The sequence below is a fragment of the Populus trichocarpa genome, chromosome 1 (assembly GCF_000002775.5).
Source record: "Populus trichocarpa isolate Nisqually-1 chromosome 1, P.trichocarpa_v4.1, whole genome shotgun sequence".
Lineage (NCBI taxonomy): Eukaryota > Viridiplantae > Streptophyta > Magnoliopsida > Malpighiales > Salicaceae > Populus > Populus trichocarpa.
This window is the reverse complement of record NC_037285.2, coordinates 33820679-33961510: the sequence shown is the minus strand read 5'-3', so window position 1 is coordinate 33961510 and position 140832 is coordinate 33820679. Positions and strand designations below refer to the sequence as shown.

At 32.5% G+C, this 140832-nt stretch overlaps 16 protein-coding genes, 1 long non-coding RNA gene, 1 other non-coding gene and 1 pseudogene across 30 annotated transcripts in view; 10 read left to right on the top strand and 9 right to left on the bottom strand.

The window, feature by feature from the left end:
* The window catches only part of LOC7495781 (sulfite oxidase), a 5158-nt gene extending 808 nt beyond the window's left edge, over nt 1-4350 (bottom strand). The window contains exons 1-12 of one of the 2 annotated variants that reach the window (XM_002300068.4): nt 4220-4350; nt 3983-4116; nt 3319-3434; nt 3156-3218; nt 3026-3062; nt 2820-2901; nt 2332-2450; nt 2121-2216; nt 1199-1309; nt 1008-1109; nt 673-720; nt 1-191 (exon numbers count right to left, since the gene is read on the bottom strand). The exon at nt 1-191 is cut by the window's left edge and continues 25 nt beyond it. In XM_002300068.4, the coding sequence (XP_002300104.1) occupies nt 1-191; nt 673-720; nt 1008-1109; nt 1199-1309; nt 2121-2216; nt 2332-2450; nt 2820-2901; nt 3026-3062; nt 3156-3218; nt 3319-3434; nt 3983-4057 (1040 nt within the window). In that variant the 5' untranslated portion in view covers nt 4058-4116; nt 4220-4350. Of the gene's footprint in view, nt 192-672; nt 721-1007; nt 1110-1198; nt 1310-2120; nt 2217-2331; nt 2451-2819; nt 2902-3025; nt 3063-3155; nt 3219-3318; nt 3531-3982; nt 4117-4219 lie in introns of those variants that run through there. The other variant, XM_052448869.1, reaches the window with a different exon arrangement.
* A 4099-nt stretch (nt 4351-8449) lies between these two features.
* LOC7456230 (plastoglobule-localized metallopeptidase 48, chloroplastic) lies at nt 8450-13492 on the bottom strand. Of its 2 annotated transcripts, XM_002300069.4 has the most exons (9): nt 13090-13485; nt 12943-13000; nt 12473-12540; nt 10820-10999; nt 10409-10505; nt 9631-9740; nt 9399-9532; nt 9150-9316; nt 8450-8817 (listed from the first exon to the last, which is right to left on the bottom strand). In XM_002300069.4, exons 1-8 carry the CDS (start codon nt 13348-13350, stop codon nt 9181-9183), a joined length of 1044 nt encoding a protein of 347 aa, XP_002300105.4. In that variant the 5' UTR covers nt 13351-13485; the 3' UTR covers nt 8450-8817; nt 9150-9180. The 2 variants fall into 2 exon arrangements, 1 of the variants encoding a protein (XP_002300105.4); XR_002981645.2 differs by lacking the exon at nt 8450-8817 and having other exon boundaries at nt 9167-9316; nt 9399-9534; nt 13090-13492.
* A 12402-nt stretch (nt 13493-25894) lies between these two features.
* On the top strand, nt 25895-29587 carry LOC18095260 (pyrophosphate-energized vacuolar membrane proton pump 1-like; annotated as a pseudogene).
* A 13017-nt stretch (nt 29588-42604) lies between these two features.
* LOC7495784 (cytochrome P450 89A2) lies at nt 42605-44395 on the bottom strand. Its single transcript, XM_024600420.2, has one exon. It carries the CDS (start codon nt 44360-44362, stop codon nt 42746-42748), a length of 1617 nt encoding a protein of 538 aa, XP_024456188.2. The 5' UTR covers nt 44363-44395; the 3' UTR covers nt 42605-42745.
* Nucleotides 44396-53195: 8800 nt separating this feature from the next.
* LOC7456232 (transcription and mRNA export factor ENY2) lies at nt 53196-55877 on the top strand. The gene is made up of 5 exons (XM_002298590.4): nt 53196-53358; nt 53465-53555; nt 53637-53731; nt 55027-55103; nt 55454-55877. Coding segments are annotated over exons 1-5 (339 nt in total). The 5' UTR covers nt 53196-53356; the 3' UTR covers nt 55528-55877.
* Nucleotides 55878-56272: 395 nt separating this feature from the next.
* Nucleotides 56273-60069, bottom strand: LOC7495785 (B2 protein). Of its 4 annotated transcripts, none has more exons than XM_002300071.4 (6): nt 59928-60069; nt 57815-58380; nt 57331-57431; nt 56999-57082; nt 56773-56883; nt 56273-56679 (listed from the first exon to the last, which is right to left on the bottom strand). In XM_002300071.4, the coding sequence occupies exons 2-6, from the start codon at nt 58368-58370 to the stop codon at nt 56632-56634; spliced, it is 900 nt and encodes a 299-aa protein (XP_002300107.1). In that variant the 5' UTR covers nt 58371-58380; nt 59928-60069; the 3' UTR covers nt 56273-56631. The 4 variants fall into 4 exon arrangements, with proteins under 4 accessions (XP_002300107.1, XP_024441644.1, XP_024441642.1 ...); XM_024585876.2 differs by having other exon boundaries at nt 57815-58400; nt 59928-60005; XM_024585874.2 differs by having other exon boundaries at nt 59856-59934.
* Nucleotides 60070-68100: 8031 nt separating this feature from the next.
* Nucleotides 68101-68942, bottom strand: LOC112327519 (uncharacterized). Its single transcript, XR_002981830.2, has 2 exons — nt 68658-68942; nt 68101-68527 (listed from the first exon to the last, which is right to left on the bottom strand). It is a non-coding gene; the product is annotated as an uncharacterized LOC112327519 (long non-coding RNA).
* A 13803-nt stretch (nt 68943-82745) lies between these two features.
* LOC7456233 (mitochondrial import receptor subunit TOM20) lies at nt 82746-85847 on the top strand. The gene is made up of 6 exons (XM_002298591.4): nt 82746-83025; nt 83220-83298; nt 83500-83669; nt 83770-83817; nt 84643-84744; nt 85507-85847. The coding sequence occupies exons 1-6, from the start codon at nt 82930-82932 to the stop codon at nt 85630-85632; spliced, it is 621 nt and encodes a 206-aa protein (XP_002298627.2). The 5' UTR covers nt 82746-82929; the 3' UTR covers nt 85633-85847.
* Nucleotides 85848-86420: 573 nt separating this feature from the next.
* On the top strand, nt 86421-90247 carry LOC7495786 (uncharacterized). 2 transcript variants are annotated; one of them, XM_006369783.3, is made up of 9 exons: nt 86422-86739; nt 86869-86984; nt 87402-87455; nt 87558-87582; nt 87815-87937; nt 88396-88562; nt 88714-88783; nt 89420-89518; nt 89926-90247. In XM_006369783.3, the coding sequence occupies exons 1-9, from the start codon at nt 86536-86538 to the stop codon at nt 90007-90009; spliced, it is 942 nt and encodes a 313-aa protein (XP_006369845.1). In that variant the 5' UTR covers nt 86422-86535; the 3' UTR covers nt 90010-90247. The 2 variants fall into 2 exon arrangements, with proteins under 2 accessions (XP_052311567.1, XP_006369845.1); XM_052455607.1 differs by lacking the exon at nt 87402-87455 and having other exon boundaries at nt 86421-86739.
* A 443-nt stretch (nt 90248-90690) lies between these two features.
* LOC7495787 (uncharacterized) lies at nt 90691-96931 on the top strand. Of its 5 annotated transcripts, XM_052455602.1 has the most exons (15): nt 90691-90824; nt 90931-91039; nt 91157-91222; nt 91512-91653; nt 91802-91938; nt 92083-92284; nt 92380-92618; nt 92773-92881; nt 92971-93115; nt 93988-94133; nt 94217-94389; nt 94529-94900; nt 94981-95036; nt 95198-95400; nt 95483-96931. In XM_052455602.1, exons 2-15 carry the CDS (start codon nt 90974-90976, stop codon nt 96757-96759), a joined length of 3333 nt encoding a protein of 1110 aa, XP_052311562.1. In that variant the 5' UTR covers nt 90691-90824; nt 90931-90973; the 3' UTR covers nt 96760-96931. The 5 variants fall into 5 exon arrangements, with proteins under 5 accessions (XP_052311562.1, XP_024444081.2, XP_024444092.2 ...); XM_024588324.2 differs by lacking the exon at nt 90691-90824 and having other exon boundaries at nt 90850-91039; nt 91589-91653; XM_024588313.2 differs by lacking the exon at nt 90691-90824 and having other exon boundaries at nt 90849-91222.
* Nucleotides 96932-97047: 116 nt separating this feature from the next.
* On the bottom strand, nt 97048-100197 carry LOC7495788 (1,4-dihydroxy-2-naphthoyl-CoA synthase, peroxisomal). Its single transcript, XM_002300072.4, has 9 exons — nt 99764-100197; nt 99555-99677; nt 99090-99191; nt 98712-98750; nt 98377-98475; nt 98076-98123; nt 97753-97848; nt 97463-97585; nt 97048-97361 (listed from the first exon to the last, which is right to left on the bottom strand). Exons 1-9 carry the CDS (start codon nt 100046-100048, stop codon nt 97245-97247), a joined length of 1032 nt encoding a protein of 343 aa, XP_002300108.3. The 5' UTR covers nt 100049-100197; the 3' UTR covers nt 97048-97244.
* A 5142-nt stretch (nt 100198-105339) lies between these two features.
* On the bottom strand, nt 105340-106416 carry LOC7456234 (agamous-like MADS-box protein AGL103). The gene has a single exon (XM_002300073.1). It carries the CDS (start codon nt 106414-106416, stop codon nt 105340-105342), a length of 1077 nt encoding a protein of 358 aa, XP_002300109.1.
* A 3092-nt stretch (nt 106417-109508) lies between these two features.
* On the top strand, nt 109509-110785 carry LOC7456235 (ribonucleoside-diphosphate reductase small chain). Its single transcript, XM_002298594.4, has one exon. The coding sequence runs from the start codon at nt 109689-109691 to the stop codon at nt 110676-110678; it is 990 nt and encodes a 329-aa protein (XP_002298630.1). The 5' UTR covers nt 109509-109688; the 3' UTR covers nt 110679-110785.
* Nucleotides 110786-115191: 4406 nt separating this feature from the next.
* Nucleotides 115192-118624, top strand: LOC7495789 (uncharacterized). Its single transcript, XM_002298595.4, has 7 exons — nt 115192-115432; nt 115518-115558; nt 115654-115711; nt 116667-116760; nt 117882-117966; nt 118045-118110; nt 118352-118624. The coding sequence occupies exons 1-7, from the start codon at nt 115339-115341 to the stop codon at nt 118463-118465; spliced, it is 552 nt and encodes a 183-aa protein (XP_002298631.1). The 5' UTR covers nt 115192-115338; the 3' UTR covers nt 118466-118624.
* A 682-nt stretch (nt 118625-119306) lies between these two features.
* TRNAL-AAG (transfer RNA leucine (anticodon AAG)) lies at nt 119307-119387 on the top strand. Its single transcript has one exon. It is a non-coding gene; the product is annotated as a tRNA-Leu (tRNA).
* A 1127-nt stretch (nt 119388-120514) lies between these two features.
* Nucleotides 120515-122295, top strand: LOC7495790 (50S ribosomal protein L27, chloroplastic). The gene is made up of 3 exons (XM_002298596.4): nt 120515-121021; nt 121791-121892; nt 121979-122295. The coding sequence occupies exons 1-3, from the start codon at nt 120719-120721 to the stop codon at nt 122156-122158; spliced, it is 585 nt and encodes a 194-aa protein (XP_002298632.2). The 5' UTR covers nt 120515-120718; the 3' UTR covers nt 122159-122295.
* Nucleotides 122296-122950: 655 nt separating this feature from the next.
* Nucleotides 122951-124312, bottom strand: LOC7495791 (protein transport protein Sec61 subunit gamma). 2 transcript variants are annotated; one of them, XM_024585067.2, is made up of 3 exons: nt 124134-124312; nt 123913-124029; nt 122951-123129 (listed from the first exon to the last, which is right to left on the bottom strand). In XM_024585067.2, exons 1-2 carry the CDS (start codon nt 124225-124227, stop codon nt 123914-123916), a joined length of 210 nt encoding a protein of 69 aa, XP_024440835.1. In that variant the 5' UTR covers nt 124228-124312; the 3' UTR covers nt 122951-123129; nt 123913. The 2 variants fall into 2 exon arrangements, with proteins under 2 accessions (XP_024440835.1, XP_002300110.1); XM_002300074.4 differs by having other exon boundaries at nt 122951-123132; nt 123914-124029; nt 124134-124309.
* Nucleotides 124313-124726: 414 nt separating this feature from the next.
* LOC7456236 (uncharacterized) lies at nt 124727-127250 on the bottom strand. Of its 2 annotated transcripts, none has more exons than XM_024585050.2 (4): nt 127028-127250; nt 126820-126884; nt 126523-126721; nt 124727-125334 (listed from the first exon to the last, which is right to left on the bottom strand). In XM_024585050.2, the coding sequence occupies exons 1-4, from the start codon at nt 127160-127162 to the stop codon at nt 124963-124965; spliced, it is 771 nt and encodes a 256-aa protein (XP_024440818.2). In that variant the 5' UTR covers nt 127163-127250; the 3' UTR covers nt 124727-124962. The 2 variants fall into 2 exon arrangements, with proteins under 2 accessions (XP_024440818.2, XP_002300111.4); XM_002300075.4 differs by having other exon boundaries at nt 126523-126724; nt 127028-127249.
* A 2525-nt stretch (nt 127251-129775) lies between these two features.
* Nucleotides 129776-131599, top strand: LOC7456237 (peroxidase 51). The gene is made up of 3 exons (XM_002298597.4): nt 129776-130087; nt 130563-130754; nt 130864-131599. Exons 1-3 carry the CDS (start codon nt 129878-129880, stop codon nt 131437-131439), a joined length of 978 nt encoding a protein of 325 aa, XP_002298633.4. The 5' UTR covers nt 129776-129877; the 3' UTR covers nt 131440-131599.
* Nucleotides 131600-140832: the final 9233 nt, after the last annotated feature.

Genomic DNA, 140832 nt, shown 5'->3' with positions numbered 1-140832 from the left:
TGTGGAGCATCAACTGTCACATCAAAAAGAACCCAGGCCCATTTGTCACTGTTCATATCATCTGAGATGTATTGGACGCCAGGCTTCTGGTACCTGGAGGCTTCCACCCAGGTTTTGCCACCATCAACAGACACATCTACTCTATCAATTCCACGGCCACCTCCAGATGCTGCATATCCACTGACTTTAACCTGTAAGATATAATGGTAGACAAAGATCAAGATCACCTGAATATGAATTAACTTGTCGAGGAGCCTAGGAGCAGCTCCTGCTTCAATAGGCAACCCATGTGAAAAGAAATCTAGAAAGTCAGAACTATTTCTTGACACAAAAAAGCAATGAATTAATGAAGCTGTGAAAAATATTATGACCAGAAAACTTCAAAGTTTTAATTTAAATACAAATTCTTGAAGTAACATACTAAAATTCAAAGGGAACGATTTTAAAAGCATAATAATTTCAAAACTGTGGAGCCACAATTTCTCAGTAACACTGCTAGATGGAAAACTCAGAAAGAATTCTAATCTATGAATGCCACATCGAAGAGATTAAGAAACAGGAGAAAATTCTGTTATAGGCAATGTGCTTTGGCACGATTGACAGGTAAAGAAAAAACATATTCATATGTACACACTTGAGCACAATGAAATGTAATACCATCAAGAAACTAACCTTCCCAGGCTTTATTGCAGTGACATCCTCTAATGAACAAATTGCACTCTGTCAATCAGAAAATTTGCAAGTTTTAGTCAAACAATTATTCTGCTAAAAGGATAAGTTGGGTTTCAATTGTATGTTTCCTATAGAAGGAAAATTAGATGCAAATTACAATCATAAACCTTTCCCAATTCATTTCCACACCACAGTCCAATCAATAAGACAACTCAAATGATGATTCAAATTGCTTAAGCCATTAAAGAAGCTTCTATATTGTGGACACAATAGTCAGGCATAAACATCATCAAATATCTGCCCGAAAAACAGAAAAACAGATTTCAAGTAAAAACCTGAACAGGAAAATCCATTTGAGGCCTCCTTGTAGACCAATTGATGTTGTCCCAATTCACTGAAGGAGGAAACATTTTATAGTCCTTTTGCATAAAGAATCCCTGTAAGGTGGCAATGTATGTTCAGTCATATGACAACTGGAATAAAAGAGGAACTAAGTTTGTTAAAACATACATAACACTTTTGTGACCTGGGATTCTTCTGCAATGATGTTGATACAATCCAACCATTTGACAGATCGGGCACCTATAACACCTGGTACAACCACTCGCAATGGATAACCATGATCCCTGTTTAGAGGCTTTAGAATGACAATAATAATGTATATTAATATCAAAAACAGTATAATTGAGAAATTATGATGGCAGGAGAAAAGTAAATGATAGAAAGAAAGGCAAAATTGCTGAAGGAATAGTGAAGAGTCCACAACTAAGTGCATATCTATACATTAACACAAGATCAAGTTCATTGAAATCATGTAATGATGCATACAGCCAGCATGCAACTCATTGCTCAATCAAATTACATGGATCAGTTTAAAAAAAGAAAGCTATCCTAAAAGCAAGTATCTTTTGCCTAAATGGACCTTTTCATCACCGTTGTAGCACATTGGTGTTCAAATGACACTTGTTTGTGCCTTATTAAGCGCACAATTATCAAGCCTTTCAATGGAAAAACAAAATGTGACCAAATTGGACCTAAAGATGAAAATTCACCCTCGAAATCTGTAATGATACACAGAACAAGTGGAATGACACAATTTTCTGACCTGTGAGCTTTAGACAGTAATTATTCACATAGCAAGTAATAAGCTGATTACTATAGATTGGTTAGCTGACGAGTTTATACTAAACAACCACTAAGGCACTAACTGCAGATGTAGGATCCTGGGATTACCTTAGAATTGACATGCATAACTGAAATGATATATTAGTTTCATCAATAAAACGATGTCAGAAAGCAAACTGGAAAGCAATCACTTCATGTAGCATAAGAAACAACATTATCACCATCATCAAGAGTCTGATTTTGACAAGGTGTGGTGGAAAAACACTTTTTGATGACAATAAAGTAAGTTAAACAGGTCAAAGCCTTTTATCAAGTCCACTAACCTCTCCATTCATCTCATAAGCAACCAAAACATCAGCTTCAGGGTTTGTAGCCTGACTGAGCGGAATTGATGCCTTGTATGGGCCTCCATTCTCCTCCTGCACTTTTTTAATATTGTTATAATCAGGATTATATCAAGGGGTTCCACAGAGTCACAAATGTGCACTAAACAATTGGAAAGTTGCACAACTGCTATTCAGAATGGCAGGTTACCTTACACTTATCAATGCTTACAAATTCAACATGTTTTCCACCTGATTTAGTGGTACTTGTCAACTTAGATATCCCAACAAGTTCAAGAACATCAGCCAATTTGGCACCACCCCAGACACCTGAAAGGAAATCCAAAGAATTTAGAGAAACAATAGCAGTATAAACTAATTTGCACAAAATGATGGCCCTCCCCGAGATCCCTCTGATGAGCAAGAATATCTTGTTTCATTTAATACAACTCATCTATCTGCACATTGATAATACACAGATTGAACCATCACTAAAGGATCTCGAACAATTCTTAATAAACTTCTATTCATCGCATAATGTGCCAGCATATCTACTTGAAAGATGCTAAATCTTTCAGATTCTATAATTGCATGTTCAAAGCACCATCTAACAATCTAGCAAACTTACCCCAACCCCCCAACATGCACTATATATCCAATGGCATTCCAAAGCTAATAGGGTTAAAAATGAGAACAAACCATTTCCAATAGCAGAAACATCCCAGCCAACCCCTTTCACTGTTTTGACTTTGCTCATGGCAGTCCTTCTGTTTCCAGCACACTGTTCAGCTCACACAAACAACAGAGCCAATGATGACTTCTATGACAACAAACAGATTTAGGCAACAAATCACATCGGATTGGAACAACAAACAAGCTAACTGAAAACGCATTACCAAACATACCTGTAAGGTGGCAGTGACATTATATTTTGGAAGCATCCTGTTATGTAATAATGACATTAACTCCTAGTCCAAGAACATCTAAAGCATGTATAGCATAAATAGTTCGTAAACGAGTGTACCCAGAACTCACTTGATATCTCTCATGAACAGGTCTCTAGGGTTGTCGATCAAACCACGAATCAAAACAGAGTATCTGCTCAGCCACGTACGCGGAAGAATCAGATAAATTATTCCGACAGTGAACTATATCAAAGTGTAAACACGGAAGTAAGACTAAAATGAGCGAGTACAACCTTTCTATGTCATCAACAACTGGAATGGGACCATGATTTCTCTTGTAGAACAAATCCACAGGCGTCACATAAGAGGAAATCAAGGCCGAACGAGGTGGTTCGGCATTGAAAGGATACTGCAACAGTGTAAAATACAAAAATACCATCACTGGATGCAATAGAAACTCGGCGATACAGTAACAGCATGCCCACAACATATTACAAACGTAATGCAATGAGATTGTAAGGAAAATTCCCGAGAAAGCATTCAAATTTCGTTTAATTTTACAATTAAGATCAAAAGAAATAAAAAGAAAATTTCTTCTAATAAGCCGTCCTGAAGCAAAATAGCTAATCCCCAGAAATCTTGAAGGTAAACCCAATTGAAAGAAGCAAACTTTCAATCACTTAAGATTTCAAAAGCTCTATATTATTGTACCACCCATATCATCACACATAAACACAAAATTTTCCTCTAAGTTACAAGTTTAAGCTCAAATGCTCCATAGAATGTCTCAAATGTGAAAATTAACAAAACCCACATCAGGAAATGGAGTAGAAGCACAAAGCAGACAAATAGAATCCAAAATTATTGAATTAAAAAGAACAAGAGATAGAAATAAGCAAAGAAAAACAATAAGCTATGCATGATTGTTTGGCAGTGAAAAAGAGAGAAATAGCAGGCCTTGGAATTGATTTGGAGGGAAGGGTGACGAGGTGGTTCTTGCAAGTAATCTGAAGGTCCTTTCACTCCTGGCATTCTTCTCTTCGATTCACAATCACAATCTTACAGAGACAGACACACACCCTCCTGTAGTCCTGTTCCACCAATATATATTTATATGGTAATGGTAAATAAAAAGACACCATAGAATAGAATAATAGAACTAAAGTGAGTTAAGTTATCTGACGGTGATAATACCTTCTCACTGATGGTGATGGTGATGCTATGAAGGGAGGGTCTTGACACTTTTCATTGAGTTATTAAACCTTGGTGGCTAAAAGGTTACTACTCAATCCCACCTGCTTCTACCATTTATATTCCAAATCGATCTCTTCTACTTTAATATTCCACATCAATTTCCATTTTTTTAATAAAATTTATTGTTAATATTTTTTTAAAATAAAAATATTATCATATATTTATATTAAATATTCAATTTTATAATTAATATTATTAACTTTCATTTAAATATTTTCTATTCTTGTTTTAAAATTTATTATGAACAGAAAAAATATTGCTATATAAAATAATATTTATTTAAAACATATAATTAATATAATTATTTTTTATTTAAATTTTAAACTTTAAACTTTAAACTTTTATTTTTTAATATATAATATTTAACATCGTTTAGCAATAATTTTTTTCGGTGAAGCAAATTTAAATCTTATCAATTTCAATTTATTTTGATTATTATATATAATGAGATATGATTACCAATTCAATAAATCTTTTAATTAGTTATAAAACTTAATTAATAAATTAATATAGATTGATCTGAAAATTTTAAGATCTAAAATCTAATCGAGTTGGTTATTAGTTGAATCCGCAAAGGCTTTAACTAGATAATTTTTTAATGATTGTACTAAATTTTATTCAAACTCAATAAGGTTAACTATATACAAAAAATTCATTTAAATACTAAGAACTTAATATACACATTCAAGCAAATTCTATACTTCAAATGTGAGGAAATTATATTATTTTTTAGTCATGAATTGTGGTTTTGTGTTTAATTTGTACTTCGAATATTTAAATTATTTTTGTTAATTCAAACTTATAATTCTTTAAATTGTTATTTAATTTTTGAATTAATTAAAAATTATGTTGAAATTAAAGTTAAAATTATATTAAAATCAAAACTTTTTAAATCATGGACATAACTTGGTTGGCATAGTGACCCGCATATTAATTTAATAACGTAATAACTTTTTTTTTTAATTCAAATTGAATCTGAAAACTATGCTTTCAATGAGCTAGAAAAATGTTTACCAAACAATAAAATTTCAATGACACGCTTAGAACAGAAAACATTAATCTCAGTACTTGAAATCTAGTTTTAACGAGTAAGTAAATAAATAAAAAAATTTCAGTTTTGTTGGTGATTAATAATTGTTTATTTTTGTATTTTAAAAATATTTTTAAAAATATTTAAATAATTTTTTATTTTAATTAATATTGTTTTAGTATTTTTAAATTATTTTGATATATTAATATTAAAAATAATTTTTTAAAATAGAAAAATATTATTTTAATATATTTTTAAATAAAAGATAATTTAAAAAACAGGAAGTGATTTTTTTTTTTGTTTTTTCCTTTATGTCTTTTAGCATTGGTGGTTTGTGAGGTTCTTGTTGGAAAATGGTGGGTCTCACCAGAAACTGTGGATTCCGCCACTAGATTACGAGAGAGACAAGTGGAGCACGGCGGGGCCACCAATTTGAAAGAGAACGAAAAATTGTTGGCCCACTTCACCAAGGCTTGTGTTTGGCAAAACTATATAAAGACAAGAAGGTTTGCATCAATAACACATGGATTCCATCATCACGCAAACAAATTACCTTTGCCTAGTTGATATTCCTTAGTCCTCTCTGATAAGAAATTTATAGAATATATAACAAAGTTTGTGAAGCCTTTCCTGCTTGATATTGTTCTACTTAATATTTTTCTTTTTTCTAAGATTATTGTCCTTTACATTTTGTTATATTCATTTCAATATCCTTATTTATTTAACATTAAAATCATCTTCTATCCATCAACTAGCTCTCTCCATCTTTCTACTCTTCTAAAATTATCAATAATACTTATATTATTAATCTTTTTTCTTAATTCTAATTCATAATCATCTAATTCTATTAAAATTATTCATAAATTTATTTTACATGCACACTAAACTCTAATAGCCTTATGATGATGTTTCAAAGTCCAATATATTTAGGAATGATTTTTTTTTAATGTTTGGACATCAAATAATCACACATTTATGCCTGAATTCCCTTCTCTAGAGCACACAAAGTAAATGGGTGGTAGGGGAAGGCCTAACACCTACAAAACAATTCCTTTTGATAGAGTTTAAGGACTCTCCGATGATAAAGTCAGTGACTTTTAATAAGAGATTGTATTAAATAAGAGAATGAGCTTTAAATTGTAAGAATAAGAGTGTTTGTTTTTGTTTTTGTATAATAAATGCTCTGAGAATTAAAGTACATATACTTAGAGAATAGAAATTATAAACCCTTTACTTAAGTGGTTCAGTGAGTATATATAGCTCCTGAACCTTATCATGTTGCTTGAATGGAGGGGTTAAAGTATCATTTTATTATGATAGCATTAACGAGAGATAAATATCTCTTACACAATATTAATAATAGATAAATATCCCTTATACAATATTAATATTGATAGAAATATAATACGCTCTTAGAGGACTTTTATACACCTAGGGATATAGATAAATAATTATTCTTAACTTTTAATATTTTATATTAAAAGCTATAAGAATAAACAAACAAAGTCTTGTGGCTTAATATAAGATCTATAATGATTGTCAGGCCTATACTTACTTGACCTAGAATGATGTCAAGTTCAATGGTGATAAGTCTGGTAGCTTGTCAGATCAATGTCTGTTTGGACTCAACGTGTGGCTGAACCCAAAGATGTTGGGTATAGCAGTTCATCAAACTCATATATACTTGGGCTTAACGTGTAGCTAAACTCAAGATTGTTGGGCCTTGAAGCAAGTCAAACTCATGTCATCCGAGCTTGGCATTCTGCCAAGTCTAAATATATTGAGTTATCATCCTGCATTTGACCCTTTTAAAAAATAAAATTTTAAAAATTCACTAACCCATCACATTAGATAAAACTAGAAAAGGGCTTGTTGATGTGGAACATATTACAAATATTTTTATAGACTAAATAGACAAAATAAAGCTTCCAAAAAAATATAGATGCGTCAAATATATAGTCTGACAAAAACGTAGCTTTATATTTTATCATTGAATTAGACTTGAATTTTGCTAGATTGTTCTACAAAACTAGTTAATTTTAAATTTTAATTATGTTTTCTACTTAGTTACATATTCTTTTGGGCAGGTTAGTTTTTATCTCTATATAAATAGTTAGTGAGTATTTCTTTCATCAAATTTTTGAACTATAATTTTTTCAGAAAATTTCAATTTTTTTTCTTTTTCATTCAAGCAATATATTGCATCTCCTATTCTGTTGTAGTTTCATTTTAAAAACTTATTTTGATTTAATTTGATAGTAATTAAGATAGATATAAATTAAAAAAAATTTAATAGTTTGATTTGAGGTGTGAAATCTTAACTGGACTATTGAAAGTTTTTGAAGAGAATTTTCATAGTAGAAAAACCTTTTATATCATAAATTATTAAATCAAAACTTTTCGTATTTTGGAATTGATTGTCCGCCCAGCCTACCGTGCTTAATATTTTCTTGCTGGAAAACATTCCATGTATGAAGACACAAGGAACTTGAGAAACGAGTTGATTTATTGCTTCCTGCTGAATTCCAATGCATGCGCTCTTTTCTTTTAACGTTCCAGGTAGCCAGCAACAAAGGTCCTGCTCACAGTAATAGAGATATTTGAAGCTTTAAATCCTAATTGTAGAAAACTTGCAAACTCCGGCCAGCAGCCTCCATTTGATTCTTCGAAAAAGCCTTTTCATAGAACCCTATCATGCAGCTGCTATCTGATATATATTCCGGCTACCACAAATTCGATGAAGGATATGTGGTGAACATTTATGTGGTCTTGTGGTTGACAATGTGATTTTATGATCTACTGATGGGATGAAATTAGAAATGAAGTGGATGTTTTGATTTTCATGTGTTCCTTTCAGCCATTCCAGGAATACTTAATGATGATCAAGCAATTTTCTAATTTGGAAGTTGACAGGCTTTTGTGACTGGGATCATTTCTTTTGAACCCTTCAAAAATTCAAATCAAAGCTATGTGTTTGATGCCTTTTCTCACTCCTAAACTAGAAAGGATAGGTTGATTAGTTTTCTCAAAAGAACAGGAGCCTAACATGGATTAAGTGCTGATTTCCATACCATTTACAGTGAGTTCTTGTACAATGCAACAGAAGCCAAGCTATGCACAGGCTCTCATACCATGAAACATGAGCAAAGCAATGCATTATATTTATTGATACAAGCGTTGTGTATGCTATCTGAGTACTTCACATGTTGATAATATCTGTAATACAAGACCGTATTACTTAGTGTGTTCTATGAGAAAACAAACTAGGATAAATCTCAAAGCCCTTTTATATACATGGACAAGATTGACAGACAACGAAGGCTATATATATATATATACACACATATATGTATATATGATTCTAGTTACTGTCGATTTATAGTGCCACGAAAAATCAAGGTTCTTAGGAAGATTGCAAATGCTCATCAGATCCTCCATCTCCTGCACCCTTGTGCTTAGCCGTCGTTTTTTTCCAAAGATTACGAGTTAGCTATGAGAGAGAGGAAACCTGAACAAGCACCCAAAACAAAGCAAGTCAACCTGAAGGCAGCATGAATACTGTGCATGGAGTGTACTGTGCAGGCAAGATAAAACAGAAACGACCTAATTACAGCAACAACATTAACATCCCACCCTGAAGTGCCATTTATCAGAAATGACTTAATTGTCTAGTTACTCCATTAACTTCTCCCATCATACAGCATCGCAATAAGTAATTTTAAGTTCATGACCAACTAAAAAGGATTCAATTTGAATCCCATGTGAAATCCAAGTTCCTACAAGTAGGAGGTTCAGGTGACTAAAGCAAAAATACATTGCACAGCGGTCATATAATCCTACCTCATCAAGTTGTTCACATTTTGACCATCTTCTAAACATTCTGTGGAGTGGTTATCTGTATTGCACGTTTCAGAAGCTGCTGGTAGTCTAGACTTCTCGACCATTCATCAATTTCACGAGCTCGCAGAACAGGCAGAGGATGTGAGAGTTGTTTTGTTTGAGCATTTCTGTGGCACTAGCAAATCAGACAACTGCCAGGAAACTGGTAGGCGTAATTTTGGTACTCAGTTCATATATGATACTGCTCACCTTATGTACAATCCCACTGAACTTGAAGAAGCTCTATCATAAGAGCGCGCTTGTTCCAAGAATGCATCAACGTTTAGCTGATCAGCAATTGATGGGCTTCCCCCAGCTAATTTCATCAAAACAGAGATGACCACCTCTTGTAGGATAATAAGAAAAGGATAAGATAATCAAATCTATAAAAATACACCACAGTAATCAATTTATACAATTAAAAGGTTCCAGTTTTATATACCTTAGGGTCTTGGGCAACAAGAAGGGCTGCACGGTCACAAGTAAGCTCTGCTGCTCGGAGCCAACGGAATAATTGTTCTTCTAAATTCTGAGCTATCAACCAACCAATTCCTGTGAACAAAATAGGCGTTTCAGAACTCTATGAAGCATATTGTTAAGGAAGTAGACAATCTGAGAACTATCGTGAATGAAACAACTTGATTGTTAATATGTGCAGTCACGGACAAGATTTACCCCAATAAACCGAAGGTTCCAAACAAAGTTGTTGCTTTCAGACAGTAAAATTAACAAGGAAACTGGTATACAGGTATAAGCCATCATTACCAATATACAAGGATTTTAAATATTAATTTTCGATATATGGATCTTTTAACTTTCAGTAAATAAAACTCCAAAAATAAATGGAAGAAATGTTTCAGTCAAAACCCTGTAGTTGTTGCACTTTCATATAACAAAAATTAGATGAAGCCATCATAAAGACCAACCCCATACTCCATTGAAATTATCTCAACTTGCTCAAATAACTCATCAAATATAGGCCATTTTTTAAAAGGTCGATAGATAGTATACTAATTTTTTGTACAACTCGGAGTCTTGTAATTCATAATCAGTTAACCTGAATTTCTGCAAGATCTGTTGTTAAAAAAGACTGGTTAAGTTGTGAGTTCAGAGGCCGCAAATATTTTTCTCAGTATCCATGAAATGATTCTAATCAAAGAGGATATATATTGAAATTATAGATGTTACCTCAACAAACATTACAGAAAGAAAACACCTACCAGGGACAGTATAGGCTCCAAGTGTAAGAAAATTTGCGAACGTGAGCCATACTCCGTGATCGCATTTCAGATGACCCAACTCGTGAGCCAAGACAGCCTACTTTAAGTTAAATAGTCTAAAGTTAATAGCATCTCATCATTTGAAGGATAGTTCTATTATACAAGAAAAAATTTATATCTAGATATATCTGTGCATACAGATGTAAATGAAAAGAAAAAGGTTATAAGATAATGACAGGCAAAAAAAAAAAAAAAAAGAAGCTAAAACTAAAGCCACAAACTATGCCATTCATGGATGCTGGTGAACCTTGCAGAGCCAATCAAGCAAACCATTCGTTCACAGGGAAGGACTCAAAATAAGTCAACTGATAATCACAACATGCTTTTAAAGGTAAATGTACAAATCCAGACCTGCAACTCCTTTCTTGTTAGAAGCTCCACGAGGCTGGTATGCACAACAACAAATGGCTTTTGCCCACTTATGGCTAAAGTATATGCATTTGGTACAGGACTTTGCCGAACATATAGATCAGGGGCCTCCATGTTCAATATTTGCGCAGCCTCAGTCATCAATTGATGAAGTTCAGAAAGCTGATACAAAAGAAATTAGCATATGCAAGGCTATAAATTGCTACATATATCCTACATCCTTTTACAATATGCAGATAACAGGAAAATGCTGCGTATAGAGAGTCTATTTCAAATAGTGATATTTTATGCCAATTCAGCAATGACAACATGTTAAAATTGTTATGAAGTGAATTACAATGCATATCTTAGATGCATTGATGTATTATTCACCTATGATTCTCTTTTCTGTAAATAAGAAAACAGCAGTCAACGCCCAAATGATGTGAATTACGATACAAAAAACACACACACACAAGGGAAAAGATGTTATAAGAGCTCCAAATGAACAAAACTTGGACAAAAGAGTAAGTTCACAAGATGCCAAATGTATCAGATACCAGCAGACTGCTTTATACGTATGTCAATGTGAATATTTCTAACAATTATAGATATGTCCCTTTAGATGAATCTTTACAACTGTAAATGTTATTTTGTTGACTTAGATTATTGAAGATCTTTTTACGATTGGTAAAAAGATAATTTGGCTAAGATAAAAGTTTATCAAAATTAGTTAGCATTATCTTCTCACTAATTATTTGATTAGTTTAGATTATTTAAGAGATAAGTTCAGATAAAGTAGAAAAAGTTATCCGAAGATAACTTTATTGGTGTTTCTGTAAAACACGTTAGCAGTTTGTTACCAATTTTAACAGACTAGGAAACTTGAAGACTATCTTTATCCTTATCACATAAGACATGTATATAAGGAAGGTTAAGTCTAAAGAAAAGAGAGCGTTGTCTGCTTTGGAGGAGAGTTTCAAAACGTAAAAGTATCAATTACACTGAAGCAAGTTTGCCAACCAGCTAAGGAGTTTATATAGAGTTTCACAACACGTTCTTTTGACACACGAGGAATGTGTAGGAAATTCTCGAGAAGAATTAGTCCTTAAAGAGTTGGAAAGCTTGCAGACTTTTAGGAAGAGTTCCTGTATGAACTGTTAGCAACTGGAGGTTCCAATTAGGATGACAACAATATGAAGATCATCAGATGTACTAGCAAGCTATTGCGGTAGGAGACATAACATGGATCACTGTCTCATCAAGTAAGGTAGTATAGACACAAAGGGTTGTGTTTAGAGATACTCATCTTATAATCATTTAAACTAGTGAAAAAATTGTCTATACTGGGTTTGACTGACTCGGAAGGTTTTTTTTTTTTTTTATCTTTTGAAGAGTTCTTTAAAAGGTTTTCACTTTGTAACCAAATACCTTGTACATTTAAGTTTTCTATATTCTTTACTTATTTGGTTACTAATCAGTGTTTGCAAAGTATTATAAGATCATATGTGGTAAATAGAAAAAAGGACTTTCAACAACTATTTTGAAAATAATCAACCTGCAGCAAATGACACTTTTAATGGAGTACCATGAGAAACTACAGCCACACAAGATAGCCTACATAAACTCTAATGTTTGCTAGAGTCATACAATTACCTGATTTTTAGAAACAAGAACTGAAGTCCCAATATTTTCTAGAAGCATGATTTGCTCTGTCACAGACCCTGCAATTATGCATTCCAAGAAACAACTTAGAATATAACTCAAAGAAAACATTAGCCAAATCTTTCCACGCACGAGAAACCATGGTTATATCTAAAGAAGAGAAAAAAAGAGAGGCTAGGTTTACATCATGGAATCGATGACAAATAACTTGTGCATAGCATATAACACAATCCCCATTATTTCTGCTGAGCCATTAAATGAACATTTCAGAGAAATAGAGCTTGTATTTATCACAACTTTCCACTATACAAAAACCAAATACAAGCCCCAAATTTACAGAAATGCGAGTGTTAAATGCAAAATCAAAGTCAAATGAACAGTAGATAGTAAATTAAAGGGGGAAAAACAAAAGCACAAGTCAATAAATACACTAATCATACAAAAAGAAATTCTAATAGTACCTAATAGAGCCTTCCCCAGTTCATTTAATCCTGGAATTGCCCTCAAAATCAGTGTATTCTGAAGGTAAAAAAAACCATGAATTAGACGATTGCAAATAGAAAAAAGAGAAGGGGATTTCCAATATAAATAATCCAGTAAAAAGAAACCTGTTTATCAAGAGGGTGTCTAAAATCATCAGCATCAAGATTACGAATAAAAAGAGAAGAAGCTCTACAAACAGAGACCCTGACTCTTTGATTCTTCTTTGCCAAACCAAAGACTCTTTGATTCTTCTTTGCCAAACCAAATCCAAAAGAAGCTGAACAAAACCTCAAATCACTTGAACTGAAAGTAAGAGCAGCAGCAGCAGCAGCATCTGGTCTCCTTCTATGAGCCAAAGATAGAGAAGACAGAGACACGGAAGCCATTGCAAGAGAAAGAGAGAAACAACACAAAATTCCAAGGGCTTGCTTTCTTTCTTGTTGGGTTGGAGTTGTAATTTATTAAAAGATATTTGAGTTGTTTGATGCGTCTGTAATTTGGTGTCCACAGCCGTTTTTATGGTTACCAATGGCGCCACTTTGCTTTCTATTGACTCTCTGTGAGGCCCTAAGAGTTTAGGCCGTGTTGGTTTTTGTATTTTAAAAATAATTTTAAATAATTTTAATTTGTTTTTTTATTTTAAATTATTATTTTTTTGTATTTTTAAATTATTTTGATACATTAATATTAAAAATAATTTTTATAAAATAAAAAAATATTCTTTTAATATATTTTTAAATAAAAAATATTTTAAAAAATAATCGTCACATTCCCAAACACAAAAACATAAAACTATTGATCTACAGTTGAGGTTAAGATTATATTATTGGTTGGATTAAAATTTTATTTTATTTTTTTAAAAAAATGATTGGATCATGTATATTATTATTCTATTTTAAAAAAAAAATTAAAAATTACACTTATAAAAAATATGTACAAATGTCATGTAAATTAAAAAAAGTTATAATCAATTAATATTAATTAAATATATTTATTAAAAAATTAGTATATTACAGTTCTATTAGTAATTTTATATATCAAAAACACATCAATAAAACTTAATCAAGCACTACTACTTAGTACTTAGATCAGCCCCAAATTTTATTATGAAAAAATAAAAAAATCTTTTTTTTAATTTCTAAAAATAATACATTTGAATACAAATTTTATTTTTCATGTTCTATCTGTTTTTTTTATATATATATTTCATGTTCTTATTTTAATGTCCCAAATGGCAGCTTTGCATTTTCATTGTTCCAAATTTATGTCTTCTTGATCCGAGGCCTCTTCTATTCATAAACTAAATGAGTAATGCAACCATTAAATTCAGTAATACGATTTTATTAATGTTGAAGTTTTTCAATATTGCAGAGGTTTCTTATTTTAAAAACTAAATGCTACCAACAGTTTTAATATTATCCCAAAAAAATGTATATATTCGGTGTAGAAAATAGGTGCACGGATATCAATTTTAGTGTATTCTAGGTCGGATCCTAAATTATTTTTCGATTCCTTTTAATGTTACGAGACAACGATACATTAGCTTAACTTATACTAATTATGTATAATATATCAAATTTATAATTTGAGGTATGAGAAGATGATAATCTCATAAAATCCAAAATAAAATATAATAGGAAGCTCAATTCTAATAAATCAAATATTAAAAGCTGAAAATAAAAAAAAAATTCAATTAAAAAAAAGTTATATTTAAACAAAAAAAAAATTCATAAAGTGAGCATAACATACTTATATTTAAGCAATTAATTTAATTTAATTCAAAACCAAAATTTCTTAAAAAATAAGATAAATTTAACAAAAAACAACAAAAAAAATACTTGAGATAACCCGAGTCATTTTAAAATTAATGAAATATTCTATAAAAAATTAATAAAAAATAATAATAGAGTCTAATTAATATCAAATGCTGAATGATAAAATTATAAAAGATATAAGCTTAAAAAAAGGAAAAAATAAATAAATGAACCTGGGTGAGACTCTGAAAGACCAGTTAAGATTTCTAGTTATTAAAATACTAGTGGTGTCTCCAAACCTTTTTAACTGATAAAAGATAAGAATTCTTTATTCTTTCCACTCCACATCAAAAATCATGATCTAGGAAGATAATTATTGCAATGCTGCACACTTCCGATAAAATAACGACTCCACTGAGCTTTGTTTTTTGTTTGATTGTTGTGTTTTTATTTTGGTTTATCTGTACATTTGTCATCAACATGCATTTTTATATATATTGCTCATGCATTTGTATATTGTATATGGAATTATGTCTCCCACATCACACGTTTTAATTTTTTAAAGTACTTATAAGCTTTAGGTTAGGTGAGAGATTAACAATCTGCCCTATAACTATCAGTTAGAGTTCAGACTCGTAAAACAATCAAATCATATTTGAGTGCATGCTTGGAAATGGTAGGTATACATGCCTTAATCATTTCTTACAACGCTCTCATATTGTTCCTTACAATGACCATCATTGGACGGATCTGAGACCATTTTGAGACTAAATAGAAAACTTACCTAAGTTTCACTTAATGACAAAAACCTACATATACGTAAATGTTCCCAAATACTCATATTGCATTGAAAGGCAAGCCAGACCATATAAAATCATGTATTGCAAGACTTTGCATTGTAATCATGACTTCCATAAAAATACTCTTCTTTTCAAGAATTTGGGCAAGAATTTGAACTGGCACATTTAATTGATGGAAATTATCCAATAATCGATGTTAGAGGAATAACACAAATCACCATGATAAACCATACTGTGAATGACATGGAGAAACTACTACTCATCATGGAATACATGGATGGGACTCTATTTAAAAGACATTATAGGAGAATTGCATAGTTAATGAGGCTCCCGGTACAAACAACAACTATAAAAGTACTATTGAATTTTTGGGATCCTAATTATAGGTGTTTTACCTTTGAAAAAATTGATATGACATCCACGTATAACATGATTCTAGATTTTCCAAGTAGCAGCTATAAGATCTACTTCAGATAGAGGTTCAAAGACATCGTTTCTAAGTTAACTAGATTATTGTGCTTAAGAAAGGTAAGCCAGTTTAAGATAACTGATATGAGATTCAAATGGAAAATCATTAAAGCCAAAATAAAAAAAAACATGGAGGAGGGAAAACTAGGAAATGAATGGTATAAGGTAGTGGCCTTTGCCATATTTAGGCTAATGTTGTTCCCATCCGAAACTAGAGTCACCGGTCTAGAAGCTCCAAACGTATTTGTAGGGTACAAGCATACTAAAATTAACCTTTCTACTATAATTTTGGTTGAAATCATGCTATCACTCAACCATTGTAAGACATATGAGAGAGGAGTCATATGATGATGTGTTTTAATGTTGTATCTATGGGTCATCAATCACATCAAAATATCGAGAGATATTTTCAATAACTTTTGGTTGTTTGATCTTTGACCATTAAAGATTGTTATAGATGAAGCTTAGAATAATTTATATGAGAAAGAATAAGTGGAGAAATATACTGCATTATTATAAAGCAACTTCAAATGAAAAGCATCATGGATGAATGACACATCTTGCATAATGAGTTATGGTAGTAAAGAATGGACCCTCTTGATCGAAATAACTAGATACATTGATTATGCACCGGTATTAGTTACATCATAGCTTGGTAGAATACAATATGTGCCAAAAACTTTGGGTTTAATATATTTCAGTGGATTATTCAGAAATCAGTCATCTATCAAAGAGCTAGACTTATTAGACAAGATTGGGGAAGGTTTTTTTATGGTAAAGAAAGAAAAAAAAAAGTAGGGATGGATCTTCATTTAGTAAAAATTACACTATCTAGAGAAACAAATGACTTTCTAGGGTGATTGAATCCGAGAATCTTAGAAACTCATAATCAGAAATATGGCCTTCACAAGCAATTAAAGAAGGACTGAAAGTAAAAAAAGGATTGTAAGAAAATAGTTAGAAAAGTGCAAAATTGACCTTTACAATAGCAACGAGTTGCAATAAAACTTGGAAAAACAACCGGAAGAAAAAGATAAAATGAGAAACTACCAGAGCTAACAGTTAAAAGGAAAGGATGAATGACTAACGAACTTGATGAAAGATCCGAGGACAGTAAAGGAATGGTAGAAAAAGGTTGAGGTAGTCAAAAAAATAGGCAAAGGTATCCAAAATTATTTGGGAATTTGAAAAGTCAAACATGATGAACTGGTTAACAAATATATGCTAATAGAAAAGAAATTGGCCTAAGTCAAAAGGTCAGCTAAAGATAAGATGGGTAATGATAAGGAAATAATAGATTCCTCAAAGAAGGAAAGGAACAACTTTAGAAGGAAAAAAAACTAGATATTGAGAAAGAAAAAATGATCAAACTCCAAGGTATGCCATGCAAAATACAAAAAGGCAATCCCTATTCTTTTGAAACCTATTGACCCTCATAATTGGTCTTATAGCTCTATTCAAAACATTGTGACTGATTCAATTTTGTAAATAACCCATTTTTCCAAAATAATCCTTAAAAATTGAACTGTCCTTTTGATTTTGGAAAAAATACAATGTTTGTTCAAAATAGTGTTTCAAGCATCCTGTTCAAAAGATAACAAATGGATTAATCTGGCAACTCACTCTCTGAGGTGACCAAACAAACTTGAACCCAAGACATGAAAAATGAAAACATGTAGTTGTATGCATAATCACATATCTCTTAAGTCATATTTTAGTTGTATGTATAATCACATGTAGTTGGATCTGTTAGTCATCGATTCACAAAACATAGTTGTATAAAAAAAATCTCAAACCATTACACTAGACAAGGATAAAGTTTATCAGTTCTAATCAATTGCGCTTGAAATAATTGAAAGGTCATCTTTGTTATCTTTTCAAGTTCTAAAAATATATCTCCTTGTGGTCCCTATTTGAGCTTGAATGAGTTTTTCATTAAAAAAAAATCTTAGCTAGAATCACACCCCACATTGAGAACAAATGAAAATTCTAAAAATAAAAGGTCAATCCTAACTAGGATCACACCCTATACTGGAGGGCAATAAAAATTCAAAAATAAAAAAGCAAGAAAACCCAAAACACTCAAGTACTGGGGGGGCATGTCTAAAGGAAAAACTTATAACAAATCAAGGTCATAACAAATAAGTATGTCCTGTCAAAACAATAAAAAAGGGCAAATAAAAGAAATACTATGAAAAAAGATTGAAAGACACAATGATAATGATCCTAAGTTTTTAAAACCTTGAAACACTTTTTGAGCCTATACATCTCTTTTTTTCATAGCCAAAAGTCATATACTGCTTTACATACCTTTAAAAGTATTTTATGATCAAACAAGCAAACAACCTGAACCGACAAATAACGCTCTCAAAATATAAAGAACTTTTTCATAAAAATCATGACATCATGAACAAACTATTCGTTATTATTTATACTAATAAAATGAGTACTAAAAAAGAAGAAAATTTTTTCCCAAACAAAACCTCGAGTTTTTACTCGAGCCTCTTGCTTTGAAACCCATAAAAATAGAAGGTTGCCCTACCATATACATTCACTGATTCCAATCTTACCTACATAAAAAGATAAAATTATTCATTTCCTAAAAATAAACCCCTAAGGAATTGCCAAAAAACAAAATAGCTAACATTGAATAAATTTCTACTTTCAAAATACAAAAGTCAAAATTTTAGGATATTTATTTTAGTCATAGATAACTTGATTTTGAGCTGACATTTCCTTTTTATATTGTCAATTTCAACCAAATACATACGAAAGTTGCTTTTTAGTGTTGAATGATATGTCTTGGGGTTACAATCGAAGAAACACTTTCAAAATTATATCTTCATGATTTTTTTGTAACAACTAGACTTGAATGGATATGATCCTTGAAATTTTTGATTTGATTCCAAAACAAGGAAATGATTTTTAAATGAAAAGAACATTGACCGAGTTTGCAAAGTCCTTAATGAAAATGATGATTGACACTTCTTATGTGATGTTATTGGAGAAATTAAACAGCAAAGGAGTAATGTTATGGACCTTATAAGGGGTAATGTATAATATCCATATTAGATGAAGGTAATGTTTCTCAAACACAATCTATAATAGTGGATTACTTGATGAACTTCATCAATAGTTGAGAGTAATGCTATATTTAAGAGGTATTTTCATTGCTAAATTCCAATTTACCCTTTAAAGGATGGCTATGATACCTTAAATGTTATCACGTGACTGAATTTTGATAAATGTTAAAAAGATACGCACAACCTGATGAACTGGAGGTAATTTGCAATGCTTATTAACAATAAATGATTTGATAACCTCTAGAAAATGAGAGTAATAGAGCACCGCTTCTCCATCAAAATAACTAAAGACTAGGAAATGGTGTAAGAATACTATTATTAGGAAGCATCGTCTGACCAGAAGGGCAACATCATGGCTAAGAGAGTTTGTCAATTTTCAAAGAATGGTTAGATTAGCAGAGCTTTATTTATTATCTCAAGGTTTAAGCTACGTGTTAAAGAGACAATCAAACATATTAATCACATGGGCAAAACCCAAGTGGGCTGAAGAGTTAAAAAACCAAGAAAACTCATCTAAAAAATTACAAACCTTATCAATCAAGCAATAGAGAGATGATAGAGAAAGGGGGCTATATTTCAAAACAGGTAAAATAGATGCATAAACATCATAAAGAAATTTTTTGGAATTTTTAAAGGAAGATTTCTCGAAAGCAGCCAGAAAGGTTCAACAAATATGAACCATCAGAAATCCAGTCCAGAGATCACTAAAAGTCGATGGATAATCCAAAGAAAATTAGAAGATGGATCATCTCAGAAAATAAAGGCAAAACATCTATTAGGAAAAATCCAAGACAAAATCAATCATCATTAATCATTCATGAAAAATCCCAGATATTTTTCAAACTATGGGCATATCACCCGTTCATAAACCACAAGCAGGTTACCCGATAAAAAACCATAGACAGGTCACCCAATCACTAACTATAGCCAGGTCACCCAATCATGGACCATGATCATGTTACCCAATTATAAACCATAGGCATGCCACTCAATCATGGACCACTAGCAAGTTACCTAATCATAAATAACAAGCAAGTCAACAAATCACAGACCATAGGTAGGTCACCCAAACACAGACCAAATGTGAAAAATCCTAGATGCCTATGGGTCTGGCGAGTTGTCAGACTTGTTATTTCTATGCTCAGCTAAATATTGAGTCTAGATGCATGTAGGTCTGGTGAGTTGTCAAACCCATTATTCTTAGACGCAGCCCTAAACGCCCCCTGATGAATCATAGATATTTTATCATGATGTGACCATAAATCAGAGATATTTTATCTTAATAGAGATGTAAATACAAGATATTTTATTTTGATAAGATAAGTCGACCTTTCCTCTATAAAGAAAAGAAGGACCCGAGAGGTTATAATGGAGGAAACAAAGATGATACCCTCAGGTTTAGTTTTTTCTCTCTAGTTGCAAGGATTGATCAATCTTTAAAGTTTTTTTCTAAAAAGTATAATCGATACCTCCCTAAACCAACAATAATTTAATCATCAAAGAGTCCCTAAATAAATAAAAGGGGACCTTTTACAGGTAACGATGATAATCTACTTGTGTTTTTATTATGGAATGGTAGGTTAGATTGCGAGAACCAAGAGATTAATGACTTTGTCTCGGGCTTAGGCCTGACCTTCAAGCCCAAGGGATAAAACAAAACTTTATCATTAGCCAAATGATTTTTAATGTAGGGATAAAACCTCTTGTTTTTAGTTTCGGTTAAGCAATTTCTTCTTTTAACATTCTTAATTGGAAGGCTTTTATGATGTGTGCCCATTTCTGGATGTATTGAGCGATCGAAAAAAGCTATGTGGGGAGTGCAGCGACTGCAAATAGGGTAAACCAAGTAGCCTCCGACCACCTTTAGGAGGAAAAAGGCATTGTGAAGGCTGAAATACAGAGTATCAAAGTGGATTATTCTAGATTGAAGGACCAAACACAAGGTCTTGCTCTTAAGCTGAGCTCTTGGAAGAAAGCACTTGAGGCCTTATATAATCAAGTTGTTCCCTTGAGAGAGGAACTCCTTCAAGCTAGGGACTTTCAAGTTAATCTACATACTAAGTTTGTTGCCACACGAGCTGGGCTCGCTGCTTCCAAGGAAGAGAACTAGCATCTCTAAAAAAAGCTGGAGTTTTTAAGGGACTCTTCTCAGGCGAAGCTAGAGTCTTTTGAGAGATTCTCTTTAGGAATTTTATGAGTTTTTTAGGGACTCAGCAACTTTAACCGAGATGGTGAGAGACAAGATATCTTGGTTATGTCCAACCTGTAACTCTTCAACCTTTTCAGGAGATGCATGTTGATTTTAGCGTAACCTTCCATCCGGTCCTAGTTCTAAAATTTATAGATGTCTTCTTAGTGAAGGTTGTTGTGGCTCAATGAGGGGAATATCCAGTTGAAAAGCCCGAGCTAGATCCTTTTATATACATTGCACTTTTATAACACAAATCTTTGTTCTTTTGTTGATTTTTATGAGTTTTAGTCCCTGTGCAGAGTTTTTATTTGGGTCTCATGCCCACATTTAACAAAGCATTGCCCATACTTAATAAAGCATTTCTAGGTCCAATGCTTATACTTAATGATGTATTTTTAGGTCCAATGCTCATACTTAATGAAGCATTTTTAAGTCCAATGCCCATACATAATAAAGCATTTATGGGTTCGAGTGGTGGATGATCTAACCTTACCTAGATCTACGAGGGCTTTGTCTTTTGGAAAAAGGAAAGATGTCATTTGTATATGTCCACCTATCAGTTTGGGTGTATTCGTTGTGGACTGTTAAAAAGCTTTTTGGTAAGAATTGGTGTCGAATGGTTTTAATCTTAGCTCGTGTAAGGCCTAATGGGCATTGTTCCTAAGGGACCATAAAACTCTTCATCTAGGCAGTCTATTATGTCCTTAAAGGTAGGGGTGATCATTTTCGGTTCGGTTCAGTTTTTATCAAAAAAAAGTTACCAAACCAAAAAAAAATTAAAAAAAAAAACCGAAACCGGTTCAAACTGACCGGTTTCGGTTCGGTTCGGTTTTTTAGGACAAAAATTGATTCAAATCGGTTTGGCTCGGTTTTCCAGTTTGGCTCGATTTTCTCGGTTTTGGCTCGGTTTTTTCCTGTTTGGCTTGGTTTTTACGATTTCGCTCGGTTTGGGCTCGATTCGGTTTTTTTAGTTTTTTGCTTATAAAACCAAAACCGAACCGAACCTGCCAGTTTTTTCAAAATTTTAATCGGTTTTTTTTTACGGTTCAGTTTTTTCGGTTTTATTTTCCGGTTTTTTGATTTTTTTGCTCACCCCTACTTAAAGGAGTATGTCAACCCCTTTCAAGGTAAAATGTATCGTAGCACTAAGGAGACATTTATTACTTCTAAAGTAAATGTGTTATCACACTAGAAAAAATAAATTTATCCCATCTTTGAAAGATTTGGTGGGGAAAATATATTCATCCTCGTTGCTGATACAACATCCATCCCATCTTTGGAGAAGGGTGTGATCGTATTAGGGAGAGTATGTCAATTCCTTCTAAGGTAAATTGTGTTGTAGCACTAGGGAGATGTTCATTACTTTCAAACTAAATGTGTTATTGCATTAGAGAGAGTAAATTCATCCCATCTTTAGACAATTTTATCGAGAGAGCATATCCATCCTCGTTGTTGATGCATCGTCCATTCCATCATTGGAGAAGGGTGCAATCGTGTTAGGGAGAGTATGTTGATCCCTTCCAAGGTAAGTTGTGTTATAGCACTAAGGAGATGTTTGTTACTTCCAAAGTAAATGTGCGATCGTATTAAGAAGAGTAAATTCATCTCTTCTTCTGAAGATTTTGAGACATGAAGAGTAGAAAGAATTTGTTATTTTGAACAATATAATTCGTATACAAGAAACTTACATTTCTAGTTATTGACCATAATATATTTCTATCTCACTTTGAGGCCCTAAAAAATAAAGAATTATGTTTTTCAGATGAAAGTTTATTAGGTAGTCATAAAAAAAAACTTCCCATATAAACATAGTTCCTTTAGTTATTGTGGAAATTTGACCGACAAAAGAGAAGGTAACCTCTCTACCTAGAGATCATCTACCCTTATAGGTTCGCAAGCTTGGTAGGAATCCTTGGTTAACAATATCTCTTGAAGTTGCATGGATTGAACCGATGTTCTGTTGGTAACCGTTGAAGGCTTTCTGAAACCTTGAAGTTCCAACTATGATAGTAATTAAGGATGATAAAGATAATGAAGCCACCAGTTTACAATAACTCTTGAAGTTACACGGTTTGAACCGATATCCTGTTGGTATATGTTGAGAATCTTTTAAAGCTTCAAGGCTCCAAATCCGATGGTAATTATGAATGATAACGGCTTAGCTCCTGGAGGAGCTATTAATGTTTTTTTTTTATCATTTCCCATAGACATCACCAATGATGAAGTCTAGTTTTATCATGTGGGCTTGAAGGTCGAGCCTAGGCCCGACATAAAGTTATTAATCTCCTGATTTTGGTAATCTGACCCACCCTTACATGGTGAAAACACATGTAGATCATCGTAGTTACCTGTAAAAGATCCTCTTTTATCTATTTGGAGATTCTTCAATGATTAAATTAGTGTTGGTTTAAAGATAGATCAATTATACTTTTAGAAATAGAAACTTTTAAGATTGATTAATCCTTGTAACTAAAGAGAAAAACTAAACTTGGAACAATCATCTTTGTTTCCCTTTTTATAGCCTCTCAGGTACTTCTCTTCCTTATGTATGCTTAACGGCTGAGATGTAATTTAATCGTGATTGAGCCAACCTGGAGGAAGAGGACATGACTTGGCTAGACTGCCTTAGGTGGGGCAGAATTTGGGGTTGTTCTGTGCACTTTGACGACGAGATAGATTGGGGTGATAGAAGCAGAACAAGTATGTTGTGTATCTTGGAAAACAGATGAGCTGGGATGAAGGAAATAATGTTTTGGGAATTCAACGTATCTTGATGATGGATTGTGTAAGATGAGTAATTTGACAACCGAGTCGTAGAAGATTTGGTTGAGGAACCAAACTGAAACAGGGGGATTTGGTTTGGTGTGCTACCTTGGTAAGGAGGTAGAATGAAAGTAAGGATATTAAGAGTCTGCACTTTGATGATGGACAATTTAGGTGATATATTCGGCAATTTAGTCAGTGGGTTTAGTTGAGGAGCTAAAATTATAGACGAGGATGATTTGATATGCTGCCTTGGTGAAGAGGTAATAGGGCATATCTTAAACATCTTGATGTTGAGTGTTATTCAAGGTGACGAAGATAAAATGCTTGGCCTTTATTGGGATATCATATTGCGAGTTTTTGGTAGACGAAACATGCAACTAAGGTTAGAACAATATGGATATTATTACATAAATGAAGTCTTGTGGGTGTGTATGTTTAGGCAGGGCTAGAACTTGTTCAAAGAACTTCGACATAAGATTATGTTGATCACTGAAAAAGGGTTGTCTCATTTTTCTTACAAGTTATATATGGAACAGTTTGGGAGTTAAGTGGATTTTATTAGGATTCAAGTGATTCTTCAAAGTGGTTTTGTATGGTTTTGTTCATGAGAAAAGGGATGGAAGCCTTGGATGCTTAAGAAGTGTCTGAACGTCATGAAAACAGGTTTATGGGTCACCGAATTGGCATGTGGGATTGCTAATGAAAGAGGACAGATTGTGTGTGGCTTGGGGAAGTCACATACAAATTTTGAAAGATATGACAGTTATATGATAGTGGAGTGTTGCAACTTTGTCTTTGGCCAGACAAGATCGATCTCAATGCTTTGGGTTGGGACTCAAAGTGTGTTTTGACTTTGTGGGAAACAAGCAGGATCGGTCACAACTTAGTTCGAAAACTTGTTGATAATGGGATTGTCAAGGTTTCTTAAGCATTGCAGATTCGGTGGATAGAATTATGTTTGAATATGGGCAAAACTAAGAGGCTTTGTATGTGGGACACAGATTCATGACAGTGGGCAGATGTGATGCAAGGGTATCCTAAGTCTGTTCGAAGAGGGTGTCAGTTTCTTTTAGTGGGGGAAGGTTGTAACAGAATCAAAATTTAGCATGAGTACACTAGCGAAAACACTACTGGAAAGACATAGTGGACAGTGGCAGTTTATGGGACAGTGTCAAATTCAGTAACAGTGGTGAAATCGATAGTGTTTTGGACTTGGATGATGGATAGTCTTAGGCAGACAGCAAACAAAGTAGATTCAGCAGCATATATTGACAGTTACGTGGCAGTGTAGTGGGTTGTTACGATGGTTATGATTAAGGCTTCATGGGGGAAATAGATGTCCAGATCATAGTTATTAAACCCAGACCGGCCCGGCGGGTCAACCCGGGACCCGGTCGACCCGATGGCTGGACTGGTTCGGGTTTGTCAAAAGACCGGCCTATGCAACGACCCGGTCAAACCTGGTCGACCCGGCGGGTCGACCCATGACCCGGGTGACCCGGGCGATACCCGGGTGACTCTCCATGGCAGATTTGAGATCTTATCTCTGTCTGGATCTTTCTTGCTGCCTCCAGCCCCTCCAGGCACAACGAGCCTCACAATCTTCCTTGCTGGGGGACAAGGCCAGGCGATTGAGATCGCAGAGACATGGCCTGGAGCTCACCGTTCCTGCATCCAAGCCCAGAACTGAGCAAGAAAGTGATTGAAGAAAGAAAAGGCAAGCAATATCATGGCCAACCTGGAACAGCAAATCCAACCACAAAAAATGGATTACGCGTTGGCAAGAAAAAAAAGCAGTGGTTGCGAGTAGTGAAGTATGAAGGATAAAGATGAAAAATAAATCAAGAATAATAGGAGCAGAAATAAACATGAAGGACAATAGTGCAAGCATCCGAGAAAGCAAGCTGCCTTTGGATGAGGATGACCAATTGCTGATGCAGAGTGGTGGAGGGGGTGGAGGTGGTGCTGGTGGTGGTGGTGGGATTGGGGTTGGGAATAATGGTCTTTTTAATGAAACGGGAGCAGATTCCAAGGGCTGCCTTTTTCTTTATTTTTTAAATGTGAGTATTTTTTTATATTTTTTTATTTGGTTATTAATTTTTTAAAATTTTATTATATAAATATTAGAAAAATATTTTATTTACAATATACATAGCCCTATATTCATATGAATATTTTTTTTATGAAATATTAAAATTTAAAATTTATTTTTTAAAATTTTTTCGAGTTGATCCGGGTTGACCCATAAAACCCGGGACCCAGCTCCTTGACCGGGTCAATACCCGGGCCAGGTTTGATAACTATGGTCCAGATCATAAGGGTATAGTTGTTGAACATGAGAGCATGGTTGGGACTGCTCCTTAAGATACTAAGATCATAGGATCATGGGTCAAAATCACCCACTAAGTTCTTGGGAACATGAGGGAGAAAGTGTTTCACTATTTCCTAAAATATAGAGATGCTAGTTTTATGCTTTGTAACCTTTCATATGCTTGTGTATAAATAGGTTGGAGAGCCTTGGCTACGTAGATGCTAGTTTTGTGTATAGGATGCCAGTTTTGTGTATAGCATGCAAGTTTTGTGCATAATGCACACATACGGAGTTGTGTATTTCCTTTGTTGTTGAGATTAATAAAGCTTGGGAATTTTTTTCGTATATGTTGTGCACTAACTTTCTACCTCTTTACTTGTGTGATTCTGTTTGCTTACAACTTGTGAGAATGAGGAAAACCTCTTGGGTGTGGGAGACACTTAGTCGTGTGCAAACACGAGTGAAAGGGGTGAGAAAAAGCCAAGTCTAGTGGGACTAGACTACTGTATAAGGACTGGAAAATCTCGATAAAAAATTAACCCTGTGACACATTTATTGGCCTTATCCTCTTTCTTTTTAAGTTATGTCCTAACTAATTGTATTAGAAGCTACATTCCTTTTCATGATTTAGGGTTTTTTTTTATAATGATATTAAAGTCATAAAAAAGTGGAACATTGACAAAAACCATCGAATATATCCTTTTATTTTAAACAATTAAGATATTATCACTATGGATGGAAACAATTTATTTTGTTTATAGGATTCATTTAGTAAGATCTTTCAGTAAAAAAAAAAAACATTTATTTGGTATAAATAGAAAAATTTTAAAACTATCCTAAAATTTCTATAAAAAAAACATAATTTAAATATTATATAGTTGGAGTATGACATAAAATAAAAATCTCTAAAAAAATTTATAAGACATGGAGAAAATCACATAAAACATTTGATGCAATGTAATGATTAAGTCTTAGTAATATAGTAATATTGGATTTTTATATCTATTTAAGGTGGTTAATGGTGGTTAATGGGTTAGATTTTGACTAGAATCTATAAGTTTATGTAATTAAATGAAATTTGTTATATAAATTTTATGTTCCAAGTCCAATTATGATTTGAATCTATTAACTCATTTATTTATCAGAGGAATCAAATATGAATCTACTTGATTCAATCCAATAATAATATGAAATTAATATTAATATTATTTTTAATAATATTCTTAAAACATAAAAAAAATTATATAAAAAAAATATATGGCACTAGACACTAGGCTTAGATTTAGGATTTACATATTTTAAATGCTAACTATGGTTTTGCAATTTTATTCCTTTTATTCTCTATATTGATTACTATTTTTACAAACAATCACATAATAAGCTTTTATTTATCCTTTTCATATCTCAAATTAATTTTGTAAGAAAAATACAATAAACATATGAGAAAATTAATAAGTTGTTGCTAATATTATACTTGTATTTAAAATTTGTTATGCTAATATTATACTTGTATTTAAAATTTGTTAGGCATTAATATATTTTTGCCCATTTCAAGTTTTTTCCATAAAACATTAAAATTTTATTGTATTTTCACTTAGGAAAGAAAACTCATCCTTGCACATATGACCACCCATTGAAGATGTGCACGCCTGTTCTTGCCACTGCTGGCTTCAGCACCATATCCTTCGTGCTTGGTGCTGTCACTTCAATGGTTTATGGCTTTCTTTGGGTGAAAATAGTAACCTATGTTAATGCCAGAACCACCCTAGAGGCAAGAATAGGAGGTGGGAAGGCTTTTATCATTGCATTTAGATATGGGGCAGTCATGGGTTTTCTCCTTGCTGCAAATGGACTCTTGGTGCTTTACATTAACATCAACGTCTTCAAGTTGTACTATGGTGATGACTGGGAAGGGCTTTTTGAGTTTGTAATTAGTTATGGACTTTGAGGATCTTCCATGACTCTTTTTGGTAGAGTTAGTGGAGGTATAACACCAAGGCTGCAGATGTTGGTACTAATCTTGTTGGCAGGGTTGAAAGGAACATTTTTTAGGATGACCCAAGAAATCCTGTTGTGATCGCTGACACTGTAGGTGATATAGCTGGCATGGGATCTGAGATTTTTAGCTCATACGCTGAGTCTTATTGTGCTGCCCGAGTCATTGCTTCCATCTCCTTTTTTGGAATCAATCATGAATTGACTCCAATGTTATATCCTCGCATTGTCAGTTCTGTGGGTATCATTGTTTGTCTGATAACCATCTTATTTGCAACTGATTTCCTTGAAATCAAGGCTGTGAAGGAAATTAAGTCAATACTAAAAAATCAACTCATCACTTTCATTGTTTTAATGATCGTTAGAGTTGCCATTGTTAGTTGAATAACTCTCCCATCTTCCTTTACCATCTTCAATTTCAAATTCCAGAAAGTTGTCAAGAATTGACAACTCTTCTTGTGTGTTGTTGTTGGTCTCTGGGCCAATCTTATTATTGGATTTGTAACTGAGTACTATACTAGCAATGCACACAGCCTTGTTCAAGATGTTGCTGATTCCTGCCAAACTGGAGCTGCCACTAATGTTATTTTTGGGCTTGCATTAGGATACAAATCTGTCATTATTCCTATCTTTGCTATCATAGTCAACATTTTTGTTAGTTTCTCTTTCGCTCCTATGTATGGTATTGTTGTAACCGCCCTTGGAATATCGAGCACCATTGCCACTAGGTTGGTAATTGATGCATATGGTCCCATTAGTGACAATGCCGGAGGTGTTGCTGAGATGGCAGACATGATCCACAGAATCCGAGACAAAACTGATGCCCTTGATACTGCCGGAAACACCACTCCTGCTAATGAGAAGGGATTACTCTCTGGCCCTCCTTGGTGCATAATTTGAACAATCAATGTATTGACTCCTAAGATTTTCATTGGTTTGATTGTGGGCGCAATGCTTCCTTACTGGTTCTCTGTCATGATAATGAAGAGTGTGGGAAGTGCAACACTTAAGATGGTTTGAGGAAGTTCGCAGGCAATTCAATACCATCCCTGGCTTGATGAAAGGCACTGTCAAGCTTGACTATGCCATCTGTGTTCAGATCTCTACTAATGCTTCTATCATAGAGATGATCCTACCTGGTGCACTAGAATTTTTCCTTGAGGACAAGGGCACTTTAAATGGGGGAAATTGTTACAAGTTCAATTTGGGGAGAGGATTTTCGCATATGGAAATGAATATTTGGGAAGATTATTAGTAAGCATTACGCTTCACTTGATTAGGTGTTAGGATTGTAATACATAACGTTTCATTTAGTTGTCATTTTCTAAAAGGAATTTGGGATTATATGTCACAGAATGACAGGAACCGTGGGCATAGGCAAAATAATGAATGAATTCTAAGAATCTCTCCCCTTTTCTTGCTTCTTCTTCTTCTTTTTCTATGGATGTTAACCACTACAAGCCATTGCTAGCCTTGACAGTGAGCTCCCAAAGTTCACCAAAATACTTGGAAGAAATCCCAGTAGGAACAATTCCAATTAAGCTTGTTCCACCGCCACGCCCACCCACTACCCATCCAACTTATCATAGAACTGGTTCACATCAACCAAGACCAATTACTAGAACCATCCTCCCTCACAGCTAGCAATACCTATCATAAACCTGACAACCTCCATAAAAGAAATCAGGCAAAACCATTGTCAAGAGAGCATTATCAAGCATAGATCAATAAAGCAAATTGGCGGAGAGGATTAACATATCAATAAACCTGATTCACCATAACCACACCATCAACCATGGCAGTCAGATCAATAGCATTAGACTCCACAAATCTACATAGATAACACCATTTCACCACCCAACATCATTGAAGATGCACCACTGTAAGTCAGTCGCAAGAGATGCACCACTGCAGGTCAGAGTTTGAGAGAAAGAGACTCATGAAAAGGGTCTAGAATAATGTTGAATCCCATCTTTGTTTACTGCCCAGTTACATCAATATTATTTCTTCTTTTTTTTCTTTTTTTCTTTCGTTTTTTTAATTTTAATTTTATTTTAATTTCATATTTATTTAAAAAATATTTAAATAAAAGTAGTGAAAAATGACAGTAAAAAAATTTAAAAAAATGAATGGGATCACCAATACAATACCACATTAGTGGTACTATTTAAATCAGCAATAGTTGTGTGATTCAAGTGGCCTGTTAAATAATATGGTTGGTAGATCATTTTATTTTTTAATTTTTTAATTTTTTAGTTTTTTAGTTTTGCACTTGTCATTTAAAGTTGTTATTAATATTATTTTTATACTTAAAAAAATATCTAAAAAAATATTATGCCTTGTATTTCTATTTTTTTTTTTTATCAACCTCTTTGGTCAATAATATCTAGAATTTAGTTCTATTTTTAATTGTAAGTCTTTGCTATACTTGTAGGAAATTATTTTTACTTCGTGTTTGATTAATCATTTATATTTAGAAGTTTAGCATTGCATGTTTGTGATTTTCCTCGTATATTTTGATCTTAATTAATCTTCACGTTAAAAAAAAAAAAAACAAGATTAGTTTTATTTTTGTATTATGATTTCTCTTGCAAGAATTGCTTATGATCTTAATTTCACAATTACTATGAACCTGACCCTTAGTGATACCCTTAGAATCATTAAAGAGGAACCATATCTTATATGAAACAAAATGATCAACTTGTTTAAGAGAGTTGAATCCTTAGAGATTTTCTAAACAGGGCACCCAAAAACCATTAAAAGTTACAACAATAACCATCATAGACAAGTTTGTCAAGGGCACCACCAATATAACTATCTTTTAGGTTACTCTAGCCATGATAACCCTGATAAGTGAGTCATAAGATCTAATAAAATAGAAGGTCTTATTTTTTACAATTGTTATGACCCTTAGATTTTTACTAGGTGGATTCATGACATGAATTATTTTTTTTATTCAACTAACTTCTGATAATATAAGAGTTAGATTTGCTAAGATAAAATTCATTTATATTGCCTAACTTTATTGGGAAAGCATTAAGGACTGTATCAAATGGAGATCTAAAGATTTTTTATATGTAGTACAACTTTTGAACTAAAATGGATTATAACAATACTAGCTACTAATAAAGAAATTGTTTTATATTTATTTGATTCATGTTTATATAAACACAAAAGTAAAGCCCTTCATCATCCCATTAACAGGCATCAACTCATGAATATGAATAACAATTTGTTTCTTAACTTTAAATCTTTTCTTCCTAACAAACCAAACAAATTGTACACAATCATAACAACCAAAAGGGTAAAAAATTAATACTTTCAGTCAGTAAAACAAACCCTAAATTGAAAATTTATTAATTTATAAGCTTCAATGTTGTTAAGATATTCATCAATAGAGTAAAAAAGATTGAAACTTATATTTTCTACCAAAAATTCAAGAAACTAGAGAGAGAAATTAGTGATATGTCTATTTTTAAAATAATTGATTTTGATTTAAGAAAATCTATAGGATTAACTTAAAAATAAAAAACCTTAAATTATTCATCCACTTATAAGTAAGTAAAGCAAGTATTGGAATAAAGGGCACTTACCTAATTAAATTTTATTGATTTCTAATAATTTCTAGTGTTTGTTGATAGGATTACAATAGAAAGAGAGAGTTAAAAGTCATCAGAGAGAGAGAGAGAGAGAGAGAGAGAGAGAGAGGGGGGGGGGGGGGGGGGGGGGAGTTTGTAGGTGATATATAAGAGAGTTTATTTCTTAATTATACAACTGGAATGGAACAAGGGTGAGAAACCAAAACATCTCGGTCAGAATTTGGGCGAGAAATCCAGAATGACCCGAGATCTTGAGCAAGATAAATTTTTTTCTATTTTTTAAAATTGTACGAGATATATTAGCCATTTTGGTCAAAACATAATGGAATTGATAACCTTGCTCATAACGATAAGGTGGGATATATAACAAGATCTAAAAATAACGAGTGATATTTGCAACAACAAAAAAAGTGTTTATATATTTATTTATTTTTATAAAAAAAACAAAGTTTCAACTTTACAAGGAAAGAACCCTTTTAAGAATATTACCATTTCCGGGTTGACTCTTCAATAAAAAATAAAACCTTATATTTTATTAAAAAAAAATTCCACTTTTAATGAGCATGACCTTTTTAAGGATTATACCATCCACGGTTTGGTTCTTTAAAAAAAAATTATTTATATTTTCTGAAAACCACCAAACTTTCAACTTCTCTTGAATGAAACCCTTTTAACGATTATATCATCCACGAGTTAATTCTTTATTTACCTTTTAAAAAAAAAACTCAACTTCTCTAGGAAAGAACCCTTTTAAGAATTATGTCATCCTCGGGTCAATTCTTCGATCAACAGACATCACACAAAGAGAAACCAAAGACCCATATAATCACAATATTAGGGCACAAAACCTCACATTAATTGAGGAACACATAAACACATTAAGATTAATAATATATTATAAATTAATCAAAATAGATAAATCGATGCATTAGGGTTTGAAATTGACCTTTGGGAGCCGCTAGAGTTGACTAGAAAGCACTAAAAATTGATCTGGTAGTGGAGGCGCATGGGTTGCACATGCAGATAAATAATCTAGATTATGGAGCGTCGTTGCATGTGTCGGCAAAGTGGGAAGGCTTATGGGTTAATAGATTATGGGCTCTTCTTCTTCTTCCTTCCTTCCTTCCTACACCCATAGTGTAATCCACCATCACTCGTGATCGAAGATTTGGTCAGGGAGAATTTTGATCTTTGTTGTTTCTCTCTTCTTTTTCTCTCTCGATGTGATGTTATAATTCAATTTTTATGGTGGCTCGTGGTAGCATGAGGGCTGAGTTGTGGTCGTAGTGGTTAATCATGTAAAAAGATGAAAGAAATGGGATTATGAGTTTGGTTATGGAGGAAGAGAGAGATATGGGATTGTGAGTTTGGTTATGGAGGAAGAGAGAGATTAGTGGTAGCTGTAATGATATTTTAGTGGAGAGAAATTAAAAGGTGAAGGTAGTGGGTCTATAGAGAGAGGTTGTATGGTGGTAAGCAACGTTGTTGCCCGTGAGTAAATATTGTAAGGGGAAAAGGAGGAAAGAGATGAGGCTAGTTTTTTCATCTTTTTTTTTATTTTGGTTTCTCAATGTATCTTCTCTTTTTTATTCTTTCCCCTATGATTTCTCTTATTATTCTCTCATGAATTTTTTTTCTTTCCCTTTTTCATTTTTATTTTTGCTTACTATGTAGTATATTTATAGGCTTTTCCTTGCATATCCTTTCACCCATTCTGATTTTTAATCTTATGTCTTCTTATTTTTCTATCTCCTTGTCTCCCTATTTCTCTATTTCATGATTATTTTGGAGAGAGACCCAAGTTGTTATTTATTTTAGTTCCTACTAGAAACGCGGCCTGCGCTACGCTGCGGGGTCAATTTTTTTTACATAAAAAATATATAAAAAAAGTTAAGATTTAAAAGTGTTAGGTCTTTCTGTAAAGCTATACCTAAGAGCATTGAGTTTGTCTGCTACGCCTGACCTATAAGTTATATTTATAATATTAATAATAATATTAAACTTGCATGACCCAAGTTTAAGTGAATTTGGTTGCAATATCAAACCTGGAGCCTTGGATATGGGTTTGGCTGCAAGGTCGTGTTATAAAAGTGTGATAATTAAAGAGGAAAAAATTTAATATTACAGAATGAAATTAAAAAAAAATTAATTGAAAAGGAAAAACACAATAAAGCAAAGCATTATTCCGATAAATAGAGCTTTGCAAGGAGGGGTACAATAAAATCCTCTCATGAGATCACAATAATCAAATGAACAATAAACAAAACAAATCATAAAATTTAATTATTAATCAAATCGATATTAAAAGATGAAATTCAAAGAAAAAAACTACTTAAGAAAAAGAAAAAAAATCTGAATCAACTAGTTTAACCCGTCAAACTTGGGATTCGTGTCATGAAATTGGAAGAAAAAAGGTTGATGCCTTTTAGTTATAGTTAATTACAATATTTAAAGATGAAATTGGAAGAAAAAAACCAATGAAGAAAAAGAAAAAAAAATCTGAATCAACTGGGTTAACCCACCAAATTAGGTTAAAAAAAAAGCCTACATAAAGAAAAAAATTAATGAAGAAATAGAAAAAAAAAAATCTGAATTAACTGGGTTAACCCTTCAAACCAGGTTAACCAGTCAAACCTGGGATTCGTGCCATGAAAGTTTAATAACTGAATAGAAAAAAAACATTTACGGGTTAACCCAGAATTAGCCGAGTTAACCCATCAAACCCGGGATCCGTGTCATGAAAATTTGATAACTAAATAGAAAAAAATTTAACATTAACAAACTAAATTAAACGAAAAAAATTAATTAAAAAGAAAAACCAGAAAAAAAAATATGGGTTAACCCGTCAAACCCAGAATCTGTGTCATGAAAGTTTGATAACTAAATAGAAAAAATTCAACATTAACAAACTAAAAAAAAAATCATTAAAAAGAAACAAAGAAAAAAACAAAAAAAAAATTGCCCAACCTTTTCACTGTGGGTTAATTATAATATTAAAAGAAAAAATTAGAAGAAAAAAACTAATGAAGAAAAAGAAAAAAAAATCTGAATCAACTGGGTTAACCCACCAAATCAGGTTAACCCGTCAAACCTGAGATTCGTGTCATGAGAGTGTGATAACTAAATAAAAAAAATCAATATTAATGAACTAAATTAAACAAAAAAGATTAATTAAAAAGAAAAAAAACGAAGGAAAAAAACCTACAGGAAGAAAAAAAACTAATGAAGAAAAAGAAAAAAAATCTGAATTAACTGGGTTAACCCGTCAAACCTGAGATCCGTGTTATAAAAGTTTGATAACTAAATAGAAAAAAATTTAATATTAACAAACTAAATTTTAAAAAAAATAATTAAAAACAAAAAAACAAAAAAACAAAAAAAATACTAAACAAAAAAAAGATTATTTTAAAAGAAAAAACAAAGAAAAATAAGCCTAAATGAAGAAAAAAACTAATGAAGAAAAAGAAAAAAAAAATTGAATTAACTGGGTTAACCCTTCAAACCAGGTTAACCCGTCAAACCTGAGATTCGTGTCATGAAATTTTGATACCTGAATAGGAAAAAAAAAATTACGGGTTAACCCAGAATTAGTCGGGTTAACCCGTCAAACCCGGAATCCGTGTCATGAAAGTTCGATAACTACATAGAAAAAAATTTAACATTAACAAACTAAATTAAACAAAAAAATTAATTAAAAAGAAAAACCAGAAAAAAAAATTCAGGTTAACCCGTCAAACCCGGAATCCATGCCATGAAAGTTTAATAACTAAATAAAAAAAATTAACATTAAAAAAAATAAACAAAAAAAATATTCATTAAAAAAAACAAAAAAAAAGAAAAACAAAAAAAAAACAGCTTTAAAAAAACAAAGAAAAAAGGAAAAAAAAAAAAGCAAAACGCAAAAATATTAAAAGATAATATTAAAATATGAAATTAGAAGAAAAAAACTAATGAAGAAAAAGAAAAAAAAATCTGAATCAACTGGGTTAACCCACCAAATCAGGTTAACCCGTCAAACCTGAGATTCGTGTCATGAGAGTGTGATAACTAAATAAAAAAAATCAATATTAATGAACTAAATTAAACAAAAAAAAATTAATTAAAAAGAAAAAAAACGAAGGAAAAAAACCTACAGGAAGAAAAAAACTAATGAAGAAAAAGAAAAAAAATCTGAATTAACTGGGTTAACCCGTCAAACCTGAGATTCGTGTTATAAAAGTTTGATAACTAAATAGAAAAAAATTTAATATTAACAAACTAAATTTTAAAAAAATATAATTAAAAACAAAAAAAAAAATAAAATTAAAAAAAAAAAAAAAAAAAAAAAAACAAAAAAAATACTAAACAAAAAAAAAGATTATTTTAAAAGAAAAAACAAAGAAAAAAAAGCCTAAATGAAGAAAAAAACTAATGAAGAAAAAGAAAAAAAATCTGAATTAACTGGGTTAACCCTTCAAATCAGGTTAACCCGTCAAACCTGAGATTCGTGTCATGAAATTTTGATACCTGAATAGGAAAAAAAAAAATTACGGGTTAACCCAGAATTAGTCGGGTTAACCCGTCAAACCCGAAATCCGTGTCATGAAAGTTCGATAACTACATAGAAAAAAAATTAACATAAACAAACTAAATTAAACAAAAAAATTAATTAAAAACAAAAACAAAAAAAAAATTCAGGTTAACCCGTCAAACCCGGAATCCGTGCCATAAAAGTTTAATAACTAAATAAAAAAAATTAACATTAAAAAAAAATAAACAAAAAAAAATATTCATTAAAAAAACAAAGAAAAGAAAAACAAAAAAAACAGCTTTAAAAAAACAAAGAAAAAAGGAAAAAAAAAAAGCAAAACGCAAAAAAAAAAAAAAAAGCTCAGCCTTTTTACTGTAGATTGCACTGTGCAGTCCACAGTAAAAGACTGAGCAATTTTAATATATGTTATAATTAACCCGTCAAATCCGGAATATGTGCCATTAAAGTTTAATAACTAAATAGAAAAAAAATTTCATATTAAAAAAATTAAACAAAAAAAATATTCATTAAAAAAAACAAAAAAAACAGCTTTAGAAGAACAAAGAAAAAAAATTGCTTTAAAAAAAAAACACAAAAAAAAACAAAAACTTTAACTTTTTTTTATTGTGAACTGTACTGTACAGTCTATATTAAAATACTAATGTATTTTAGTATATATTATAATTTTGTTTTTTTTTTATCAGCAATGAAACACACCCGTACGTGTTAAGGGATGGGCATGAGAGTCTTGTCGTGCGTGCATGCATCAACACTAGCTAGGCAAGTGCTGAGTGAGGGAGACATGTAACAATCATAATTTATTTGCCAGCAAACGTATAAAATATTGTTCCTCTTCTTTGTTTGTTTGTTCGAATATTCTTATGAGCATCAAATCCTCTTTAACTCCGAGACAAATTCATCTTTTTATGATCCATATGTAGCTTGTTGATACGAATCATCGGACCATACTCCTCTTGTTACATGCATAGTAATTCCATGACCCCCAATATATATATATATATAAAAATAACTTAATTTAACTTAAAAATATCATATGAACCTTAATAAATTCATTTTCAATTCTAAAACACTTTGAATTAATTGTCAAAGTGCAATCCAGAATGATTCTTTTTTATAGGGAATGAAAAGAACAGCAAAACAATATAATATAATATAATTATGAACATATTTAACTTTAATTTTGAAATTCTGACACATTATTAAAAAATTTAATCCATCAGAATTATCTAGTTTTTTTGTTTTATGAACGAGACTAAATAATGGCTCCCACAGGGATAGAATTTTTTTTAAAAAAAAAATATTATATACTCAATTAAACCAAAATATAATTTGAATGGTATCAATTAAGTTATTGTGTTTCCAACAAACAATGCTAATTGATGTTTCCTGCGTTGAAATAAAATGGCAAATCATAGTTCATATTAATTGAACAAGGTTTATTATTAACATATTTTAGTTGATTCCGACTACGTATAGAAAGTGAAATAGTTAAGAAAAACAACACGCGCGAGGGCCTAAATAAAAACTCGAGAAAAAAATCTAACCTAACGGAAAGTAAATATAATAAATAATATGCTATATTTTCAAAATAAGGTATTTTAAATTTAAATTACTTTTCTATTTCATCATAGTTTTTTTTTAATTATTTAATGGGTTCTAATATTAAAACAAAAACAAAAAAAAATTATAAGACCTTGAAAAACAGTATAAATACAGATTCAAAAACATTATACAATATAATAATGATTTTTACATAACATATTAGTCATTACCTAGATGATCAAGAACAAGTTTTTTCACCTTTCAAAAGTACAATGAAAAGATGAAAATGCCATTAAAAAAAAATTCAACATTGACATTGAAGAGCAATTTGGTGTTTTTAAAATGATTTTTTTTTTTTTTTGCAATTAACATGTCAAATGAGGGGTGATTTTGTACTTAGTCAATTATAAAATAATTAAAAGTACAGTAAAATAATTAAAATATTTTTAAGAGTCAAAATTTTTGAACTAGTTCAAGAGGCTTTTTTGTTTTTTCATAAAAGTTTTTTTCAGCAGCTCAATAGGTAATCTGATATTTGAATAAATAGATATAAGAAAAACAAAAAAAGTTTATATTACAGTACTAGCAATGCATGGTGTTCGATGCATGTATCCAACTGGCACTGATACTTGTCAAACATGACTTGGAAAAGTGCCTTGTTATTAGGTCGTCAAGTTAAGATGTGCATTACCGGTTTAACCTAAATTTAACCTAAATTTAGGTTAAGACAATTATTTTTATTAAAACATTGACATTTCATTTAAAAAAAAAACAATTTTTAGTATTGACAAGACAAGTTTTTTTTAAAAAAAAATTTATTGAATTTTTCTATGTATAAAATGACAATCTAATAAAAAAAAATTGTTTGGTCCCTTTTCTATAAGAGTTTTATATAGTACATGTCTGAATTAGAATTAGATTAAGTCATGATTTTTTTAGGTTAATTTATCAAGTCAAATCACAACTATATTGTTACTTTTAAATATATTGCCCTAGTTTATGGATTTGGTGGATTTTTTTTTAATTAAACTTGGCTTTTTTATATTCTATTTTTTTCTTATATTGTTAAAAAATATATAATTTTAGAGAAAAACCATGTTATTAAACTTTATGAAGTAACAAAAATTAAAGGATCTAGAGGAAACCAATATTCACCCAATACTCATTGCATTGTAGATTACAATAATAATCTACAGTGTTTTGCTTTCTTTCTTTTTTTTTATATTTTTGTTATTATTTTTTTTCCAATTTGTTTTTGTTAATTTCATCTTTTAATATTAGGATGATTGAGAATTTGACTTCATAATTTGTTTCTTTTTATTTTACCTTTTTATAAGGTTAGCATGGTTTGCAAGTTTGTCTGGGTAATCCGAGTTGCCCTAGTTTACAAGTTTGGTGGGGTATCTTATTTTTTTAATTGAACTTGACTTTTTTATTGTCTATTTTTTTCTCCTATAGTTAAAAAAAATAGTTTTAGAAAAAAAAATGTTATTAAACTTTATAAAGTCCATGCACCTATTCATAGGTTAAATTAGTTTTTTTTTCTCATCCTTAGATACTAGGTTAATCGGGAATTCAGTTTCATAATTGATTTCGTTTTGCTTTTTATGAGGTTATTGCGATCTAAAAAAAATCTTAGTATTGGGTTGGTGTTTGATTTCGCAATCATCTATTTTTATTATTAAATAATTAAATAAAAAATAATTTTGAAAAAAAAACAAATTATAATCTTAGTGAAGTCCATAACCTAGTTCACAGGCTTGGCGTTACTAACCCGGCTTACCCGATTCATAGGTCTAATGAGTTTACCCACTGATAGGATTATTATTTTTTGGTCTTTTAATTGTTTTTAATTTATTCTTTTTTTTATTTCACCATTTAATATTGGATTGGTTGGGGAATGGATTGCATTATTGATTTTTGTTTGCTTTCTAGGGGTAAATGTCTATTTTTAGGTTGGTGCTTAATTTTATGATCATCTATTTTTATCATATAATTAAATAGAAAAAGTTATTAAACCTAATAGAGTCCATGATCCAGGTCGCGGGGGATCGAGATCGATCCAATCTGTCACTGTTTTAATATTTTCTAAAAAAATATCATCTTGAAATTTTTTTTAAAAGTTAAATCATGTTTTTATTGATCATCAAAGTTGCATTTTAGCTTATAAAACCGATCAATTTAAGTCAAGTTAACTTTCATGCGATTTAATTGAAAACTTGAGTTAAAAAAAGAGTTAAGTCAAAAGGTTTTAAAATTAACTCATTTGATTAAATTTAATAATACTATTAAAAAATTCTACATGCTTTTAAAAAAAAAATTGTAGTTTTTTTAAAAATTGGTTCCATCCATATCGGAGCTTGAGCAATATACTAGCAAATATCTAAATTTTGTATTCATTTAATAATAAGTAAAATATAAAAACAACAAGTGGGCCTGCAACAGTGGAAATGCCATTTCTACATGTCCCATTCATCGACCTCGAAGATTATAAGTGGAAATGGCATTTCCAATTTCCACACGGCAAACTCGACTACCTCGGCGATATGCGGACACGCAATGGATTCTTCATCACCATTTGTACGCTCTGTCCTCTCAGACAAATCAACATCATCTCCATCCACAGCCCTCCACTCAAATTTACAAATTAAATTAGCCACATAATACTCCAAATGGAGCATTGCTAATTGGTAACCTGGACAGATTCTCCATCCACAGCCCTCATTCTACCACGAGCCACCATAAAAATTGAATCACATCATCACACAGCAGTAATGATAAAAACATCATCGAAGAGGAAGATAGAACCGAGAGATAGAAGAAAGACCAAAAGAGTCCTTGACCCAATCTTCGACCACGAGTGATGATGGTGGTGGTGGGTGTAGGAAGGAAGAAGAAAAGGAGCTCATAATTTATTAACCCATAAGCCTTCTCACTTTGCCGACACATGCAACATGCAACGACGCTTCATAATCTAGTTTGTTTGCCTGCATGTGCAACCCATGTGTTTTCACTGCCAGGCCAATTTCCAGTGCTTTCTAGTCAACTCTAGCAGCTCCCCAAAGGTTAATTTCCAACCCTAATGCATCGATTTATCTATTTAGATTAATTTATAATATTTTACTAATCTTAATGTGTGTATGTGTCCCTTAATTAATGTGAGGTTTTGTGTCCTAATATTGTTATTGCATGGGTCTTTGGTTTCTTCTTGTGTGATGTTTGTTGATCCAAAAATTGATTTAAGGATGGTATAATTCTTAAAGGGCTTATGTCCTAGAGAAGTTGAGTCTTTATTTAAAAAAAAAGTAAATAAAAAATTAACTCGTGAATGATATAATCCTTAAAATGATTTTATTCATGAGAAGTTGAAAGTTTGGTGGCTTTCAGAAAATATAAATAATTTAAAAAAAAAACAAACAAACTATAATCCTTAAAAAGGTCATGCTCACAAAAAGTGGAAGTTTTTTTATTTTTTTTAAAATATAAGGTTTTACTTTTTATTAAAGAATCAATCCGGGAATGGTAATATTCTTTAAAAGATTCTTTCCTTGTAAAGTTGAAACTTTGCTTTTTTGTAAAAATAAATAAATATATAAAGACTTTTTTTGTTGCAAATATCACTCATCATTTTTAGATCTTGTTATCTATCACACCTTATCGTTATGAGCAAGGTTGTCAATTCCATTATATTCTGATCAAAATGGCTAGTGTATCTCGTACAATTTTAAAAAATAAAACAAAGTAAAACAAATTTTATCTCGCTCAAGATCCCGGGTCATTCTGGATTTCTCACCCAAATTCTGATCGAGATGTTTTGGTTTCTCACCCTTGTTCCATTCCAGTTGTATAATTAAGAAATAAACTCTCTTTTCTATCACCTACAAACTCTCTCCCTCTCTCTGCACACACACACACTCACACACACACTCAGACAACACTTAACTCTCTCTATTATAATCCTATCAACAAACACTAGAAATTATTAGAAATCAATAAAATTCAATTAGGTAAGTGCTTTTTATTCCAATACTTGCTTTACTTATTTATCAATGGATGAATAATTTAAGGTGTTTTTATTTTTAGGTTAAGCCCATAAATTTACTCAAATCAAAATCAATCTTTTTAAAAGTAGATATATCACTAAGATTTCTTTCTGGTTTCTTGAATTTCAGATAGAAAACATAAAGGTTCAATCTTTTTTACTCTATTGATGAATATCTTAACAACATTAAAGTTTAGAAAGTGATAAAGTATTAATTTTTTTATTATTTTAGTTGTTGTGATTGTGTACTATTTGTTTGGTTGCTAGGAAGAAAAGATTTAAAGTTATGAGACATGTATTGGTTGCTTTAATCCTGATTTGTCATTAAGCAACCTTGTTAGTTACTCTACTATCTACCTATTTTTATGACCCATATGGAATGTTTCTCTTGATTGAGAAAATGTGAAACACATGTTCTCTATGGTCTTTCTATAGATTTACTCCTAGACTTATAATTTAAAAAATAAATTATTATTCATATTCATAAGCTCATGTTTTACTCTTGTTATTGTGATGATTAAGAGCTTTGCTTTTGTGTTTATGTAAACATGAATCAAATAAATATAAAGCAATTTCTTTATTAGTGGACCTGCAACAAGTGGAAATGCCATTTCTACACGTCATCTTCATCGACCTCGGCGATCAGTTGACCCGCAATAAGTGGATATGCCATTTCCAATGTCCGCACGGCACACTCGATTACCTCGGCGATATGCGGACCCGCAATGGATTCTTCATCACCATTGTACGCTCTGCCTTCTCAGACAAATCAACACCATCTCCATCCACAGCCCTCCACTCAAATTTACAAACTAAATTAGCCACATAATACTCCAAATGAAGCATTCCTAATTGGTAGCCTGGACAGATTCTCCTCCCAGCACCAAATGGCATCATTTTGATCTCTCTGCTCCCTGTGATATCAAACTCTTGCCTAATTCCATTATCATGATTCAGAAACCTTTCCGGCTTGAATGTTAGTGGATCTTCCCACGCCTCTGGATCCCACCCCATCTCAGCAACTAGGAAATTTATGGCCGCGTTCTTTGGTATCAAATATTCATTATTCAAAACAACATCCTCCATCACTGCATGTGGAATCAAGAGACGTGCAGGAGGATGCCGCCTCAGGCCTTCCAAGACCACTGCTTTCAAATACGGCATCCTTTTCAGATCAGATTCGCTTACCTCCTCCTGATCTCCATTTCCAACAACCTCTTTAATCTCCATGAATAACCTGTCTTGGATTTTTGGGTATTTGACCAAATTTGCCATGATCCATTCCAGGGAAGTTGTAGTCGTATCAGTGCCCGCATTTAGAAACTCGCTGCATAAATTAGCAATCTCCTCCTCATTGATTTTTCTTTCTTCATCGGGAAATTCCAGAGATAATAATGTATCGACATAACATAAAGCACGATCATGATGAGGTTCCATGCTTTTCCTGTCTTCCTCTTGCATATTCTTTCTTGTTCTTATTAATGGAATTGATACGTCTAGCTGGCATTTACGAAGCTGATAGAATTCCTCCCAACGCCTACGCAACACGATCTTGGTCACTCTTGGCCATAAATTGAGTATATTAAACTTATTGAAACTCAAAAAGGCTCGTCGCTGAGCTTCCTCGATTTGCTTAATCTGGTTTTCATCGACATTATCACCAAAACAAATTACGACTAACAGACAAAACATGGTATATTGAAAGTGCTCCCTGACACAGATAGGCTGGCCAGACTTTTCATGGGATGCCAGGCGATTCTTAAGGACTTGCAGCGCCCACCGGCGCGAATGAGAGAAAGATTTCGCGCGGGAAGGGTGGAGGAAGTTTTCAGTAAGGTTTCGCCGCAGGAGACGCCAAATCGGGCCATAGAAAGCAAGACTAACATTTCGCTGATTGCTGGTGACAATTTTTTGAGTAGCAGAAGCTGGTGGGCGGTTCGCAAAAGCTGCACCATTTTGGATCAAGGCCTTGTGAGCTAGCAAGCGGTCGGCTATAAATATGAGAGGGCGGGAGCCTAAGTAGATAGTTATAATCGGGCCTAACCTGGCATGGAGTGAGTTCAGGATGGAGTGGATATTAGAGGGAGAGATGCGGCGGAGCCATAGGAGGTTGCTGATTACTGGAATGGATTTGGGGCTTGGAGGGAGTTTGTAGAGAGTAGTAGGCTTTGTGTTGATAAAGCATCGGTTGACGATGAATTTGAGTATACCAGAGATGGAGATGGAGATGGAGATAGACAAGAGAATGAGGAACCAGCGATTCATATCGAAATTAAAAAAAAATGATTTCTTCTCAATGATTGCTAGTAATTTCATGTAAGGGTAATTATATAGTTTAATTAGAAGGTATTCTTTTTTAATATATTAAAATATTTTGAGCTGAAATCACTACTAAATGTTTTTAAATATTTCTAAGTCACGCATGATGTCGTAAAAATTATTGCGGTATTTGCTCAAAGGAGACGTGAGGGAATGGGTATAAGAGGAGTATTATTAGATGTAGATGAAAATCTTACACCTCCCATGACTTTCATGCTTTTCTCTTAAAAAAACACCCTCTAAGAGAAGTCGTGCACGAGTTCTGGAAGGGAGGGGGGCGGCTGATGGTTTTTAATGTTTAATTATAGGGTGTTCCTTTTATACTTGTTAGCCTATTATAATACTGTTAAATATTCGTTGATCCAGTTTATTCCGGTTCAATTTAATAGATTTTAGAATTTTTAAATTGAAATTGTACCTTTTTTTTAATAGGTTTGTTTTTTTTATTTTTCGGTTTAGTTTTTTCAATTAATTTTTTTATTAGTTTCTTGGTTTTTTTTTCTCCCCCTGGCCACTTACATCTATTTATATTTTTATACATAAGAAAAACACTGTTATGTGAATATAGGTGTATTTTGTTTGCCTAAAACAAATATACTAAAAAAAAGGGTGGAGGTTTTATAATTGTTTTTACTGTAGTAAAAACAATAGTAAAATTATTAATTTCCCTTTCATTCAAATAACAAATGGTCTTATTTAGAAGGGTATTGGGATCTTTTTATTTTATATGAATAGTAAAAAAACTAAATTGCCCTTTGAGACAAAAAAAATATTGCATGCCTTTAGTCAATGGGTATTATTGGTTTTTTTTTATTTTAGGTTACAATTAGATTACTAAAAGGTCATTTTAAGTTGAAACAATCAAAGCTATCGGTCAAGAGATATTTATGTCTTTTTACATTGGTTGTTTTCTTATTTTTTTGTTTTATCAAGGACATTATTGTATTTTACCAGAATACCAGAATAACATATTGTATTTTATTAGAATAAAATAATATTGTTTTAAGTCGAAACATGATTAGTGAGAGGCGTCGGTGTACTTTGGATGGTGTGTGTAACTCCTCCCCATGGTTAAACCTGACCATCCACCATGTAGTTAGATGTATCGTTGTGTTCTCTTTCAGCTGGCGTGGCATGTGTTATCAACGAGTGGGTGGTTAATCGTCAACGGATCCTTTTTTTTCTTTTTCTTTCTCTGTCCTCCCTCGAGAATTGTTGATTGGTCTTCTTTGTTTTTTGGTATTTTTTATTTGGTCCTTCTTCTTTTAATTTCTTATTTTTATCCTTAAATCTTTTAGTTTTGTTTCCTTTCAATTTAGTCTTTCATTCCAGTTTGTAACATATCATATTTTTTAATTTGATCCTTATTTTTTTGATTTTTTTTTACTTGACCATTTCATATAAGTTTTTTTTTCAATTTCACCATTTAATCAAAGTTTATTTTGTGTTATTTTTTCAATTTGATCCTTAATTTTTTTTTCTTTTTTGTTGGAGTTATTTTTCTCTTCAATTTAAGCATCCAAACAAAAATTTGTGTCCTTTTTTTTTAATATTTTTTTCATCATTTGCCCTTTTGTATAGATGTTATTTCTTTTCGATTTAGTACTTCAATTTCAATTTTTCATATATTTTTTATTTGGTTTTTATTCTTTGGATTTCTTTTTTTTTATTCTTTTTTTTAGTTATTTTTTTTTCAATTACCCTCCAATTAAAAAAATTTAGTTGCCCTCTAGTTTATTTTTTTTTAGCTTTTAATCTCACCTTTCAAACCAAATTTATGTTCTGATATGGTTTTTCAATTATTTTCTCATTCTTTTATTTTTTTTTGTTTTAATTATTTTTTTTTCAATTACTCTCCAATAAAAAAAAATTAGTTGCCTTCTAATTTATTTTTTATTTTGATTTTCACTCTCATTATTTTAATTATTATTTTTTTATTTTAGACTTTTTATATAATAATTTTTCCCCGTTATGTTCATTAGTGTTTGTTGACTCGGTTTAATATTTTTTATCCAATTTCATGCTCTCGTTGTTTCCTTTTAAGATATTGACATCTTTTTAAAATAGAAATATTAGGTTAATATCATTGTATTTTTATTATTTAATTAAAATAAAATCAATTTATTAATCTCAATCAACTTATTAATCTCCGTCAGATTATAACTTTAATCATTAATTACGTTTATTTCTGTTTACATTATTTAAACATTATTTTTAAAATATATATATATAAAGTCCCAGCAATGCGTGCATCCTTATCTAGTTCTTTAACTATTTTTAATATACCTGACGAAAATCACAAGAACCGAGATGGTAGAGATTTGTCTAGATTCTAGAACATCAACATGCCGACAAATTGGCAGTTGCTTCCCATTAACTTAAGTCAATGAAAGCTTCAAGAAAATATGGAAAAAAGATACATTAATCTAGAAGGGTGGTTCAGCCAAAGTTGTGAGATCCGGAAAAGGGTAAATCAACTTGAAAAAATTAAAAAAAAAATTAGAGTTTTAATATTTTATATAAAAAAATTAAAAAATAATTTATGTGAATATATGCTATATATATTGTAAATAATAAAGTTTAAAAGATTATTTTAAAAGATTTTTTATTTCACATTAAAAATATATTATTTTATCATTTTAAGTTGAAATATTTAAATTAAAATTTTTTTTATCCCATATTAAAAAACATAATTTTTTTTGTAAATATAAAATATATATACTAAAGGACTTTAAATCCTACATTGAAAAAATAAAACATTCTTCTAGTATTTATACATTGAACTTTGAAATGAGTTAATAACCAACTGAAAAAAATAAAAAAAAAGGATCTCTGACTAAGAGAAAAAACACATTAAAAAAAATGGTGTATATCGTGGTTTGGTCGAATCATCCGGGTTCCGGGCTGACTCAGCGGGTCAAGCGATTTTCTCCGAGCTAATTGTTGGCTCAAGTTTTGAATGAAAGAGCCCCGACCATGACCCTGGGTCACCTACGTCCCAGGTTGACCCACCGGACTGGGTCAGGTTTGATAACTATAGTTACGCCACAACACTCAACAACGACATCTTATATGCATTGAGTGCAATAACTTTTTTTTTGTTTTATTAAAAAACTATTAAATTAATTTTTTTTAGTATTTTTTATGATTTTAACATGTTCATATTAAAAATAAAAAAATTATTTTAATATATTTTCAAGTAAAAAACATTAAAAAAAAAGTATTTTGTAACACCATACCAAATACACAATAAAAACAATATAAAAATGGTTTCTTCACAAAACTCTTGAAAATCATTGCCTAGAAAGCACATTTTATGAACATGAATGCATTTTGCATTTATCCTTTTATATTGTAGACAATATGAGAAAGATTTATTGTCGGTAACAAAGAGCACTAAATTATTAACTCTTAATGTATATTTTATACTGTGATGCAGGGTTTTTTTTAATTGTAGAAAATAAATTAAAATAATTTTTATTTTTTTTTATTTTTAATATCAATACATTAAAATCATCAAAAAAAAATATTAAAAAAAATCAATTTAATGCTTTAAACTAAACACACTCAATCACAGTTTCACAATACCAAACAACATCTTAAAATATGTTTATTTTCGTGATAGCTTTCGCATAACACTCAAGCTAAATGTATTGTAGATCTACAAATCATCTCCTAGATTCATAATTGAACAACTTCAAGAAACAACCCCTTGAAGATCTACATATCGACCCTTGGATTTTTTGGTGAGTTTGAATTGATATGTGTTCTCGTGTTTTTGTTGCTTATTAGCTTGGATGTGTCTTCTTGGCAGCTTGGATTTATGCTTGCACCTTCAAATAAAAAAAAATTATGAAATTGGTAAGAGAGGTCAATGGTGATTGAGAGAATTTTTTAAAAAAATTAGAGATATAACGTGATGATTCTGCAAAATATGGGCCTTTTAATATGCAATTGGAGACCATAGAAAGGCTTGAACCATTTGAATCCAAGTTATCTTTTATTTTTAGTCTAACAAAGGGAGTAAAAAAAAAAATGCATGAAACATATTAATATTTATTGTTTATGAGAACTAAATCTCATTGGAACTTTTCTTACTAGAGATTTCGATGGTAAAATAAAGTCTTTTAAGAAAATAAGATTGAAGAGTATATTATACTAATTAAAGTAATGCTTTCAAGTTTTTAGATAATTCACAAAAAAAAATATGAATAATCAATTTACATAAAAAAAAAATAAGACCTTGTTGTTGGGATTTTGTTGTTGGGATTTAATGTTGTTGATTATGATAAGAAAATAGATGTTTCTAGAGACAATTTATCAATTTCTGTATATTTTTCTCATTCTCTGTCTGGAACTGACTTTGATGATATGAGTTGCTCAAGATTTTATTGTGAGTGAAAAGTCTATCTTTTTCATTTCTATTTTTTTATTTTTTTGGTATAAAATATTAAAACTTTATTTTTAAAATTTTTTCCGGATTGACCCATGAAACCCGGGACCCGGCTTCTTGGCTGGGTCAACACCCGAGCCGGGTTTAATAACTATGAAAATGAAAGTCCATCTGGGTCGGAGGAATAGTGCACAATGTAGGGTTTCTTTTCCCGAATATTTTATTATATTTGATGATATTTTCGGTGTTTTTTTTAATGCGTGTCATATGTTTCTTTAGTTAGAAAGCTAGTCATGTACACGCGTGCTGCCACGAGGCAATTTTCAAAACTTATTTTTATTTAATTGTGTGATAGTCATAGTAAATATTTTTAAGAATTAAAATAATTTAAATTATAGAGACAAAATTTATTTTTTTCAGTCAAAATTTATTTTTTCATCAAAGTATTTTTGATTTGACAAAAAGATGTGTTTGTTTTATATAAGTAGAATGAGTTTTTAATGAAAATATAACACAATTAAAATAAATATTATTTAAATTAATAAGAAAAAAAAATTTCTTTAGCCAAAACCCTTCTTCTTTATTCAAGTTTTTTCCTAGTGAACATATTTTTTTTATTGAAATAATAATTTTTTAAATAAAAACTTAGTATTATATGAAAAACAAATATCAATTAAAAAAACCATTTCATAATATTACTGACTAGTAATGTAAAAAATAAATTAATAACTAATTTTTAAAAAATATATAAAAAAATCAAGTGAAAAAATATATAAAAAATTATTTTTATTATTTATTCATGAACAATTGTTTTTAAAAAATATGAATAATATATTTATATAAAAAAAATTATAAATTAATTGATAATATTACCATAGAAACCTCAAATCTTCTTTGAAAAGCAAGGCATAGTTGGTTTATTAATAAATCCCATTGTAGTAATCTTAATTAAAAAAAAAATGAAAATAAATAAATATAAAAAAGTGATAGGGCATGTGTCGTGGAACTTGGAAGGTGCGCCTAAGCCTAGCAAACTAAGCCTTAAGAGCCAATTGTTTTTTACAATAATAGGGCTTCCTTTTTTTTTTTTTACTTTACTTTCTTTCTCTTTTCTAAATTATTAAAGATTAAAATGTAATAAAGATAAAGTTTAAAACTAAAATACATAAAAATAAATTGAACTTTTGAGCGTCAATTGTGAAAAAGGTACTTTGTTCATCCTTTATGTTAATTTTTGTCCTCAATCCCTCAATCTGTTTTTTTAAAAAGAAACTTCAAACTTAATTTTATAAGATCAAATGTCAATTTAATATCAAGAAATTATTTAAATTTCACTCCACCGTTTTGAATGCATTAAAACAAAAGGAGCTGTCATAAATAGTATAAGTTAAATGTTTTTTTTTTTCCTATAGTTGAAAATTTTCTATATGTTTCATAAAAGATTTAAAAGAAACCAAAGTTTCATGTTGAGTCTAAGAAGAAGATAAACTAATTCTTCTATAAGTGGGTGTTCAGGGCATTTTAACTGGAGTTTTTTTTAATTTTATATTAATTTTTTAGTATTTTTAAATTGTTTTGATGTGCTGATATTAAAAATAAATTTTAAAAAATAAAAAATATATTATTTTAATGCATTTCCAAGATAAAAACACTTTAAAAATAACTATTACCATTATCTCAAACACTTCTTAAATAAACATTGTCTTTCTGCATTAGCAATCTTGTTTTTCATCTATTCAAATCACTATTGTATTTTTTTTCACCAGGTATAAAATAAATAATGTGTTTAAAAAAATAAAAGTACGACCATATATAAAAGAAAAAAATAATTACAAAACCTCTTTTATAATTTAGTATTGTTTAAATTTGCCCTTATTTTTTTAAAATTAAAATTTACACTATCAACTCAAAATTTAAAATAATATAAAAAGATAAATCTACTCTCCTCAAATATGATATAGGTAATGTTTGGTATTGTAGTAGTTGTTACTTTTTAAAGTGTGTTTTACTCATAAATGTATTAAAATAATATTTTTTATTTTATCTTTTAAAATTTTATTTTTGATATCAGCATATTAAAATTATTTAAAAATAAAAAAAATATTTCTTTTTTAAAATAAAATCTTTTCCGAACAATATTTGGGTCACATTCCCAAATACACAAACCACATTTCAACTTCTTTTTTTAGGATTCATTTTGAAATTGCATTTCAAACCGTGTTTTTCTAACATTTGATTTTTTTTAAAATTAATTTTCTTTTGATGTGCTAATATCAAAATAGTTTTTTAAAATAAAAAAATATTATTGTAATATATTTCTAAAAAAAAACATTTTTAAAAAATAATATTACTTACAAACATACACTGTCTCTTCCCTTTCTTTCTTCCTTTATCTCTTCCTTGTTTCAATTAAAAGATAGAAATTGCAGACAAATTCAACACTGATAAAATAATTATTTGTCTACTAGGAAGACTCCTCATCTGAATAGTTGAGGATGAGATCTTTGAAATTTTAAAAAAAATCCACAAGATTTTTGCCTAAAATAGATCTGGAATTTTTCCAGCGATGACAAAGCCACATTTATCGATTCCAAAGCTGATGTCCTGTACCCTGGAGCGGAGCCAAGGGATGGCAAGCAGTGGTCGGGCCCTGCAAAACGCCCATGCAAAACATTTTATAATTTTTTTTTATTTAGTATTTAATATAACAAGTAATGGATTTTCTAATAATAAATTATTATTTCATTAGTTATTTTTTAATTTTAAATTATCTCTCCGTATAAATTAAAAAAAAAAAGATAAATAACCTTTTCAATTTAATTACTTTTCTTTACCCTTTTTCTATCTTTATTCTCTAGAGTCCTAACAAAAAATTATAATAATACAAAACAATGCGGAAATGTTAAAACAAAACTACCAATTAATTTATTATTTATCAAAACAAGGTAATTAGTAATTCAAATTTAAAATCTTTTGTTTTTTTATGATTGTTAAGAATTTGATGAAGTTTTTTTTTATATATATAATTCTGCTATTTTTTTTCTAGATCTACTAGTTTTACCATTTTTTTTATTTCTTGTTATAGTAAATATTGTTTTTTAATTAATTTGATATATTTTATGGGTTTGTTTTGATTATGCTTTGATTTTTTTATGTTTTATTTTTAGCAGAGCTATCAAAATTATCAATTTTTTCTCACATGTACCTTACCAGGTCCAATATACAATTAAACACGATCTTTCTAGTTGAATTGAGTTCTTTGAAGAACACACATCCAGCTTTAATTCAGTGTAAACTTTCTTCTTTAGGAATCAATAATCTCATATTTTATGTTAGATTTGCTTTTACATACCAGTTTCTTTTTTTAATATGTTAATTTTGTTTTTACATGCTAATATGGTTTCCATGTAAAAAATTATACCAATTTATATTAATTTTACCCCTGTCAAATAATCCCAGCTGATTGAATTATATATATATATAAAGAAGTCTGGAAGAGATACAATTTAGTATCATGTCAAAACAACATGGTCTGTTCAAGATTTTCTGGTTTTGCACAAGAAATCTTGGTTGTCTAATGGGCAAAATTTGACAAAGCAAAGGAGGAAGTGAATTCTTCTCTGGCCCAGCTGCTGGTTATAGAAACTTGAATTTGAAAGATAGCATAACCAATCTGCTTTCTGTGGCCAATTTTATGGCGGTTTCTTGGTATCTTGGCAGAAGAGGAGCAAGGAAAAAGGAATCATGCTAGCTTCTGCAATTCTTTTTGCGGCCATTGTCCTTTCGATTTCTTCAAGAGACCTGAAGTGGTCTGAAGAAATTCTCTAATGTATTGCGTGGTGTAGAAAAGACCCTCGATGACGTAGTTCAAGCAAATCTTCAAGACTGATAAAAATAAAAAATAAAAAATAAAAAAGATGCAGATCTTCAAACCCGAAGAAAATGAAAAATAACAGTAGCCATTATCCTTGTGCCGAATCTTAGTTCCAACAAATTGCTAGTCTTTCTTGTTTTGATGATGAAATTATAATATTTAATATAATAATTTTTTAATTATTAATTGAAATATAATTAGAGTTTTGTAAACAATTTAAATCTTTTGTTATCTATTTTATATATAATTTATAAATAATAACATATTAAGCTATAATTGTTCTAAAAAAAGAGGGTGAAAGAATGACGAGTGTTTTTGTAATTATCAGAAAAAATATTATATATTTAATATAATTACAAAAAAGAGTGTTTTTGAATTATAATATTTAATATAATAATTTTTGAATTATTAATTGAAATATAATTAGAGTTTTGTAAACAATTTAAATCTTTTGTTATCTATTTTATATATACTTTATAAATAATAGAATATAAGCTATAAATAAAAAGAAAAAAGAAAAAGAGAGAGAGAATGACGAGGAGTGTTTTTGTAATTATCAGGAAAAAAAAAACACAATTACAAGAACGATATATAGGGACGACGTCGGGTTAGGAGTACATAAACCTGAAAACCTTTCTTCTTTTCTCATCTCCAAGACAAAACTCTCGAACTTGTTTCTCAGTTTGCTTTAAGATTATTCGATTTTATCATCAGCTCTCAATCAATGTTAGTTATTTCCCTTTTAGTCTTTAATCTAAGCTAAAACTGCTCTAAATTAGTACTTAACAAAATCAAAGAATTTCACTCAATACTTAAGTTTTTGTTGTTAAAGGAGGAATTCAGTGAATCGGCCACCAACACCAGATGATACAGCGGAGGAGGAGGAGAAACAACCGACCCTTCATGAAACAATTAATATTAAGGTTCTTCTTTCTTAATGGGGTTTTGTATTTTATTTATTTCTTATGATGATGGCGTGGGTTTAATTTGATTGGTTGTGTTAGTTAATTGAGAGTGGAGAGAAGGAAAGATTAACGGAGCTTTTAAGAGAAAGGCTTATTGAGTGTGGATGGAAAGATGAAATGAAAGCTCTTTGCAGGTTTTCACTGCTCTCTCTCTTCTTTTAATTTCTTTGTTTTTTTTTGTGTTGTAATTATCTGTGTCTTCTTCCTCTTCTTCTTTTTGTTGGTTTATAGTATTTCATGTGAAGAACATTTGGCAGAGCCTTTATAAGGGTTTTCTTTTATTGCTGTCTTTATATATATATATATATATTTATATAATATTTCATGTGAAGAATGGAGTAGGGATTTCTTTCGTGGGAAAACAGCAATATCAGTTTTTGAAAAACTAGGAGAAATACAATGAAAATGAATGCAATGACACTGCTTTTCATTCTAATTGAGGGACAGATGACCGTTTATTCTTCTTCTTGTGTCCAAATCTAGAACTCAATCCTTCTTGTTAGGACTTGTAAAGAAAGCTTGCGATTATGTTCATATTTGACATGTCAAGCACGGGGATCGATTCCACATATAGGGAGGAGTGACTTTTGGCAAATCACTTGTCAGCTACAGAATATAGCAATTTTGAAGAGTGACTTTTGGTGAAACAAGGATTTTTTTTCTTTTATTTTTTTTAATGGAAAAAACTGAGATGGTATCACCATTACCCATCAGTTTGGTTGCCAGTTTGGTAGAGGAGGATCCTATTCTCCAGACTCTGGTGTTCTTGGGTAGATGAATATACTGCATTCATGACATCCAATCCAGTTAGTAATATTTCTATGAATAATGTGGTCCAAGTCCTGGTGTTTTATGAGGGCTTCTATATGGAAGAATCATAAGATGCAATGGAAGATCATGTTCACCAAGTTATGATGGAGCCGATCCAGAGTGTGTGTACTAGAGGTTCTCCCATCTCCTTCTAAGGTTCTATGGTTTGTTGTAATTGTCTGAGGCTTGCTAATATGAAAGTTGGAATTGGATGAGTAAAAGGCTGAGCCAGCCACTTCTGATATTTCTAGAGCGCTAGGATTTTTGTTCCTGATCTCTGGAAACTTCCTCAAGGAAATGCTTTAGATAGTGATGCAGCTAGTATTTGGTTGAATGAGTGGAGCTCTCTTTCACGAAATTTAATCTCACACGCCTCCCTCCATGAATTTTGGAAGTGCATGACAAGAGAAGGGATTATGAAAGATATGCTTACTTTAGCTGTAGGAGATTGTATTCGAATCCTTACTTTTTAGGCCTGTTTAGACTTTTTGGCAGCCGCAATTTTTTTCCTGGCCCATTTTCTTGCCTTATTTATGGACAGTTTGGCCTATTTTCCTTGCAATATTGTTTGGCATCATTTTCTCCATTCTAAATCTCTCTCTATGTCATTGTGTTGTAGGGCATTTATAAAGAAGAAAGGAAGGAACAATGTTACTGTGGATGACCTTGTACATGTAATTACACCCAAGGGCAGAGGTGGGATCTTCTGTTTCTGAAGTTTATCTTCTGTTGTCTGCTCTGGATAATTTATTTGTTCATCTGATAGTTACTGGAATTCAGATGTAAATTTTGGCAACTGCTTAGAATTTGAAAAGGAATTCGATTGCCTTGACTTGATTTTCATGTCTACATGTTCATTATGGTTCAATGCACCTTACATTTTGTGCTGATGAATTGTTTTTCCCAGTTCAGTTAGGAATTTCACAGTTTTAGTTCATTTTTCTTTTTTACCTCTTGGTTTATATCATCTTTATCGATATCTTTTTTACCTCTTGGTTTATATCTTCTTTATCAAGTCTGAAAATTTTGTTCCTTTATACCTGCAGTCTCAATTCCTGATTCTGTAAAGGCCGAGCTGTTGCAAAGAATCCGTTCTTTTCTCGTTCAGGCCGCTGTTTGATACGCCAGTCCAATTTCCTAAATTATGTAGTAGTAGGGAAGCTGAAGTTGATGAATGGGATGGAAGCTTTGTTTATCATTGTTTTGTCGAGGTCTCTTGAAAAGTGGAGGCAGCTAAGATTTACTATGCATTTTGCAAAACGAAGGGAATGGGATATCAGTTTGTGCTTCAGGCTTGAATGAAGGCTCATCATCTTATAGCTTTTAACCATAGGATCCGAAGATTACTCTGTAGTTGTGATGTTTGACAATATAAATATTTGCACGTCGACTATTCTGTTATTTTTGTGTGCCATACTGTGCTGCCATTTTCAAAATGAAACTATTTGGCTAGGAAGATTTGGAATTCAATATCTTGAGTTGGATATGTGCCTGATTCAATTCTGAGTTTTTCTATCATGTCACCAACCCAGACCCATTCAGTATCATGACTCGTGGAGTCGAGATCGGATACCCATGATAATCTAAAAAGAAAGCTTAAAATTCCGAAGGTCAACTGCAGCAGGCACCCTCCTCATGCTGCAACTGAGAGCCGATGGCCAGACAAGTTACGTTTTTACTTTTGAGACTCTAGGACTACACTTTTATCTCACACCATGACACCCACCATCAACATAACACCACATAGCAGGGCGTGAATAATTTATATGTAAGGTGGTTCAGTTATATTCTGCGTTTTCCAAGGAGTAACAAAGACCTAGAGGAGGATTCGAACATCTAAAAAGTTTATAAGAACTCCACATAGATGCTGGACAACACACAAGACAACTGTCATACACTCGGTTTACATACAGAAAATGAAGACCCATTAAGGTTGTCTCCTTCTGTTTGCCATTACAATAAAAGCTATCGTTCTCTTCTACAACTTCAAGTCTGTCTATAGTGTTATAGTATCATAATAAACACAACGCCCATGCTAAACAACCATCTTCACAAGACAAATGTATTTATTCAGCAGGTTCACATGTCATCCATGCCTTTCCCGAGAAGATTTCACCCAACCAGACTTCAACCCCCAAGCTTGCGCTCTATGGGAAATCTGTGAAAAGCAGAAGCTGACATTCACCACAAAGCCTAACATCATTTCCATATTATGGAAGTTTGCTTAAGCCGGAGAGCCTGCTTGTTCACAAAGGTCTAATAGATCCAGAGTCTGCAAAACATCATAATAGAATTCATGAGCATTGGAGAACTGAAAATCAATTTGTGTCAAAAGAAACATTCAAGCAGAGGTTAGAGGACAAACCTCAGGAACTGAGAGCTCAAGGCGAAATTTGGGACCGTCATAATGATGCAAAACTGGCCTAAAAGCATCTTCATCCAATGCCTTGTAGAGTTTTCTAATTCGGGTCCTCACCTATTTATTAATCACCCAAAAGGAAATTAAATAAAAGAAAAGTAAATGAAACAAAGAGGATTCCAGATAAATCAACTAAGTTACTCAAAATCCATATTAGAAATCCAATTTTTACCTGGGCAGGAAACCTTGACTCTCCTTTACACTTTTTGTCTTCCCACGCAGTTGGGTCAATGTTGGATCCCCCAAAACTTGCTGCCTGTATACGACCAATTTGGGAAACATAAGTTCTCGATATTAGTAAAATAATCAGTACAGCACACTTTGGCCATTTCACCGCAATAAATGCAGAGATGACTAATACTGGATTCAAAGAGGCTATCAAACAAACAGGCAAGGCAAAAAGGAACACCCAGATCAGACCTAGAACACTCTTGATAGTGTAAACTGTAAAGCATCATAGAGAAAACCATAGCAAATTAAATGAATAACAGTTTGAGAGCATACCTCAAAAATTCCATGCAGCTGGTGAGTGGTGTAATTATAGAGGAAGAGAGGTAAGCCAGGTGTTATTGCCCGGACAGAATCCCTATATCTTGGTGGTAAACCTATCAATGTGCAAAAACCATTAGGTAAGACTTTGCTAATATTGTTAAAAATGACATACCTCAAGATGATATGGGCACTAGTATTCATAGAGTTGAATAGAAAGCTTTAGAGCTTGAAAACATTCATTTTTTTAATGATCATCGATTGGAATCCCATTGTCAAACTTGAACAAAAAAAAAAAAATCTCTCCTAGTGAAGACTTGTGACATATATAATGGTTTCCCATTTCAATGTTTTGACCTAGAGGAAAATTTGCATTCATACTTCCCAATATAAGAAAAGATATTGCATGAATTGTGGCCATCAAACAATTTTAAGTTACTTAAAGCATCAAGGGAAAACTAACAAGAAAACGAGGGGGGGGTGGAAGGTAAGAAATTACCAAAAAGCTGACGCTTCAAATCTTCCTGCATGGTGTCATTGTTACAGACAAAGATGTATCCTCCAAGCACCTCATTCCTTGGGAGCATCTCTGTGGCAGGCAAGGTCTTAAACCTTTTGTCAACTGCATTGTTGTTGTCGTTGTTAATATTAATATTGCTGTGGTTACTGGCCTCTTTGCTAATAAGGCTGTTGCCACTGTACTTGCTACCAGTCAGATCTCCAATGCTGTTCATGTTGTTTTTCCGGTACACTGCATTCATGTTGTAAGCACTGTTCCTTAAGGAACTTTTGTTCACATTTTCTGTCATCTTGGAGTCCAAGTTCATCATGTTGAAATTGAAACTTTCAAATTTATTTTCTTGGAACCCAAGCTTATCTCTTGGCCGCATTTCTGGAAGGCCCTTTGAAAGGTCCAGGTTATTCATACGCTCACCCTTTGCCTGGGTTTGCTCAGCCAATTTAGACGCAGCCACCAACCACTTATGATCCTCTGAGACTTTTGATTGTCCTCGAAGCTCATCACCCAGTTGCCAGAAGCTGTGCAGGCTTTCCATCTTGCAAATCCTGATGAGATGTCACACAAACTAGATGCTTGTTAGAAAATATATATTGAAATATAAGGAGGAGAAAGCTGGATCAGAGGAAAAGGTAACAGAATTAGATCAAAGTCCAAGTGTATAAAATAAAGCCATTGCTGCACGAAACAAACCAGTATTAAATTTAAGTGAAGAGCATCAGCAAGCAACCCTATCAACTCGCAAAGCCCAATGTGACAGGATAAACCAACCCCATTGATTCTACACATGTTCTATTTCAAAGTTGACTACGATAAATTCCAACACTAAAGAGACGTCTGTGAGGTAACCATGTATAACATTTATTGAAAGAAGTAATAACTGCCACCAGTATTACATCTAAAGAAGCACATCTTTTAAACCCCCACCCCTCCCAAATGAAAAACTCATCTTTTTTAATCCAAATAATGAAGAAAAAATGGTTGCCAGCAGTATTTATCAAGCAAAACCCACAGTACTTAAGTGAAAAACTTGCAATTAACTCATTTGAATCATTGTTTTGTGAACGAATTCTTAAAAAAGAACATGCCTCTTTTCTTCATTCCCGGTAAAATGGTCATTTTTGAGAAAAATGATTAGAAACCACTTCTCTAGAAAAGCAATTCCAGACAAACATTCTAAACAATTCCAACTGGGTATTCAATTCCTAGTATTTGTTAACAGAACCAAGCACAATCATTTAATTCCCATCACTTCTATGTTATGGAAAAGCAGACAACCAACTTTATAACAGAACAAACTAAAAATCGCTTAGATTTTGAGACAATCTCAATGAATTATTTTCAACTGTCAGCACAACTCACAAGGCAAAAACTCTAACAACACAGCACATCAAAAAAACCAAAACCACATTGACCCAGAAAAAGAACAAAAAAAACAAGTCATAACAACCAACAAGCAAATACAACACAGTTTCCTTTTTCCGCAACATTTCTCAAAACCAAACAGCACTTGAGCCCAAAAAAGGAAATAAATACAAGAAGTACAGGCCAAACCCTTAATTCAAGTCTTTAAAACCACTAACTAGCTCATAAATAACCAATACCACGCCCCAAATCTAGCCATAACATTAACTAAATTACCTTTAAAAAAAATAAAAAAGAAACAACTTTAACCAACCAAAATCAAAACCCAAAACCCACATTCAATCCAAGAATCCAGTCAAAAGAAGTGAAAAAAAAATAAACACAAGCTAACTAAAAGCTTGAGTTTTTACCCTAAAACAAGACCATTATCAATTAAATTACCAAACAAAAGAGCACGAAAAGCAAACAACTTTACTTAACAAACCTAAAACCCACTTTTAAAACCAACCAAGGAACCCAAAGAAAAAACTAAAAACACAGATTAAGTCAAAAGCTTCAATTTTTACCCTTAAAAATAAAAAATAGAGACCAGAGAAGCAAGCTTGGTTTAGAAGCTGAAATGAAGGAGTGGAAGCTTGATTAAAGAGTAAATAGTTACATGAAGATGTTAGCAGATCAAAAGGAACCCTAGATTTGAGGATCCAAAGAGAGAGACAGAGGGAAACAGTACCTTATTTGCTTTTGTCTGCTTTTAACTGTGAAACCCGCCAGACACGATACAGTGAATGTGTGTTGGAGAGAGAGAGCTGGACGTCGAGTGGATTTTTATTTTTGTATTTATAGCTTGGTATTCCAAAAATGCCATTCTCATGTTTGTGTAATTGCGGTGGCACCACTGTGGAATTTTGAATTTTTTGAGAGAGTGAGAACGGGTTTGAAAATTGTTGCCAGCGGTGTTTGTACTTTGTAGTGTCGTTAAATTATTATGTCTAAGATTTGAATTTTTTTTTGTTTAAAATTTTTTATGGTATTTTTTTAATAAATTAAAATCAAAAATAAATTTTAAAAAATATATTATTTTAATATATTTTTAAATAAAAATTATTTTAAAACATATTTTTTACCACACTTTTTAACAAATATGTAGTCATGATCTTACTCTGAAGGTACTTAATACTTTCACGCAACAAGTAGATTATCTAAAATTTTAAATTAAATTTCAATGAGTTTTAATTAGAATTTTAATGTGTGTTTTGTTATATTGGTGCAATATGCATTTTAAAAATATTTTTTCTTGAAAATATATTAAAATAATTTTTTAAATTTTTTTGTATTTTTAACATTATTATAACAAAATCAAAAAAACATCATTTGATTTTTTTTTTAATAAATAAACACCCTTTTAAAAGTCATCAAAAAAACAAAAGTTACCACTCCCAAAAAAAAAAAAACCTAAGAGCATCAATTTCTAATTGCTTTGTTCATGAAAATTTAAAACAAAATGAGTCTAGAATGTAATTATATTACATTGATTTTTTTAATTTTGTTGATTAATGATAATAGTGAATTTTCAAGAATCGTTGTTTTTTTTTTTTTTCAATCTTTAATTTTCAGATGTATTAGAATATGAATTTAAGTGTTGGCTTAATAACAATATAGCTATCTATTTAATTTCTTACTTAAAAAATATATCGTGAAATTTATAATGAAAAGAAATAAACAAGTTATATACATGTGTGCGCATCTTTTATTATATCTACACTTAATATAATAAAATAAGTGAAAATTAAGCTCTATTCTTGTTTATAAATTCTTTAAATGAGTTAATTTGGCAGAATGTAATAAAATATACACGAGTAATTAAATCATTTTGGCTTTACACATTAAAAAAAAATGCCTTTATATGTTACTATGCAATGTAAAAATACAGCAATATTTAAATTATTTTATAAAATGCATCAAAATAATTTTTTTAAAAAATTATTTTTTATATTAACATATTAAAACAATTCAAAACATATAAAAAATTAAATTTTAGCAAAAACAAATTGAATTTTTTAAAAATATAGGTTGATTTGTGTTTCCTTATATTCTCTGCATCCTGAGTATTGCTAAACTGCAAAAACTTTTAAAAAAATTGTTTAAAATAAATTTATTTTTATGTTATTTTGATATATTAATATAAAAAAATAAATTTTAAAAAATAAAAAATATATTTTTTAATATATTTTTAAATAAATACATTTTTAAAATAACTGCTACCAGAAAACATCACCTTAACTATATACATCTGTCAATGTTGAATTCACGAGTGACAAAATTAAGTGCTGTCGGTGAGACCAATTTTGTACAGCTGGCAACAGTGATGTCATGGATGATGTTTCTACGTCCTCCAGCATCATGCTACAATCAAAGCAAAAGTACGTTCATTCTAGCTATTTTACCGGTCGCGGGTTCGAATAATTTTGTTTTTCAGTTAAAAAAATAAATATATAGATTTTTTTAATGTGTTTCTTTGGTCATAAAAAAGTTTTTAATAAGAAATTAAAAAAATTATACATCTAATTCAATAACTTGATTATTATTCATGCCAATAAATATATAAAAATTAAAAATTAAATTAAAAAAATTAAAAATAGATATAATTCAAAATATTTGAACTTGTTGGACAAGAATCAAGTTGTGTTAAATTATTTTGTTTCTTTGAATAAATATTTTCTTTAATCAAATAATTGTTCATGACAATAGAATGATGTATGTACGATAAAAGTATTTGTTATTTTTTTTTTTAAATATCATAAAGTAAGCATTTCACGTTTACATAGAGCCCATTTGTTTTTGCGTTTCAAAAATATTTTTAAAAAAAATTATTTTTTTGTTTTTTCTTTGCTTCAAATTAATTATTTTTTTAGTTTTTCAAGGTTTTTTTTGATGTGTTGATGTCAAGAATATTTTTTTTAAAAAAATTGTTTTTATGCATTTACAAGCGAAAAACACTTTAAAAAACAACCGCTACCACAATATCAAACAAACACTTAATCAATTAACTTAATTTAATTAAAAAACAAGATATCTCTAAAAAAAGCTAAATTAAAAAAATAAAAATAAATAAAAAGACTCGAGATAATCTGGGTTATTTTTAAAATCAACAAAAAAACAATATAAAGAAATTAATAGGGCTCAATCTCCAATTAAATAAATGCTAAAGGATAAAACTGAAAAAAAAAACATGAGCTTAAAAAAGAAAAAACAATTAATCAAACTCAAGTTAACCTCTTAAACTTGAGTTCATCTCTAAAATTTACAACTAGTGAAATCCTATAAAACTCAATTCCAAACAATTTAATGCTGAAAGATGAACCAAAACAAATCAATTTTTTTAAAAAAATATAGCCAAAGTAAAAAAAATTAAAAATAAAAAGAATAGGAATCAAGTATGATAGGAAAAAACTTAAGGATGATGAAATTGTAACAAAAAAATTAATTTAAAAATTTATATCAATTCAAAAGAATAGTAATCAAAACAAAAATGATGAAATTTTAAAAGAAATCAAAATTTATAAATTATTCCAAATAAAATAAATAATAAAAAAAACAGCATTAGCGCTAAACCGAATGGTTGTTAACCACATGTGTCGCCTCATAACAGAAAGGACGCTAAGACAATTCAAATGTCGTCATGAAAAGCAGTGTTTAGTAAACGAATAGTCACGCACGCACCACCTGAATAGCATTAAGGCCACCAACATGTCAACCACTTTTTTTTAAAATTGTTTATGTTAATTAGGTTATAAAATTACTCCTGAGCCAACCTAAAAATAAAACCAATTAAAATAAAATGCCTCTTAATGTAAGCCAAAAAAAACTCAATTTTTAAGGACATTTATGTTATTTTATTGTACTTAAAAAAATTGAAAATACAAAAACACCCATGAAATCAGTTTTTTTAAAACAAAATTGAGAATAAAGGTATTGTAATCATTTTACTATTCATAAAAAATACAAAAAAAACCTATTTATCCCTCATGAATATGGTAATGCCTAATGAATCCCTATGAAAAGACTATACTACCTCTAATTAAGGGTGAGAAAAAAAAATCAAAAAACTGATTAAACCGAGATAACCAGAAAAAAATAACCAAAAAAACCGAACCGTGAAAAAAACCTGATTAAACCAATTAGAAAAATTAAAAAACAATTCGGTTCAGTTCATTTTCGGTTTTAAAAGGATGAAACTGAATAAACCGAACCGAACCGGTTCAAATAAAAATAAAAAAACTGGTACTATAAATAACTTCCTGTAATATCCCACATCGGCGGGTGAGGACTTGGGGGAAGACCTTATATGAGCATGCTCACCTTGACTAGTAAGACGCGTTTTGGGGCTATACGTGGCTGCCAAGAACAAATCCGCGAGCCCTGTGGGCCAAAGCGGACAATATCTTGTTAGTGGGGTGGGGTGGGGTGTTACATTTGGTATCAGAGTTCGGCTCACTGGCTGTCCGATGGTGCCTACGGGGTCGTCTGACTCTTTAAGAGGGGTGGATTGTAATATCCCACATCGGCGGGTGAGGAGATGGGGGATGACCTTATATGAGCATGCTCACCTTGACTAGTAAAACTCGTTTTGGGGGCATGTGTGGCTGGCAAGAACAAATCCGTGAAGCTTGTGGGTCAAAGCGGACAATATCTTGCTAGTAGGGTGGGGTGTTACACTTCCAAACCCATCTACAGATCTACTTTTTAGTCTCTTCTTCTAACCTAGCAAACCCAACCGCCCCCCTTCCCCCCTCACTCCCTCTTGTTCAATCTCTCAATCAAATCTTCATCTCTATTCTCTCCCATTTACAAATCTATTTTTTAGTTTCTTCTTCTAACCCTAGCAATAACAAACTCAATCGCCCCCCCTCTCTTGTTTAATCTCTCGATCAAATCTTCATTTCTTCCATTTACAGATCTACTTTTTAGTTTCTTCTTCTAACCCTAGCAAACCCAGTCGCCGCCCCCTCCCTCTTGTTCAATCTCTCGATCAAATCTTCATCTCTCTTATCTACAGATCTACTTTTTAGTTTCTTCTTCTAACTCTAGCAAACTCAGTCACCCCCCCACTCCTTCTTGTTCAATCTCTCGATCAAATCTTTATCTCTCAATCTTTCTGTCTTTAAATCAAAACTAGTAGTCGCTCCTCCAAGTTCTGTCTCTCCAAGTTGGATGAGAAATTTGATGCTTCGTATTCTCTTTTCTAAATTGTTTTTTCTTCTTTATTTTTTCTTCCTTTAGTTTTTGTCAGTTTATATTAACCTATTTTGATAAACTTTTCAGGTGAACTATTCAAGAGAGCTAGATGTAGTTTTAATGTCCATGCTTACACGCCTCAATAGTTGGTTTTTTTCTCTACAATTTCTTCTCACTTTGTTTTTGAGAAAATACAAGCAATAAAATGTTAAAGGCATATATGGTTAACAATAATACTAAAATAGCAGCATCTTTCCTTTCCTTTTGTTTTTGTTGGTGCTGGGACACAAACAGTTGATGTGTTTTATTTCAATTTCAAGGGACTCCTGCAGATTGTATTTCTTTAATTTTATCAGAGGCATTGTTTTATTGGTCTAAGCCCATTGTTTTCAAGGTCTTAATCATTTTTCATGTTATTTCTGTATAATTTTATTTTGGATTTTGATTAGAGTTGATTGGTTTGAGAAAACCACTTGGTGCAAATTAAAAGATATTTCTCCTGTCATTTGAGATGAATTCTAGTAAAGGAAAGTTAAACAATGGATATAGGTTTTTTATATCAATTACAAGCCTTTTAAATGACCCCATCAAAAGGCACAAAAAAGCCCAAGAAAAGCCAAAAAAATTAAACTGGTTTTTTCCGGTTTTCCCTTCAATTAACCGAACCAAACCAAACCGAAACAGGTCGGTTTGAACCGGTTTCGGTTCGGTTTTTTTTTTAAAAAAATTAGTTTGGTTATTTTTTTATATGAAAACCAAAGCGAACCGAAAATGTTCACCTCTACCTCTAATAGCTAGTTATAAGTTGCACAGGATCTCATTCTCCTCCACAATATCCCCTAATTTTTTTATTTCTTTAATTTTAGATCATAAATTCCCATGTATATTATATGTATAATTGCAAACCTAAAAAATATATTGGATGGTTAAAAAAATTAATTTTATCTTGTTTAAGTTTTGAAATTAATATTCAAAATATATTAGATCAATGTGATGAATATGTTTTTAAAATTAAAAAAATATAACATCAATATATACAAGCTGTTAAAATAATAATAATTAATTACACTTTAATTACACTTTAATTCAAAAACAATAGTTAATAATTGGTTTTAGCTATAAGAAATTATCAAAAAAACTAAGGGTGTTCGGTGATTCATTGTGGAGCAAGAATCATTGTATTGTAAATTGTTACAGTGTAATGATATTTTTACCCTTCACGGTGCAAGCCAAAGAACATAAAATTGAAGGACAAAGTGGTCATTTCACTTGATTCAAATTGGCATAACCAAATTAAATGGAGGTAAGTCGGTTTCTTTATATTTTTGTTGAACAGTAGAATGACTAATTTACCCTTTAAATAAAAAAAATTAATTGGAGGCAAGGGGTTTTTTTATTTTTCATCTTTTTTCATAGTATAATTACCTAACTACCCTTGTATTTTATTTCCTTTGACTTGCTTATAATGGTGTTTTCATCATTTTATTATGGTTTATATATATAATCTCAAGGATAATTGGATCTTTTACCATATATAAAAATATATTTAAGAATAAAATGTTGGTGATGCATGGGAGGAGCTTGTGCCTTTCAAGCAGCACTTACAGGCTCCTCTGCTCGCCAAGCACTGCCTTCTACAGTGGCTTTAGAAGTGGCATGTCAAAGGCTTGTTGATGGTAGGGTACGTATTGGTGGATAACTGACAGTGTGACTCTGATTAACTTTTTTCTTTTTCTGTTCTTTTTTCTCTTTCTTCTCCTTTGTAAAATACAAAAGTTTTCATTTATTTATTTTTATATATAATTTGATCCTTATTTTTTTATTACTCGTTATCATTTTATTTTATTTTAAATTTCATCCTCATTCTTTTAATTGTTATTTTTTATTATTATTTTTTCTGAATGAATTTTGTTTTCAATTTCGTCTCTCAATATTTAATTTCAATTTATTTTTATATCAAGTTTTGTCCCCTTTCTTTTTATTACTATTTGTTTTGTTTTAGATCCTTTTTTTGTTGCCTTTTTTTCCTAAATCCATCCCTCATTATTTTATTATTGAGAATTTTACTTCATTATTTTTAGGGTTTTTCTATAGTGTTAGTCTCGGGTTTATGGCTAGGATCATGAGTTTTAAATATTAATATGGGTTAACTTCAGTCTTTTTTTAAGTTCTTTATAAATTTTTTTTAAATCTCTTCCTTCAACATTTGATTTACTAGGAATTGGTCTTTGCGCTTTATTTTTACTTTTTTTTATAGGGTTATCTCAATCCTATATCCATGATTGTGGGGTCAACCGGTTAAACCGGGTTGAATCAGATCTTTTTTTCATTGTTTTTTAAATAATTTTCTTTTTATTTTCTCCCATCGACATTGGATTATTTGATAATCAAGTTTCATTGTTTTTTTTTGAAAAAATATTGACAGGGTTAACTCAATTCATGACCATGTCATATATTTGGCATGGTAACTCGAATGGGCTCGGGCTAATTTTTTTTACCTGTTTTTCTTTACCACTGTTTTTTGTCAGTTTCTTTGTTGTCATTGCATTCTTTTATTTATATTATCAAAATTATATGAACTTATTAAGAGATTCTTTGAAAGTGTACTAGTTATTGCTTTTCATTTAAAAATATATTAAAAAAATATTTTTATTTTATTTTTTAAAATTATTTTTAACATCAGCACATCAAAACAATCCAAAAATATAAAAAAATTAATTTTAAGTAAAAAATTAAACAATGACTAAAGTCTCAGTTTTTTTCTTCTTCTTTATCATTTTATATGATGGGAAAATTTTGGGCCGACCCTCTAAGTAGTGCAGGCACCTATCACTCGAGAGATGAACTCCTGGGTCAACAAGACTCAATTCATTTTTACTTCACAATGGAACCCGTGAGCTTGTCTAATGGTAAAATATTTTTATTTATACATAATATTTGGAATAACTTTTCTTGATTTTTTTCCTCATATCATTAAAAGAGAAGCTATTTCGAAATAAATTGTGGGCAATAATGTAAAACACTCATATTGAAATCCCTCCTAAAATTAGCTGGCAGATCATCTTCTTGGGAGCTACTGGGTCTATATCCATTGTTTCATAAAGAATAACCCCACAATAATTCAGAAACTCCTCGTAGGGCTTTCAGAAAATAAATAAAAATGCTGAAGCCGCCTGGCATGTCTCATGAGCTGCCTTTTAATAACATCAACTTGTGATCGTCTTCACATGATATGGTATGTGATATATAATTTTCAATTTAGTTGGTGGCACAGCTTAATCGGTTGCAATGTAACCAAACTGGTGTCGAATCAACATCCCTAAATTAAATTTTCAATTCATTTGCAATGCTTCTTTCGTGAAACATTACCATTTTTTCCAACTAACATGACTCCATTGAAATGGATCTAGCCAATGAGACGTAGAATTTATATTTTGCATTTTGAAGAGATGTCGAGTTTGAAACTCTCTTTTCTAAGAGCGTGTTTGGTAGTGTGATTGCGGGTGCTTTTCAAATAACTTTTCGTGTCAAAATACATATCAATGATTTTTTTTTATTTTTTAAAAATTATTTTTGACATCAGCACATCAAAACGATCTAAAACGTACAAATCATATTAAATCCCCCTCGAAAGAATAATAGAAGGGAGGGTGCATATAGACTTTAGCTGTACAAAATTGTTCTGGAAAGCCAAAATCAAGGGCAAAGTAAGCACGAGCTGATTCTCGTGATTTAGCACTACAATCTGGTCACATTTTGGACAAACACTGGATTCTTCTTAGCTTACTTGTCTATCAAATCATTGTAGTCTAGAAGCTTAGTGGTAACAATGGAAACTGCATACGTGCTTGCTAGTTTTCTCACCTCCTCCTCTGTAAGCTTGACGATACAAAACTTAACTTTATAGTAACCTATGGAATCAGTGCTTGAGAGGACATCGCACAGGAATAATTACTATTAATTAAGTACCATAAAATAAATGCTTACAACTGCATGGGAGTGAAAGAGGGCATTCATCAACCTGCCAGTGACTTTCTGTAATATATCTTTGAGGGTAGACGTCAAATTATGGGAAGACATGAAAATAATGTACTCCTGCATAGCCATTTGCCATGAAATTTATCACCAGCGACTCATGCAAATGTTCCATTTATGTTCTTTTTTTTTTAAAAAAAAAGAAGGTAACATCAAGCAATTCTAATCTGTTTGAGCCATTAATCTATACCTTTCTTTCCTGTTCATGATTGGATGAGTCAGCTTTGGCATCTATTTTCTTTCTACACATCCTTCCTGCATAAATCATAACATGAACTACATTGCCAACATATATTAGAATAAATGAAACTGATAATCAGAGGAAAGAAGGCAACAACTTTATTACAGAAAAATTTATAGAGAATTGCAGGGACTTAAGGTGACCTTCATGAAATCGAAAATGAAAGGAGAAAAAACTATTAGCAAAGGCACAGCAGTTTGGTAGCAGCTAGCCGTCGACCTCGGGAGCCCTGAGTATATCCTTAAATCCAACAGAAGAAAATCGAAGAGGCCTAATTAGTCTCTTTAAACAAACTTCCACAAATCTATATCTGATATGGTGAAGTCGATACCGTGTTTATAGTCATTTTAAATTTCAAACAAAAGATATTATCTCTTTTTTGTAGCTCTCAGTTTTTTATATTAAATCAATTGAGAAAAATTAAATCTAAAAAATAGCACAATCGCTAAACAAAAATTCAATTATATTTGTTCTCTTTACAATGAAAGTTTAAGTACAAAAACAATTATGATTTGGACAAGAATATAGTGTAGTATTATGAATAATTATATTACATTAAACTTTATTTTTACAAAACTAAAACCTGCTTTTTTATATATATTTTATATTTTTGTTTAGAACGCGAGTATGGAAAGAAGATAATAAGCTATGTTAACTCTTTTTTTTTAATCAAAAAGCCGTGTTAGCTTGGTATTAGCTAGTCATGATTTCATTTGCAAGATTTTGTAGTTAGAGTTGGTGTATTTTTATCTATATATATATTTTTATATGCTTAGAGTTTATACACTTGAGAAATATGAGATAAAGAACAATATAATTCAATTCCATATGAAAGAACAAGGTAGTTGATACGATTAAGGAATGCATGCTCAATGTTATCAATTCCGTTTGTTTAATGGATGCAGATGGAGGGAAGGAAAAAACTGAAAGTTTGATAAAAGCTTAGAAACTCTTCAAAACTAAGTAGGGAAAATTAAAATTTACATAATATTTCTTGGTGCATAATTATGTGCTTTGTTTTGTTTTTATAGATTATTAGCTACAAATATAGTTTGTTGTGCTAGGGAAAGCACATGAGACTTATGGTGAAGATTTGATATCAAAGTATCATGGATTTAGTTTAGATGCATAAAAGTAAATTAGAGAATTTTTTTATTTAAAAAAAAAGAGTAATTAAGCTCTACTTATCATTATAAGAAAAATCCAAACGGTATTTGATTGATTTTTCATAACGTTTTCTTTCATTATATAGAAAAAAGAAAAAATCTCAACAACATTCTTCAAAAAAGAAAAAATAAAGGAAATCCAAACGGAGGATTACGTATACACATTACAAATAAAACTAAAAGAGCTCAATCATGTACTGTAGATTATGAGTGTTTTCATTATGGATTGGAGTAGTGTTTATCAGGGAGGAATTAGTTGGTTCTCACGATAAGTTGTGAGTGGTTTGCTTTTTGTGATTTTTTTATGGTGCGCGTAGCGTGCTATAAGTTGTTGGGTTGTTTGTTGTTAGTGGGTGTTTGGTGGGCTGTCATTCTCCTGATTTGTTCAGTGTGGAGGGGCTAGTAGTTAGATACAGATCTTACCTACGATATACCTGGTTGAGTAGCTGTTCTTGAGAGAGTGCTGGTCTGATGCAGTTGGATGGGATTTTGGTTGATTTTGCACGGAATGACAGTGGTTTCTTTGTTGTTTCTCTTTATTATAGGCAAGTATAAGTGTTTTGTCAGGTCACTAGGTTGTTTATATTAATTATTTCTTTTAGATTTTGCTGAATTCAAGGAATTGCGAATGGATTTTGCATCTGAAATTGATTGGGGCAGTCATGTTTTTTTCTTTCATGTACTGGTATATATAATATTTAATTAATAATTCATTCTCTCTTTTGAAGAGTCAGACAAAGTTTATATAGTTTCGCTGGCAACAATTGTTTTGTTTGTAGGGGCATTTTCCAAGGGTTTGGTTGTCTGGGTTGGGTGAGTATGTTCCGTTCTTTGTGGTTTGAGATTTTAGGGTGTTGGAATCTCTATGTTATGGTTGGGTTCTCGAACATTATTGGTGCTATTTCTGATGTTTTTCTGTTTTGCAGTTTGGTGTTAGGGTGTGCTTGGGCTCTGGTGGTTGTTGCAGTTCTTGGTTAGTCAAGGGTCTTTGTACTGACCAGGTGCATTTCCATTTTGTGTTGTGTTGCGTTGCTTGGTTTCTGTTTGGTTTATTTGATTTAAAAAAAACTTGGAGGTCGGTTTTTGTGATTGGAATGCATGATTTTTATTATGGGATTAGGCAACTATTTTGGATTTTCTAGCAACTGTGTTGGTATGCTTCTTTTTCTTTGTTGCATGCCTTATCTATCAGAGTTTCAATTGCTTTATATTTTTTTAGGGATGTTTCGATTGCCAATGTTTGTGGGCTTGGAAGTCAACTAAGTCCACATGACATGAGTCAGACATGTTTGTCAGACCCGCGTAATGTCTTAGGCTTGGCGCCAACCATGTTCAAGGTGCGTGAGCTTGGTTTCAAGGTTTATTAATCATCTTTCAAGTGGTTGATCGATTGTTTCTTATTTTGAATACAACAATCATCAACAAAATCCAAGTTGTGCACTTTCACCCGCGAAGAAAACACACATATCTGACTCCTCAAATTTGAAGATGCTATCACTCTTATTTACTATGTTGTTTTATTACTTAATCAATGCAGCTCAACATCTTAATTTCTCATTGCCTTCGATATATGTTTTACTTACTTTCCTAAACATGGCTCAAGCATAGTATATTATTATATTTAGTCCGTTATTTATTTATTTATTTATTTGATTTTTGCGTTACAAGAAAAAAAATTCTTCAGTCTTACTCAAAGTTAGTTGTTTTTTGCGCAAAATCTAACAATAAGAAAAAAATAAATGCAGAATCGTTGGCTTTCTAAACTTCGATGGGGGACATGTCCAGATGCGTTGATCATTGCTCATACCAACACAAACATTTTTATTTAGTACTTCATCATAGTCTTAAAAGATATTTGGAGTTTAATTTTATTTTGTTGGAAATGACTTTTTTTTGTGATTAGTATTGTGTTTGAAATGTAGATCCATTGCAAACATGTATATGGGTCAATGTCGTTGATGCTATTATGCATTACATTTACATTGCTTCTCTTATACAAGACAAATCGTTTTAAAGCTATCAATTGTTTGTTTGTTTTTTGAAATTTTATGTGCTACAACGTTTACAGATCTATATACTATCTTAAAAGGCATGTTTGCCAGACTCAAGTAAACGCGAGTCTGGCATGGTTGCCAGACCCAAGTAACGCGGGTCTGGCATACTTGCCAGACCCGTTACTATTATTATTTTCATATGATGGAAAGATTTTACTGCTCTTCTAGATTGTATGGATATAGAGCTTGCACTCCAATAAGCTTGACGTAAAGCCATGCCTCATAATTCATTATTAAAATTAAAATGAACAAAAAATTATTTTTGAATTGATGGGTTATTTTATTGGATTTTTTTTTTAATTTCAACCATTAGATTTATCGGGTGAGATTAGCTTGCAAATACACTCATTAATGCATAAAATAATTGTTTTAAAAAAATATTGAAGATGTTTGTGCATTGAAGCAAAGCTTTTAGGGGAGAATCTGGTTTTGCGTGTTACATGTATAAGGATAAGGCCTTCGTCATCATAGCCACAAAAACATGTTTAGTAGCTATTTATTTGTACAGCTGGATCACATTTAAAAAAAAATTATTTGTTTTTTGTTTTAAAATATTTTTGTTTTATATTTTTAGATCGTTTTAACATGATGATATCAAAAATAAAAAAATATATTATTTTGATGTATTTCCAATTGAAAAATACTTTGAAAAACAATCTCTACCATAATCTTAAACAGGCGTGGTTGCTAGACAAGTAATGTGGGTCTGACAAGCATGTCAGATCCATGTTGGTTGGGTTTGGAAAGCATACCAGACCCATGTTTCTGGGATCTGGCAACTAGGCCAGACTCACCTTTGTTGGGTCTAGTAAGCATATTAGATCCACGTTCCTTGGGTTTGGCATGTAGGCCTGACCCATGTTAGTTGGGTTTGGCAGGTCAACCATGCCTCACCCTCGTTACTTGGGTCTAACAAGTATGACAAACCCACGTTCCTTGGGCTTGGCATGTAGGCTAGACCCACGTTGGTTGGGTGTGGCAAGCTTGCGAGACCCCAACCACCATGGATCTGGCATGCTTGCTAGACCCAAGTAATGGGGGTCAGGCATGGTTGCCATATCCAAGTAAATGTGGGTCAGCAATGTTAGCCAAACCCAAGTAACGTTGGTGTGACATGGTTACCAAACCCTAGGCGTCTGGACTTGGTGCCAACCAAGTCCAAAGAGCGTGGACGTGGCAGTCAGCCAAGTTTAAAATAACATGGGCATGGTATGTTTGCCAAACCCAAGTGCCTGACTTACCAGACCTACAAGCACTTGACTTGTTTATATATATATATATATATATATATATATATATATATATATAGTTTATAGTTTTATAGTTTTTTAAAAATAATCCATTATTTGTGTATATTTTTTCAAATAAATTTTTGGTTTATGTTTTGGTAGGTATGATTCATTTATGATTTTTTTAATTTTATATAGATTAAATTATTTTTTTATAAAATTTTCATATGTGCAGCCTTGCATTTTTTTTTAATTATTGTTCAATAAATTTTATGTGTTATGTGCAACCTTGCATTGTTTTTTTTTATAATTATTGTTCAATAAATTTTATATGTGTGTCGGTTTCTATTACAAATTTTATTTATTTTTCTATTATAAATTTATTTTGATTGAGGAATTTATTAAACATGACCATGTAAATTACCTGTGTTACGATATGAGATATCTTGATCTTTATTTTTCGCTTGGTTTTCTCAATTTTATTTTTGTTTATTGTTGATGATTTTTTTTCATTACTTATATATATATATATAATCTGGTGGAGGAAACTTTTTGGTCAATGCTTGCCCAAGAAAGTTTAAAGGCTTTAGGTGCTCTTAGATTGCTTTCTCTTGAGGGGAAAATTTATATTATAAGACGAGTGTTTGAGGTATGTACTATACTTATTTTATACACTAAGTCTAGACACATATATGGACATAAAATATTTTTGTAAACACTTAACTAAGTTATTCAGGTCCTTGTAGTAACAAGTAGTTGACAAACATTTGTTACTTTTTACTTGCTAACACTGGTTGAGACTTCACTTCTTACTCAAAAGTTAGGCTTCCATACTCTTTTTATTCATCATGCTACCTTTTTTTTTTTAGTTGCTCAAACAATGTCTATGTTAGATTGATGTTCTTTTACATTTTACAATTTGATTCTTAGATGAAATTCGAGATAGTTTAATCAAGTTTTTCCATGTTACTTATTTGTTGCTTGAAAGTCAAATCATATACCTTTTAATGCTACCACCTATTGATTGCATGTTTAAAAAACATTTTTTTTCCTTTCGATTGTCTTACAATTAAAAGCAGCGCGCATTTCTAGAAATAGCCCGTGACAACGCATGGGCAACCTTATCTAGTTCATAGCCATAACCTTGAGAAAGTAAGCAATGAAACTGGACATTGGTTGGTTTTAATAAGGGATTTAACAAGTAAAATTACTTCAGTGGCATCATTAACATAGTTATTAAGTTCATGACTTAATCCAAACCCTCATATCACAAATTAGGTGTGTCAACATTGGTTGATCTAAGTTTAAAAAAAAAACAAGTTAAAATGTTTTTTTTTAAAAAAAATTAAAATCGGATCTCATTCTGGTTTTGACCTTGATTAGGTCAACACCCATCAATTTTGACATGAAATTCAGTCCGGATCAAGTTTTAGACTGGTGGGTCACAATGTTAATCCATTGGGCCAAGCCGAATTAATAATACTTAACGTAGACAACAATACAAACAAGAAGACAACAAGTTAGAAAAAAAGAATTGAAACCAAATAAGGTTGTTACACAAAAATCTAATTCATAATTTTACCATTGAATATTTATCTTCAAATACTCTGCTTCTTTAATATGTTTGCAACTCCTTGAATAAACAAAAAAAATCAACTTAAACAAACTAGAAAACCTAAAATAAAGGAAAAGTAATAAAAGTCCTAAAAAACCAGGAAAAATAAAATTATTAAGCATATTATTTAATTTGTTCAACTAAATTAAAAAAAAATAATAATAATTAAGGAAAAATATTTTTCTTAAAAACGTCATGCATCAGTCTCCTCGAGTTGAAAAATCATTGTCCTCGAGTTTAAATTACTCTTGCCTCGATCTTGTGGATGTCTAATCGAGGTTCTCCAACCCCTTTTCTTTCTTCACTTGGGTGTATATAATTTTAGACATTAACTTCAATACCTTCATCTTAAAATTTGTATAAGAAACAACAATTAACAAATTATTTGTTTTCATTAGCTTCTAGAGTAATAAGTTCAAACCTCAAACTTGTTTCATTAATATATGTTGTTTCCACATAATCCTTGAATTCATCTATCTTTGTGATAATAGTAAAATTGTAATCATAAGAATCAATATATCTTAAATCGTCGAGCATCTTTCATGTTTTATTTGTACTTAACCTTTAAATTATCTACAAGGATATCGTTAACGATATCATCACAATCATTATTGTCATTGTATATGATACCATTATCAACATAAATATCATCAAAATAAACATTATAAACCAGTAGAGAATATCATTCCACATTTATCTCAATATAAATAGGATTACCAAAATCTCTGTGATATTCATCTCGATCAAGAAGCTACCTATTATGCCCATACCTTTGAAACATGTTCTCAAAATTAGCTATAAGTTCATGATCACTCTCTCCATGTTCCTCCAGTTTTCTCTTCTTCATCTTTGTTAATTGATGAGATAATTCTAAAACTTGCTTTTGAATCATTGATCTTTGATACTAATTGACATAATCCTTAAGTTTGAAAGAAAAGACAAAAAGTAATTGGAAAACGATGAAGGAGAAAGAAAGTTGTTGGTTGGTTACATTTCAACCATAAAAAAGGTCATTATTAGTGTTAATGGGTTCCATTTGATGAGAGAATTTCCATTATGATGTTTTTTCCTTTCATTTTGTTAGATAAAATAGATCAGATTGAGAGAGAAAATTTTCTTGGTTTGATTTTATGTTTTAAAACAAATTTTAAGGTGTTTTGAGTTGATTTATTGGTTTATTGATATCATAAAGATGTTTATTAGATGTTTTTAAATGAAAATATGTTGAAACTTGCATTTTTCAGTCAAAAAAACCTAGCCTGATTTTTTATCACATGTTCGGTGGTTAGAAATTGGAAAGCAGATGGTGCATTATCTGCCTTTATTTTTTTTTCAAAAACAATATTCATCCGCCCTTTTGGCCAACAAAAAATTAAAAGACCAAATGTGCAAGCCTACCCCTGTAGGCCAACATGCGTGGCCTTGTTTTAATGGGTTAGGCACGCGGGCCTAGCCTTTGTTGTGTTTTTTTTTTCTAATCTTAATTGATTTTTTTAATATTAATCAATAAATTGTTTACACACACACACACATTTTGCATCAATGTTTTTATTTACATTTAAATTAATACAATGCCTCTTTGTATTTTTAAATTGTTTAGTTCACTTTTTAAAATAACATTAATTATTTTTAATTATTTTGTATGTATATAATATTTCAAACTGATTATTCTAATTTGTTTTTAAATATTTTGTTTTATATTTGATATAGATAAATTATATTTTCATGATGTGACTTATTCTTGGTGATAAAAAAATAACATTTAAGATAAAAAAAAAGAATACATAAATTGAAAGTAAAAATTAGGGTTAAATATTTGAATACTTATTTGTCTTTTGCTTTTATGGAAATTTAATTTTTTATTTTAGCATTTAATTAACATTAGAAACTCTTTTTTAGTTTATCAATTCATATATTTTATATTTATTTCATTAAGTGTCACTAACATCTTTATGTTTCTCAATTAAAAAAATTCATAATATAATGAAACACACCTACAACATTGACACATTCTTCTATTATATTAAAAAACTTACTTGAGGTCTTACTCACGTTGTAGTTTATAACTATTTTTGGCATTTATTAACGCACATGATTCTTAATTTATTTTATTAAACATATGCATTAGCTTTTTGATTCACAATTAAACTTTTTTATATCAAAAAGCACATTGACATTGCCTTCGTATTCATGTTTTTATGCTAAAATTTTTCTGACTTGCAGTGAAAAGCGGTTTAATTAAATAATTGGTATTTAAATAAGAAAAGCCCAATTAACCTAAGTTGGGTACATGTCCATCAATTATAAATCATAGTTGTTAGGACTTACCAAAAAAAAGGCATAGATCACTTGCAGGTCTTAAGTTAATTATCGAGTTAACTTGCAGGTCTTTAAGTTAATTATTATTATTAAAACATCATTTTATTCCTTCTTTCTTGGTATTGATCCGACCAGGCTTGAATCAGATTTGGCTAGGTCCATCAGATCATTAAAAACTCTATCATATCAACTAAGTTTCATTTGGTCAATGTCTCTTCTGATCAACTATAAACCCTGTCCAAATTAGGCAACAAATCCTTAATTTTCAGGGTCATTTCAGAAAGACTAAACTGAGTTTAACAACTATGTTATTAACAAACACTAAAAAGCATAGTGGATTTATTGTGTAAAATTACACTATGGATCCTCTTACAAAATATTGTGGGTTCACTCTTCATAGTTTTTTTTCCTGTCCAAAATTTTTTTTATCCTTACATAATCAAATTGTAGGCCAATTTAAGTTAATTTGTTAGAAAAGGAAGAGAATAAAAGACATGAGACCAAAGTGAGAGGAAACAAAAACAGAGGAAATTCATGGTTTTTTTAAACTTTGGGTGAAATGTTTATTATGAACATCATACTTTCAAAATTATAAATATTGGTTCCCTCCAATTTTTATTTTTTAAAGTTAATTTTAGTTCAAAACCTCATTTTTCTTATTTTTAAGTTCTTAGTTTGGGAGAAAAGAGAGAGAATTATTGAATTCTGGTGGTTGAGAGAGCCAATCGGTGTTGACACCAATTCTAGCTATAAAAATGGTCAGTCTTGGTGTCAATGGATTTTATTAAGTGAAGGGAGTTTCATATAGGTGTTTTTTCACTTTCAAATTACCTAAATAACTAGATCTAAGCTTAAAAAGATTTTTGTTTTTGGGTTGATTTTGGGTTATTGTGTGTTATTTTTTAGGTTTTTTAAGGCAATTGATGAGTTTATTAAGGTGTCTAGAGTGGTTTCTAGGTATTTTGTGTTAAAAATAGGTTGAAAATTGAATTGTTTTTAGATAAAAAATACACTGGGTCTGATTTTCCATCGACCATTGATCTCTAGAAATTGAACAAGCAAACGACGTGTTATTTGCTATTTCTTTATAAATCAAAGTAGTTTGCCCTTTGCTGTTAGAAAAAAATAGAGGCCTAACTTGTGGGTTAGGCCTTTTTCATATGTCTAGCTTGCAGGCCAAGTCTCTTTCATGGGTCATGGGCGTGGGTAGGCCTACGCACCTGACCTATTTATTTGTTTTTAAAATTTTAAAATTTAATGTATTTTTAACCCCTCAAAATAAATAAAAAATGCATATTTTTTAAAGATGTTTTTTTAAAACATCCTTTTGTTATCAATCTTTTAAAAAATAAGAGCTATTTTTTGTTTCAATCCCATGTGTAACCTTTATTTTCATTTTTTGAAAAAGATAAATTTAATTTTTTATATAAAAAAAGTCACATGCACCTGGTTGGAGTATAATTAAATGGGATACAAGACTTAAATCATGAGTTTGTCAAGTTAACCCCGGTTACCTCGCGTCTTTTTTTGCCATTTTTTGAATTGAATATTTTTATTTCCAGCTTCATCCTTTTACTTCTTTTTTTTGCAATTAATATAAAAAAACTCATTGAAAAAGCCTGCATATTCATTCTTTTTCCAGAAAAAAAATTTTAGCTCATGGCAAAGTGTGAGTCAAATGGCTAGATACAAAAAAACTTAAAACGGATAGAGAATTCATTGCCCACTTAAACATATATTACTATTCACCATAACCATGTAATTACCATTTTTTCTTTTAAAAAAATAAAATCAATGGCCTTTTTGTTGGGGTTAGAATGATTTTGTTAAGGGTGTACTAGTCATTATGAGATTGATCGGAGACAGTTCGATCTTTTTATCTTTCAAATGCATGATGTAATGAATATATTGATCTAAAAACAAAAATACTTTAAAACATTTCACGAGGACAATTAGATCTTTTTACATTTTACAAGCACGTTATAAAGACTATATTACCCTTACAAGCAAAAATTGTAAAACTTACATCCATGAGTTTTTTCATTTGTTTATATTGATATTTTTTGTAACAAACAAGTTGATAAAGAGGCAGTTTGGTCTTTCAATTAGTATATTTTTTAATAAAAAATTGTTACTCTATGCGAGGCATCCACCCCACCTCCAAATGTCGCTTTTTGGGGCGACATTGAAAGCATCTTGGTGTTTTCTTCCTATTAGTGCTGCATGTGTGCATAACGGCGAGGTGTTTGGGTTTTGTTGGATTTTTTTTCTTCTTTTCTCTCTTTTGTCTCTCTCTTCCCCTTGCCAAAATATAAAGGTGTCATTTAATTTGTTTTTCGTTTTTATTTTGGTCCTCGTTCTTTTAATTTCTATTTGTTTTATTTTCTTATATCTTTTTTTGATTAATTTTTTATTCAATTTCACCCCTCATTATTTAATTTCATTTTCATTTAATCTTTATATCAAACTTAGTCCTCGTTCTTTTGACTGATACTTGTTTATTTTTAATCATTTTCCTACTTGATATTTTTTCAAAGCAACATTTGATTTCAAATTATTTTATATCAAATTGATTTCACATTCTTTTAATTCTTTTAATTATTATTTTTTATTTTTTTATTGTATTTTTTTCTCAATTTTATACCTTAGCATTTTGATAATTTGGAATTTTACTTCATTAATTTTTAGGGTTTGTCTTTTATGAGGTTAGTTCCGGGCTCATTATTAAGGTAACGATTTTTGAAGATTAACACTAGTTTACTTTGTTATTTTTTAGGTTCTTTTTTAAAATTATGTTTTTAATTTCATCTTTCAATATTTGAATTATTAAGAATTGGTCTCTGTACTTTATGTATTTGAATCTATGGAGTTAGCAAACTAACCCGAGTTGACTCCTTTTTTTTATTATTGTTTTTTTAATTATTCTCTTTTTCAGTTCCGCCTTTCAATATTAAGTTGTTTGATAATTTAGCTTCATAGTTTTATTTAGTTTGCTTTCAACGAGATTATCCCGGTATTACAACCACATCACCGATATGGCATGTTAACCTAGATGGGATGAAGTCGGGTTTTTCTAGCCTTTTTTACATTGTCAATTTTTTTCCAGTTTATTTATCATCTTTGCTTCTTCTTTTTTTGTTTGTATTATTGAATTAGTCAAACTTATTAAACATAATCGAGTCAATGACCTTTTATTTTAGAAATACTTGTATCACCTTAGTATTTTTTTTTTTTACACTGAAAAAAAATTTAGATCCACCCACGGTGTAGCGTGAGCCCCTATCTAGTTATAGAAAACACCAAATGGTGTGGGTTCTTATCGTATATGTACTGTTCACTCTCTCACATTTTACTGTGAACTCACTATTCAAATTTTTTTTATTTTGGTCATGCAATTGCATTTTTTTACTAGATTAAAGGATAATTGAGTCAAATTTGTTGACTGGGGATAAAATTGGAAGAAGCAATATCAAAGTGGAAAAGGCACTATAGATGAGTGATGGTTTCAAAGTTTTAAAAAAAAAGTTCACTTTAGTCTTCATACTTCACATGTTATACCTATTTTGTACCTCAATATTCTTTCAATTCAATTTTGATACATAAGTTTATTTTTCTTATTTTTTAGTCCATGATTTAAGAAAGGAGAGAGAGAGAGAGAGAGAGAGAGATCGCTAAATTCTAGAGGTAGAGAGAGAAAAATACCATTGGCACCGATTCTAGCCACCAAAATAATTGATCTTTGTGTTAAATGATTCTATTTGATGAGATGAGTTCAACTTAAGTATTTGTTTTTACCTTGAAAGCGCTTAAAACAACAAATTTGAGCTCGAGAAGATTTTTGGCTTTAGGTTGATTTCATATTTTGAGATATTTTTCTGGCTTTTTTAAGGCCATAGATGGATTTATTAAGGTGTCTATGATGTTTTCTAAGTGTTGTGGGTCAAAAAAAAGTTGAAAAATAGTTTTTTGACCAAAAAAATATCTAGCTTTGATTTTCCAACCACCACAATGTCTGGAATCTGGGTAAAGTCAAATGATGTTTCTTCTGACTTCTTTTTCCAAAAACATTTGGAGTGAGTGACATGTCATCTACCCCAAATATATTTAGAAAAATTGGCTTGCGCAAAGGCCCTCCTAAATGGGCCAACACTAGCTTCTTTTTTTTTTTTGCTTTTTAGGTAAATTTACTTTTTCTATATGTATTTTTTTAATAGTTTTTTTTACTTTATATTTAAATTAATACCCGCCCTCTCTGATTTTTTTATTTTTTTATTTAGCATTTTTTAAATAGTGGTTGTTTTTTAAAAGTATTTTGCATGTATTTAATTTTTGAAGAGATTTTTCTAATTCATCTATATTTTTTATATATATTTTATATAATTGAAATTTATTTTTATAAATAAAATAAATATTTATTTTTGGATAGTATTTCTAATAAGTGCAACCTTGTGAGATGTTTTTTTCCTTTGATTTTATTCAATCAATTTTATGCGTGTCTATTTCTACTATTTTTTATTAAATAAAAAAATAATTTTAATAAACAGAGATAGTGAATGCAATTGGGTAAATGAATCATATTACAAGATCGAATATCTTAATTTACATCCATCTCTCGATTTTCCTGTTACATATTTAGTTATCGTTAATGATTTTTTTTATTTGTTGACACAGATGGTTCTTAGTCTATTTAATTAGATTCATGCGTAAGCTTTTGAATTTACACTTGATATTTTTTATATATATAAAAATGTCATAAAAGATAAAATGTTTAATTTTTTTTTGTTGAAAAACAAATATCTAGCCCACGATAGAGCGTAGGTCAAATAACTAGTAAATAGTAAGGCCCCGCTTGTTTTTGTAGCTGGAAAGCATTTTTGCGAAAATTTGAATTTATTTTTTGCTTCAAAATATGTTTTTTTTTAATGTTTTTAGATTATTTTGATGTGTTGATATAAAAAATAATTTTTTTAAAAAATAAAAAAATATTATTTCAATATATTTTAAATAAAATACACTTTAGAAAACAAATAAAAAACGTTTAAAAATTAAATAAACAGAGACAATGAATACAATTAGGTAAATAAATCGTGTTGCGAGATCAAATATCTTAATCTACATCCACCTTTCAACTTTTCCTAATACATATGTTGTTATTGTTAATGACTTTTTTTTTATTTGTTGATACAGACGATTCTTAGTCTATTTAATTAGATTCGTGCATAAGCTTTTAAATTTACACTTGATATTTTTTTTATATAAAAAGTCATAAAAGCTAACATGTTTAATTTTTTCTGTTGGAAAAAAAATATCCGGCCCATAACAGAGTGTCTGTCAAATAACTAATAAATACTACGATCTTGTTTGTTTTTGTAGTTAGAAAGCGTTTTTTTTTTAAAATTGAATTTATTTTTTGCTTTAAAATATATATATTTTTATATTATTTTATTGTGATAATATCAAAAATAAATTTTAAAAAATAAAAAATATTATTTTAATATATTTTTAAGTAAACTATACTTTTAAAAAAATTAAAAATAAATACCAGCCAAACAGACTCGAAATATCATATAGATAGATTAGACCACATGCCGTAGCCCCTAACGGCAAATCGTCTGATTACAAAATTCAAAATCGACATGTTATTTTATAATCCACGCCAATCAAGCGCGCGTGAGAGTCGGACCATTCTACTTTGTGGTTAGCTAATCTCCAAAGGCAAGCCCGAAGAAAAACGGAGCACGGGCCGTCAGACACAGCAAAACCTCAAAAGTTCATCTTTTCTCTGCTTTTATTTTTATTTTTCTGTCTGCAGAGATAGATAGATAGATAGAAGGAGACATGGAAATGCAAAACGACTTTGATAGGTTACTGTTCTTCGAGCACGCACGTAAAACAGCTGAAGATGCTTATGCTCAAGACCCTCTTGATGCCGATGTATTTTTTTCAATCTCTTGCTTCATTTATTGGATCTATCTATTTTTTCTTTTCTTTTGTTCTTAGTTTTCTATTATTGATCGAGAAGTGATAAAGTTTGGAACTTTGGAAGGACCCAAGTGGTTTTGATTTTGTAGAATTGTTGGGGTCTTGGGATTTTTGTAAATTTATGAGTTTTATGGTTTTCTGGACAGAATTTGTTGAAGTGGGGAGGAGCTTTATTGGAGTTGGCTCAGTTTCAGAGTGTTCCAGATTCAAAGAAGATGATGCTAGGTTAGGTTCTAATTTATCTTTTTTAGCATGAATTACCTTTAAAAGAGACCGTGCTTATAAATTCTGCTAAGAAATGATGGAATCTAAATCCCATTCATGACAAGGAATTGGTTATGGAATGAGTTGATTATTCGATTTTGTTTTTTGAATGTTATAGTTAAATGTGTCAATATGGATGGGGTGATAGAGTTGAATATGCAGATGGAATCACGAAGCTGGAGGAGTCGTTGCTGATTAACCCCAAGAAACACGAGGCTATCTGGTACCTGGGAAATGCACATACTTCATATGCATTTTTGACAGCAGATCAAGATGTGGCTAATGAGAGTTTTGAAAAGGCAGCTGTCTACTTTCAACAAGCTGTTGATGAGGTATTTTTCTTTCTCCTCTGAAATCATACTGCAAGGGCATTGCTGTATTGTATATTTGTTATTTGAATGATTATAAATGTGTGATGTTGGTTTTTGGCAGGATCCAGATAATGAACTTTATCGCAAGTCTTTGGAAGTGTCTTCTAAGGTACACCTCTTTCTTTATCACTCAATCTAATGTGATAATAGAAAAATGGGAAAAGAGAATTAGTTAGTATCAATATCTGGTCATTGGATTTTACCCTGATGTTAGATGTAATTTCTGTATAATATCATATTAGATATATTCTGGGATCTATTTACTAAGCTTTTTGCTGGGAAACAATACCTTTGAGCTGGATACCATCACTACCTGATTAGCAGTGTGGTGTCTTGATAAAAGGGATAGGTATCTGCATAGCACTTGAACTGAACTTGTAAATCTTCTCTCTCGTGCTGTTTTGAAAGTGGGTTGTGGAGTTCATTTTCCCAGGCTGTGGCATATTTATACCAAACCTCATTTTACTCACATTGTTAAAATGGTATAAAATGTTAAGAGTAAGTAGTTTGTGATGAGTTTTTGGGTTGTTTTAAAACTTGATAATTCCATTTTGTCATTTAAAGTTTGAACAAAGCATACAGTTCTGTTTTCTTTTAAGTTCTTGTATTCTGAAACTAAGTAAACCATTATGACCCATCATTATTATGCTGTGAAAAAAAACTAGAAGCCCCTAAGCAATTGCCGAGTAAGCATTCAACCATGCTGAGATGTGTGCTATATGCACCTTGATCTGCTTGAGTTCTATTAAGGTCTGCTGTTGCCAGTAAATGATGAGCCTTGATTTCATGAGAAATGTGAATTTTGACTAATGAGTTATTGGTCCATTGAGGAGTGATATCTTCTGTAGTTTTTCTTTGACTGGGTTCTATTGTTTTTTGTAATATATTTTGTATACTTTGATTGGTCTAACATTTGAATCTTTTGCATTCATAGGCTCCAGAGTTGCACTCACAGATTCACAAGCATGGTGGCTTAGATCAACTGGAAATGGGAGCTGCCCCTGCTTCTGCAGCTTCTACTTCATCAAGTGCAAAGGTGACCTTTTTCTTGTTCCTTTTTGCTGTGCTATGCCTGTTTTATCTCTCTTTCCCTCTCTTTCTAGTTTTTGTTGGATAATGAACTATTTATGCTGCTGCAATGTCTTGTTGATATGGCTACAAGCATCTAATTTGTTAAAATTTATGGAAATTTTTATCATAACCATTGTGTAAAAGTGTTTGGGAGTGTGGTATCAGTTGCTTTTCAAAGTGTTTTTTGCTCGATAATATATTAAAGTAATATATTTTTTATTTTTTAAAAATCATTTTTGACATTAGCACATCAAAATGATCTGAAAACACCAAAAAATACTAATTTGAAGCCAAGAAAAAAAATAAATTTTTTTAATTTTTTCAAAAGCGCTTTTGAAACGCAAAAACAAATAGAGGACCTTTTGAGGTACAAGTTACCCTTATTGATTTTTCTACTCTAACAAGGGTTGATATATATGTGTTAATGAGTTTTGGATTAGATTCTATTGGCAATAAACACTCTTTAAATTATGCGGTGTTGCACGTTGCATTTAGCCTATTCATATAGTTTAAGTTTTTCAAAATTACCATGAATAGCATGTTGATTTTTGCATGTAAATATGGCTATCTACGACATACACAGACATGCATGGGAATAATTTATTGTGTTTGACAGTCAGTATGTGATCCTTGAGATTTGTCACACTATTTTTTCTAGTTTGCCATTGCATCTATTTAAGTTTAAAATATATATACTGATGCACTTGCCCCGTCTCCCTTTGTTCAGAGTTCTAAGAAGAAGAAAAGCAGCGATCTCACGTATGATGTATGCGGATGGGTTATTCTTGCTGTTGGCATTGTTGCTTGGATTGGATTTGCAAAATCCCAGATGCCGTCTCCTCCTACACAATAAGCACTTCATTTCCCAGAAACATCTAGCGGAGCTCTGAGTTGATCTATGCAGACTCTTGAGGAAACATGCCATCTTTCATTCACACATTAGTTAATTTTAGCCTTAGCGAGGTTTTCCCATTGTAAACTGATAATAAGCTGCAAGAGTTGTCGTCTTTAACGAGAAAACATTGATTTTTTCATTTGCCATATGCTGAAGCTTGTCTTTGATATTGATATGCATTTGCCTGCTACATGCACGCTAAACTTCAATTTCATTCTCTAGTACCCAGTTGTAAAACCCGGGTTTGGTCGGCCGAATTGATACGAGGAACTCATGACTCAGAGCCTGCCTTGAATTAGACTTTTAGTTGAACTAGAAAAAAAAAATCTGTCTATTCGACCTAGTTAGGTTTTAACGTGATTAAAATTCTTGTAAAACAAAATTCAAACAATTATTTCAAATTTGTAGAAAAAGTTTTTTTTTCTATGTTGTGTTCATTAAATCTAATTATAAAATTTAAATTGAAAAATATGAATATAATTCAGAGCATGATAAGAATAATAACTAAACTCTTCTTGTTCTTTTTTCCTTATCTAATCCTCGTTAAATTCAAAATTAATTGAGAGATTGAGAACATGATTTATTATGTTTTATTATGAGAGAGATAAATTTAAATCTCACTTTATATTTTATGATTATAATGAGATAATCTTGCTGAAAGGTTCTTATCCATGTCGAATTTACTTATTAAAAGATTTCTACCATTGGATTCATGATATTTATTAATAGTGCCATCTAGAAGAAAATCAAGATAGTTTTGATCAATATGTTTTTTTTCAATAAATAAAAGGCTCTTTGCTGGTCTCTTTCCTTTCCCAGAAACAAACTTCCAGAGACCACCGCTTCACTAACCTCAAAAAAATGGCGGAAACGAAACTATACGGTTACAAACTGACTCCATCACTCTCATCTCTACCCTCTTTAACAACTCTACGACGACATGTCGCTCCATTTCCAAGCCTTGTTTCCTTTAACACCCCAAAACCCCCTCGCCTCCGTGTCTTATCCATGGCTATTAAAAGAAGCCCAAAACGACTCAAGTACTCTGCTCCTCGTTTTACCAAGGTCAATATCAACTTATCCCTTCCTTACGCTTTCTGGGATTTCTTGTTTTTTAATTTTACATAATGGGTTTTTGAGGTAATGCTAAATTGTTTTTACAAAAATGTTATGTTGTGAGGATGGCGATGTTAGGAGGACGGACTGCTTTATGTGGAAGCTGACGAGTTAGGATCTGACACGTGGAAGTTGGAACCTGTGATTGAGCTTTTGAAACAAGGAGCTGTTGGTGTTATTCCTACTGATACTGTGTATGTATGCCGTTTGCTTGACTGTTACATATATAAGCATCAATGGAAGTTTTGTGGTTTCTTGGTGGGCTTTTTATCTTGAATAATCTCTTCTCTGTTTTTTTTTTTTTGCTACGTGGGTGTAGTAAACTGTATGGAGTTACTTGTGTGCTTTTTTTCCCCAGACTTGTTGAACTGAATTTATTTGGATATGATTACATATTTTTATTGGTATAAATTTGAATTTTAAAAGTTATTTCCATTGAATTGGGAAGTTTGAGATGTACAATATTGGTGCATTTTTCATTACAGTAATTGTAGATTTAAAGTTGAGTGATTTAATTGTCACTGATTGTGAATTTTGTCTGTGTGAACGTTTTGCATGTGATCATTTCGTAATTTGGATCCTTCTCGATTTACTTTCTTTGTTGTTGTTAGGTATGCGATTGTTTGTGATTTGAAAAGCAACTCAGCAATTGAACGTCTTCGTAGGTAGATCATGTTGTACTTAACTTAAAAGCTTTATGCTTGAATCTTTTGTTTCTCAATCTGAACTCTTAAGGTGATATTGGTTTTGTATGTTTTGCATTGCAGAATTAAAAACATAGAACCTTCCAAGGCAAGAAACATGGCTTCTCTTCACTCACCACTATAGTCGGCTTTGATAGAAGCTCTGGATTTGGAATGACACTGGATTGGACATTAACTGATACATGTTTATTTTCTTCCTTCTGTATTCTCCTGTGTTGATCAAATTCATATCACCCAACCTCACTGATTTTATTTTCTGTTTATGTTTTAAAGTGCATCCTATTGTTCTTGCTTTCTGACTTGTCTTTTCATTTACGCAGCCCCTTAGCATCTTGTGCCACTCTCTGAGAGACATAGATACATATACAACTGGATTCCCACGTGGTGATGGTCAAGGTCATGCAGATATATTTCGAGCCGTTAAGCATTGCTTACCAGGGCCAGTAAGGATGTTATGTGATGTATTTTACTGCTAGTAGGAAGTAACCTAGGTACTCATAAGAGTCATCCTTGAGTTAATATATTAGCCTCGAATCATTACATGCAGAAAGCATAACCAGAATCATGACCAGTCATTCAGTTGCTTTTCTCACATGTTAGAATCATTGGACAACTTTCTATGTGACTATCTTGTTTTTCTTTCCTTGGTGAATGGAGACACAACAATATATTTTCAGAGGAAATTAATTCTAATCTCATGATTTTAGTTCTCCAACTTGTGTGATATCTCTGTTCCAAAGTGCTGCCTTTTTTTTATGGCTTTGCATTCTTTCTAGGAGTCTCGGCTTGGCATTGTATGCCATGCTAGTGAACTTTTCATGTGTTGGATTTTTTGGGTAATATAGTTTCCTCACTCTTCTTAAGTGGATACTTCATTGAAGATGATGCTTCTATGTGACAGTATACTTTCATCCTAACTGCAAGCAAAGAACTACCAAAACAGTGCGTGCGGTATGGGACTACAACTGCCAAATATGCTTCAAGGAAAAATGTGGGTATCCGAATGCCTGATGATGCTATTTGTCAAGCAATCCTAGAGAAGATGGATGCGCCGCTTATATCCACAAGGTTGTTTTTGTTTTGTTTTGTTCTAGCTGAAAAAAACAAGGGTGTGTTTTTGTGTGCATTTTTGTAGACGTTTTCTGTTTCATGTGGGTGCCAGTAAAGAAATGGGTTTGACTGCAGTGACTTTGGACTGAATATCTGTTCATTGTGCCAGTGTCAGGTCGCCAAAGGAAAACGAGTGGATGATTGATCCAGTTGTAATAGCTGATATATATGGAGCAGAGGTATGTTTTTTTTTGCATCAACAAGGCTTGCTCGATTTTGTACTCCAAGACTAAAGAACTATATAGGTCTGGTGTAAGCTGGATACAGTGTTAATTTCTATTGCTTAAATATTCCAGTGAGTGATGCTGTTAATAGGAATTGAAGAATTGGGTAAAACAATACTGCAAATAATGATGGTGTGGCACCAGCTTAGTATTTAACCCATCAAATCATATTTTGCTTGATGTAAATATTGGAACCAGAGATAAAAATTTAATTAAATGACTGAAATTGGTGGTCAGTTTTAACTAATGCATTCCCTTTTCTTCATATGGCCCCAGTTTTTACTTTAATAACATGTTGATGTAAATAACAAAGAACACATCCACCTAACCATCATACAGTAGAATCCAACTTCCTTTTTTTCTTAACAAAAAATCATTCAAGGTTTTGTCCATCAGAATTTTACTTGTGCATGCTGTTTTTCTTTGAGCAAATGCGAAGTTTCTTTTACATTTTGTACTTTTGCTTCTGTATCACAAGAAGATTGAGCAATGTTTAAATTTGAATTGTCATTTTTTACAATGGGGCAGGGGTCCTTATGCTTTAGGGAAATTTTCAAACTGTTCTAACTCTCTGTGATTCAATTTCTGTAGGGTCTTGATTTTGTTGTTAATGGAGGTATCAGAGTGGCTGATCCATCTACTGTAGTTGACATGACAGGAAGTTCTCCAAAAATTATACGGCAAGGAAAGGTAATCACACATGTAAATGGTGGTTTTTTTTTTCCTCTCTCCATATTTTCGAGTCAGTCTTCATGGTATATCTTATGATATTGGAAAGCTTTTGTTTATTAAAAAAATACACTACGTGGTGGGAAAATGTCATTTTTAGTGTTATTTCCTTTTCCATGACTGGTAACTGAAAAACTTCCAGATGCTAATCAAAGAAAGCATGGATTCTTTTTTGGGACTGCCTCTTCTCTTCTTTTTTTGTTCTAAAAAAAATATTTTCCCAAACTTTCTGGCCACTTTTTTTTATGCGTGCCACTGGAGAGTTTTTGATGCTCCATTTTCTGAAGTAATTATGCTCAAAATATACAAGGCATGCTATACTTGCTGCTTTTGTTGCAATATTTGATGTCATGGGTTATCATGTTCAGGGGCCTAAATTACACTGGATGGTAGCTGAAGATGACGATGAATCTGCTTTTCATGTTGAAGATCTCATACCTTCTGCTACTTAAGGCAGCCCAGTAAAAATCATATCCCAAAACTCTTCAAAGTTGGATTGTTGCTTTTGCCTTCTCTGAAGTTTCAGCTTATTGTTGGATATTTAGCACCTTCCACTGACAAATTAGCACAAAACATCTGTGCTATGTAAATTTATAGCAAGTGCAACGATACGGCATATGTACAGAAGAGAACCTTGTATCATAGCCATGCTTTTGTGCATGTCACCAATAAAGTTTTTGAACTTCTGAATTGTATGTTTGTTAGAAACATAGCCACATTTGATAAACAATTCAATTTTTGTCACTCTGAAAGTCAGTATTAAATGGACATTTATCACTCAACATTAAAGGAGGAGCGGAGCATTAATACGTGGAGGACCACATGCTTCATCTATCATAAATTTTGTTTTGATAACGCGGGATTGCCAGTTTCTGTATACTCTGCTTGTCTTCCACGGCATCAGGGCACCAGCCTAGGGTTTTGCGTCCTTTTGCATTAAGGGTAAATCCATTTTTCTCTTCATTGTGTCAAAGATATGTACCATGGAGAACGTAGAAATTGAAATACGTTTGAAAGTAGAAATTGAAATCACTCAATCAATTAGCCAATATTTTTCCATGCACTGTAAAGTTTTGACCAGCTGTGACAATTCATGACATAAACTTTCCCCGTATAGGAAAACGGAAGGACAATAAAAAAAACAGAAAATAGTACAAGAAGAAATGAAGAAAAAGATTATCAGGATTGGTCCAGTTTGATGGCAATTAATGAGGAAATGTGAGCATCTTTAAGTAAGAAGTAATGAAACTGACAACAATTGTTGGTGGTAGTTGTCCTCAACTCTTTCTAGCTTCTCAGCATACATTTATAATGGACGTTGGATGCAAGCTGTCTCTTTATCCAAACTCTCAACTGCTATTATCTTTCTGCAGCAAACAAAGCTTATCTCCCTTCTCCTCATTCCTCTCTTGATTCATGCTTAAATGTGAAGTGAAGTACATGGCAACTTCTGCAATTGGTTTACTCCAACTTCTCAAACTAGTTATGTGTATTGCAGTTATGATTTTGTGTGCATTAGACTCAACTAAGTCAATAGTTATCGTTAACTTTCATCAAGCTCCTCCTGAACAATCAAGGATCTCTACTGCTGTTTTCCAGTATTCAACAGAGTTTCCAGATGGTAGCAACGCTTGCAAGAATAACAGTTGCCACATGTCCTGTGAGGTAACATTCCTGTTGAAACATCTTTCTTTCTTTCTCCTTAATTTGAACCGGTAAAACTCCTGTAAATAGTAATGCTGCAAGTTTGCTTTTGCTCTTCTTGAGATTATTTAATGTTTTCAGGACTTTTTTCTTTCTTGATAAATTCATATATTGATCTGCAGAAGGTCCCCAAGTAAATAAATTTCCCCTTTGGAAAGTATATTGCTTGTAAAATATGATTAGTAGCACTTATTTTTTCCGAGGCAGCTTGAATTTGTTTGAATCATTACAAAATTTGACTTGAACACAGCTCGATGGCCGAACTTTGAGATCATGTCCTGCTGATATAATAGTATTCAAGAACTTAACTGTAAACCACAAACACAGTTTTCTTCTCAGTGTCACAACTCGTAATGGAGAGCGAAACTCATCATCTTATTCTTGGTTCATAGGTAAGTAACTCTGTCCCTTTTCTATTCTTTCAGATGTCTAGTGCTTAGACAATGTCTGGTCTTGGAAGAATACTCACTGAAGTGTTTTTCTTCCAAGACTTTTATCTGCTGGGACTTTACTTGTCTGTTTCATGATTGCATTGTCCAGACACAATTCCACCAACTGCAACAATATTTAGTGAACAGAATTACACAAATGCTGGAAATATAACCATTGATGTAACATTCAGTGAAGCTTGCACCGGGTTGGGTGGATTCAAGTGTGCGAACTCATCAAATTGCGATGTAAGTGCATTTCCAGGTCCAAACTACTCTTTAGTTCCCCTGCAGAAAACATGCATTTGTGTGTGTTATTAATTGTTAGAGGGAACTTAGATTGTTATCAAAGGGTCTACTAATGTGAACTCAGGTAACATTTCACTTCTGCAGGTCATTTTGAATGGTCCAGCATATCTTCATGCTTCTTCTCTACACATCATCAAACCTAATATAAAATACAGACTTGACTTGACTCTCTCCTTGAAAAGTTTACGTGGCCGCATCTTAGTCAGAATGGCAGATAATTTTTGTACAGATAAGGCTGGAAACTCTTTTACAAGGACAAACAGTTCCTCTTTAATTATTCACTTTGGTGAGTTATCGTTCATCATTTGTAACTTGCCGGAGATAAATGAATAGATTTGCGTATGGATCCTTCTGTTATTTATACTTCAATTTCTGTCTTAGATAGAAGACCAGTGCTGGTAGATTTGTGGATGCCAGTTCCATCCTATGTAATGGAGATCAATGGGGTCCCAAGAACTGTTCTGGCAACTAACAAAATTGGGGACATGAAAATTTGTTTGGACTTCAGCATTCCCATTGGAAATTCAACAGAAGAAGTCCTAAATTCCTTGCACGTAAACTCAGATAATGTTTTACCTGTTCTTATTGGAAATCATTGGAATCGCAAGTTCTTTTTTGAAGTAAGCAGACTTTAAATGACACGGGCATCTTTTTTTCAAAAGAAATCAATACTATAAATAATAATATTAAGTTCATAATCACTTCCTGTGAAAATTTCAATAATACTCGAAAATCTAATTTGTATTTTCAAAACTCTAATTTTCATATTTGTAGCTCAGGAATGCATCGAAAGCTGAAACCATTACGGTTGAACTAGATTCTGGATTAGTTGGCAGAACAGGCACTCCTGTTTCACAAGCGGCCTCACTGACAATTCTCTTTGGTACTGCAGTTGTCATTGTTTGTGCTTTCCAAACTAGTTTCTTTCATTTCTGTTTCATAGATTTACTAATTCATGCAGTTTCTTTTAAGATTCAACAAAGCCTGAGGTGAGACTGAGCACCAGCTCACCAAATGTTACAGAGGCATCTGACATGAAGGTGATAGTAGGGTTTACGAAGCCGGTGTTTGGCTTTGCGGCCTCCATGGTACAAGTGGAAGGAGGAAAAGTTACAAGGCAGGTGCATAGTTTGCTCTGAAAGCTATTACTGTTATAGTTGATAGCAATGTTGTTAAAAAAGCCAGTTAAATTTTAAAATCTTATGATTTTATAAGTTAACATGTATCTAATATGTCAAATCAGATTAAAACTCAAAAACTAGTAAAATCGGTCAAACTCGTTCAAACTCGGTAAAATCGGATCGATTTTACAAGTTTTAAAAAAATATAAAATTGTGCATTTTAGTAATCTGCACCTTAATATTTTCATTGTTTTAAATTTATATCTTGCAAAACTTGTGCAATTTGATAATCAAGAGCTTAATTTTGACTATAATTATTATAATTTTTTAAATGATACAAGTTATTTGTGGATTTCATTTCCGTAAAATTAAAATACATATTCATTCTTCACAATTTCTTATGTAAACTAGTAACATATCAATTGATATATTACTCTGTTTTAACGGGCAAATATATAGAATAAAAGTTGTAAATTGGCATGCTTAACTCTTGGAGTAATTAATGTTAAATGGTCTATCAAAATTTAAAGGGACTCATTTATTGTAAATGACGAAGTAAGTGGATCGATTTGTATAAGAAGTAGAGGAATCAATGTAAATAAAATAAAGATATTTGGACTTTTCTATTGTTTATTTTATTTTTATTTTTATTGTGTTATATTGTTAATTACTACTTGATTGGAATTGTTAATATATAATTAGTTAAAATATTTTACTTACGATTTTATGATTCGAGTTTATACTATGTATTCCGTGTAGTTTTTTGAACAACCTTGGTTCATAGTGTTACAGCACAAACTTTCAAGAACTGCAAACAGTTTGAAATAGCAGTTTAAATACTACCTGACTCTTGTGTTTCTTTATCTAGGTTTAAGGAACTTTCAAGAGCTCTATACTCGCTGACTGTCCTTGCTGTTACTCAGAATGTGGTCTCCATCACAATTCCTGCCGGGAAAGTACATGATATTTCAGGAAATCAAAATTTAGCTTCTAACCTACTTGAAGTGAAACACTGTAAGAACATTGTACTGTTTCACTATTCCAGAGCTCAACTACTGATTTTGCATCTGAATTTAAAAATCTAAACCTTACAATAGATTCAACCCCGGCAATATCAATGGCATTATACTCTTTTGTGACTTCTGGAGTAATAGCAACATCGCTGACAGCTGCTGCACTTTCACTGTCCACTGCAAATCTTGGAGCTATACGCTCTCTTGCAGCCGGAGATACTGACAATTTTGCTTCTAAACCATCTATGAATCTGCATGTGAGTGTTCAAACACTGAAATGGCCAAAGCTGCATACAAGTTCTTCCAATAACTTTGTACTAGACATCATATGTCATTACTGAAGAACCGTTGTGTTTTGTGATTTTATTTGATAATTATGAACTTCCTCTATTGTAGGGATTTTTTGGACACCTTCAAGTATTTGTTCTCTCTGATTGGCTCTCTGCCAGTCATCCAATTGAGTACTCAGAGACAACAAAAGGTCTGAGGTGGCTCATACCTCGTCAAAAGCTTCCATGGAAAGATGGTGGCACTTCTATATGGCCCAACCATGTTTATTTGGCTAAAGAAAATCTCAGAATCTTATCACTTGAATATCACAATTGGTTTAATACAAATTTAAATAGTTCTTCTAATATGGAAGATCAACTTCCATTTCAGACTGAAATCAACCTAAACTTTGGTTGGCGTCATGGATATAGTACAAGCATGAAAAGTACTCCATATGGTCTACCCCTCAATTCCAGAGAATATTTCACTTATTTCTTGGTTGGTATTTACCATCCTGCATAGTTGTATATTGTGATTTCATGAGAATTTTACATCAGCTGTATTCATCTGTCTTGCAGAGAGGGGAACCATCATCTGCTACCAATCTCATCAAGGAAACTGAGAACTGCAAAGGGTAGCCCAACACTTAACTTCTAAATTAGGATCTGCTTATTCAAACAAAATCACTTCCACTAACACAGAAGATTAAGTCTTAATACCTGCAAGTTATAAAACTGCAGCTGCTTTTAACACATATTCATGGTTAAAACATGGATGACATTGTTTCTTCAATAGGTGGCAAGACTTGGAGAAGAACTTGTTCTGGCTTGGTGTGGGAGGAGGCAGTTTACTTATAATTCATGTGCTAACATTACTTTTCCTAAGATGGAGGACAGGAGCACCAGCTCATGGGATATTTTCGGTTCCCAGGTTTGAGCTGCTACTTCTAATTCTCATGTTACCTTGTATCTCTCAGTCCTCAGCATTTGTTATGAAAGGTGAGCACTTACCGATATTCTTTCTGATTTAGTTTAAGGCCTGTCAAAGATTTTCTTGAAATGAAGACTGCTTCATTTTCAGGGGGCTCACCTAGAGGAATCATCATCGGGGCTTTGTTGCTAGTAGTCCCAGGAGCACTTATTTTATTCACCATCCTTTTTCTCATAATTGCTATCTTCTCTGGGAGTTTTGCTCTGTACAAGGAAATCAGGGATATTGCTGTAGGGGATCCATGGTATAAAAAGTTGTGGTCTGTCTTTGTTGGTAAGCAAGTAATTGGTAAATGGTTTTATAAGGAGGGGTTGCCCACATCTCTCCTTCCACGCTTTGGAATTCTCTTTGAAAATCTAAGGGGTCCTCCATTATTTGTCATTGTTGATCATTGTGACCCAAACACCTTGCCTACGTGGATTGAAAGTGGTCAAAGTGGAATTGGAAGAATGAGAGCTGTGAGCTCAGATGACAGCAATGAAGAAACTAAAATGCCTTGGTCCAGGCGACTCGTGGGGTGTGCTAGATCTTCCTATGTTATTCTGGATCTTGTGAGAAGAATCGGTTTGGGAATACTATCCGGAGCATACAGATCACCAGAATCAAGTCAAAGCCTTTTAGCGTTGGCAATCACATTGATACAATTCATTTATCTGCTTACACTCAAACCATACATCAGAAGGAGAGTCCATTTGGTGGAAAGTATCTCTCTCTTATGCGAGGCAGGCATCTTCGGTTTTTCTATTGCTACAGAAAGATCAAATCATATGGAAGAAAGCATACTCGGATACACAATGTTGGCTCTCCTCTTCCTAACCTTCATTGTTCATATTGTAAATGAATGGTATGCATTGGTAAAATGCCTTCTAAGACTTTCTCAGCCTCGGAGGAATTCTTTCAAATTCGGATTGAAGCTTGCCGCTAAAGGTCTTGTGTTGCCTTTCCTACCAAGGAAGCACTGGTCAAAAGTTATTCCAAATTTCTCCCAACCAAAAACAGGCCTATCTGCTGTCCCTCCTCTAAGTCCAGAATCAGTAGATAGAAGAACACACCATGGTGATGCACTTAGTACTATATCTGCAACAGTGGTTCCTGTGCTCAGTCCTGGTTCGCCAAGTCTAGATGTTATTCAAGAAACAAGTTACACAACTGCAGAGACATCCCTTCATAGTGCTCAGAGCGTTGGGGAAGGAAAAGGTTCACAGGGACTAAATTTAGAGAAAAAGAGTGAACTAAAGAAACTAAGGCAGTTGGCAAGGGCTAGTTTCTCTGGGAATTCAAAAGGTCAGGAAAGCACAAGCTACGCATTTAGGGACCAATTCTTCTCTCCTAAAACCCCAGATAGTTCTCAAGCCTCCACTTCTTAGACCAGACAGTAGTAATTTACATAGAAAAGCTACTAGATATAATACGAAATCCGTCATTGCTTTTTACTGATGTAACAGTATTAACTTTGTCTGTTCTTTTTGTTTGTTTTCCTATGTAGTGAAGATTTTTATCTAAAATTGGAATTCAATACCAATACCTCATTTTGTGGGAGGATGTAGATTTTATTGCTGATCAATTAAATTCAGTACCTAGCTCCAAGTCCAAAGAAGACATTTTCTATTTCTAGGCAATCTACATAAAGAAGGTACCAAAAGAGTCGTGGGCAATTGAGAGTAATTTCTTCTGAACTCATTTGATGAAGCGAGGGTGATGCTTTTGACAACTGATAATGTCGCTTCCAAGAGAGCTCAATATAAAATTCTTAATCTCAAGAATACATAACAAAGAAGCCACAAAGGATTTATTGAAAAAAATTATCTGGTAGATTGATAACAAATTGGGTCTGCACAGGTGAAAGTTGACATTAAGGTCGTCGTGGAAATTTTGAGAAATCCGGGGGTCTACGTTCCATAAATGCCGACTTCCCCTCGCTGCCTTCCTCAGTACCATAGTATATGAGTGTGGTATTCCCAGCAAGTTCCTGCATGATACAAGTACACATGAAAGAGTAAGAAACAAGATAAGGTCATTTAGTTAAAGTAGCTTGAAGAATACAAATACAAGTAGATGGTCTAAGGGTACCTGGAGTCCAGCATGACCATCATCAACAGCATTAAGAGCTGACTTGAGGACTCGAATCGCAGTTGGGCTATTCCTTAGAATCTCTCGACACCATTTGACTGTTTCTTGTTCTAAATTATCTAACTAGAAGATGTTTTTAAACGTTAGCAATATTTAGCAGCAAAAATAGAATGATGGTAATGGGAGAATCATACAGTTTGGAAGGAGACAGTTTAATGTTTAAATGAGTCAAAATACCAACAGATCCTACGCTATATATTGGAAAAAAATAGAGAGAATAGTGAACTCACTGGTACAACAGTGTTAACAAGGCCCATTTTCTCTGCTTCAGAAGCTGTATAGAACCTTGTCAGAAACCACATCTCACGTGCTTTTTTAGGCCCGACCTGTTAAATTTTCAGATGCAAAACAACACGGTATAAAAGATATCAAATGGACAATGATCAAGAAAATCATCTACTTATTCTAGCATTGGTGGTTGATGAGGCAGCCTTAAAACTAGAAGAGGGGGTCTTCAGAAGAATCAAATGATATATTAAAATTTCCTACTAGAAGATAAGAAGTGATATGACGCCAAGTATTGAGTCAACCAAAGATATGTTCAATTGCTTACCAAACGGGACATGATGGAACTTCCATAACCTGCATCAAAGCTTCCAACCTGCAAAGAGAAACAATACAGCAGACACTAATCAGATCTAGACAGTTTGGACCAAAAAAGAAATGGAACTTGTGAGAGGTGATTTGTAAGCGTCCAATACTATTATACGATTAACCTTGCCTTATAGGATCATTGCCAATCTTGGCTCAACTCAACTGAATCATAACTGAATCCCATACTAGAGCCAATCCAGCCTACAAATCAAAACTCTAAGTCTGCAAATAACAAGAGAGACAGAAGATGACAAGACTACCTTAGGACCAGTCTGGCCAAATATAGCATTATCGGCTGCAATTGTGAGATCACAGACCATATGCAATATATGTCCTCCTCCAACAGCATAACCTGCAACCTGATAATGTAATGTGCACGGAAGATGCAATGAATAAAACAGTTACACTCTCATGGATTTGGATCTTTGATATAAGAATCCTGAATCTCACAAAGTAATTAAATATAGAGCATGACACGGAGACGTAGTATTTCATGTTTTTGTTCTAATCATATCTTCCACAAACTCATGTCTTCTCATCTAGTTACCAAGTATATCCATGAGAGAACAATTGTGAAAAGTGAAGAATACCATACCATTGCTATTACTGGTTTGGGAAGGCGCCGAATTTGTACCTGCATGATGATTGAAATGAAGAATTGAAAACAGCTGTAATGTGGTAGAAGGTATGAAGCACAAAATAATGACTAGGATAATATATTGCTACATATGACTTCGGCCATTTCTGATGGCGATGAAAGTGGAACCCAAGAAAGCTACTAGATATCAGAAAGGTTAAAATTTGAATGGAAGAAATTGAACTGAAATTGAAATGGAAATGATCTTTTGAATTGTAGTTGCAGACCATGAGAATGCATGTATGTTAGGCAAGCTTCCAACAAATTTCAATTGGAAAGGTGCAATGCATGTACAGTTTACAAAATCTTCATACTAGATTACAATGTTGCTAGCACCTGCAAGTCTAATACATTCAAGCGGCCCATGTCATTAGGATCAGCATAGCCATCCTTGGTTCTTAATGCCTGATCGCCACCGCTACAAAAGGCCTTGGTTCCCTACAGCAACATTGTTTTTTCACAATCAAATCAAGCCTCCTTATAGAAACAAACATCTCGAAATCTTATAAATTTCACTCTTGAATCTCAGTATGCTCGATTCAAGGTTTATATACAAATTGAAAATTGCAATAGCAAACAACAAGCATGTCAATCGTATCCAAGGAAAATGGCATGACTTTCTTGCAAGCAGAATAAAATGCGATAGAAAAGTTGCAAGAAAACCAGTTTTGCTTCTTAACTTAGAACCAACCTACCAAACGCTTTAAGCTGTTCTACATCCTTAACATTGCCTACAAAACCAAATTAATTACTACTATACTAATTCGTAAGGCTTGAAAAAGGCACGAAGAAGAGGAAAACCTTGCCAGTAAGAATGATAACCCCCACAGAGCTATCATCCCTAGCATCATTAAACGCAGCAATTAGTTCCTTAACCGACCGTGGCCGGAACGCATTTCTTCTCTCTGGCCTGTTAATAACAATCTACAAACACAGTAAAACCGACATTAAAACAAACAAAAAGAGAAAGACACAAGAGCCATGATCAAAGATATCACTGCACTTCTGACCTTTGCAATGCCTTCACCAACAGCCTTTTGATAAATAATGTCAGTGAAGTCCTTAGTACTGCCATCAGAAGCAGCAACATTTCTCCAAACAACTTCTTTATTAGAAACATTACCATGGACTCTATGGTAGTTATCATTCATGGAAGCAGCATTGGGTACTAGTTCAACCGAGTCACATTTTGAACTAGAAGCTGTAGGAGGAGAAGGTACCATAAGATGGTTGGCAACAGAGGCCATTCTTCTCCTTACAGAGTAAAGCTCCTTCTCTGACAATGTTTGGGCCATTATCTGCAGAACTCAACAATGGACGACTTCAAGGTCTGCGCTTTGAGCTACTGTTATCCTCTTTCTTTAGGAACTGGGCAGAGAGAGAATGTGAAGGGAAGAAGATAGGGAATCATATCTGGTGTTGACTATTGAATGAAATTTGCGGGTAGAATAGGATAAGATTAATAAAAGTAGCGGTCAAACATCGACCTTCAAATGTATTTAATATTACAGGAGGTAGGTATTGTGGTTATGATTTGAAAAAAGTTATTTTATAAAAAATATTTTTAATTGAGTTTAATTTGAAAAAATAGATGTTTGGTTAAAACTATAGTTAAAATTGAGGTTGAAAAAAAAGTAGTTTAATGTGTTTGGTTAAAAATACTTTTGAAATTGAGGTTATAAAATAATTTTAAAATATTTATATTAATATTGATGGTTTTAAATTTAAATATTATAGAATTAACTACTCCTGTTATATCATGAAATAAATAATACTTGATATAAAATATTTTTTATTATTTTATTAAACTATTTATAATTCCATTATATATAAAATTCAGCTGATAAGAACTACAGTTTTCATAATTTTGTGAGCATGTAATAAAATCAGATAAAATATTATCAGGTATAAAATTGATATTACAGTGCGAGTGAATTTAATTTACTCTATACTAGTTTTTTGAAAAAAAAAATTATTCACATCACAATGAGAGTGTATTTAATTTACTCTAAACTAGTTTTTTTGCAGAAAAAAAAACTCTTAAAAAAATTACCAGACTTAAAAATAAAAAAAAATACTGTTCACATGAACAGTGCAATTCACTGAACATTGTGCCTATCACAGGTTGAAACTCTCGTACAAAAGCAATATTTTACTATTTGTAAAAAATCATGGTCCTGCCGCATATAAATGACGGGACCTATGTGTTTTAATTAAGATAACATTTGTAACCAAACGGCCATTCATGAGTTTTTAAAAAAACACGAACACTAATACGATGCCATACAGATTCACATCATCTTGTTTGTCGCCTTATTTTATTATTTTAAAGGTGCATGGGTATTATACAATACCATACAATTTTTTCCTACTGGTCAAGTTTTTGTTTTTAATTTTTTTTATTCGACAATAAATGTATTTTGAATCAATTTACATGTTAATGGAGATTAAGTTTCTCTGTAAATAACCATAAAAAAAAGTTCTGGTTTTTTTTTATGTTAATTTTTTTTATGTGATTGTCATATCCACCAGTGTGAAACGCATTAATTAAGCTAGTTTTCTCTTTTTTTATATATTTATTTAGAATCATCATCCAAACCGAAGTTAGTTAAAATTTATATTTTTTAAAATAATTTTTTATATATTTTTAAAATTATTTTGATATATTGATATCAAAAATAAATTTTAAAAAATAAAAAATATATAATTTTGATATATTTTTAAGCAAAAAAAATATTTTAAAAAGTAATCGCCACCGCACTTTGAAACAACCTTAATATCCCTTGCAGCTTTAATAACTAGATGTGAGTAAAAAAATTGAAAAATCGATTAAAATAAGAAAACTGAAAAAAAAAATATCTGAAAAAACCGAAACATAAAAAAAACCAATTAAATCAATTAGAATATTTAAAAAAATATTTGGTTCGGTTCGGTTTCGGTTTCATAAACTTGAAATCGAAAAACCTCAACCTAATCAGTTTAGTTAAAAATAAACCGAATCAAACTGAAAACCGAATCGAAACCAATCCCATCACAAATTCCAAAAAAAAAACTCAAAAAACAATATAGTTTTTTGTTTTTAATATAAAATAGTCGAATCAAACCGAACCGAACCAAAACCGGTCAGTTGGAACTGGTTTTGATTCGGTTTCAATTTTATTTTTTGTATTTTATAAAATTTTGGTTTGGTTGTTTTTATGGGTAAAAACCAAACCAAACAAAAAATAATCACCCCTGCTAATAACTAATCCTTTCATTGATGTCTAAAGAATATGAATTTTCTATAGGAAAAAATTGAACAATTATAAAAAATATGAGGTGGAAATCCAACTTAAACTTTTTTTTTTCATATGCATTTCTCTAGGTTTTATTAGTTATATGACTCGCGCTCCGCCATGGCTCAAATATTTTATTTTTCATAAAAAAATTATATATGCAGATTTTTTCAATGCATTTTTATAGTTAAAAAAATTTTAAAAATCAAAGAATTTATGCACACATATAATTAAATAAATTAAGAACTATGTGCGCTGATAAAAAATTATTAATGACACCTAAAAACAAAACTTAAAAAATCAAGAAATAGATATAAATTAAGATATTTAATCTCGTAAGATAGGACATTTACCTGATCATGTTTGCTATTTTTTTATTAAAATATTTTTTTATGTAATCAAACGATAATAGGAATAGACAAACATATTAAATTGATTGAATAAAAAAATTAAAAAAATAATAATATCTAAGGCTACACATATTAGAAATATCATCTGAAAATAATTATTTTTTTATTTTCAAAAACATAATTCATTTATACAAAAGAAAAGGAATCATAGATGAATCAGAAAAATCTCTTCAAAAATTAAACGCGTAACTAAAAAATCACCATTATTTAAAAGAGGTTCTCTAAATAAAATAAAAGAGTGAATGGGTGTTAATATAAATATAATTAAGTTTTTTAAAAAAACATAATAATAAAATAAGCATTAATTGAAAAAAAAAATAAAAAAAAAAAAGAGTCAGGCGCTGCTAGGCTTGACAAGCCAGGCTAGCCCCTTTCACCAGGGCCCACGACTGGGCTGCCAAGGCAGGTGGCAAGCCCATACGATTGGGCCCTTTTTTTTATTCTGCCCCAAGGGTGGACAATATGTCGCCCGCCTTTTTTTTGAAAAAAAAAACAGCCGACACGTCACCTGTTTTTTCTAATCTGGCCACTGCGATGACCGGAAAATCGGGGTTTATATTCTTTTGACCCAAAAACTTGTTTTTCAACTTGTTTTTGACCCAAAACACCTATAAACACCTTATAAAACCATGATAAACTTATCTATAGCATCAAAAAACTGCCCCAAAAACCGAACTCAACCCAAAATCAAAATTTAACTTGAGCTCATATCTATTTTTTCACAAACTTTTAAGGTACAAAAACACCTAATATGAACTCCCCTCATCAAATGAAACAATTTCACACAAATATCCTTTATTTTGGTGGCTTAAATCAGTGTCAACGATATATTTCTCTCTACCGCTGGAATCTGACGATCTCACTTTCTGTCCTCTCTCAATTAGGGACAAAAAATAACAAAAATAAACTTTTGCACCAAAATGGAATTCGAACAATTTTGAGAACCCGAAATTGTATAATTTGTTTGATTATTTAAGTTAGAAGACCAAAGTTCATTTTTTAAAAAACTTATGGTATGCCACCCATGTTTGTTGCATTTTTCATTTCGATTTCCCCTCTTTCAATCTCATCCTTTCATAAGAAATCAAAATCAATTGCTCTTTAAATAGGATTAAATCACTCAAAAAAAAATTTGAGAATCAAATTGAAAAAATACAAATTTTTGCATAGTCCTTCCACAATAAAATATGAGAGAATAAACGGTAAAAAAAATGCATAGTGAATATCCCAAGAGGTTTAGAGTATAAGGTAATTAGGTCGTTTGGCTTTTTATTGTTTGATTTTGTAAAATTAACACTTTGTGAATTATAAAATAATATTTGAAATTTTAAACATGCAAAACAATACGAGACTGAAAAAGTATTAAAAAAAAAACAATGTAAATGCAACATAGAAGAAAAGAAACAATCCATTATGGATTGCATTAGTTACTTACAATTTTTCCTTTTCTTTAATTGTTTTGGTTACTTGATTTTTTTTTTATTCTCAACCTAATCCTTTCACATTAAGTTAATTTGAGATCGGGTTTGATGTTTTGTTTTGACTGGCTCCATCTAGGTTCTTGCAATATTAAAAATAAATTTCAATGTTGAGTCAATGCTCAAATTGACCAAAAAAAATATTTTTACTAATTCAAACCAATTAAAATTTTAAAGATCCAATTTTAAACAAAAAAAAACATTTATCTTTTTTTAAAAAAAAATTGTATCTTTATCTCAACTTCAAAACTCAATCTTTGGTTGAAATCAATATATTTACTATCATTTATTAGCTTATATAATTCTCTATTTATTTTATTAAACATGCATATAAACTTTTTAATTTGCTGCTAAAATTTTTATTGAATGTAAAAAACCATTAACAACGCTTGCACCTATTTTTTGGGTTGAGAAAAGAAAAAACCTTCATCCTGCGCCATGGGGAATCAAACTAGTCTAAAATTATAGTTGATGGAAAATCCCAATTATCAAGGATCTAATTGCCCTTTATGATGTCATAAGGCTTAATGTGACTGAGTCCTTAAACCTCATGGACCAAAAAGACCTTTCTTCTTGAGATACTGACATCGCCCCTTCAAATTTTTTAGGGCTAAAAATCACCGCATACCCTTTTATTATGTCAATTTAGTCAAATTAACCCTCAATATATTTGGCCAAACCAACCCCTATACTTTCGATTTTGGGATAAAAAATCACTTCCTCCACCAGTGCTGTTAGTTTGACCAAAATCCATCAGTTGACTAAATCAGATGATCCTAATCATGCCATGTGTCACTTCACTCATCAGTCCAAGATTGAATTGTATTTCTCGAAGGACGAAAATGAAAAGGTAAATATTTTAAAGGGGACTTTTACAACTCTTTAAAAAAGGACCCCTTCATAGAAACACAAAGATCCTCAGATTAATCAATTGTTGATCGAAACCCTAATTAATAAATTCTAAAATCCCCAAATCAAACACTTATTGAAACTCACCTTCGCTAAAAATAACACAAATTCGCACCCAATCGGGTACATGAAAACACATCACTACCCTTTTCAATTTCTTCAAAATTGGTCTCGCATGCTCGTAGAATCTGTAGTTTGTAACAAACTGTGGAAGTTCTGCGGTGCTTCTTCTCTAGTCCCATCTAGAATTGAAGTTGTGTAATTATATAAAAATCTTGCACTTAAGCAATTATGGTTAGATTAAATGTTGAATATCAGATCATATGAAGGAAAAAAAAAAAGTTACATGGTGTCAAAAGTGAAAACATGAAGTCCAAACCTGCAAAATTAATCTCCAGACTGTTCAAGAAATTTGCCGACTCTTATTTAAAACTAATTTATAAAACCAACCGAATCTGCCTTTTCTGATCAGAAAACAATCTAAATCTTCATAATCCCACTTCTAGTTTTAACTTTAATCCCTTCTCTCAAATTCAGCATTACCATTGAATTCATTGATTTCAGAAAAGAGCGACTGTTGAGGAAAACTTGTCATTGGAAATTGCTTGTATGGCTGCATCGGCTGCATGGTTGAGGCAACGGATCTCACTGAAGAATCGGCATTATTAAACCACGCCCAAGGTGCAGGGTTGACATAAAGAGGTCCATTGCATGAGAGGTGTTGATTGTTACTGCTACTAGCCTGGCAACCAAATGAGTTGTTATGGCTCTGATAGCTCATTATCTTCATCATCGCATCCTCAGTTATATTTGTTTGTGATGGAGTCCTATAAGCACTCTGCTTAGATTCATAATGAACTGGCGGCAAAACATTCAATGCCTTTGGTTCGGAGTAAAGAGTTGAATAGCCATTGTTATAGGTCCTCTGATTCAATGAATTTGCATCAAGTTTAGCCATGGGAGAACTCATCTCAGGCTGGAAAGGGATAGGCGGCTGGGCTTCGAATGACTTCCAATTCGAAACAAGCTGCAAGAAATCAGTAGAATCCATATTATCATTGTTGTTACCGTTTCTCTTCCTGCACTTTTGTACGTCGTGAGAACTAGCCTGCATCCATGATGCATCATTATCCATCACATACTGATATTCTTTGAATATACTGAGTGTTTTATCAGCAGTTTCAATTAATTTAGTATCCAATTGACCGAGAAGTACCCTTAGTTGATCGCTAGATAAACTGCTCAGACGGTCATCCCACGCAGGATATTTAGCTTTAAGAACTTGCCTGTGCAATTTGGCGAACTCTGCATCTATCTTCTTCTTCTTGGCAGTAAAATAGTCCGAGCCCCGGTAACATTTTCTTGGCTGATCACATGCCTTGTACCTGTTGATAATACATCTGACTTCATCGGAATTTGAAGGCCAGGTCTCAGCAGTGGCAGCTGGTTGATCATTCTGATTTGGCCCAAAGATAATTACGCATGCATCAACACCACAAAGAATAGAGAAATCTGAAACCTTTTTTAGCAAAGTCGTCTTCCTTTTCCTGAAGGTAAGCATGCGAGATTTTTCATTCCTTATCGATTCCATTTTGATTCTTTCATTAACCATTATTTGATCTAGCAAAATGGACATACCATTAGAAAATATACATCTCTCTTTTTATTTCAGTAATTCAGAACGGTTCTTATTATACAGAAGGGATAGTAGCATTGCTGGCAAGCAAGATACAGTACCAAATCAAAAACCTGAGTTAGCTACCATCAAGGAGAATACAATAGACATCAAGAGTGATAGATATGTGCAGATTTCCTGAAGCTTTATTAACATCAAAAAAGGCTAATGAACTTGTCCAAGAATTGAGATTGTACCAGAGTTAACACAGGAAACGACAAGCAAAAACTTCAGCAGATCCAGAGGGAGTGTATAGCAGCATGCATGTCTCTGGTCTAACCACAACAACACATCTCAATTCATTATTTTATTCCCAACATGAATTCCATCGTATCAAATTCATCCAAAATCACTAACTCAGGAAAAAGAATCACAATCCACACGAACATGCTTCTAGTCAATAATTGAAAACCTAAAAAACCCATATATCCATGTTAACAAACAACAGTTAGGACCTGTGCTCATGTTAGTGCAGGCTCTCTTTTTTAGTAATATATGAATTAAGTTCATACTTTAAAAAGAAATAAGATTTTTATGCAATGGAAAGTGGAAGCAACTAATACGTACCAAAGGATTGCATGTTACTTTGAACATGTTGAAAAATCAAAGAAAGGAAAAGACAGCAGAAATTAAAAAAAGAAAAAAAAAAGCCTTTTTCTTCCATAAAATATACATAATAGAAACCGAAGAAAGTACCTTAATTAGCTTCAATGGCAACTCACAAGACAGCTCCAAAAACCCACTACCGCACTCAATGCATATTTGGATAGCTATTCATAAATAAACTTTATTGAATAGGAAATTTATGGGATCTCCATGATTATAAATATATATTTTGTTTCCTTTCCTGTTAAGGACACAAATTTTTCATTAAAATAATATTCCTCAGAGGGTCCGGACAATTGTTGAGAATTCATTAAATTTCCTAATCAAAATCTTTTATTTTTTTATTTCCTTTTCTTTTTCTATAAGTTTTTTTTTAACGTGATTTATGTTTCATTATGCATGGATTTTTTTTTATGAAAATTTGTTTTAATTAAATAAATTATGGGTAAATTAGAAATTAATCTCAAATAATCCTTAGTTTTCCTACTAAAAAAACTCTTGATATTTTTAGATTTAATTCTTAATTTGTGATGGTTAATTAAATGTTGATAATGCTGGGGATTAGTTCTTACTAATTCCTAAACCTTTTAGTTTTCAAGATTTACCATAAAAGAGAGGCGAATGAAGAGTTTAATCCGAGAATCTTAAAGATTTTTACACACTTTTCCTCACCTTATATTTTAGTGTTTTTTTATTTTATTTTATGATTTGGTTTTCCTTCCAAATCTAGAACTTAAGTTCATATTGTTGAGAGATATTTGAGTTTTATATTTTTTGGTTAAAAAACCTTACTTTAAAAGTGATTATAAACCAAAACAATGTTATTAGAATCTTAGAAGACATATTGCATACATTTTAGTTGTATAAGTAGTGAGGAGTAATAAAGCTTTAAAAACAAAGAATTTATCATTGACGATAACAAAAAATTTATTACTTTAAAATATTTCAACAAATAATTAAATATTTTTACCTTAATTTTATAGATTTAAATGTGTATTAATTGTAGTCTTTCCTAGGATATTTTTTATTTAACATACTCTTATAACGATAAACTACCAATCTATACTAATTATTTTTTAACTATAATTTTTTTTATATAATAAACTAAATATATTATCACAGTATATATTTACAAGCTTTGGTTCTACATCTTGAACAAACAAGTATTATAATTTGGGTTTTTTTAACATGTGCTTTAAGGGCATACGTTAATTTATATAAGTGAAATGTTGAACTTTCATAATAGAATGGATTCATGTGACGTGCAGAAGAATTAACATGGCATATGATTAAAGAGTTAACAGACGTTTGCAGTTTGAAGGCTTAACGGTGCGATACAAGAAACACAACAGTATTAATAATAATGCAATTTGCAGGATTCAGCTAGTAGAATTACAGTTTGATTATAAGACCCTCTTATACTCTTTGAGTGAGTGAAGAATGGTATAGAACTTCTACAATGAAATTGTTAGGTTAAATCTGGATCTAGACGAGGCCAACAAATCAACAAAAAAAGATGTGCCGCGATTTTTTAATTTTTTTCATGCTTTTCTTTAAAGGACTAATTAGCTTTTAAAAGGCATAATGCAAATACAACAGATTTGTTTTAAATTTAAAAAGAGTTAAAAATAAATTATAATAATTTTTTAAGGTATTATAAAATTATAAAAATAATCCAAAAGATTTATTACTGCTTAAAAATAGATAAGGATAGCAATTTATAAAGATTTTTCTCGATTAAATCACGCTTATTATTTGATGTCACCTTTTTCAATCATCTCACATGGGATTTAAAATCCATAATTCGTATAATGAGTTTGAGAAATTAACTCAAAATACATGATTCAATTCAATATATTATTATTTTAATATTTTAAAATAATATATATTTTTTTTATAAAAAAAAAAGCCATTTAACCTAAGGCAAAAAATTTACTACACTTTTCTACCAAGAATTTTATTGTCAAACACGAAGAGAAACAAGAGTTTCTATTTCATCCATCATATCAAATACAAATTAATCTTGTCTCCTACCGTATCATTCCGAGTTTCCGACTATCTCATCCCCAACATCTTATTTATCCAATCTTGAATTAACTTATCTAATTCTAAAAATTTAACCAAATTAACTTTTAATTAATTTTTAAAATTAGCACGGGTTAAATCTGATATCAAACCGGATCTAAATTGATCCATTAAGCCGAGCCAAATTTTGTAATACGTGGCACCACAACTCGCAAGCAATTCACCAATAAAAAACGAAATCCCCCACCAACCCTACCCTGGACTTATCACAATATTCAAACCAGGCTTCCAATTAAAACCCACCACGTCACCTATTCATTCTAATCCCAAAAATTGCCGTTTTTAGCCCCGGCCTCCAAGTTCATTCTCCCGCAAGCTTCTTATTAAAAGAAATAAAAAATTCAAAATCCCCGCTGCTCTCAAAATTTCAAAACCCTCCCTCGCTTTCTCCGTTCTCCTTTTTCCCCTATAAAAAACCACACCCGCACACCCACCTCTACTCACCACAAAAAACCCTAATTTATCTCTTTCGAACAAAAACAAAACAAGCCTCCAAAATGCCTGCAATCCCAGAAGAGCCCCTCCTCGCTGAAAACCCAGACCGCTTCTGTATGTTCCCAATTCAATATCCATCAATCTGGGAGATGTACAAGAAAGCTGAAGCCTCATTTTGGACGGCTGAAGAGGTCGATCTCTCTTCAGATGTCGGTCACTGGGAAAACCTGACTCCTGACGAGAAACACTTCATTTCTCACGTCCTTGCCTTCTTCGCCGCCTCTGATGGAATCGTCCTCGAGAATATCGCCGGGCGTTTCATGAAAGAAGTCCAAGTCTCGGAGGCGCGTGCTTTCTACGGGTTCCAGATCGCGATTGAGAATATCCACTCAGAGATGTACAGTCTTTTGTTGGAGACCTACATCAAGGATTCTACTGAGAAGAACCGCCTGTTTCATGCCATTGAGACGGTGCCGTGTGTGGCTAAGAAGGCGGAGTGGGCTTTACGGTGGATCGACGGAGGCGAGAGTTTTGCGGAGAGGTTAATTGCTTTTGCTTGCGTGGAAGGGATATTTTTCTCGGGGAGTTTTTGTGCGATATTTTGGTTAAAAAAACGTGGGCTAATGCCAGGCCTGACCTTCTCGAACGAGTTGATCTCGCGAGATGAAGGGCTTCATTGTGATTTCGCGTGTCTCCTTTACAGCCTGTTGAGGAAGAAGCTGAGTGAGGAGCGCGTGAAGGGGATAGTGAAGGAAGCTGTGGATATAGAGAGGGAGTTTGTGGTGGACTCGCTACCATGCGCGTTGGTGGGGATGAATGGGGAGTTGATGAGTCAGTATATTGAGTTTGTAGCTGATAGGCTGTTGGGTGCGCTTGGGTGCGGGAAGGTGTACAATGTGGCTAATCCATTTGATTGGATGGAGTTGATATCCTTGCAAGGGAAGACAAATTTCTTCGAGAAGAGAGTCGGAGAGTATCAAAAGGCTTCAGTTATGTCTAGTATTAATGGGAATGGTGACAATCATGTGTTCAAGATGGATGAGGATTTTTAGAGTCCTTGTGGGCTAATGTTTTTATCTAATTATATGCTCTACTTCTGCTTTGTTTATTTTTTTTTTTGTTTTTTGCTCGAGGAATAGTAAATGGCAAGTTCCCTTTTGATGTCTTTGTACATGCTCAATCCTTTTGTGTTAATTTAGACCTTAAATGTGTTTAATATTATGGTGCTTTGAGTTTTTTTATAATGTTTTTTTTTTTCAAGAAAATGTATTAAATTTTTTAATTCTTAACATGAATATATTAAAATAATTGAAAAACATTAATTTGATTTTTTTCATGTTAAGTGTATTTTTTAAATGTATTTAAATACAATTTTAAATAAAAAAACTAACTCAAAACCTGTGTAAAAAAATTGAAAAATCGAGAAACCGGAAAAAAAATAACCGAAAAAACTGAACTGTAAAAAAAACCGATTAAATCAATTAAAATTTTGAAAAAACTGGCCGGTTCGGTTCGGTTTTGGTTTTATAAGTCTAAAACTGAACTGAAAAAAAACCTGAGTCAAACCAAAAAAACCCGAGCCAAACTGGTCTGAACTGGTTTTTATTCTAAAAAACCGAATTAAAATCGATCGGTTTGAAATGGTTTTAATTTGATTTTGGATTTTTTTAAAAAAAAAATTCAATTTAATTATTTATTTTTAATAATAACCAAACCAAAAATCATTACCTTTACTCAAAACTATTATTAATTGCGTTGTGCTTTTTTTCAAAGTTCCATTTCCAGACTCAAATTTCAAAATCGCCCACCATAAAAACTGCCGCCAAATCATACAAATTCTTTCAAAAAAATTGGACCCATTCTATATGTATATGCAATGCTGTCCTAAATTGGTTAAAGGCTCGGGTTACGTGCTTGCAAGGTTAACCTTAAGATGATATCACTTGATTTTTTCAAGTTTTTTTCTATAAATATAACACCGATGTTATATATATATAAAAAAAATTAGAGTTGACTTGAATGAGTCAACTAGGTTATTTTGATTTGATTAATCTCAGGTTAGTAAATTAAAATGAGACTAGGTTTAGTTCAAGTTCTGAATTAGCAGATTATTGGTCAATTTTGAGAGTTGAGTTGTGTTTAATAATCATGAATCTCTCATCTCATATCTATTGGTTTGATGAATTTGAATCAAATTTCCAAAAACAATGTATTACTAGTGTTATTATTTTCACATCAAATACATAATACGAGATGACATGCCCGCACGCTGCTGCGGGTTTATAAAATAAATGTATTTGATAATGTTATAATTGTGAACCAGTGCTAGATAAGTAATAGAAAATAAAGGTATGATGAAGCCAATATTTCATGAAAGAAAAAAAATTTATGTTGGTGATTAAAAACTTAGAGACTGAACAAAATGATTTATAGCAATCCACAGTGTTTTGTGAGGAAAGATACCATGCTTTTGCCACATGATTTAGCTTTTCTGTTAATAAAAAACTAAAAAAATTACAAAGCTAAATTCTCTACCAACTTAATATTAAAAAAAATCAACAAAGATAATTTTGCAAGGAAAAAAACCCATGAGGAAAAACGTTGTAGCAATTGACAATGTTTTGTGAGGAAAACTACAGTGTTTTCCTCAATACAATCAACAAAGATAATTTTAGAAAGAATCATAAAAAAAATCATTTATAGAAATACTGTAGTAATTTACAGTGTTTTGTGAGGAAAACAACAACGCTTTTCCCATATGATTTAGTTTTATTGTAATTATAATTTTTAACCAACTCAATATTCAAAAACAAAATCAACAAAGATAATTTTGGAAAAAATCATGAAAAAAATCATGTGGGAAAACACTACAGCAATTCACAGTGTTTTAAAGAAAAACAATTACAAAGCTAAATTCTCAAGAAGCTCAATATTAAAAAAATAAAATCGACAGAGATAATTTTTGAAAAAAAAACACAAAAAAACAGGGACAAAAAAACCATGCTGGAAACACTGTATCAATTCACAGTGTTTTATGATGAAAGCTACAGTGCTTCCCCACATGATTTAGCCTTATTTGTAATGACTTATAATTGTAATTCTCAACCAGCTTAATATTAAAAAAATAAAATTGACAAAGATAATTTTGAAAAAAATCATAAGAAAAAAAAAACTATGTGGAGAAACACTGTAGCAACCATAATATTTTGTGAGGAAAGCTATAGTGTTTTCCCCACATGATTAAGCTTTATTACAAAGTTAAATTCTAACCAGCTCAATATTAAAAAAATAACATCGACAAAGATAATTTTTTTAAAAAAATATTATAAAAAAAAGAAAAACACAAAAGAAACTGGAAAAAAACCAAGTGAGGAAAAACTGTATCAATCCATAGTGTTTTGTGAGGAAAGTTACAGTGTTTTCCCCACATGATTTAGCCTTACTTGTATTTACTTCTAATTGTAATTCTTAACCAGCTTAATATTAAAAAAATAAAATTGACAAGATAATTTTAGAAAAAAACAAAAAAAACTATGTGGGAAAAAACACTGTAGAAATCCACAGAAATTTGCGAGGAAAGGTACAGTGCTTCCCTCACATATTGTAACTGTAATTCTTAACCAGCTCAATATTAAAAAATAAAATCCAAAAAGATAATTTTAGAAAAAATCATAAAAAAACAAAAAACAAAAAAAAAAACTATGTGGAGAAACACTGTAGCAATCAACAATGTTTTAAAGAAAAAAATTACAAAACTAAATTTTCATTCTACTCTTACTTGTAATTGTAATTCTTACCAGCTTAATATTAAAAAAAAATTAACAAAGACAATTTTAGGAAAAAAAAAAACAAAAAAAACTATGTGAGAAAAAATATCGTAGCAATCCACAGTAATTTGCGAGGAAAGCTACAGTGCTTCCCTCACATATTGTAACTGCAATTCTTAATCAACTCAATATTAAAAAATAAAATTGAAAAAGATAATTTTGGAGAAAATCATAAAAAAAACCACGTGGAGAAACACTGTAGCAATCAACAATGTTTTAAAGAAAAAAAATTACAAAAAAAAATTCTATATCAGCTCAATATTAAAAAACTAAAATAAAAAAAATATAATTTTGAAAAATAGAAAAATAAAATAGAAAAACCAAGTGGAAAAACACCGTAGCAATCCACAATATTTTAAAGAAAAAAAATTACAAAGCAAAATTTTTAACCATCTCAATATTAAAAAAGTAAAATTGACAAAGAGAATTTTAGAAAAAAAAACAAAAAAAGAAGAAAAAAGGGAAAAAAAACAAAAAGTGCAAAAAAAAAAAAACAAAAAAGTAGAAAGGAAAGGGAATGCGTAGGTGTGGGTGAACAGTGAATTCCCCACACCCTTTAGCTTATTACTTAATTTGAAAAATACTATTAAAATCAAATAAAAATTTATAATATTATTTAAGAACCATGTCAAAAATAAAAAGTAAGTGAATCAACATAATAAACTTTTTTCTTATTGAAAAAAAAATATATAAAAATAAAAAAAAAACATAAAAGGGTTAGACTTAACTCTTGGCCCTTAGTATCAGATCATATACTTAACCTTACTTTAACTTTTTTTATTAAGGTGAAATTTTAGAATTTTTTTTTTAAAACGAATGACATATCATCTGTCATGATAGATGATACATTATCCGCTTACCTAATTTCTGGTAGCCAAAGTAGTTGAAAACACTCAACAAACCTCAATAAACTCATTTGTATCCTTAAAGTAGTGAAAAACTAGTTAAAATCCGAGAAATCAAACTAATATCACAAATCTTTTCAAGCTGCAATCTATCTTTTCCAGCAAGATGAGGACCCAAACTACCACTATCAAATACTTCTTGTTAAATGAAACATTCTAACACTAAACTTGATCATTTTGTTTACCGGAATTGCTACAACTAAATACTTCATTTCTCTAATACTATTTTCTAGCATGTCACTCTCTCTCTCATATTGGTAATGAAAAAATATAAAAATAAACTTTAGGATTAAAATAAAATTATGCAAATTTTGAATTTGACATATATTATTCTGATGTATTACATTTGAGTTTTTTGTCTTTTAAATTTAAAAATCTATCATAATTTTAAGGCTAATTTCATTGATTAGACTTAAAAAAAAATTAAATTAAACAAAATAAAAATAAAAAATCAAGAGATTTACTGTTATTTTAAACAATTAAGTTTTATATCAAACTCCATATGTTTTAGTTGTTTAGGTATTATTATGTTGAACTAGTAACTTTGTATCCTAAATTATAGTATTTAACTACTAACTTTGCATTTTGTTACAATTATAATCAAATCAATTTAAAGAATCAATTTGAAATTGATTTGATTAATTAGTAATTGAGTTAAAACTTAGTTTAGTTTTTATTTTTTTTAAATTTCTGAAACTGTATCAACTAAAATTAACATGTTTAATCTTAAACCCTCACAAAAAAAAAAAAAAAAAGTCAAAATCAACACAGTTTTTTTTTTTTAAATGAAAAATGAAAACTTGGGGCCTCTCATCCCATGTTATTTCTGTGGTTCTAAGGGTAAGTTAGAATATGGGTTAATGATGGCCGTCGTGTCTAGTATATGAAAGGCTCCATTTTGCCTTCTCTTTAAAGGGAGGTGAAGTGACAGCAATATTGTCTGTCTGATTCCATTTTGCGGAGAAATTTCATCATCATCAATGGCAACTTCACCGTTACAAAGCTCAGGAATGCTATCAAGAGAACAGTTGCTTTATCTCTTTAATTCCTTCTCTCAACTCACTTCCCAGCCTGGTAATTCAAAATCCCCCCCTTTCCTTTTCTTTTTCCTTCATTGTAACTATAAATTTACCATTTTCATATAAATACTCTTTGTTAGATGTAAAGAAAAGGATCGCTGATGCCGTGAATGACAAACAGGTGAGTGTTTTTATAATAAAAAATGATGGGTTTGCCCTTTGATTAACAAGTATCGCTTCTGTTTGTCAAACTTTGAGATGGGATTCTTAATGCAGGAAGCTGTTGCTGCTACCACTACAATCCAGGAATCTATATTTTTGGAAATGGGGGTTGGTGAGTCTGTCCCGGAGTATCTTTGAATTTCTCAATAAAATTTTCCAAATGGGGGTTGCTCATTTTCAAAATGCTGGGTATTGGTACTCTTGCAAAGCAAATGCGGTTAGGACTTTTGTTAGGACAGGGGTTCGAGTCTTATCTTTGAAAATCCATTTTTAATCTAAAAAAGTGATATGGTTGGTTTAGCTTGGTTGGATTGGAAAGTGCACTGTCGCTTGACTTGTATGTGCATTTCGTGGGTAACTAAATCTGTTGCACTTGCTTCATTGTGCTTGGGCTGAACATACAGTCGTTGAGGCTTGTTGATAGAATGTTGTGTTCTTTCCTCGTATGTTCTCATGGGCTACAAGTTGCTGGTGTAACTTTTTATTTGTTATTTTCTTTGCCTTTGTTACAGCAATCTCATGGAGATCTATCAGTATTTAGTCTTGTTCTTAGAGCTTTGGAAATTTTATTGCTGAACCACGCATCTCTTTTCTTTTTTGTAGATAGCGAATGCATCTGCAAAGTGAAACATTACCTCTAAGTAAATTCTTAATTGCAATTCATCTTAAAATAGGGCAAATGAAGCTCAATGTGACGGATAGTGCATTATAGATTTGTGGAGGGGATAGCTGCTATGCTTTCATAGCAGTTAAACTGATGTAGGGGTCATCTCGCTTTGGACTTTTTTACATGAATATTTTTTATCCTTTAAAGTCCTGTTTTTGGTATTCAAGATATCACTAGCATCTCGACTTGTATAGGTAAAGTGGTCATTCTCTTTTTGGAAATTGACTACTCTTAGTTGGAAAGTTCTGACTATTTTTGCTTTCATGCCATGATGACAGACATTGAAAGATCCATTCAGTTATTCTGACTCACATTTGTTATTCTTCAATACTGGTGCAAGTTTTGTGCTAAGAAGTTAAAGCAATCTGATATCATGAAAAATACTGTTTTACTATTGCAGATCCAAGTTTTGGTATTTCATGCTTGGGAAAAGTGAACGTGGTCTATGAAAATGATCAGGATTTGATGATTCGCTTTTACAAATTTGTTGCAAAGTATGTTGTCTCTCTGTCTCTGGTACAGATTTCTGATTGAGTAATTTTTGTTAAGCCATTGGACAGCATATGAGTATTCTGCATTTTTTTATGTGAACTATTATTACTTTTAAAGAGGACACAAACATATGAGATAGTACAAGAACCCGCCATTAATTTTCTATGATCTTGTACAGGGACCCTCATTTTTTTTTGACCTGTGATGTACAGCATCATCTCTCCAGCCTCCACTGTAAAAGTTATTGTCATTTTAAGGTTTAGGCCTTTCACAAATTTTTTAAAGATGTAAAAAGCAGTGCCTCTTTTTTCCTTAGGTAACAGTTGCTGTCATGTGAGCTCTTACATTTTCCCAAGGAGTTGAATGTAGTCTGAGCTTTTTTTCTCTCCAACAGCATGCGATTTTTTTCAACTTTCCAACATTTTTCTGGCTGAAATTTCCCTTTCCAAGTAAAGATACCATTGATAAATCTTGAACTCTACTGGGCCTATGGAAGATCGATTTTCTCTTTGGCATGAAATGTAATTGTTGTAGAAGATTCCTTTCCAATGGGGTTGGAAGATAGAAATGCAGTTTTCATTGCTGGGAATGAAAAATGAGCAACTATATGAATGGGGTTACATACATGAAGTTTTATGCATGATAGGGACAATACTAATGGCGATTATGAAATAAAACTGATAGACAATTCAAATGCCTTGGATAACAAGTTGAATTGGTTGAGGGTCAGGGACTCTGTTTTACTCATCTCCTGTAAGCACATGTTTAGGACTTAGTAAGTAAGGGTGTTTATTTTCGTATTTTCTAGTCACAATGGGAAAAACCCTGATGACATACTTGACCATTCCTTTTATATTATTGTCACTGAGATGGATTTACTTAAGGAACATGACTTGTCTTTATCAATGCTCTCCTTATTGGAGAATTACGTTTACTGTCTGCATTGTTTCCGAGTTCTTTCCTCACAGTGCCTTTACTTTTTATTCCAAAAAAGTTGATGTCATTTATGATGTCCCTGTTTTCATGAGTTGAAACAGATGTTCCATTTACATGCACTGGTTTTTGCAAGGGATTGGATTATCTGATTCGGTATTTTTGGTGTTGATATGCATTGAAATGACAGCGAAGAAATGGCCTGCGATGAAGCTGAGCTTGGACCAGATGAGTTTGCTGGAAAAATGCACTATCAACAAAAACTACAGGAGCAGGTAAAATCTAGTTGAATTTTGGTATTAGAGGTTGGTTGAAGATGGATACAACTAAATGGTTGGGAATTTTTTTTGCAGCAACTAGAGATGCTAAAGCACATGCGCAAATTTCACCTGGATGATCAATCTGCAATTCTTGAGAAGGTAAATGCCTGTGTGATTCATTTTCTCATTCACTTTAGCAGTTTTTGCTCAAAGATAAAAATGCAAACCTCAGGGCTGTAAAATTTATTTCATTGGACATCATTCTGGAGACATGTTATTTAATGTTCATTTGCTGCTCATATTTTGGATATTCTAACAACAATTTAGTTATGAAACAATTGATCAATTTCACTTGGAAGGGACCTCTTAACATCTGTCAACTCTTTCCTGTGTTATGCAGCTGCATCAGCAGATGGAAAATGCCAATTTTGAAGGTGAGGCATCAGTTTTGTCACCTGAACAAGTTCAGGAGACTGTTCGAAGAAGGGTTTCACCGCTGTTTCAGCCTAGGTAGATTGACACTCAATTTGTCTGTATTCTAGTTTCATTCTGGGCTGCGACGTTCCGCATGTTTCTAATGTAAGCTCATTGTTGTAGCAGCTAGTTTTCGTACATAGCTAACTATTGCTGTTCACTCCTTTTCCGATCCACGTTATTTCATGTTCTTTTTGCACGGGATCGTGAGGCATCTAAAGTGGCGATTGATGATACCCTGCATAGGCCTCAATCCCCAACATGGCCTAATTAGCAAACGATTCCAAAATTCAGTTGACTATTGAAGTGTTTCTGTTCTGGTCCACTCCTCTAACCTTTACTACTGAAGGATGTAGGCGTATCAAAACAGTGCTCACTTCAGGTTAATTCATGCAACATGGGTCATGCTAGGTAGCTTGATGCTAATACATTTCAAGAGCTTTCATTTCCCAAAGCAATGAAAATTGCAATTAAAGCACATCCAAAATAAGTGATCATATACGTTCACTTGCTAAATGGATCATAATCTTTTTCTTACTTGGATTTTCAAGAACCTACATGAAGTAAAAACATTGGCAGAGGTCGTGCTGAGTTCAGTCAATGGAAAACGATCGTCAATTAATGACGGGAGCGCTCGACACCAATATTAAAAAGCCTAGCTCCCTCTCGTTAATGATGGGAGCGCCTGTCATCCAGCCGCCACGTTCGGTTGATACCATATCAGATTGGGCTGAGTTCTCCCACCCCAAATCCCTAAGATGATCCTCGCGTTAAGATTCAGATGCCTGGTCCCCGTTAAGTTATGCAAAGACGGCGTTTTCTTTTCTCAAATGGTATATGTATTGATACATATAATACATAGTTCCCACACTTAGCATCAGGTTGAGATGGCCGAGTTGGTCTAAGGCGCCAGATTAAGGTTCTGGTCCGAAAGGGCGTGGGTTCAAATCCCACTCTCAACATTTCTTTTTTCCCTTTTTTTTTACATGTTTTCTAATGATTCAAATTCACTTCTGAGTTCTAATCCCAAAATTCTAAATTAATTTTAGAATTAAGAAAAACTCAGTTGATCGGAGTATTTCTTCGGTGTCTAATTTCTGAGCAGGCAATTCCAAATCCAATGACCATCAATTGCTTGTAATTCATTGCTTTTCTTGTAAATTAAAGAACGATCAGGATTAATTTTAGACAATTTAATTGAAAACTTATCTTGAAAAACATCGTACACCTTAAAAAGAAAAACATAACTCTCCTTGTTTTGTCTCAAATGGCCTCCCACAGACTGATAAATCATGACATGCACTCCTCCACATGAACAAACATGGTTATAAGAACATTAATAGACGGTCCATCTTCTAATTATATCTACAAAACATCAACAAGTATAGTTAAATTTAATTCGATGTCATACATGATTTGAATTCAATTAATAACTTATCATAATTTTTATATTTAAAATAAAATATTAAATCACATAATTAAATTTAATTATATTGTTGGGAATACCTATATATATATATATATATATATATATATATATATTAAAATGACATTGAATATACTATGATAATTAAGTAAAATTGATATAATAATCAATAAATTAATATGAAAACCTAATAATCTAGATCTATGTAAGATCTCAGATCAATTATCATATATATGGATTTGTACCAATTACAGCTCTCAAATACACTACATTAACAATACTCAATTACATTTTTTTTAATTTCCATTTTTTTGATGAAATCTCTCAATTCTATCAACTATCAAGCAACCCTCCTCCAACACGTTTGAAACCAAACTTGAAATATTTGAGCATGCATGTTTCATCAAAGGCTATTCGTGAACTAGGAGTACATTCCCAACAAATTATTTACAATTATTTTTCTAGAATTCGAATCTTGAATCATACAAGCTAATCTTGCATAGCTTCTTATGACATATTCAATGCTAGTAATGGAGATCGGCAAAAGAACAAGAACAAGAAATATGGCAAAGGAGGGACCAGTTTGAAAATCAAAAGAGTATAGGCACGAAATGTACCTTTGCCCTCCCTTTCTCCATCTAATCCATCACACTCTCACGTGAATACCTTTCAAAAGATAAAGCTCTCAATCCCCTCCCCTCCCCTCCTCCTCTCATCTATTCTTCACTTGTAACCATAAAACAAACCCTATAAAGCACTCAAAAAAAAAATTGTAAATCAGTTTTTTGTTTTTAATTTAATTCACCACAAACATAAACCTCTAATTCTCATTTCTGGGTCTTCAAATTTTCAGCTTAAAAAGCAGTAATGGCAGTCAGCTTCAATCTAATTGGTTCATTCAAAGGCCTTTCTTTATCTTCAAGCTCTTCATCTTCCTTCTTCAAAGGAGATGTTGGGTCCCTTAAATTTGGTTTGAAAAGCTCTGCTTTGTTGCCGTTTAAGGCTCCGGTGAAGGCTCCATTACCCTTGACGATTCAAATGGCTCACAAGAAGGGAGCTGGGAGTACCAAGAACGGCCGTGATTCTAAAGGCAAACGGCTTGGTGTCAAGATTTATGGTGACCAAGCAGCTAAACCTGGCGCAATTATTGTAAGGCAGCGTGGTACCAAGGTCTGGCCTTAATTTCCTCAAAATTTAGCAGTTCACCTTTGTTTTGCACCTTTGTTTTTCTTAAAAGAGTTTTGTTTTTGGGTTAAGTTTGTAGTTGTTATTAGTTATAAGTTCGATTCGATGGGAATTAAATTGATTTTTTTGGCAATGCTTGATTTTGTAATAAGGGGTTTTGTGTTAGGGAATTTCCTTAGTAATGTGATATGTAATGTAGAAAAGGGGAAATGGGAGAGCAAGAGGTCTGTATTTTGGACTGTCAAGGTCAAAGAACCGAGTATTCTGCTAGTCTCCAGCTTTCACCAACATGGAATCCACTAGTCACCCTGTATCCAAATTATCAAATCCATGACTGTAGGAACCCTCATTGTAATGGCGGTCCATATCATAGTAGGTCACCGGTGAAAAAGATTTGCAAGGCAAAACCATATCAAATTAGCGAATCTTGTGTTCTCTTTTCTGATTTGCTGACTCTATATGTTTGGTTCGTCTAGGAAGAGTGGGTTGGAGTTTTGCTCTGGAGGGTGAAAGCTATTAACTCTGAATTTAGGGATCATGGAAATGATTTCCTTTTGGAATAAGGGAATTTAAATTTGATCACTTTGAGATGACTGCTCTAAGCATATTGAAAAATGCGAAATTCTTTTTTCTAATATTGCTGTTTATGGAACATATCTGCTCTGCTGTTCCCCACTGTCATTCAATGTGCATTAAATAGTGTTGTGGCTAGTTTTTCATGCTACCACATTTGAGTATTTGCCTACATTTTCAGTTTCATCCAGGGAAGAATGTGGGGATTGGCAAGGATCACACCATCTTTTCTTTGATTGATGGATTGGTGAAATTTGAGAAATTTGGGCCTGACAGAAAAAAGGTAGATTCTACATTTTAAACCTTACAGTTTGTGAGAGTGATAAATATTCCAAATTGAGATGCATTATGGTCTTGTATGTTTGGCAGATTAGTGTGTACCCAAGAGAAATCCAGCCCGAGAATCCCAACAGCTATCGAGCAAGAAAGAGAGAGAACTTCAGGTTGCAGCGTGAACGCAAAAAGGCAAGAAAGGAAGGTATCGTTGCTCAGCCACAGCTAGTACTTGCCTCCAATGTTGATGCTGCAGATAGCAACCCAGTTTGCTGAATTTGAAAGTTACTGATCTTTTTTAATTGCTTTTGCTCTATGTTGTAGCAAATAGATGCGCGCCACTACAACAATTTTTTCCGTGTGCATTGTGATCCTAAATGCTTGTTTTTAATCTGTTAATATCTGGTTTATCAGGTGTCTTTTTGCTTTTTTACGCCCTTCAGTTTGAATTTACTACATTTCTATCATTATATCAAGATTGAAAACTACAAATACTGAGACACTGGTTGTTTGGACGTCCTTGTGAATGGTGTCAAATTAGCCAGTTTCATCGCATGGAGGAAACCTTTGTTTGCCATGGCTTTACTAGCGTGCTTCTGGTAACATACCGAGCCAATGGGTTTTCTATGCTCCATATATTGGCACGCCTTTAAATTGGAGGAAAAAATTGAAGCCATTTTGTGATCTGAAGGCATTCCAGACTGGCTAGAGAGTTCAAAATTGTGCTCTAGTAATCATTTGGCATATGTTAAAGCCTATAATAGGTATTGAAGGGTTTGTGGGAGGAGGATCACTTGCAGTGCAGGTCACGACCCAAAAGTCGGCGTACTATTTACAAGCAACCTGAAATTAGATCCTGCTTAATATTTGAGATGCGAAAAGGCCTCCAACTGACCCCAACAGACACTAATTCGTTTGCTCAGAAGCTCAGGGACAAGGCTGATTCCTACCGTGTAGGACCGACCGAGGCCAAATAAAGTTGCAATACTCCCTGAATTTCATTTTGGGCTATATAATTAAAGAACATGAACACTTGTTGGAACACAATAACCACGCGAAAAAAGAAAATTTGTAAATCCAAAAAAGCTACTAGATAAAAAGGAACAAAAGTTTCATACAATATCCTCAATCCTACAGTTTCAAGACCAACATACAGCAAAAAGCAACATCAACAATGCTAACATTCCATTTCACCACATTGACATCTATCTCAGGATTTTGCGATCAAGCCTGGATCCATCCATGCTATCCTGCAATGTCAACAAAACGTTACACTACAACTCCAAGCCACCCAAAAACACTCAAATTCATCCGCCGAATGTTTCATCACATTATTTTAAGGTCCTGAACAGCATCAAGTTTAACATTTTGATATAAAATAAAATGAAGTGTGTGTTGTGTAAGCACATTTATGCATAATAATGTCACAAGTATTCCTTCTGTTTATTTTGAAATGATCATTCATTCAAGCAAGAGCGAGGTGAAATCTGATCTTAAACCATAGGCAAAAAACGCACAAAACCATCAAGTGTGAGCTAAAAAGAATCAATATACCCATCTCTTCATACCTAGTACTAAAACCAATACCTATATATAGCCTTTGGATAACCCGCCTTGCTTCATTTTTAACAGAGGGAAAAAAGCCTAACGACATGCATTTTGTAACCCATTACAACCCAACTATGTACTTTACAGATGGACCCAATCATACACCATAGATATCTTGTAACATACCACCACCACCATCAATGACAGCATCAAAGATTGAGGGCTTCGCCTTGCTTATTTTTCCTATAAGTAACTCTATAGCCCATACCAAAACAACATGGATTTTCTAGTTGGTTTCCAGGCTGTATCACAATTTTTTTTTAAGAAAAACAAAAACAAGCAACTTCAATTATTGATCATAAAAGGAAGAGATCAAATATAATTCAAACAAAATTCAGTAACAGATCTCAATTTAGCAATTAAAAACTTTCAATAAATAATAAAAAAGAATTATATTTAGATCAATCAAAGAATAGAGCTTACCTAAACGGATCCGACAATGATGTTGTTGATGGGAATAAATATGAGTTTCACAAAGAAACCTACGAATCCCATCACTACGAATCCTATCGCTGTACGGAAAGCCACCTTCGTGAACTCTGAAACAACAACAAAACGCGTCTTTTTAGACAGAATTCACAACAAGATCGAATCTAAAAGAGAGAAAAGAAAAAGGAAAGAAAGGGTGGGTGGTGCTGCTAACCTTTGCGATCGGGCTTGTGGCAGCGCTTGACGAGGCGAACGCTGTCCTTAGAGAACTCTCTCAATGGATCGAATACTGAATCGATGGCGTCCATTTCTTTTCGATTTCTTTTCTCTCTCTTTTTCTCTCTATTTTTGGTGGTTGTGAAGATGGTGGATCTGTGAGCTACTGGGATTTAAGAGCGTGAAGAAGGACGTGATGACTTAAGGCATTTTTCTTGGACATGGATGCCCCTGATTCGTCATCTGGTTTGACTACTTAGCCCTTATTTGAAACGACACAGTTTAACTGCGTTAAGTGAATTAGATTTCCTAGGTGATGACAGGCCAGCTGTCAAAGATACAGGAATGTCATGTCGTTTTCTGATAGCTTTGCTTTTTAGATGACTTTACACACGCAGTTTATTTACAGGAACCAAGAACGAGACGGCGAGCCCTTCAGTCAGCTAGAACTGGAACCATTTACCAAATAGCATGGCCATTGGTGTTTGTCTCCTTTTCATTAGCAGAAGGAAAGTAATGGATTTTACATGAAAGAAGACACATGCAGGCATTGGCACTCTAAATTAGGCTTTCATCTCAACTCAAAAAGAATAAATTAACCTGTGGAATTGAATTCAAGAAAAAACATGACAAATAAATTAGGTGTCGTATGAATGCAATTATCAGTACCTAATAATGCATGACAAAATGTGGGATTTAAACGAAAACTAAGCATCGGCTTTTCCACAAATTCAAATTTCAGACTTGCATTCGTGGATGGCTATTTCCAACTCTCAAGTAATCAGTCCCACAATTACATGCAGACAAGGTATTTACAAGTGTTCTGGCTATTGCTTCCCTCCTGTTGGCACAGAATCTGCCCTTTTCTCTCGCTGAACCGCTCGAGGGACAAATGTGAGGCCACGAGTGTTGCGGTGGCCAAAGCTGATTGAAGAAGGAGAGGAATCTGAAGTGCTTAACTTAGATACTGCTGAAACAAGGCCATCAATGGTTTCGCCTTCTATGTCCATTTTGCTGGAAGTTTCCTCGCTTCTATGAATAGCTTGTTTGCGATGTTGCTTCTGTCTTGCTTTCTTGGATAGGTGGGCTTTCTTGAAGAATTCAAATGAACTAGGGAACTTGTGTTTATCTACCAGATGCTGTTGCCTACCCTTGTAATTCTTGAATTTTAAACCACAACCTTCCACCAGACATTCATACTGTTGCAGGAAAAAACAACTGTTAGCATTGAACACCAGTATAGAGGCAAGAAGCTTAAAAGGTGCACATTCAAAACGCTGATTGAATGCTGAAGGATTTTTGTCACGATTTCATTTATATAGAGGATATGGACTCTAAGAATCACGAAGTGGATTGGACAGACTAGCATAACATTGTGATTTCAGAAATGATCAGTCCCTTAAGCCTTAACTCCTAAGCATTGTCCTCTTCAGTTTTTATTTCAGCCCTTATTTATCAACTTGCCTTTACTGATTCTCATTGAAAAATGGAATTAGGATAGTTTGGATTGCTTATCAAGTAATTGTAAGAAAGACAAATAGCCCACTAATCACCAAAAAGGAAGAGAAATTGGATCGAAGCATAAACAATTCTTAATATCGTATGTAAGGCATCATACAGACAATATTACAGCTAACAAAAACACAAATCATGCACCAAATCCTCTGATGAATAATGCAATAGAAACCAAGAAAGAGTTGACAGCATAATGATCAACTAGAATCAAATGACTGTTAGAGAGTCATAGTGAAAATCAATTGAAAATGCATAATGAAAAGGGATTCAAACCACAACCCTCCACCAAGCATTCATACTGCTGCAGGAAAAGACAATTATTAACATTAAACAAAGACAATAGTGAAAATACACAAAAGCACAAGCATTCAAACAAATTGAAGAATTTTTATCATCTTGTGAATTTACAAACAGCAATGGGATTCTAAGAAGACAGACAAGACCAACAAAACTAAGTGTTTGCATACACAACCATCTCTACAACCAGTAAACATTAATCCAAATGAGTTCTAATCCAGCCTTTCTTTTGCCATTTTCTCTCATTTTAGTGATTCTTGTATGTTCATTCAGGAGTGGAATTACGGGGCAGATTAGATTGTTTATGGAGTCATTATATTACAAAGGAAGGGAAAATAAAAAAGGCACAGGCATTTATATTTCTTATGGTAGCGCACAGGTAATAACACCTTAAGCAAACACTATCACAACAAAAAATAGCACAAATAACCTACAAAAGCATTGATAATAAAAAAGAACTAGACATCAAAACAGGATTCAACGGTACAAAAGCTCAATTAGAACCAAACAGAATGTTGTATTAGAAATTCATAATGCACTTCATTTCACAAAAGAGGGAAGCCGATAAAAGATACCATGGCATAACCGCGTGCAACTTTTGCCTGAAAGAAAGAGTCATGTGCTTCAGACACATGAATGCTGAGCAGGAGCGACGTTGGGTAAAATCTGGAGCAAACCGAACACGACGCAGTGTGCCGTCCATTATAATGATCTTCAAAGTGTTCCAAGGATATCAAGTGTGCACCACAACCAACAATCGGACAAACCACCTCCCTACTATAGAATCATAAGTTTCAATGCACAAACCCAATACAATACAAACCTTAAATTTCTTATAAATGATGAAACCCTAATTCATAAAAAATTCATACCTTCCATCCTCGTCTATCAAATCCTGCAGCCTATGCTTTTCATCTTCACTTAAATCTAACGCAACCTAGTTTTTTTTTTTTTAAAAAAAAAAAAGCAATATCATTAAGTAATGAAAATCAAAAGTAGAAAAAACAATACCGAATTTCTGTAAAGATTTTGTGAATTTAAGAGTGGAAGATGAAAAGGCAAAAATGACAGAGTGATGACCTGTTTGGCGAGGAGTTCTCTCTCGATGTTGCCAGAAGAGAAGAAAGGAGATTCGGGGTCAAAACGACGACGAATCGGTTTCCAGTACGGAAACCCTAACTCGGTTTTGGTGTCTATATCTACAAGCATCGCCATCGGGAAGATCACTGAAAGAGAGAGAGAGATAGGGGGGGGGGGGAGTGTTGAGTTTGGATTTTGAATCAGTTTTTCTCTAACGGAAAGTTTAGAGCTAGTTCTGGAGACGACTAGTGATCTGTGAAGCAGTGGGTATTTTGGTTTGGGCCGTTTGGGCTTTGAGCCTGCCCATAAAAACATTTTGGTAGCCACTATCAACAGTCGTAAAACATTTTTCCTTTTTTTTTTTTTTTTTTTTTCATTATGGGGATTTAGAATGGTCAAATTGTAAAATTTAGACAACGTTTGCGTTCAATACATACTTTGTTTTTCTTTATATGCACGAACTTAAATGTGTCTGACTACATGCTAAACTTTTTTGTTAGAACTAAGGAAACATTTATCATTGATAGAGGCATACAAGCATAGGTTATCAATAGCCCATGGACCGGTAATTTAGTGATATTTGATAAATTGTGATTCCACGTATATGATATTTTCTAATATTACACTTGTTTAATGGTACTGAGGTGAGACTAAAAGCTACACTTATTTATTATAAAGAAGACAACGTATTATTGTTTCAAAATACAATAGACAAAGATACTCGGGACTAAGTGGGATTTTTTTTTTATCATTCCTGTTTTATAAAGATTTACTCTGAAATTATTTTTAAAAAAAATTAATTTATGTTTTCGTTTATGTTTCTCCAACCAACACATTAGTATTACTTTTACACCTATCATTTTTATTACTAGGTATTAACCAAACACAATCACCTAATTAATTAGTTCAAATATAATTAATATGGTTAGAGAATATATGTTTGTATATTATTTTTGGATATTAAAAGCAATATATAAATTTAATTAATTTGATATTTTTGAGATGTATCAATAAATAAATAAGCATAGATTATATATGTGCATTATATAAAAAAACAAGAATTAATGGTGATTGCTTTTAAACAAATCTTACAAGTGGGTACGTAGTGCAATTCCTTAAAACTTCTGAACATAAGAAACCCTGATCCTGTAATTAGGCGATAGGAATTCTTTCCCCTGAAACTTAAAAGATAACCTTAAGATTTTTATTTTATTTTATTTTAATTTGTATGTGTTTCTGAGGGATTAAATATGAGAAATGCAACTCTCATGCATGACGTTAATCTTTAATTTCCCAATTAAATGGTCAATGCGTATTTGTTTATTGTTTGTGAGTTGTGATTAATTAATCACATAATAGTGGGAAAAGATAAGTACAGCCTAACATGCACGATTACAGCATGCCCCGTGGCGTTATTGCCGACACGTCTCCGTCATCATCTCTCTCTCCCCCCCCCCCCCCCCCCCCTTTTGGTTTCTTTCTTATTAGAATCATCACATCTCTTGTAATCACATTGCTAATCACTTCTATTAAATTCGTTGACAAAGTCCTAATATTATATAGTGAAAAAAATATGTATGAACAGTCAATTTTTTTTTTAGTTTTTTTAGTTTAACGTGGGTGTCCGGGCCAGTTTGCGCGCACCTCGACTAATCTCACTGGCCCTGAAGTTAACGACCATGTAAGCCTCCAGTGGCCATCATATGAGCAACCACAGGGCTCGAACCTGAGACCACAGAGAAAGCAAACCTTTTGGTCCCAAGCTTTTATCATTGGGTCACCACCTAGATGGTTGATATTTTTAAATAATAGTTAGCTGGCAATGAAACTAATCTTTATATTTGGCCAACACTCATTTCTCTCTCTCTCTCTCTCTCTCTCTCTCTATATATATATATATATATATATATATTATGTTTCATGGAATAAAAATTGTTTTCACTTAACAAAAAAAAATCTAAATACAAAATGAAGATTCTTCAAGATCTCATTTGTCAGATATACATAAAAAATAAATTTATAATTTTGATCCTTAAGCAATTCCCTGTTCACCTTAAGCTAGCTATGCTTTTTATATGTGTAAATGCCTATTATTGGACCGGGGATTTGTTGTTGTGTCATTTTCATATCTATTTCAAGGGCAAGGAAGGTGTCGTTTAGGCCTAATTTATCCGGAGACTCATGTATGTATGTATGTATGATATTTTAAATCATACATACATACATACATGGTTATCTATTTCAAGGGCAAGGAAGGTGTCGTTTAGGCCTTATCTATCTAGAGATACTAACAACTAGTAAATTAAATTAAACTAAACTAATGGCAGCTATACCCATTCAACGAATTGAAAAGGAATGAAGGGTTGAAACAAAGAAATAATCAGAGGGCTACTCATGCATATGACCCGGCAGAACTAGCTTGATATATATATATATATATATAATGGGCACAACTTTCGTAAATGTAACTTATGGCTTGAAGAATACGACATCGTGTTGTTTATTCCAATGCATATTGTTTTAGTAAGACACCTATGAAATAATGAAGATGATGTGGCTACATCTTATTGGATAGGTGGTCGTAGAAGTTAAGGTCTTTTACCCACCTTCATGCTAAATTACGACTACGTACAAGATGGCCAGAATAGTACTTGAATCCTTATACGCACCGCATCGACTTGGTTCACAAGGCAATTGCCTGCAATTATTTATATTTTAAAGGGTGGAAGCGTTCTTGTTTTCTTTCTTTTGCTCTCTCTATTTCCATATGTATAAATTAACACATTTGGCTTTTGGAGTATTCATGAGAAAGAGGTGATTGATTGTACAGCTAGCTAGGTTGTGGAGGAAATGGAGAGAGGACGTTGCATGCTCTTGCTGATGATGGTTTTGATCATGGACATAGGTAGGGGAGAGGGACAGCTAGTAGAAGACTTCTACAGCTTTACTTGTCCTAACGTGGAAGCTCTAGTGAAGAAGGCAGTTTCCACAAAGTTTAACCAGACATTCACTACAATCCCAGCAACTCTTCGTCTGTTTTTTCATGATTGCTTTGTTACGGTACGGTATTGATTCTCTTTTGTTCCATTTTTGACACTTGTAGTGAATTGATACTCTTCAATGTACATCCGTAGTCATGAATTATATAATCATCATCATCATCCATGCATGACTGCATGCTACTGATCATAATGCCTTTTGATTGTGTGTCCAAGCACTGTAAATGATCATCATGGTGAACTAATTAGCGTAGTTATTGTACATGCAATACGTAATATACATGTAGTCATAATTGTTGTTAATTCCATTGATGAAAACTCAGTTCTAAAACCCCAGGCACCGTGTCATGAAAAAATGTCGAATACTTTGTCCCAAGGAATTGTCAATGATACCTCAAACTATAGGAGATTGGATGTTCTAATATTACTATCCCAATTGTTTCTATACGGGAATTGTTTGGCGATTTCAACTAGGCTTTCAATACTGCCGACTTCCATACGAGTTTCTCTAGCTGTTTCTACTTGCAATCTAACAGGGTTGTGATGCTTCAACAATGGTTTCTTCACCAAATGGAGACGCAGAGAAGGATGCTCCAGATAATCTCTCTCTGGCAGGGGATGGATTTGATACAGTAGTGAAGGCAAAGCAAAAAGTCGAAGGAGCTTGCCCCGGAGTAGTCTCCTGTGCAGACATTTTGGCTATAGCTGCTAGGGATGTCGTAGTCCTGGTAAGGGAACGCACAAACTAATTATACTTATTTTTTCTAGTATTTCTACAGATTCTACTTGAAAGCAGAAACTAACTTAACCTTTGGGTTTTATGTGATCAAAACTCAGGCTGGAGGTCCTTCATTCAATGTAGAATTAGGACGTCGTGATGGCCTGGTTTCAAAAGCATCACTTGTGAAAGGAAACTTGCCAGAACCTGGCTTCAATCTTTCTCAACTTAACGCTATGTTTGCGAGAAACAACCTTAGCCAGATTGATATGATTGCACTATCAGGAGCCCACACGCTAGGCTTCTCTCATTGCAGCCGCTTTGCGAATCGGCTCTACTCATTCTCCTCGTCCTCTCCTGTTGACCCTTCTCTAAATCAAGATTATGCCAAGCAGTTGATGGATGGATGTCCTAGAAATGTAGACCCCAGCATAGCCATTAACATGGACCCTGTAACCCCACAAACCTTTGACAATGTGTATTTCCAGAATTTGGTTAATGGTAAGGGATTGTTCACTTCAGATGAGGTGCTGTTTACGGATCCAGCTTCCCAGCCAACTGTCAAAGATTTTGCTAATAGCTCGAGCGATTTTAATGGAGCTTTTGCCACTGCCATGAGAAAGCTTGGAAGGGTGCGAGTTAAGACAGGTAGCCAAGGAAGTATCAGGACAGACTGTACAGTCATTAATTCATGAAAACTCAAACAATTATTGTTTGAGGTTGCAAGTTACTTGTTTTGAAGCATTGTTATCGTTACAAAAACACGTATAGCAACTGGTCAAGTTACTTTTAATCACTCTGTTTAACTTCAAAGTTTTAAGGTAATAATAAGTGTGATTTTTATTTTTAAAAAAATTAAGATTCTTTCGTTAATCAAGGAACAGAAAGCAATACAATTGGCTTCTCCAATCTCCAAACTAGAAGGGACTTCTTCCAACTAAATCCTTTATTCTTGATAACAAGAGGAAAGTCTTGCTAGCTCATGAGCGATTCTATCACCTTGTCTCCTTACTCATGAACAAGAGAAGGAAACAAAAGAAAGAGCTAAAGCAAGGATGATATCACTAATAGTTCTTTCCAGGTATGAAATATCTGTATTGTCTGGAATTTCTGAATAACCCCAAGGATGTCGACTGTTACCTGCAGTCCTGCACTTCAAGTCCAATATCCTTTGCAGTGGATAGGACATGGAATAGGGCGTGTGCTTCGGCAACTTCCACTCCACCTTGAAAATGAATTCGTTTAGCAGCAGCAGCAGCCATGATGTTCCCTTATAACAACACTCAGAACAGCTTGCACTATCAGTATTGATTTTAGAGCAATCAACACAAAAGATCTTTGTATTTTTTACCATGAGGTCATTAGATAGGTAATGCATTACAATGAAATTATCTTGAAAAATCTTTATATTTTTTAAACGGGTAAAGTATCTACAAAAATAAAATTATATTAAAAAACTTTCATATTTTCACGAACAGACAGGTCACTTGGAAAACAAAATCATGTTGAAGAGCTTTTATGTTTTTCAGAAACAGGTAGGCACCTAAAAAAATAAAATTATATTGAAAAATCTTTATTTTTATCACAAAGCATGTTGGTCACATTAGGAATGAGATCATTGTGAAAAATCTTTGAATTTCTTATGTTCCTGATCAACCTGGATTAACCATCAAATGCGCAATTCGGGCAATGAGACCACAACATGCTAACCACTGTAGTGCATACTGGACCGAAAGCAAACACAAATAAAACACAAACAAGCAGATTTACGTGGTTCCCCAAAACCGGGTACGTCCACGGAGGTAGCAGATTGTATATTAATGGAGGAATGATACAAACACTCAACTCAACCCAATACAAACCCACAAAACCCAGTGTTTCACTCTTACACTCGGTGTTTCTCTCAAATCTGCACTTTCTCACTCTCACAGTTGCACTTACACTCACTGCACACTTCCTCTACACTTACACTCACTGCACTCTCTATCTCCATTTATACAAGAAAGAAGAGCCTTGGCAGCAACCCATGTGCAGCCTAATAAATGCCAACCAACTACTGCAAGAAGAAAGTCATGGTGGTTGGAAAAAGGTTGACAAATTTGCAAATGTTGACAATTTGCTACAAATCTCCACCTTGGCAAGATTTTTCCATCCAATCCTCGTGATCAATCAATGCTGCCTCTAACGCGCCGTATGGCGCTGCACCCTGAAGGTGCTCAACACCGAGAGATGTTGACCAAGTCCAAACAATGTTGGAACTTGATCCCTGAGACACATTTTGTGAGCATGTCAGCTGGATTATCTGCGGTACCAATCTTCTGTAGCAGAATATCCCCTTCATCCATAATTTCTCGAACAAAATGAAATCGAACATCGATGTGCTTGGTGCGGGAATGATGAACCTGATTCTTTGCAAGACAAATAGCACTTTGACTATCACAATGGACATCCACGTGCTCTTGAACAATTCCCAAATCTTCAATCAACCCATGTAACCAAATAGCTTCCTTGAAAGCTTCTGTTACTGCCATGTACTCTGCCTCAGTTGTTGACAAAGCTACTGTTGATTGTAACGTTGACCTCCAACTTACAGGCCCTTTAGCAAGTGTAAACACATAGCCTGTTGTTGAACGACGCTTGTCTAAGTCACCAGCATAGTCCGAGTCCACATAACCAACTAAATTTTGCCCAAGTCTATTATCCCTCTCAAACTTCAAACCAATATCAGTTGTGCCATGAATGTACCGTAGAATCCACTTAACTGTCTGTCAGTGACCCTTTCCCGGATCATGCATATACCTGCTCACCATACTGACAGCATGTGAAATATCTGGTCTCGTACAAACCATTGCATACATTAATGCACCAACTGCATTTGCATACGGAATTTGAGCCATATGTTTGCGCTCTTCCTCTGTGCGTGGAGACATTGAAGCACTTAGCTTAAAATGAGGAGCTAAAGGTGTGCTTACAGGCTTGGTCTTACCATCTACCCCAAATCTCTGTAGAATTTTCTTCAAGTATTGGGTCTGTGTCAAACAGACTGTGCCTTTTCTTCTGTCTCTCTGAATCTCCATGCCAAGAATCTTCTTAGCTTCTCCAAGGTCTTTCATTTCAAACTCAGTTCTCAGTTGAGCTTTCAGTCTATCAATCTCCACCTTGCTCTTCGATGCGATCAACATATCATCCACATATAAGAGCAAATAGATGAAAGAACCATCAAGAAGTTTGCGAAAATATACACAGTGATCAAACTGACTCCGTGTGTATCCATGTTCTACCATGAACTTATCAAATCGCTTATACCACTGGCGAGGAGATTGTTTCAATCCATACAATGACTTCTTCAGTTTACAAGCCCAATTTGCTTTTCCAGTGACTTTGAAACCATCTGGCTGAGACATGTAAATTTCCTCTTCCAAATCTTCATGTAGGAAGGCAGTTTTCACATCAAGTTGGGCTAACTCCAAATCAAACTGTGCAACCAAGGCTAACAGAATACGGATTGATGAATGCTTAACAACTGGAGAGAATACCTCATTATAATCTATCCCCTCCTTCTGAGCATAGCCTTTTGCTACCAATCTTGCTTTGAATCGGATGTTGTCTTTTCCAGGATTACCTTCCTTCTTAGCATATACCCACTTGCAACCAATTGTCTTCTTTCCTTTAGGGAGTTGTACCAAATCTCAAGTCTGATTCTTGTGGAGAGATTTCATCTCTTCATCCATTGCCTCTTTCCATTTTGCACTTTCTACACTCTGTACTGCTTCTTTGTAGGTGTAGGGGATTCCATCATCAATCACCGGAAGTGCATAAGCCACCATATTACAATACCGAGCAGGTTTCTTGATAACTCTTTTCGGTTTACTTGTTGCAATGGATTCTTGTTGTGTGGTTGCTGGAGTTGTTACATCCTCTTCATCTGAACTTTCATCTGAATCTCCTTCAGTAGAGATTGTCTGAACAGTCTTTATAGGGATGACTGAAGTCTCCAACTCCACATGTTGTGCATCACCAGACTGTTTTTCCTTCTCCTGTGATTTCTCTTGCTGTAACATGCCAGACTCATCAAAAGTGACATCTCTACTCAAGATCACTTTCTTTGATTCAGAACACCAGAGTCTGTAGCCTTTTACTCCTCCACTAAAGCCCAAAAATATAGCTTTCTTGGCTCTAGGATCTAGCTTAGACTCAGTAACATGATAATATGCTGAGCAACCAAATATACGCATAGAGTCATAATCATTTGCAGGAGAGCCTGACCATACCTCTAAGGGAGTTCTTTCATTTAATGCTGCTGAAGGTAACCGGTTAACAATATGACGAGCATAGCTTAATGCCTCGCCCCAGAACACTTTGCTTAGTCCCGAATGTGATAGCATACATCGAACTTTCTCCACCAATGTGCGGTTCATGCGTTCTGCTACTCCATTCTGTTGTGGTGTTTTGCGAACAGTAAAATGTCGCTTGATCCCTTCATTCTGACAAACTTCAAAGAAAGGATCTGAAGTGTACTCACCACCATTATCTGACCGAAGAGTCTTAACTCTCCTTCCAGTTTGAGTCTCCACCATTTTCTTCCATTTCAGAAAGATATCAAGGACCTCATCCTTGTGTTTCATCATGTACACCCATACTCGTCTTGAGAAATCATCAATAAAAGTAACAAACCAACGATTACCTCCAAGAGATTCATTCTTTGAAGGTCCCCATACGTCTGTGTGAACATAATCTAGGATCCCTTTTGTGTTGTGTACTGCAGTGCCAAACTTGACCCTTGTCTGTTTTCCAAGAACACAATGCTCGCAGAACCCATGCTTCCCAGTCTTGGCGCCTTTTAATAGACCTTGCTTGACTAATCCTTGCAAAGCCTTTTCACCAGCATGCCCTAAGCGCATGTGCCAAAGTCTGGAATTATCTGCTTCATCATCTTCTATGCTCTTGGAGACAGCTGCTGTACCAGTAACTGTAGATCCATCTAGGAAATATAAGTTTCCTATCCTCGTGCCTCTTAAGACAACTAATGCACCACGGATTGCTCTCAAGACTCCACCATGCATGATAATCTTATAACCACTGGATTCTAGGACTCCAAGTGAGAAGAGATTTTTCTTCAAGTCAAGTACATACCGTACATCTGTTAGTGTCTTGACTACCCCATTATGCATCTTCAGATGGATAGTCCCAATCCCTTTGATCTCACTAACATCATCATTACCCATCAACACACCTCCTCCATCGAACTTCTCGAGTCTCGAGAATAAGTGCTTGTTAGGGCACATGTGATAGGAACATGCAGAATCAAGAACCCATTCACCAGAATGGTTTTCTGGTGATGAGACCATGAATGCAGAGTCTTGTTCATCCTCATCTCGTGCAACGTTCACAGTTGGTTCATCTTTTTCCTTGTTGCCCTTGATTGGACAATCTTTCTTCCAGTGCCTTTTTTTGTGACAAAAGGCACACTCATCTTTTGCAAGATATCGTCTGTTTGATGATTCTCCTCTAGATTTTGAGCGAGATCTCCCTCGCCCTCGAAATCTTCTGGGGTTTGTTCTGCCTCTAACTGTCAATGCTTCTGATGTTGACTCCTTGTGAACAATCTGGTCCTTCTTCCGATACTCATTGTTCACCAAAGCATTGGACACATCAATGAATTTAATCTTTTCTTTACCATACAGTAAAGTGGTGACAAGATGTTCATATGTGTCAGGCAGTGAATTTAATAACAGTAGAGCTTTATCTTCATCATCAATTTCCACATCTAAATTCTTCAAATCAGCTATCATTTTATTGAAATCATTCAGATGCTCATTCATAGAAGTACCTTTCTTGTGCTGAAATCGGAAGATCCTTTTCTTCAAGTAGAGACGATTCTCTATACTCTTCTTCATAAACTTGTCCTCCAGTGCTTGCCATAATTCCTTTGCAGAGTTTTGTTCTGAAAAGGCGTACTTCTGATCCTTTACAAGACAAAGTCGGATAGAACTGCAAGCCAACCGATTTATCCTTTCCCAGCTTTTATCATCCAGATCCTCTGGTTTATCTTCTAGAGTGAAATCTAAATTCATTTGGACAAGCATATCCATGACTTCACATTTCCACATGCCAAAATTACCTTTCCCATCAAACTTCTCCACCTCAAATTTGGTATTCGATACCGGGATGTATTGTGGAGGTATACTAGCATTCCCCGCTGATTTTTTTTCTGGAATATCAGCCATTAGGACGTCTTTGGATTACAAATGGAATCCTGAACTTGTTAAAACACGCACTTTTGTGCTCAAAAGAGCCAAAACAGTAACTTCAGTGTGCTGTTTCACAAAACGGACACCACGGTTGCGTCCGGAATGGTTGAAAATGCTAGGAACAAGCTTGACTCGGCCAAAAACGGGTCAAAAAATCACTGAGTTGGCTAAAAAACCAATCTGACCGAGTTGACTCAGGGAAGGAATATTCTGTCTCTGATAAAGAATATTCTGTCACGGGAATATTCTCTTACTGGTAACGGAATATTCTTATTTTGTCAAGAGAATATTCTGTCACTGTTAGATGACGTGTTTGATGACAGGGCGATGTGGACCCTCGGTTGATGACGTGGATGATGACTCAGTGCCTATGTGTCGGATGACGTGGCTGTCTTCTCAGGCGAGAATTTCGGCAATGACTGGTTTTTCCGGCAGATTTCCGGCGAAAACTTCGGCGAGCTCTACAGGGCTCGTTTCAACTCCGATTTGGACGATCTTTATATCGCCGGACTCGTATGGACGAGAGGAATCTCCGCAGCTGGTCAAAAGCAAGATCTGAGAACTTTGAAAATTCTGCAACTTTGAACAGAGAGCTGAAAAACGTGTTTTTTCAGTGTTCTAGCTTCCCTAATGCTCTGATACCAATTTGTAGTGCATACTGGACCAAAAGCAAACACAAATAAAACACAAACAAGCAGATTTACGTGGTTCCCCAAAACCGGGTACGTCCACGGAGGTAGCAGATTGTATATTAATGGAGGAATGATACAAACACTCAACTCAACCCAATACAAACCCACAAAACCCAGTGTTTCACTCTTACACTCGGTGTTTCTCTCAAATCTGCACTTTCTCACTCTCACAATTGCACTTACACTCACTGCACACTTCCTCTACACTTACACTCACTGCACTCTCTATCTCCATTTATACAAGAAAGAAGAGCCTTGGCAGCAACCCATGTGCAGCCTAATAAATGCCAACCAACTACTGCAAGAAGAAAGTCATGGTGGTTGGAAAAAGGTTGACAAATTTGCAAATGTTGACAATTTGCTACAACCACAACATGCTAACTTGGTTAGCGAACTGTCTCTTTCTTTTTTCCTTTTCCTTCTATCCCATGTTAGCTCTTCAATGGCCTCGGGTTGGAGAAATGTGGGACTAAATCTAAGAGATAGTAGAGAATTAAGGGCTAAATTAAAAGAAGAAAGCTTGATCTTAATCTTGATCTTGAGTAGAATAAAAATTGGGACCCAATTGGAAAAAGATTATAGATTTAGAGTTGAAATTGCATAAAGGAAAAGAAGAATGGTCGGTGCATGTATTACAAGTGCCAGCAAGTGTGAGTAGTCGCTGCATTTGCGTGGCACATGCGGGCTCCTCCAAATCACTGAATGTCACCTTACTTGATGTAATTGTTGACCTTTCTCCTAAGATGGTACATGTAACATAGAAAAGTTTGTGCATCTTACCAATCAATTTTTCTTTTTTTCTCTTTTGTTTCTCATTTCTTTTTTAATTTTTGGGTTTGTTTCCTTTTATTTATAGAAAAAGATGTTTTAAACCAAAATCAGTTTTAATTTTTATATTTCTAATTATTTACCAAACAAAAAATAAAAATTAATTTTGCAAATTAAATGTAAGTCAATGTCGTGATATTTCTTCGACACCATAAAACATGCTAAAAAATAATTCATAAAAAATATCAAGTCAAGATTAAAAATAATAGCCATGAAAATAGTGAAGTGGAAAGCAAAAAATTTATGGCTATCCAAATAAAAGATGAGGAAAAAAATCCAAACATTCAATCCACAGTAAAAAAAAAATCACAATAATTAGTTCTTAGTTAACTAGGGATGTTAAATTCATTAGATTGATTGCATACTCGATATCATCCAATCCAGTTATGTCAAGTATATATTTGGTTTGATCAAGGTCAAAGTAGGTTGGGTAAAAACTTGACCTGATTTCACTTAGGTCGCCCCAACCCATTATTTTAACTGTTTTATATATATATAACTATTATAATTCCTAGAAAACAAATCTAATTATACAATCTTTACCTTTTAACTAAAGTTTACTTTATAAATAATAAAAAATATTTTATTTTATTTTTTAATATATATAATTATTATTACAATATTATACTTCAAATCCTATAAACATCAATCTAGGTTTCTAAGTTTAATTTATAGTTATAGACAACCATAATAATAATTATTTATTTCTTATTAATCAATATTTTTATATGTCAAAACTTAAATATCTTAAAATTCTTTTATATTGTGCATGTATTATTTTAAAACACAAACTCTTATCGTATAAATTAATCACCTTCGTGAACTCTGAAAGACTGAAGAAAAGAAAATGAATCGTTTTCAATGTAAGAATGAGTTTAGGTACACGTTAATATTAATGCATAACAGCTGAAAGTCATACACCTGACCAAATTAATTCAAAAAAAAAAACAAAGAAATGAAGAAAAAATATTTTTGAGATTTTGTTGAAACAGAGTATAAAAGGCTCTGTTGAAACACAGTATAGTATTTTTGAGGTTTTGTTGAAACAGAGTATAAAAGGCTCTGTTGAAGCAGAGTATAAAAGGCTTTGTTTTGCATGATGTACCCATGTTATCCATTTCAGCAAGAACTGTCCCCGGAATTTGCATCAAGTCAGAATTTGCTTATCCAATGGTGTTGTGGATGCTGTCTATGTTTAAAGATATCGCACAGAATTGGACAGGAACGGGTGTGGATTTGATTTCAATAAAATCGCACAAATCCCCCTGTGCTGCTGCATGAACATAAGATCAACGGCCAAAGCCTTGAATGTGTCAAAGTCAGCACTTCATAGACGGATTAAGGAGGGCAGCATCAGACCCCATTAAAATGCTGTTAAACCATTCTTAAAGAAGACAAGAAGAAATCAAGGCTGAGATTTCGCATCTCAATGGTTGACAAAGGTACTATCCCTCTAATCCCGTGTTTATTTACATGGACAACAATATTCATGCAGGTGAAAAGTGCTTTTTCATGACCAAAACAGCAGTAAAATGTTATCTTCGCCGCGATGAAGATGAGGATGAACCATTTATATGGACAACAATCTTGGTTTAATCTTTGATCTCTTATTTTTGCTGTTAATTGGGTGCGTGTTAGTGAAGGATAGGAAATGGAAGGATGAAAGAAAATTTTGTTTACCTTTTCATTTCTCAAATTGATGAATTTAAAGTAAATCTTAATACTAACAAATCTAATTAAATTAGGGGTATTTTATTTAAAAAAAAATATACAGCTTGAAGCTTTGACCAGACAAGCATAAATTTGAGACGCATAAAAATAGAAAGGCAAACAATTTCGAATGGACAAAGGGAATAATATTTAATAAAAATATGTAAAGAAAAATTAAAAAGAACATAATTGGCTAGTACACTATAATTACCAAATAAACTAAATCAAGAAGGAAAAACACTATTTCCGACGCAAGACTCCTATAATAAAAAAAAACATTTCAATCTAAAATAAACTAAACAAAAAAATGACAAAATTAAAGAAAAATATTAAGCAATTGTTAAAAGAAATTATGGATTGGCTATTCTAATCCACATGTTATTGTTTCTTGAGCTACAATAAAATTGCTAGAGAAATTCCACCACCTCTTTTAGTTTCTTTTGTAAAAATATTTGTTTATCAAATGTGTTTTAGTTGATGTAATTTTTTGAAGTACATAATATAAAAAGAAATAATAAATAATAAGCTAATAATCTAATATTAGACACATTGTTTTTAAACATAAAAGATATCCTGAATGATTTATATCATTAATAGTTTACTAGTT

Bases quoted from the DNA above. Each gene is read 5' to 3' on its own strand.
- LOC7456230 (XM_002300069.4), bottom strand. From the start codon at position 13,350: ATGGCTTCCGTGTCTCTGTCTTCTCTATCTTTGGCTCATAGAAGGAGA. The intron at 11,000-12,472 runs GTAATTGTATGA...CTTTTGTATCAG, and splicing joins TTCTTGTTTCTAAAAATCAG to CTTTCTGAACTTCATCAATT. The intron at 9,533-9,630 runs GTATATAAAACT...ATCCTACAAGAG, and splicing joins TTGTTGCCCAAGACCCTAAG to GTGGTCATCTCTGTTTTGAT.
- LOC7495784 (XM_024600420.2), bottom strand. From the start codon at position 44,362: ATGAAATTACTAGCAATCATTGAGAAGAAATCATTTTTTTTTAATTTC.
- LOC7456232 (XM_002298590.4), top strand. The intron at 53,556-53,636 runs GTTCTTCTTTCT...TGGTTGTGTTAG, and splicing joins ATGAAACAATTAATATTAAG to TTAATTGAGAGTGGAGAGAA. The intron at 53,732-55,026 runs GTTTTCACTGCT...ATTGTGTTGTAG, and splicing joins GAAATGAAAGCTCTTTGCAG to GGCATTTATAAAGAAGAAAG.
- LOC7495785 (XM_024585874.2), bottom strand. The intron at 57,432-57,814 runs GTAATTTCTTAC...GCACATTGATAG, and splicing joins TTTGAAGCGTCAGCTTTTTG to GTTTACCACCAAGATATAGG. The intron at 56,680-56,772 runs GTTTGTCCTCTA...GATGTTTTGCAG, and splicing joins TTGAGCTCTCAGTTCCTGAG to ACTCTGGATCTATTAGACCT.
- LOC7456233 (XM_002298591.4), top strand. From the start codon at position 82,930: ATGGAAATGCAAAACGACTTTGATAGGTTACTGTTCTTCGAGCACGCA. The intron at 83,026-83,219 runs GTATTTTTTTCA...TTTTCTGGACAG, and splicing joins AAGACCCTCTTGATGCCGAT to AATTTGTTGAAGTGGGGAGG. The intron at 83,299-83,499 runs GTTAGGTTCTAA...TTGAATATGCAG, and splicing joins TTCAAAGAAGATGATGCTAG to ATGGAATCACGAAGCTGGAG.
- LOC7495786 (XM_006369783.3), top strand. From the start codon at position 86,536: ATGGCGGAAACGAAACTATACGGTTACAAACTGACTCCATCACTCTCA. The intron at 86,740-86,868 runs GTCAATATCAAC...TGGCGATGTTAG, and splicing joins CTGCTCCTCGTTTTACCAAG to GAGGACGGACTGCTTTATGT. The intron at 86,985-87,401 runs GTATGTATGCCG...TGTTGTTGTTAG, and splicing joins GTTATTCCTACTGATACTGT to GTATGCGATTGTTTGTGATT.
- LOC7495787 (XM_024588313.2), top strand. From the start codon at position 90,974: ATGCTTAAATGTGAAGTGAAGTACATGGCAACTTCTGCAATTGGTTTA. The intron at 92,619-92,772 runs GTAAGCAGACTT...TCATATTTGTAG, and splicing joins ATCGCAAGTTCTTTTTTGAA to CTCAGGAATGCATCGAAAGC. The intron at 95,401-95,482 runs GTGAGCACTTAC...CTTCATTTTCAG, and splicing joins CTCAGCATTTGTTATGAAAG to GGGGCTCACCTAGAGGAATC.
- LOC7495788 (XM_002300072.4), bottom strand. From the start codon at position 100,048: ATGGCCCAAACATTGTCAGAGAAGGAGCTTTACTCTGTAAGGAGAAGA. The intron at 98,124-98,376 runs GTAGTCTTGTCA...TTCTCTTTGCAG, and splicing joins TTGGCCAGACTGGTCCTAAG to GTTGGAAGCTTTGATGCAGG. The intron at 97,586-97,752 runs GTGAGTTCACTA...AACATCTTCTAG, and splicing joins TTGTTAACACTGTTGTACCA to TTAGATAATTTAGAACAAGA.
- LOC7456234 (XM_002300073.1), bottom strand. From the start codon at position 106,416: ATGGAATCGATAAGGAATGAAAAATCTCGCATGCTTACCTTCAGGAAA.
- LOC7456235 (XM_002298594.4), top strand. From the start codon at position 109,689: ATGCCTGCAATCCCAGAAGAGCCCCTCCTCGCTGAAAACCCAGACCGC.
- LOC7495789 (XM_002298595.4), top strand. From the start codon at position 115,339: ATGGCAACTTCACCGTTACAAAGCTCAGGAATGCTATCAAGAGAACAG. The intron at 115,559-115,653 runs GTGAGTGTTTTT...TTCTTAATGCAG, and splicing joins ATGCCGTGAATGACAAACAG to GAAGCTGTTGCTGCTACCAC. The intron at 115,712-116,666 runs GTGAGTCTGTCC...TTACTATTGCAG, and splicing joins ATTTTTGGAAATGGGGGTTG to ATCCAAGTTTTGGTATTTCA.
- LOC7495790 (XM_002298596.4), top strand. From the start codon at position 120,719: ATGGCAGTCAGCTTCAATCTAATTGGTTCATTCAAAGGCCTTTCTTTA. The intron at 121,022-121,790 runs GTCTGGCCTTAA...CTACATTTTCAG, and splicing joins TAAGGCAGCGTGGTACCAAG to TTTCATCCAGGGAAGAATGT. The intron at 121,893-121,978 runs GTAGATTCTACA...TATGTTTGGCAG, and splicing joins TTGGGCCTGACAGAAAAAAG to ATTAGTGTGTACCCAAGAGA.
- LOC7495791 (XM_024585067.2), bottom strand. From the start codon at position 124,227: ATGGACGCCATCGATTCAGTATTCGATCCATTGAGAGAGTTCTCTAAG. The intron at 124,030-124,133 runs GTTAGCAGCACC...TTGTTGTTTCAG, and splicing joins CCACAAGCCCGATCGCAAAG to AGTTCACGAAGGTGGCTTTC.
- LOC7456236 (XM_002300075.4), bottom strand. From the start codon at position 127,162: ATGGCGATGCTTGTAGATATAGACACCAAAACCGAGTTAGGGTTTCCG. The intron at 126,725-126,819 runs GTATGAATTTTT...ATGATTCTATAG, and splicing joins TTGATAGACGAGGATGGAAG to TAGGGAGGTGGTTTGTCCGA. The intron at 125,335-126,522 runs GTATCTTTTATC...TTCCTGCAACAG, and splicing joins TTGCACGCGGTTATGCCATG to TATGAATGTCTGGTGGAAGG.
- LOC7456237 (XM_002298597.4), top strand. From the start codon at position 129,878: ATGGAGAGAGGACGTTGCATGCTCTTGCTGATGATGGTTTTGATCATG. The intron at 130,088-130,562 runs GTACGGTATTGA...GCAATCTAACAG, and splicing joins TTCATGATTGCTTTGTTACG to GGTTGTGATGCTTCAACAAT. The intron at 130,755-130,863 runs GTAAGGGAACGC...ATCAAAACTCAG, and splicing joins CTAGGGATGTCGTAGTCCTG to GCTGGAGGTCCTTCATTCAA.